The following is a 144,179-nucleotide window of genomic DNA, read 5'->3' as shown; positions in this document are numbered from 1 at the left end:
CTGAATAAAACTTCCCTTGCTTCTTGTAGACAAAAAGACAACCCAAAGACAGCCCCACTGGTTGCAGTACTTATGGTTGGGTTATTTGTGCAGCCTCATTTTTCCATGCACAAGTGATTAAGCTGCCTTCATCTATTTGTGAGGGAGGGACCGAGGCATTCGGCAGGGAACAATAAGATTTGTCATCCTATTTGAAGACATAAGGATTTCCAGTCATTCCAGTTTATAGTGATTTATGAAATTGGAGGATGGAAAAAGGAAGAAGCAGTTAAGACTATTATTTTTAGGTTTGTGGGGGCAGATGTCTGGACAACTGTGTTTGATACCTTTTTCAAACAGTATCTAATTATGCATGCAATCTCTTTGATAAGTAGATCTTGCATCTGAACAGCATAATGAAGAATTCCCAAACTTTCCTTTGGCTCCTGGCATCCAAACTCTATTTGCAATTGTGAGCGTGGGAGCTGGGATTCTGTGTATGGCTGATTATAAAGTACAAGAATCCTTATCTGCTGGGTTTTTTTCTCCACGTGGGCCACATGCCATTGATGATCTGCCACTGCTGCTTCCAGGTTCATCTACCCAGATATTGTCGGGATCTATGTTTGTTTCTATGTGAGTCTGAGCCTCTTCTGATTGACTCCCTGTTGGGAGCAGCCTGGAGCAAAGCCGCGCACTTACAGCTCATTGGGTCATCAGCCTGAGAGGATTTAAGAAGCTGCATCCAGTGGAAAGTGGACATCTTTCTGCTGGATGATTAGTCACAAGGTTTTCTGCTGGGCTTGCATGTTTCCAAGACAGAACCGAACCTTACCTTTATCTGCAGCTCCAAGCCTCACCTGCCTGTCTGATCGTTCCAGTTCTCAGTTCAGCCTCCTCGGACCAGAGAGGCTCACCTCAGACGTATTGATTGTTTTCACCCAGATTCTACTTCCTCCTCCCTCACTCTGAGAAGCCTCCCAGGAACTGTAAACCTATTTAACCTACCTCATCAAATTAACCATCTGCACCTCGCTCAGTCATTAATCCGTCTCTCCTCCTCCAGACGACCCTCCAACCTGATCCATGGAGAGAAGTCCTGCGTGGTTCCTATCTTTGTACATATTGTGAATAAATGTGAACCTTTGTTTCCTGTGGGTCAGAAGTCTTCCTCCTAACATGACAGATATGTTTCCAACACAACCTTATCACTGAAGTTTGACCTTCAATACAACTGGAATCTCCAGTATGTATTATATGTACAGTATGTAATGGGGTTATTGATAGAATACAGGAAACCACCCCAAGAAAAAAAAAAAGTTGCATTACTATTGCAGAAACATCAGTGGGTGCCTAACATGTTAATCACTGACACTAATTACTTCATTATATTAATGATCACTTCTTCAACCAAGATCTTGAATGTTAAGATTGGCAAACACCAAGTAGTAAAATATGTACTGGATATGTTGCTTCTTGCTTTGCAGAAGGCCTGGAGTGCAATCAAAGTGAAAACTGCTATCAAGTGTTGGATCAAAACTTTAAAGACTTCTTCCACACCTCCCACACAGCTGTATGTTGTCTGTTACAAAACAGAATCTACTGATTAGAAGTCGGCTCATGATTTAAAAGATCTGTTGGCCCATAATCAGCATTCGGAGACACAGCCAAGCTCCAAATGCTCTCTGTAATTACAAAGATCTAAAACATAAATCAAATCACGTCTCTATGCAAAGGGATGGAATGGAATGTGGTTTATTTCTGGATGATCTGAAGAATCCATTAGAAAGATGTTCCAGTGAAACAGATGAGCATACATTTTCAGTATCAGCAATTCTGTGAAGATGATGGACCCAGATGGCAAAATGCCATTATTATTGCATCAGCCCTCTTGGCGTCTTCCTGCCCTTCATAGCTAAAGAATAATAAAAATGTGTGACCTGCACATGTAGATTAGAGTCATTGGGAGTAATACGATGTTGAAAATTGCAATGGTGGATATTAAAGTTAATGGCAACTTTGTTAAAGTGCAGCATCTTGATAGGTCATTTATTGCAGGTAATTTCATTATGAACATATTTATTCCAGGAGTTCAGGCTGTTGAAGCAAAGTAATCAAAATATATCATCAGTGTAATTACTTGCCAAATATTTAACTGTAAAATCAAAGCAGGGAGTTTAGAGGTTGCTGTTAGTAAGAATAAAAGAAAATCTTTTCTTCCTCTTTATATCTTCTTTATTGATGTCATCCAACTATAAAAGGAAGTGTTTCTTCACTCTTCAGCAGGAATGAAGTGTAAACTGCTTTAATCCCAGCATGAATGTTCCACCTCAGTGCAGCTGAGTTATTTAGAGTGCAGTGGAGTAGAAAAGCCTCAGTCACAGTCTGCCATGTGTCAAGCCAATGGACCTCTGGAAAGTCCAGGCAGTTGGACTGCTCTGCAGCTTGCTGTAGCTGTGGCCTCCATGTCTGCTAGTGGTCAGGGAGTAAAACTGGAGAAACTGTCAGCGAGTGTCAACTGCGACACAAACCAGACATGGAAATTATTTCTGTGGTTCAGCTCATAGGCGGCTTTTTCTGTCTTGCAGAGGACTGTGTCATACCCTGAACACAGCAAGTAACCAATGACCTTCAGCAGTTTCACCTGGAAATCTGATCTGTGCTGTTATCTGCTAGGTTAAGCATGAAAACTTTAATACCATTTATTCTGCATTCTGCTGGCTTTTGTTCCCTTTTCATAAAGCACATTGCAGTCATTACATTCCTTCATATTTATATTCCAGTAACGTGTTCTTTATGTTATTTCTTTACATTTTCTTTCATATGCAGTTTCTGTCTTTTTGGCCTTGATGTTTTTTAGAACATTATGAGCCAATCTGTTTGTCATTGGAACAAGAGCAAAGAAGGCCAGGCAGTGCTTTTATCACCTGAGATAACAAGGAGACTAATACTCCCTACACACACATACCATCCAAACCATCTTGTGTGGGAGCATCACCACCTGGATAAGAAACTGCACCAGACTAGACTTCTTGTTTGTAAAAATGGTGGTTTGCTCAGCCAATAAGGTCATCACATCATCAACTTAATAAAGGTTGAATGTATAGAACTGAGAGGAGATTTGGTTATTTTTCTTTTCAATGATAGCCAATGCCCAGATGCGTGGATTATTCAACGATTTGACCACTTGAAAATGTAAATTTTTGCAATTTATTAAAAAAATAACTACCCATATTTCAGATGTCATGTCTAAATTACTTTGGATTTGTTTTGATATTTTGACAAGCTATTGTTCCAGCTGTAGGTTTCTCCTGTTTCTCCAATGTTAGTGATGTTTAAATTTATCTTGACCTTGTTTTATGGGTGTAATTTTGAAAGTGCAGATTGAGCACTGATTTTGGTGAATGTATACGCTGACAAAAAGTATTTGTTTTCATCTTTATGTTCCCAAATAGCAAAGATTATTGGTCGTTGGGAGTCGTCTTTGTTTAGGTGTCACTTTTTAAAGCTGCACTACAGAATGTTGAATTGTGTAATTAGTTAAATGGCAAATTAACTGAACTTGTACATCACATTTTAGTCGTACTGACCACTAAAGGACGTTACACTAGAACCACTCACAAATATTTATACACTAATAGCTAGATCTTCAGGCAACTTGAGGACATGTCGACATGTGGATGGAATCTAACCTACAACCCTCTGACCAAGACATCGACTCTACCCACCTAGTCACAGACTTCACATAAATACTCATCTGCTTAGGCATTAAATAATTTTGCATTTGTTTGATACACGTGCTTACTGCACCAACCAACTGCAGAGAGCAAATGTTGTGGTTCTCTACATTGTGTTTTTAGTGTTAGGGATTCTGGAGGTTTATTATGAGACATGAGTTCCAGATTGGATTAAGAAGCCTCTCAGACTGAAAGCACTTAGGGCTTCACTTTGTGCTGCAGATTTAGTGATTCAAATAATGGCAGCCGTCCAGGGTACCGGTGTAGGAGACCTTGGGACTGATGGTGACAGTGTGGTGAGAGGTCCTGCTAGTCTGAGACAGAAATTTTGCTCAGTTTGCTTTTTCCTTTATTCTTCTCTTGTAACATATCTGTTAAGCTACAAGATCAAGCTTCAGTTATTCTTTGTAATTCAGGAAGAAGAAAAGAGATGTGACATGAAAAATACTGGAAAGCGATGAGAATTTATGTTAATTTATCAGCCCATGCATTTGTCCCAGCCATCATTTCATTATTGTATTAGCCACACAAAGCAAACATCTTCAAACATATATTATAACAGTTTGGTATTGTTGCTACCTCTGCATCCTTGCAATCCTGTTAGTGGTTAAATGACGGGTGAGACAAACAACAGTGACAATACACATCAAAAAGAACAGCCCTCAGAGTGACAACCTGTACAGTCCTAAACATAATTCAGCCAAAACTATGGTGACATGCTGATGACGCAACACCTACAAGCTGGCTTGTCCTGTCAGCATCAGTCAAGATTGACAATAGCCCAATATAGGATTATGAAACTGGAGAAGAGTTTTAGTTTTTGCTTAGAGAACACTGTGACACATCTCTTAGACAATGTGTAGGGACACTTTGATACTGTATAAGACTTTAAATCTAGTTTTTAACAATTGTTTTTTTGTTGTTGTTTTGTTTTGTTTTTTCTTCCATTTGTTGTATTTTTGTATTTCCGTCAGTTATGTTTCGTATTTCTGGTCACAATTTAGTCATGCTCTGTTTGTGATTGTTTCACTCATTTGCATTTTCCCATCTTCAACTTGTTCTGTTTCTTTCCCCTGTGCTTCTTTGAATTGTTTCCATGGTTTCCTGTTGTAGCCATTCTCCCCAAATCCCCCGAAAGCTGCTCCATGTTCACTTAATCAGGTTAACCAGTTTATTGTTTCATTAATCACTCCTCCCAATATTTCTGTACCATGATCTCATCTACTCCTTGCCAGATTCTCCTGTTCTCTGTGTGTCTCTGTTTGGCTCCCAGTTGTTGTCCCTCTGTGATAGTATCAGTGGTGTTCTTTTAAGTTGTCATTAAATTCAACTTTATCTTGAGTCTGCCTGCTTCCTCCCTGGTTTTAGGACCTACCAAGCCTAAATGTTTGACACAATTAACTTGAAAGACTAAATGCTTTTTCTTGCTATCAAAGTTGTGTTTTATGGGGTATGCTAACACAATTTTCCTAAGCTCGTCATTATGTTTGTTAACAAAATGATCACACCTCTAATCATCTATATCATAAAGTGTAAGATGAAGATTACCGGACTCCAAAGAATGAAGAGGTCCATTCTTAAGGACTGGTCATTTATCCTGTCTTTGCACTCATCAACCCTACATGCACTTTAAACAACCATATGTGGAAAAATAAATCAATCCAATGAAAATATAACATGAACAATATTTTAATTATTTAATTCCTAGTGATATATCCAGCATAGTCTCAACATCATCTGCTTCAACCATCACAAAAACTGTAGTAAAAGCAGCTGGGCAACCTGACCCATTTCCATCATACCTGAACTTCTGTGTCCAGGTTACATTAGCTGATGTCAGTGGAGAGAACATGTTGTATCACTGTTATGTTTGTTAACAAAATGATCACACCTTTAATCATCTTTATCAAATACATTTGGTCTGAACTAACAGTGTTTTGTGTGGTTTTGAATAAAAGTTAGAAATTAAAGATCTGTGGGGAAATGATAAACAATGATTTTTTAAAAGACACATTGTCTATACAGATAATATGCTTTAGCTGTTTCACTTTTTCTGTAAGGCTCTTAAGAGGTGGTTACTTGAAAGCAGCTGCTTTCTAGGTGATATGTAGTATCTATCTGCTTGTGATCTACCTTACACAAGCTACCTTATTTTTTCAGGCTTGGCTTGTTACTAAACTCCAGTGCCATTATCTGTGACTTGATCAGGTTAGAGTTGCCCAGCCACTCACTGTATATACAGATCTGATTGTAGAAGTGTGATTTATCATGATTTTGCTAGTTGCAGTGCCATTTTTCTGCCAGGCATACACAGCATTAAATAAATAAACCGTGATCTTAAAGCCAAGATTTTTTTCCACATCATACTGGAGCAAAGTAAAACCGGCTCTCAGTTTCTGCAATATTTTAAAGTGCATAATGAAAATGTGAGAGTTTCAAACTTAATAGCTTTGATAAAGACAATTACAATCATTTCTTTTCCCCAGAACTCCAGGCTCCATAATTTTAATGGAAAACTACTTCTATTTCTACCCCCTCATATTTTTTAAGATCGTTTTGTCATAATTTTCAGTCATTAAATCATGCCTAATTTCTCAATTTCACACCTAACAAGTCACAGCGAATTCCTGTGACTAAAGATAGTTCATGTATACGGAATATTTCTCATGAAATGTCCACATTTAATGTCACCGACCAACTGAAAATACAAAAACAAAAACATCTGTTGACTGTTGAATGATTTTTTTTTTTTCTTTTTGATACTGATGGGTAAAAAATGTGTTAAAATGAGATTGAATGATGTGATGGCACCCCGTTGTTCAGTTCTGTCTGAACATGAACATAAGACAGATATGACCAAAATAAAACTAAATTCCTTGTCAAAGAAATGCAATTTCCTATGTGCTATTGAAGAATGCTGCTGTTTACAGCAAATTTCTGAACCCAGACAAAATGTGCCAGAAAGTAAGATCTAGAATTTAATCTGAGCTGAAGTTTTTTGCTAAAACAACAGCAGACAGAAAATAAAACACACTGTATCAAAATAATAGTGTTTTTGTCTGGAGATGTGTGGCAGCAATCCAGAGGTAATAGATTTCGGTATATAATTCATCACTCATAAATCAGATAAACTTTTGGAGGGTGAAAACACCTCAAAGTGTGAAACACCTTAAAGTTCACAAGAATGTGACAGTACTTTACCGAGTTTGTCAAATAAGTTTGGATGAAAAAATGGATGAGTTTGCTTGGACAGGGTTGACTTTGCATTCCAGTCAAATGCAGCTTATCGAAATTTATGAGCTCCAAGTTGAACTGCACTGGAACACCACTTGAAAGTGAAATTCAATGAAAATCAAAAAAGGTGAAAATATATTTTTGTAGTGTTTGCAAACTAGAGTAAATAATATGGAGAAAAATGACATTGTATCTTCAGTTCAGCAAGTTTATATATTGATACACTTCCCATTTCAGTATTTAGAAATAGACCTGAGAGTGCTTTGAAAGCACCAAACATCTTAGGAAAAATGTACTTTTTGACTATATTTTGTGCTTAAATATGCACAGTTATCTTAAAGACAACGTAGTACTTAGTACAATATAATGCATAGCATTATATTAAGTATACTTTTCTGTATACTTAATATAATGAAAACCCTACTTTCTACTTGATGAATACAGATCTTTTCTAGATCTGGGACTGTTGTTAGGCAACACAAAGTTGCAGGTCCTTCCATAGACTTTCTGGCCTTGCCAATTCCTTGAGATTGGCCAGGCTACTAATAGTAACTGCTTACTAGATAAGCAGTTCTTCAGTAACTGTTCTTCAGAGAGATGTGATACTTGCAGGGCTGCTAAATCAGTGATTCCACTCCAAAAGTTGGCACATATGTTTCTGGCACTGCTCAAGATTAAAGTCATGATAACGCTCCTCCACATTGTGCAGCTCTCTGATTTTTTTCTGATCCACTGAGGCGATTGAGATATTTGTAGTCTGCAAAAAAAAATAAAAAATGCAGTGACGTAAATCAGTGGCCGATCAACTAATGCAGTCTGATGTCAAACAAATCACTTGTGCGTAATGCCCAACTTAGCGTGCCTAATACTACACCTGAAGTATTTACGAAAAACAGAGAAGAATGGTGCTAATGGAGATCTGTTCAAACCTTGTTAATCAGACAGAGAGCAACTTTAAAGACCAACTAAGAGGTCTGTGAGACCCAGAATTGTTGCTGGTTAGAAGGTGACTTAATGCAATAAAATGCAATTTAATTATTTAAAAATCATACAACGTAATTTTAGTTTTTCTTTCACAGTTGAAGTGTAAGATGAAGATTACTGGACTCCAAAGAATGAAGAGGTCCATTCTTAAGGACTGGTCATTTATCCTGTCTATGCACCCATCAACCCTACATGCACTTTAAACAGCCATATGTGGAAAAATAAATCAATCCAATGAAAATATAACATGAACAATATTTTAATTATTTAGTTCCTAGTGATATATCCAGCATAGTCTCAACATCATCTGCCTCAGCCACAATAACTGTGGTAAAAGCAGCTGGGCAACCTGACCCGCTTCCATCATCCCTGAACTTCTGTGTCCAGGTTACATTAGCTGATGGCAGTGGAGAGAACATGTTGTATCACTGTTCCAGGTGATCTTTTTATAAAGCTCAGTTCTCAATCTAGCTGTCCTCTTTCCCCGAAAAGTAGAGCTTCATATTCATATTTAAACAGGCACAAGTGTGTACTGCCAGTTTCCAGCTGATATAAAAAGCTGGCTGAAGGAAAAGGGAAGTAAAATTTGTTTTAATGGACGTTTTAAGACTGACAAAAACCTGTCATGCTGTAGACAGTTTAAGGAAGAAAATTCAGAAGTCTATGTTTTGCCATGTAATTAACTCTTAATCAAATAGAACGGGATAGAAATTTTAAGTATAACTACAGGAGCATTCTATTGTTTTTTCTGTTGTCAAACATGATGAGCACATTGAGTTGGATGCAGTGTTACCAAAAGAGAGACTCAGTTGTCTGGAGCGCCCTACTGAGAGGAAAGAAATGTGCAAATCACAGATTTTTATATCGAGTCATTGAAGAATTTGATGCTCCAAGGCTGATGGTTCACTAAAGCAGTCAGACAATTTTACAACACTGCATCATTTTCATGAGTCCAGGCTTGTCATTAAGCATGAAAATGCCTGAATGGCGCTAATCCTCTGATGTTGCAAGCAACAGGCTGCTTACTAATTACTTCACAGAGCAAGAACTCATGTCCTACAGTGAGCAGGACTGTGGCATAAACTCGATTCTTGTTAACTAATCAGTTTGTCTGAATGACTGAAGGTTCTTGTGGTGCTGCGGTTTCTATGGAAATCTTCAAGAGAATTACCACTATGCACACCTGGGGTTCTCCTAACAGAGCCGCCACATGCTTCAGGGTGATGCTGATTTTCCTTATTTAGAACAGGTTCTTTTCATGCCTGCTTCACTACGGAAAGTTTTCCGTCTTATCTTAGAATAGACCATGAGATTTATGACTCTAATTGGTGTCCTAAAAAGTCTGAAAATGTTCCCTTTTATCGCTTTAACCTAAGCGGCACCACTTTAACACTGTTTGCTGATTAAAATCAGTAAATGTTTATCAATGTTAACATGAGTGGGCCTGGTGTAGAAGATGTTTATAGTTTCTTGGACTTGAGTCCTGCTTAGCAACATTGTTTGCACTGGCAACAATTGGAATAGGCACAAAATTAAGCCTCCTGCACATTGCAGCTCATCCAAACACACAAAAATGTTGTTACTGGCATTTAATGGAGCAGCTACAGCAATAAATCCAATAAAGTATATACATAAACCTTTCCTAAACGTATGATTAAAAACTCTGTACCTCATAATCATCGACTGGTCCAAACAGAGGAGAGGGTTCACAATTACAAAGAATTAGGTTCAAAGTGGTTAAAGATTTGTATGTTGCAATAAATCATAAACCAATTACTTTTAAAAGGGGGACTGGCTTGGGGCACAAAGAAAACTGGCTTTGGTGATTGTGTTACCATTTGCGGTGGCCTGGTGCTGCCTCAGCGTTCTTATGATGGCGGAGAACCTGGCAGCAGCAGTAGGAAACCTCAGATCAATACGGAGCAACTCCACATTACATCAACAAATAAAGACATGAATAAATAAATAAAAAGGAGAAAATGAATGACTCATGCTGTAATTACACTTTGGACAACAAGTCCAAAATGAAAGAAAGAAATGAACTATGTGAAACTGAAATGAAAGAAAAACTAAAATTACGTTGTATAAGGGGACTTTTGAAAAAATAAGTGAGGAACTTGGCTGGAGTGAAATTATATTTATGTTTAGCTGAGACTACAGGCGTTTGAATAACCTAAATTATTTATCTAATCTAATTTCCAAATACAGGTTTCAAGGGTCGGTGCGCTGCAAGGGTGTACTGCTAAATAATGACACTTTTAATGCAAAGTTGACACTTTTAATTGGCTTTTAATGTAAGATTTAATGGAACTTTGCATTCAAAGTATCATTATTTACTGAACAATGCAAAGTTTACACTTTTAATGAACTTTTAATGCAACGTTTAGTGCACCTTTCTATTAAAAGTGTCATTATTTACCAAATGACACTTCAGGACAACAGTCATAATCATTTATGAAGAGTCCTTCCTGTTCATGACAGGTGTTATGTCATGTTTGTGACAGTCCCATGTCAGTCTTATGCACACTCCTTCAAATAATGTGTTACCCAAAAAACTGCATGTCGCTTAGAGCTTCAACAAATCTAAACGTTTTCTCAGTTCCACAACTCCTTTAAAATTTAAGATAGCAAATATAAAACTGAGCTTCACAGTTAGTATTGTTGCCTTGCAGTAAGAAGGCCCAGAGTTGAAATCCTTGCTTATGTCTTTCCCAATTTTCTTTTCTTTATTGAGCTCCGTAGTTTTGTCACACAGGCCAACAGCATGCAAGTTAGACTAAATGTCCACTTTAAATTGTGTATGTACTGTATATGTGTGTGTATGGTTTTTTTGTCCTTTGTGTCTCTGTGTTTCTGCTATGCAGCAGCCCCTAACAGCAGCCCCCTGACCCTGAACAAGATTAACAGTGTGTAGAGAATGTGCTGCGGTTCTCTTGTATTTAAAGTCAGGGTTAGAATGTGTTTCAATGAATCGTCTGGATGGCTTTCTTAGCTTGTTTGCTTGACCTCAAAAGTGGTCCTAAATACCAGGGTATTCAATTTGGAAGTAATTGAATTGAATATACATACTGTAACTGATAGCCAGAGTAACACCAGAGTTACTTGTAATAAACCTTATTGTGAAACATTTTCTTGCCTGAGAACCTAAGCTCATACCAGGGGTTTATTACTGCTCTGTCAGAAATGAGGCACCCAATAGCGAACTATGAGCATGCATGTCAGTCAACCAGCAACGTTTTAAAAATGTTTTTCATCTCGTCTTCACAAATATGAGCTGTTCTTGCAGTCAAGAAGTGAGTTTCGTTGTGTCACTCTAGGCTGTGGACTGCTGACTCACGAGAATTGGTTTTGCCAAAACAAGGTGCTGCACTCATACGAAATGATCGATCGATAGCATAATAATGACCAACTCTCACTCCCTGCACTTAAGACTTGACATGAACTTTTATATACTAGGCAGAAAATGCTTGTTAATCTGTCAGAGTGATGCCAGCAGACCTATCCGACCAGAAAACAGCAAGACAGCAATCTTGCCATTTCCAAGCTCTTTCCAACCTGGACAGAGAACCTTTTGCTCTGCAGGGAGTGAGGAATTTGTTATTGTCCAGCCTGTTTTGATTGTAGCCTCAATTTCTTGTTGTTATCTAACAGGACTGACAATTTGTATAGACTCATATATTCCATCTGATTCAAGGTTCAACAAGTTTTGCATTCAGATATGGTACTCTACACACTTTGATTGTAGCAAGTGGCTATTTGAGCTACTTCTGCTTTTCTGGCCTCTAAAATCATAAGATATTTTAATCTAGTTGCTACTTATTGAACATTTTTACCTCCCTGACCATTCTCTGTACAACTGAGAAATGGTTTAGTTTGGAACAAAGTACTTCGGAATAACATGCACATGCTACAGAAAATGTCATTTTAGTCTAATTTATGGTCTTATTTCTCCATATTTGATGGAAGGCATCTACATACAGCTGTACCTGTACAGTTGTGTATATGTGTATTATATACAGTCTGCATCTAAATTCCAGCTCCAACCAGGTAATTGCTTTTAAAGATATAAGCAGGTTTTGATTGGTTAAATATTGATTTAATTTTCTTGACGAGAATTACAAGAAATGCAGAAACCAACCTGTGCTGGGGGAAGACACTTGGTTTCAAAAAGGATATTTGCAAGGTCTTTTCAGAACATGACATAACCAAGAGATAATTTAATACGTCATAAAAATATGCTTAAATATGCTTATACATCAGCACTATTTTTTATCATCACTGATTTCTTGAAGACAACATAGTTTCTTTTTAATTTCCTACAAAACAAAGAACAGTTTGTATCTACACACCTTCAGTAGAGCAAAATATTACAAAATGATTTGTTTCATAAACTTATAATAAATATTGTCACCATAAAATTAACAATGCAGCAGTCCCTCAGTTAGAGCAACTGTGGCGACAGTGGAGCGGAACAACTCTCTTTAAACAGCAATCAACTTCCAGCAGAACCGAGCTCAGCGCTGGCAGCCTTCTGCTTCGATCAACTGGCTATTGAGAGAAAAGGAAAGAAACATGAGAAAATAAAAACTTAACCCTCATTCAGGACGACTGTTGCAAGGGGAAAGGAAAGGAAAGGAAATAGAATAGTTTTCTAAATGCCCTATGAGGGTTTATGGGTTGCTGTGACTTTACACACACAAATGTTCTTCCAGAGCTGCACCAGGTTGTTGGTATGCAGCAGTTTACACCTTTGTAACATGTGAGGGTTCAAATTCAGGAGTCTCTCAAATGACAATTGCAGTTAATTCACCGAGAAGACAAAAATACTTCAGAGAGCACAGCTAAACACATGATGTTTATTGACTTGACATCTATTGCTTTGATCAACCATGTGGCAAAACATGGATGAGGAAAAAGAAAATGAGGTCTGTCATGTTGTTTTCTACAGTTTTTCTGTTCAGTTATTCTCACAAAAATGCACTGAGAAATTTTGTTCAGTCTTCCATCCAACAGTATACCTCCTCATTCTAACCTGCATTTACTCCTCAGCGAAATACACTGAGCAGAGAAACATGCTGCAGGTCCATGATCAATCCTGGCTTTAATGATTGCCAATGTCACTGTGGTTAATGTTTTTCCCCGGATAAAACCAGTTCCCAAAACAGATGGAGTCGATGCAGCCAAGGGAAGCCTCAGCTCCTGTTTAAACAAATTAGCCAAAGACACAACCTTAAATATTTCACCGCTCAGTGCACAGGCGTGTTCATTAGATCATCTATATCAATGTTCCTGCATGTGACGGGCAGTTTCTACCAGATGGCTACAGTCGGTCCAGGCAGGATCTGATGAATGCTGCAGCAGCTTTATTAGTTTTACTGACAGATGCTTTTATCTTCTCTCTTGAGTTAACAAGCCAAGCTAATTCTGGATGTACTTGTAGTGCAATAAGCAGGAAGTTAGTGGGAAAATATTTTTGTTCTGTGAAAAATTTACTCAACAGGATCTGACCAGTATGCAAAGACTGATCATTTTCTTCATTTCAGCTGAATGTTTTCATCTCTGAACATTTTTTTAAGTTTATGTGATTGATTGGTTGTTTCTGTCTTGATTACATTACATGGCAGCAACTGTTCATAATCTGTCAAAGTAACTTGACAATTTGTCATTTTGCACAGCATTTAAAATTTGCATACATTTTTTAACCACCATGAAGTACATGAATATTTCTAATGTTTCTTATGTATGTCTTAAATTTTAAACATGCATTTTCTTCACAACATGTATATTCTTCTCAATAAAAATTGAAAAATCTTCATTGATAATACATAGGCCAAACTCTTCTTTTAGTTGCTGACAAGCACCTTGCATGTTTCATTTGGTATATTGATATGTGCTGTAGTTCCGAGCCCCCAAGGCTTCCTTCCAATTACCCTAATCTTTCTTTATTTTTTCATTACCCTTACGTAATCTTTCTTTTTATTATTATTTTTATTACTCTTACCATCGTCTTTCACTCCTTACACAGATTCTCTTTTAGTTTCATGTCAAGACTCTGGGAGAGCCATTCCAAAACATTTATATTGATTTAAATCGGAGGAGACAAGTTTGTAAAATTAAAAGCTTACTTTAAACCAGGGATATAAAGAATGCTGAGCTCAGCTGTAGCTTTGATTTATAGTATGTCTTATTATTATGCTCAAATAATATACAAAGAGTCATGTGATTAGGTAAACGATCATTTATTTAAAGAAAACATAACAATCCTACTTAAGAGCCAGACAGTCAAAACTCAAAGCATTTATACAATTTAAAAACATTTTACTAAACCACAAAACAAAATGTCAGTACAATATAATTGTAAAAAAACACACAGAACCTTACATATCAGGGTAATAAGTGAAATGCCTAAAAGATGGAAAGGCGTCTAGAGACTGCGCAGCAAAAAAGACATACTGATAAGATAAATAATGTGTGGACAGATCTATAATGTTCACCTGCTCAGTGTCAGCATAAAGTGTTGTTGGCTCCATTCCTGCCAAAGATTAAAGCTGGTCATAAAAATAAACTTCTGAGAGCCTGATGTCAGCAGTATACCTAGAGGTGGTTTATGAGTTCCAGGTCCCTTTTAAAGTCATAAAAGATCAATTTCAGTGAGGTAATGTTTTCATGAAGTTCTCTGAAAAATTATTTCCAAATCAGCAGGTTAGGATGTAATAATCAGGTACAGAGAATTTGTTCACTTGATACATTTAGTTTTATTTTTTTCAGAAAGTTTTTTCTCAGACTTATAAAGTATCATACCTGAGTTTATTAGGTATAAAAAGTGAACAAAAATAATGAACTGGCTACAGAATTAGATTTCACAAACATCTCTTTCTGAGAGCAATGTTTGTGACATTTACAAGTCTTACAACATGTTGTGATCAACCTCCTGCAGAAATTAAAATCCCTACAGCTGCAGTAATGGAGCTGAACAGGTACACTGATTAGCTCCCCCTGTAAAACTAAACAGACAACAACTATATTGTTTTGCAAACAATATAGTTGATTATTTATGAAAGGAAATAAATGTCTTTTTACAAAATTCTTAGTGACTGCTTCTTAGGTATTTAAGTACAGCCTCATCTCAATATATCCATCTGTCTACAGCATAATACTGGTACAGAACAGGTACTGGTACTGGAACAGGCTTCACATTCTAATACAGTATCACAGGCCAAGGATGGAAAGTGGATAAAAAAGATGTGTTAAGAAAAGGAAAACATTTTTCATGAACTCTCTATGGATGTAACTGCTACCAATACTTACACAACTGGGGTTAATTGCAGGTGAATTCAGCTCGACATGCCTCATGTTTAAATCCTTGGGTAGGGTGCCAGTTTGCTAGGTCTCCATTAAACTGCTCTAAGACATCATTTCTCCTGACTTCCTCACCCTTCTTGGATAAATGACCTTACTTTTTTTTTTTTTAAATGTGAGGCATACAATTTTTAAAAAAAAAAGATGATAAACCTTTTAAGATTATGCCTTATGCTTTCAGTGTATTATGTAACTTCAACTATTGAACTAAGCTAGTAATCAGTAATCTGCATTCACTTCACATTGCTTCTTACTGTAAAGTGTCTCTGTACCTGCTCTTTTCTGACAGATGGTTACCGTGATATACCATCTGGCACAAGATCATGTTAATTTGTTCCAGAAGGTAACAAAGTCATTTACCAACCGAAGCTAATTGATATTATATTAAGAATGTCAGCAGCACTATCTAAAGAACACAAATAGTCTTCATGAGTCAGTACAAGGAGCTTCATAAGCAGCTTCATAAACAGGTAACAATATGTTTGGCTTTTCATCCACCATGGGTGTTTGTGGCTCATTTCTGATCCAAGTCAGACCACAACATGACTAATTTGTCATGAAGTGACAAATTAAGTGATTCTTCATGCTCACACTCAGAGTTCTGCTGAAATAGGAGTCATTTATATGCTGCACATCACATTTTTAATATCACTGCAGGGTGTGAACTGGAAAAAGTTGGCAGGAAATCCAAATAAATCGCACAACCACTTAACCCACTGCTGTGGTTAGTGGTGCATCTTTAGAGCGCCTTCATGTTCGCAGCATCACATTGTGATTCTGTTCAAGGAAGTCAGCAGCGGCGGAGACGGAGTCAGACAAGTTCATTCCCACTTAAATAATGCCAGAGCAATGACAGAGTCTTGGAATTAGATGTTTTCAGAAAGGGACTGAGAGTACGGTAAATTTCTCAGGGGGTGTTTCTGTGTTTGCAAACCACAAATATAAATTGGCAACATGTAGAAAGACATATATTTTTCAGTTTAGTCTCAACTTAATCATAGACACTCTGAGTCAGACAAAATGGATTTTCCACAAAATTTTGTGTGTGGGGGTGTGTGTGCAGATGAAAAACATTTCTTCTCAAGTGCTCCATGTGTTGAGCATACATTATACTCCTTGTTGTTTTTCATGTTGGGATTTATTTATATAATTTTGCAATGAAGTGAACTCCCACCTCTATCGGCTGCTGTTTTAAACATCAGACAATTTGATGTCTTTTATATTTTCATATGTGAGAACCCCTGGGAAAATTTTCCAAATCATCCAGGGGGAAGGAAGAGGCAATTCTGACATTAATGAAGTATGCACACACACCTTAAGACACCAGAGACTCATGCAGAAATTTTATTTGAGGATTTATCTTCTACTTTTAATACTATGATATCAAAGACTCTTGCAGATATGCTGACTAATGAATTTTGGGTTATGGACGTTCAAGTGAGTCAGAGGAGGCTGTTTTCCCTCTGCTACAATGACAACATGCAGGGATGTTTTATCACCTCTACTTCATGCATTAGCACTTTACCTAACAGGCACTTTATTAAATATGTGGACAACTCAGCTTTGGTGAGCCTCCTAAATGAAAGAGATACTGTGGTCCAGTTTTATATTCCCTTTTCAACTGGTTCAATAAGTCAAACCTCATTTAAACACTAATAAGAATAAGGAAATGTCCATTGATTTTAGAAGGTCACAACCCTTCTCTGCCACAGTCATTAAGGGAGAAACTATTCATGCTGTCACTAATTACAAATATCTTGGCACTGTGCTAGTCAACAAGCTGAAATGGGATGGATCTCATGCATATTAAGTCACAGTAAAGAATACACTTCTTAAAAGAATTGCTTGTTTCTTGTGTCAACAGCCAAGTGCTCCAAGAAAAATACCTTTATTGCAAGTATTTTAGCTTATTGTACAATCTGTTACTTAGCCACTTATGTACAGAAAAAGTCAGTCAGAAACACAGTCACACCTGCCAACAAGTTACTTGGGATTTCTCCAAGTATGAAGAGAATTTAAAAAACTTTTTGGTTTAAGAGGAAAATCACATCATCTGTGACTCTACATACCCACTAGTCTTTTCATTCACACCCTCGCCATTGATATGTTTCTGTAAATCCTCTCCCCCTTACAAACCCGTCACTTCTAACCAAGAACTGTCATAAATTGTCTTTAATCTCAGAAGCAATTGAAACTTTAAATGAGTTGAAATAAACCAGTCATAAATCTGACCTGGTCAAACCCAAAGGTAATCTGCTGTTCAACTTGATTATGAATGGTCTGTGTTTGTTCCACTGGTGCACACTCATATTAGAAAACAAGTTGCAATCCCTGAGACACCTACACACAGTCAGAAGTATAAAATTGTTCACAATGTCTTAGTATGCTGCAACATTAAAGGTCCCATTCAGTGGAACCACGTGGCCTAATCCAATGATTTAAAAAATGTTTACATCATAACTTTACACTTGACACAATAAAAACAAATGCTATTCTCCTGACAGCTGCAGAGTCTAGATTTAACCCATAAAGACTCAGACAGAGAGGCATGATGATTAATCACTCCACAGAACATGTTTCTGTAGAGTCCACAGGCAATTTGCTTTACAACATTGGAACCAATGTCTTCCATTGTACGTGATGATGTAAGACTTGAATGGAAATTTATTTCATAAAGCTAGCTACACATCATTCTTAGATTATTCTGAAGGACCAATAAAGCTTAATGATCTGCAACTAATGCAAAAAGTTAGCTCAGCTCACGTCTTGCAGTAGTGTCAGTGACGTTGCTCTTTTACATGATCTACCACTTTATCGCTGAGCTTCTGTCATTACTAATCTCTTCCATTTTCTTGTAACATCCCTAAAACTTGATTGTGGAAAATTTAGCACAGAGAAAATTTCACGACTGGAATTATTTTTATATGAAGGTTCCCGTCACAGTACACACACTTGGAATTTACTAAGTTCCCTGAGAGCCACTCATTGTTGTACAAATGCTTGCAGAAGCAATCTGCATGTGAAAATTACAACACTTTGCCCTTAACAGTTATTTTATGATGTTGTACTTTCAGTCAGCACCATTTAATCAAGCATTTATTGACTTCACTAAATAAAGCAAATCATTTACATTAAAATGTTTTACTTAATATTTGACAACTGTGAAATACTTAAAACTTAATTTCTAAATTAAACAAAAATAAAATAGCAACCTTGAAAAGGTTGCTGTGCTCAATCTTATCTGATGTCTGATGGATTCTGATGTTAACTAACTGTACAACATCAAAACAAGGCAGTCAGTTTCTCATCTTTAAAGTGTAGCGAAAACATAACCACATCCCTGACAAATTTAGAAAAAATTGTTAACGTGGCAGACTTAAAAATAAGTGTAGCACTGGAGAATGATATTGATGTGAAAAAATCTCTGAGACCCCTGCTAATTGTTACTATTGCAGCCAATGCCTCTTTGAACAAAAATCTTTCAAAATTCAGGTGCTTCACTACAAAGTCTTAATTTGATTTTCTTTTTTTCTTTCATTTTTGCACCAGTCCACCACTCAAACATCAAAGACTTGATATTCCCCTGAGTATAATCATATCGATGATGGTCTTTATGTGTAAAAATGTTCATTGCAGAAGACAAGGTCCCAAGAAATCTGGAGCATCACTAACAAGTCAATCTAACTGTTGTCATGGCTGATAGTGTGAAACCAGGTCGCTTTGTGATTCTTGTCTGCTGAAACAGATGCCTGATTTAATTACTAAACCGTAGAGTGGCTACAGATATAAATGTCAGCCAGATCCAATTTCTAGTTTAATTTGAAACTAAATCAATGCAAGAGATGTAAAATAATTTCCCAACAGTTAGTGTAGACACATTGTTTTTTGTCAGGCAGTTTGTGATAGTATTGGTTTCATCTCTTTAAGTGTGCCAAGTCAAAAGGCAATATCATTACCAGGGAGCAACGAATGTCAATGTAAATGTCTGTTGGCTATCCAAAGATTTATCTCCTCAGGAGCAACTCTGCATCCCATTTAAATAAGTGGAAACCATTTAGCTGCCCAGCACATTCATTATTAACTTAAACTGATTATGTCTTGTATGAATAGAAGACAAAGAAAAAGTTAAGATGATAAATTGAAAAGCAGAGATTTTTGTCTTTTTGTTCCCTTTTCATGTGAATGTTTGCAAAACTTTGGACAGAAACTCAATCAGTTACTATCTCGTGTCTTAAACTTGCTTGAGGTAAAAACCAGACCAAAGTAAGAGAAAGACATCAACCTAAACCTACTATCTGTCTTACAGTTATTTATTCAGTTTACTTATTTTTCATTTTGTGTAATTGAGACATACTTTGTACTATGAGTACAACTTAGAGCCAAAATCCATAATAGACTCTATGTTTATTCTTAATTCATGTGTCAGAAAGATATTATCTTGCTTAGTATGTATTTGAGGTATTCTAGCTACTAGTTCTTCTTGTGGCAATAAAACATAAAATAAAATTTAAAAAAAACTGTAAAATACCAGTATTTATCAAATATTCTGAATTATACCAACAATGAGAATTTTCATTCTTGATAAGAGAAATGGTTAAGAAGTCAAAATGAGGAGCCTGTTCAGGGTTCATGAGCTGTTGTAAACGGGACTCAAAGCGCCTGCTGGAGTAACCATGGTAACGAGCTGAGCAGATAATGGATGAAAATGTCCTCTGGATGTGTTGTAAAGTAGTGATGAAAGACTGGTGGGTGACAAAACAACATCCTGCTTTTAATTTTTTATTGAGAATTTACAAAACCATATATTCATTTATTCATGACTGGGGCAGTTTCTGCTCTCACAGCCAAAATATAATCTCATTTATGCTTCTCAAGTGTCAAAGTTGTAAGAAATAGGCTTTCAGTTCAGGTGGAAACTGATTTTTATTCTGTTTATCCTTGACTTTATTGCCCTGAAGCACCTCCTGCAGGACAGGAGTTTGAAGAGGTGGTGGCAGGGGTGTGAGGAGTCCTTGATCCTGCTGGTTCTCCAAAGGCAGCGAGTCCTATAGATCTCCATTTACACCACACAATCTTTTAAACAAATATTGCTGTGGCATTTTTTTTTGTCTAAAGATTAAAAAAAAATATCCCATGAGGCTCTATCAGGTTGTATGTTAAAGAGCACAATAAAAAAGCAATGGGGGAAAAAGAAACATTTAAAAGTTAACAATCTAATTAAAAGACTAAATTTATTTCTCCATTATTCTGTATTTTTGTTATTCGAGTAGTCCTACATTTTATCTTGAGAAAATTATGATTCATAGTATTTGTGCTGTTGCTTTCAGTGTGCGCTGGCTGTGACTCATGTTGCTTGAGAGACTGAGGGTCAGATTCATCTCTCATGATAGAGTGAGATACAGTTAAAACATTTGCAAGCTGATGAAGGTCTTGCAGAAAAAAAAAAAACAAGTACTTCGGGGAAGCAAATGAGACATCACAGTGAGCCAGAGCCAGAGATCAACACAACCCACCTACAGAGTTTAAATAATTGATACCACGGCTCTACTGAAAGGTTAAAAAATGAGTCAATAATCCCGCTAGCAAAACTCTTCTCATTCATTGTTTCTTTCCCCTTTTAACACCAGAAATTTGTTTACATATTGAGGTGTTACTTTATCCTGTTCATAATGTTTTCAAATCCTTCTGGGCTTGGATGGTAAGGAAACAGAAAGACCAACATGCGGTTGAGTGCCCTGGAAACAGATTCTGTGCAACGAGCAGATGGAGAGTAATAATTCAAAAGAAATTGTAAATTCATGTCTGATCTGTACATTTCCAGACAGCAGCAAGTTGTGATGTCCTGACATGTCTTTTCCTACAATATGTCTTTTTTCTTTGTGTTAATAGGAAACTTTAATAAACAGCACAAACAAAACATAACATGCACATCTCTCAGGGAATACTAGTTCCCTAGTACTAGTTCAGTAAAGGTAGAACTACTTGTTTTGGGAATGCAGCTAGAAGGATAATGTAATATTCATGCACTTGGTCACAATGCTTATCAGATGCCAAACATTAACTGCAACTATAGTTAGTGAAGAAGATTAGGCCAGAGATCATTCAGCTTTAATTTCATTCTCAGCAAAGGGATAGTCTGTACTCAACTCTAGCTGCAAAAAATAAATCACTGCAGTTCATTTTCCAAACAAGCAAAAACAGTGTTGCTTCGCATGTTCTTCTTCTATGGTTTCTAAAGGAGTTTACATATTTTATGGTCTGCTAGAAGGATTCATGAACTGTGATTCATTTTCACTTTGTTTGAGTGGTGACTTCTTACTTAAGAGACGCACCATATACAAAAAGGTTATTCATATACAAAAAGGTTTATGAATTTCCTTCTTTTTCAAACAACCTCACCAGTTTGGATTTTGTATACTCTCTTGCAAGTAACAAGGTGGGAGTCATTACATTTCTTTGAGAAACATTTAGATCATGCATGTCAGTTATATTTAAAAACTTGAAACACATCGTTCTGACAAGTTTCCCTGTTTTATATAAAGCACTCCTTTTATTATATCTCCTGAAGTACCATGCAGGTTGCCTGTCACTTCCCGCAGCAGCCTGTGAGGCTGGCTAAAACCTTCTTCACCAGAATTTGCTGATCCATACTAGTTGCATTTTCCTGGACAGGGTCCATCAGCAGAACTGCTGGTATTGTTGCTGCAGAGGCGCAATCTTGGAGTGGCTGACGTTTATTCTTCTGCATGTCTTTTGTTCAGTCAGCCACAAGTCGATGGATGATTTTGTTTTTCTTGGTGTTACATTGTCTCAGCATGTGAAAAAGCCTATTTTACCCAACTGTGTTTGTGATTACTGATATACAATAAACTGATATACTGATATATACAGCAGTTTTTACATGGCAAGGAAAAATGTCCTCAGTTTTACAGTGTCATTTCATTTTATAGCTCTGTCCTCTTCTAACAATTGTAGCTATGTTTAATGATCAACTATTATTAAGGTGACCAAGACTGTCAAAAGTGATACTGGCAATTTTACCGCATTCTTTAACAATGCCTATACAAACAGTTATTATTCCAGACTGAAAGTGACCTGTGCCAAGAGAAAAGGGTAAGAATGAACTCAAAACAAGAATACCTATGCTTATTTACGTTTTAGTATTTACAGATTTTTTTTACTCTTAAATAACTGAAATTCCAGCTCTTAAACTTTCTGACAAAGAAGCAAAGAAGTCAATATAAGAGTAGCATTCCTTGGTGCTGATTGGCTGTAAAGCCCATGACTTTTTTCTTGGAGATGTGATGGAGGAGTCCCTATCTCAGGCAGCTCACTGTGCAGACTTCTGCTGTTTAAATGTTTCACTGTGTATCAGTGTTCTTTATTTATCTTTGTGTCTCATTGCAAATCTTTAAGTATTTGTTTATGTTTTTGATCATGCCCTAACATGACCTCCTGCATTAGGATAAGAGTTTCAGGTATGTTTTCGTTTTAACTATCAAAATGGACTTTTATAAACGTCTCCAGATGTGGTCTCAACTATTTGAGGATTTCATCAATGGTATATTCTATTCCCTAACACTTCTATAAAACCAGGATTAACAATAAAATGAAGAGTTAAAAAATGTATATACTGGTGTTTTTTTTTTGTCTTGTTTTATTTTTTTCAATTTATCACCAAGTACTCCTATTTTTCTATATTGTGGCATCAGCTCTACTGTTTGGTTGTTGATCACTACTGGAGGGATGGAAGTGAAGCTTTTGCTAAAGTCAGTACACAGAAAAAAAAGAATATATAACCTACAACATGAGTCCTACAACACTAGGCATTTCATTTTAATTTGTGTATTCTTGTTGGCTTTAAAATGCAATGAAGCAATATCTGACAAAATAATATAGTGGTATTGTGCACAATATGGAAGAAGAGCTCCAGCAAATGGTGCTTGAACTCCGTCTTATTGTGCAAGCAGATCATTCTCGTCACCCGTGACTTTTCTATTCCCATCCAAGGCCAAGACCAGACTGCTGTCATGATCCAGCTCTGCTGCAAAGCAGAGGCAGAAGAGTAAAATATGAGCTGTCAACCATAAATTTAATATTTGGTGCCAAAACTAAAGATAAATTATATTTGCTACTTATATTGAAGATGAATTTCAATAAAATGCAGGGGGGAAGAAAGAAAACAACACTTCCCATCAAGTTCTTGGTGCTTCACTTGTCATTTCATCTGCTGAATTGGTTCACATGACTTAGCCTTTTGCCCTGACTATCTAATGTGTTTCACTCCTTAGGCCATAAGAGCAAAAAGCAGCAGTGTTTCAACAAACATTTACTGACTAAATTAGTGGTAACGTTCCTTTAAATGTCGACTGTGGGATCCCAGCTGCATCTAGTTGTGGCTGTCGGTAAGGTAAGATGCTTAAACTCTTATCAACCCACAGATCAACAGCTTGGACCACTCATGGTTTTTCCAAGAACAGCAGCATAATTGATGTTAGTCACAATCGATACAGGAGTAATTACACTGTGTTTTTTAGATGAACACAACTCCAAGTTCCAAGACCCTGTAATCACTGCTCTTCAAACCCTTGACAGCTATAGCATTATATCAACAGGGTATTTGCCATGTCAACTTAAAAAATTGTAGTCTCCCTAGCAAAGATTAACGACTACAGCTTGTTAGGGTTACTCTTAACCATATAAACACTGAGTAGTTTATGCAAACTTAAAAATGCCAAATAAATAAATATTTATCCATCTAACAGCTATTTTTTTTTTCCTTTAGAAGGTGCATGATATATGAGATCAAATTCACAAAATATAACAGTTTTAGAACCGAAAACAAAGCAATACTGTCTAACATTCAGGAAAAGGAGCTAAGCTAAACATGTTGCTTATTTTTGGGCATTTTTCTTCTTACTCATATCCTGAATATAGGTATTTTCATAGTAATTTTTGCAATTTACTAAACAAAATAAGCACATTGCAAATAAACTGGTTATTTGAAATTATATGACAGTACATAATATTGAGTAAATTGCCTTCACAAACAATAACTTTAGCGACATCCCATTCTTAACCAGAGTTTGGTTTTAACAACCTCAACTCTACTCTGAAGGCTTTCCACAAAGTTTAGTGTGTTAAGCTGAAAATGATTCTGTCCTCCCAAAATTCATTTTGAAAATGGGAACAGATGTTAGATGAGAGGGCCTGGCTCCCGGGCTCCACTCTAATTCCTCCCAAAGGTGTTTTATTAGGTTGAAGTCAGGACCCAGTGCAGTCCAGTCACGTTTCTCCACACCAAAGTGATCCATAATTTTATAGACATTTTCTTTGTTCCCAGGGGTCACAGTCATGTTGGAACAGGAAGGGGCAGCTCCAAGCTGTTCCCACAAAGTTGGAAGCATGAAATTGTTCAGAATAACTTAATATGCTGGAGGATTATGAGTTCCAGTCAGGCAAGTGCTGTTCTGGTAACAGCAAAGCACATTGGATAGCCACACAGAGTCGTGATTCATCTCTCGAGAGAAAATGTCTCCACCCCTCTAGAGTTCAGTTGCACGTTGCTTTATATTGCACCCGGCGTTTTACATTGCACTTGGTGACGCAAGTCTTGGATTCGGCTTCCTGACCATGGAAACATACTGCATAAAACTTCACACACTGTTCTTGAGCTGACTTTAAGACCTCATAAAGACTGGAGGTCTGTAGTAATTTACTGGTAACCACAATTTGCCTCACAATCTGCCTGTTTTCTTCAATTGCTTTTTTATTGTTATAATACCACTAATAGTTGGCTATGGAATGTCTATAAGACAGAAAAGTTCACAGCTGGATTTTTTGGATCGTATTACACTGAAATTGGTTTAGCTCCTAAGAGCAACCCATTCCGTTACAATGAGAAATCTGCATACATAGGTTTTGATTTTTAACGTCATTGGCCATTGAAGTGAACACCTGAATTAAATTATCTGAAGGGGTGACCAGATACTTCATGATAAATTTATTTAGATCATTTCTAAACAATACCAACATAAAGTCTGTTTTAAATCCAACTATATACAGTCCAATTCAGTTCTCAGATCCAGTTGGTGATTTAATGTAAATTAGAGAAAACAATTCTATATAAGCAGGTCCAGGTCAGGTGACTGAATGAAGTATATGAGTTTTCAGCCATCACTCATTCTGAACAACCCTCTGCTGTAGCTGACTGAGGGTCAAGCGAAGGGGAAAAAGTAACACTTTCTGGGAAAGTTTAAGAAAGTTATAGCTCTATAAGTATTTTTTATCCAGAAACACAGTTTAGTAATGTCCTTTGGAGGAAGAAAAACATGCCAAAAATGGACATACTGTCAATGGCAACAACATATTCTTGAAGTATTCTATTCAGGAAGGATACGTAATTAAACACAAAGCCAGTGGCAGCCATAATAGCAAACTAGGATAGACAATAGAAGAGAAAAGTCGTCACTGAGTATTCCAGCAACCCGGGTCTCTCAACTTAAACCCATAGCAGTAACACTACAGAGATAGCTTAAGAAACCTAAGCCACACTGACTATAAACTTTATTTACAGAAAGGAATGTTTTAAATCTTCTCTAAAAAGTAGAAAAGGTTCCTGCCTCACATGCAAAAACTGGGAACTGGAGAAGAATCTCACAGTAAAAAAAAATAAAAAATTAATGTGCATGATTGACTAATTATAAAATTAATGTTATCTAAAAATGATGTATCATGCACTGAAGGTAAATGACTGCATTATTCACATGCATAGGGGGAGTGGAATGTGTGGTTTCATATTATGAAAAAATAAATTAACAATGATGCTGAGTATAAGAGCATGAGTGCTGCACGCTCTTTGTCTCATGTGTTATCCATGTGATGAAGTGGTGATTTGTCCAGTATGTGCCTTCCCTGCCCTCGTTTCTCCCCCAGCAGTCTGCGCATACTGTGACCCTGAACAGAGCAGAGCAGATCTTATGAATGACTGCAGCACAGCTATTTCATCCCTACTAAATGAAATGAGGAACATGAAAAAGTGCTTTCACGGTCAGATTCAGATTCAAAGCCCACGGGTTTCTATAGGGAGACAAAATCAAAGCTGTGTAAATCAGTGTAAATGCAAAGCTGAGGTTTGAAAACTTTTTGAGAACACTGCTTGTAGCTTCGGAGAAGTGGTTTTATAAATTCTGAAGTGGTGATGCTACGAGTGCGCAATCACATCTGCAAAAATAAGGCACAAATGAAAAAGATAAAAATAACATAAAAAAATAAAACTTTTGGTGCATGTGAAAAATATCACTGGTAAAAAAAAAGAGAAGGAACATTATGATTGATCAAATACCAAAAATTCTGAAAATAAGCAACACAACATCTGTTAGCAAAAGCTGAAAACTTAGATTTGTTTTAGACAGCACAGTAGTTCCTGTTTTAAAATCCTCAAAGAGGCACACGGGTTGGAGTTTTCTCTTAGTCTTCTAAACAAGGAATTATGAAGAGGCCGCAAGAAGTTTATTAACTGTCATGGACCCATTGAATTGCATGCAAGTGTTTTTGGTTTGATAAGGGGTTTTAACAAAGTTGAAACCAGATGTTTGTGCAACAATTTAATTATGATTACTCATATTATCTCTATTTGCTAACAGATTGATTTTTTTCATTATATTCTTCAGACTCTGAAGCTTACATAATTAGAAATTAATAAATCTTTTGATTATGTCATAGCTTTGTAAGCTTCTGATTAATCTTTGGTTAATTGACAAGATTTTAATTAAATGTATGTACTTTAAGGCAACACCTCAAACAAACTGCTTCCTTATGTGACATCATGGGAAAAACTCAAGCAGCATATCAGGAAGAAGACTGTGGACCTTCACAAATCTGGCATAGCTTTCAGATGTTATAGGATGCCATGTTTGTCTAGCCTGCGTTGGACTGGCGACCTGTCCAGATGACCCTGCCTCTCGCCCAAAACGCTTGCTGGAGATAGGCACCAGAACCCCTCCCGACCCTGCTAGGGACAAGGGTGTATAGAAAATGGATGGATGTTTATCTAGCAATTTTAGGCATAAACACCAGGACAATGTCCCTGATCCTAATTATACTGCAAAAGTAGTCTTAATGACAAAAAAATTCAGTTTAGAAATGTCCATTCCAAGTCTTGATCTCAGCACCAAAGAAAATCTCTGGGCAGAGCTAAAAATGTTTGTGAGCAAGGCCATTTTCTGTGAGGCAACATTAAAGTTTCAAACCAGTTCTTTGTTGCACAAATGGCAAGGTCACCTTCAAAATTAAGTTATTTTTTTATCTATAGATATTTCAAAATTAATATCATGTCTGACTTCAGATCAAACAGAAAGTCAACTCTTTGAACAAGACAAAAGGTCTGTGAAACACTGACAGAATCATGAAAGAAATATGTTTATTTTACCCTCTAAACACTCCAAGGACACAATTTTATGGGTTTATGAAGTCACTATTCCCATTTAAAGTTTAGATGTACCAGGACATGTTTTTTGGTCTCTTTCCAACATCCAAAATTAGTCCAACAAAGACATGTAGACTAGGTTTGGTTAGCCAGTCATATTTTAAATCTTTAAGCATTTCACATCTGTGAGAGGCGTATTTATTTGGTAAAAAATAAATACTCAGTTCAGATGAAACTGACAATGCTGAAGAAAACAGCCAAACATCCACTAACAGGAAATTACTACTGGCTAACTTATGAGGTGTTTTTCTTTCACAGGGATTACTGTATCAATGCGACCTTATATGGGGGTGATCAGCCTGCAGCTGTGGTGAGGAGTTAAGGAAGTCCAGGTTGATTTAATATCAACCCTTAGCTTGTCTGCATTGTTGGGTCTGGTGCCTCTCTTCTTCGTCTTTATAACACCAATTAGATGAGGCCAGTTTGCTTTCCAATCAGACAAAGTGATATCACAGTCATTAAACCCATTTTTGGTACTTAGGATAGAGAAAATTAAATCTGTACTTTAATTGAGCTTGCCAGTCTAAAGAAGCATGAAGTGCTCTTAATTGCTCTAAATTTAATGGTAGCTGTCTGCATGATAGACTTGATCAAACACAGTGGACCAACACCAGCATGGCAAGACACCCAAAACCCTGAAGGGCTGTGGAACCTACACTCTGAACCTCTGTTCAGGCTGTTCCACTCCTTCACCAGGGCTTTAGTACCTTCATTTCCAAATTAGAAACTCTAGTTTTTTTACGTCTTGAATACGTTTTTTTAATAAATTCCTCATTTACTAAAATGTAGCTTTTATAAGACCACAAGTTAAATTAACAACTCTGCTAATGTAAATAGAGTTTCGGGAATTATCAGGGTTAAATGATCAATGCATGCTTACAAGTAAGGCAAAACTGAACATTGAACGGAAAGCTAAAAGATGGAAGTTCTTTTCTTTCTGGAGAAAATTAACATTTACCCTGAAATGTTATTATGAATTTGACCTTAAAAGATAGGAACTAGCTGATTTGTTTAACAGTCATTCTGTTTCTTTCCTGCGAGAGAAGCTCTAGGAAATATGAAATGTTTATTCATGAGCCTAAATTTATAACCATAGAGCTGGTAACGTGATGGATGAGTAGGAAGGAAGGGAAAAATCCACCGACTTCTTTTGTTAATAAACCATTAAAAACGTAATAAGTCTCGACCTGATGGAAAAAGTTGCCATCCACATTAGCCCAAATGCCAACTATGAGAGGACAGACACAACTCCTGCTCTTGCATCTTTAAAAACTCATCCACAGCAAGTAGGTGCTGAGAAAGTCTGCTCCAAGTAAGGCAAGTGCATTCCATGGCCTTTTGATTAGTGTTGGTGGTAAATTTGTCGACTTAAGACTCTTTGTGCTCACCAAGAAACACCAAAATCCTGCTCTTTTTTGTGCATAAGGAAATTTTTTACATTTACAGGAACTAACATTTGATCAGTAGATGAAAGCAAAAGCTAAACGTGGGCTTTAAATTAAAAAAAAAAGTCTTTTTTACAAGTTGGCATTATAAAATCCACTTTAATACAGATTTCACTTGTAAATGCACAGTTTTTGCAGTTAAGATACTAAAAACCATTTCATGATGTCTAAATGGGATTTTTCTCTCATAAAGCTTTCAAAAAAAAATTAGAAAACATAGACAATTATATAAACAATGCAAAACTGGCATAAGATAAATAAGCTTACAAGTGAGTGAGATAGTACAGGCATTGAGCGATAATCGTGTAAAATTTGTGATAATTATTCACAGTTGACATAATTTGTCCTGTTTCCAGAACATTTCGTCTCCTGAAAGGTGGAACCGAGGCACCACGTGTTGATAGTCATCTGGTTTTTAGATTTCAGGTGCTTCCAAGCATTGTTACCACAACAACCTCAGGCTCGAGGACGCCAGGCAGATGTTTCAATTCTTCTTTGGGTGCTATCAGAGACAACAGAAGAAAAACACAGAGATCAATAACCTGAGCATTCAGACACGGGGAGACAGACGTGAGGTTACGGCCGATGGCTTGCAGTGATCCAGGGAGCAGAAACAGGGAAGCCTAATCTACAAAATCAGTCACCTTGTCTTTATGAGCAGAGGCGGGATTCCAGGCAGTCTCTGATAACTGTGGGTCAAAGCCAGAGTAGCAGAAAACAAACCAGAGAGAGGGTGACAAAATGTCTACCAATTAAAATTCACCAAATCCTGAGAGTTTTCCATGGTTACCCAACAGCCAGGTTCCTGATCCGAATATTCCGATAAGCATCACTCAACCTGGAGTCATATCCAATTAAAACTTTCACCCATCAGAGGGGCTTTTTTCCTGGGACCATATTTGTCTCCATTTAATTTCCATTTGCTACAGATGGCCAACAGAAGGGATGTAGCTACATTATCTGAATGCAGAGAGGAGGAGGCACAGGCAGTCGTGCAGGACACAGCTAAAGAAGATCGCAAAGGGGGTTTGGAAGAAATTTTAATTCTTTCCAAAGGGTCGTCTACCAGTAGTTGCTAATAAGAGGTGAATCATTCAAACCAGCACACCAAATCTCAGTTAATGCTGTTTTAATGCAACAGAATCTGAACCAGACTAGGTGTAACTGAATTTAATCAAGCTGTGGGATTTTAATGGTTTTATTGAACTGTGTTTTTCATTATATAAAACACACAGGGACTCACATTCATGACTCTCACGGGTCCGCTGAATAAAACAATCACAATGTCATCAAATGAGTTTCATAAAACACCCTGGCAGGGAAAGAAGAAAGGAAAGGGGCGCAATAAAACCCAACACCAGCGCCTACAGGATGGGGTGCGTGTGTGGAGGGGGGAGAAGGAAAATATCTGGACAACGTCTGTGAAATCTGAGTGCAGCGGTGCGCAGCATGCACTCAGGTGAGAGAGAGACTCAAACCAAGCAGTGAACCTCAAAGTGGATTCTGCGGTACTCATGATGAGCAGTCTGTTTGTCTGGCTCACAGATACGAGAAGAAATCTTTCACAGCAAATACATATGCAGCTAGTTAATCGAATGCATGGTTTGTTAACCAAAGATGTGTCTCTGCACAACGCAGAGTATTTGTTCTCACTTTAACTCGGAGAACATAAAGAAGAATTAATCCAAGAGATTTTTATGAGGAGAGCCATTTGTCTTTTTAGCTCTACGTGGCACTGCCTGCAGCAGAGTCAAGGAGTGATGGATCTGCCCTGGCGGCACAGAGAAGGGGTTTATCTGCTCAACTCTGGACTGTTATTACTCCTGGACTGACTCTGTAAATATTCCCAAAATATTTCCAACACTTCCTCTAGTGTGATTTGTCTTCATCTTGAGCCATCCTTCTTTAAAATTTCCTTACCACATGAGTATTAAAACGCCGGTGGCTCCCAGTATGTTTTCCTAAGACTCACTTCTTGTACCGATAAAGATTCATGCATGTTGATGTGTACCAAACAGAAAACCTCCCACATGTACTATTTCTTTAGAAGTAATGTAGTCCAGGTTTTCCCACCAGCAATATTTCTTTTATACATTTGTGTGGGAATAGCTACAGTAAAGGCTTGATTTGCTTTTTGATGAAAAGTTTAACCTGTCCAACATGTCCGCAGTTAAAAATGAGAAAGTAATCTGAAATCAGACAGTCTGTGCACATCAGCTTGCCCTTTGCCAATTCAAAAAGTCTTTCTTATCAATCTCCTGAAAATTTCTCGATTTGAATCGGTCTGAAAAGTGAAGAGCTCATCAAAGCTGAGGTTTTGTATGGCCTCAGTTTAACTACAGATTTTGTAGGACAAAATGCCATACTTTTCCAAAAACGAATCCCTTTTATTGCAGGGATTTCTGCAATACTCAGTCTTTTATTACGGATCCTGCAAAAACCAGACCAAGAACACAAACTTGGACGGATGGATGGATGCCTTTCAGACAACGAAATAGGAAAGAATATCTGGATGGAAATTTTCAGGAATGGGATTGGAAAAAAAAAAGATTGGATGGATGGACCTTTAAGGTAATGGTAGTTGGGAGGAGAAAGGAGGTGGTTGGGTGAGTCATTTAGAAAACGGGATTGGGGAAAAGAACCTTGGATAGATGGATGGATAGAAGGACATTTAGAAAATGGATGGATAAAAAAGTCGGAAAGGATTGATTAACTCTTCAGAGAAAGGTGATTAGGGGGGAAAAAATCCTGGATGGGTTGTGCCAACCAATAATGTAATACCTGCTCATAACGCAATAACTTTGATCATATGTAATAAAGTCAATAACCTAATAACAATCTAAAATTTTTATCAATAATGCAATCTCATCAAATCCAGACTCTTAGAAAACGACATACTTGCAGCTGGTAGAGTTAAAACACATAATTAGGTATGCAATTCTTGTAAATATTTTTTTGTTAGTTTTTAAATAAAATTTTAAGCAATCATCATTGTATGTGTGTTATTGTTTTGTTTATTCTGAAAAAATATGGAAAGCGACTTTGGGATTTAAATCTGGTGGCCCTTCTGAGCTCTCTGGTGCCCCCTGTATGCTGTACTAAACCACACGCTGTGCACTAAATAAGCCCAGGAAAAAAAAACATGTGGCAGCTAAAGAAACAGGATGGATATTGCACGTCTATGTATTCAGGAAACCTTGAATTACACATGCCTCTGCTTAATCATCCCATTCACACTTGGAGATCCATTCCACAACCTTAATCTGATAGATTGCAAAAAATGCCTGTGATTGAGCCGATAGACAAACATTTTTATTGTAGTTTCTACTTAATGTAACCCCTAAAAGTAAAAAAAAAAAAAACAAAACATTCATGTTTAAATTGTAGGCATTGGATGAATTGTTATTTACAATAAAGAGGGGGGCTTAAAGCTCATCAAATACAGAAATATCAGGCAAACTGCAGTCAACTGTACTTCAGACTTACTTTCTCCTGCTGGCAGTTTTCTAGCTGGAACCCAGGAGAAACAGTTTCTGCTTTAGTCATGCTGGGAAATCTGGCAAAAGTTCAGATTCTCACTCCTATATTTAAACCCTGTTTTGACTAACAAACTGAGGTTCTTCCTGTTGTTTTGACTATTACTGATACTTACAGCAGCGTTCAGTGCCTGGTCAAGGTCTTTGATGATGTCAGCCGTGTCTTCCAGTCCCACTGAGAGACGGATCAGTGTGTCACTGATCCCAAGAATGGCCCTCTCGTTCGCTGGCACTGACGCATGGGTCATGATCGCCCTAAATCCAGACAGGAGACGGTGTAACTTCAACATGTGCTGAACACAAAAAACAATTCTGATGTCCTGAAGGAAAGCAGAGCAGTCATTGCAAAAAAAAAAATAAAAAATCCTAAGGTAAGGGTTGTTTCTCTTTTTGAGCTATGCTGTCCTCTTGTGGAATTATTTCCAAATGCAGTTTATCTTGCAAAAAGAAATGTATAACATGTTTTAGAAAGCTCTATTAGGTGTACAGATAGTTGATACTTACGGATGTTCTGCTAAGCTTTCATAACCACCAAGGCTCTCTGCGACTGCAAACATCTGAAACCAAACAACAGACATGAAGGAAAGCGAAGAACAGCAGCAAATATTAAACCACGTAAGGATTTCTGTTTTAGGTTTTACTAATGTTACTGTCGTTTAAAGTCTTTTTTTTTTGTTCTTCCATGTTTTAAAGGTTCATTTATTTAGCTTTTGTTTTTAATAAAATGCTTTATAAATAAAGTAGTAGTAGAGATTAATGAAGAAATACACAAATATTTAACCAGAAGCAGAAATTACACTTCACAGTAGGTTCGTTGAAGTGTGTCATATGGACACAACATGCCTTTCTTTCTATCCATTTTTGTTTAAGCAAAATAATAATCAAATCAAGTCACAACGATAATTTAGTAATGATACGACGCTGCCTATGGTTGTTTTTGTCTAAACTGGGTCCATGCCCAGAAATTGCTACCTTGCAGACTGTGTAATGATGTGAATTTTCTCAATACCAACCACAACAACAAAAAAAAAGACTTAAAACATATGATCTATAAATCACTTTAAGGTTGCTGAGGAAGGTGGTGGCGTGCTCGAGTTTCCCTTTGATATAGAAGGTGATCATCCCTGGACACCCGGTGCATTGTTTCTTCATCATCTCGTACTGTGGGTGGGAGGACAGGCCTGAGTGGAGAGGAAAAACCATGAAAAACCAGTCGCAAACACCACCTAATCTCCCTACACAAAGCAACAGGGCTTGTTTTTCAGGCTTTTTATTCAGGATTGTGGCTTGAATAAAAACTCTAAAGTAGTGCAAGGAAGTATGTGAACTCTTGAGCTTTCAATACTTTTGCCTAAAAAGCTAAAAAAAAAATCAGATAGATAACTCTGTTGAACAAATGAGAGAAATGTATTTTTTAGACAAGGTTCAGCAAAAAAATGGATACAAACCTGTGTGTCAAAACCTATTCATGTTATTTTTTAAATTACATGTCTGATGTTTGTCCACATGAACCTGTTAACTTCAAGCTCTTTTCATTAAGAAAGTCTCAGAGCTACATTTCTTAGATTTGACCTATCAATGCTGCTAATACCGCAATTAATTTTTTGATAATTTCCAAGACTGGAATACATTTTCCTTATTATAGACTACTTGTGTTTTGTCTTTTTATCATGCACGAATGTTTCAGATCATCAAACCCTTTGTCAGACAAAAATAATGTGGGAAAATGGAAATACAGTTTTCTAAATGATTTTATAAAACTAACAGCATTTCAGAAGAACAGCATCATATTTCATCAAAGCACTGTAGACAGTACCACTGTTAGGAAACACAATATGTACACTGAAAAAAGAGAGTGGAGCTCTAACTTAAAAACGATTGTGCTAATTAGTCACAAATAATTGTGTAAAGTTTATCAAACCTACTACATGTTTGTTTAGTTAACTTGACAATTAAATAAACTTCATAAATTAACACAATATATTTAAGCTGAATTACCCGTTTTTTCAGTTTAGTACATCCATGTTTTTAGTGCTATGTAAACAGCAGGGTTTCCCCCAATGTATTTTAAGCCTGGCGGGCCATCAGGCTTTACTTGTGCCCCCACCAGGCTAAGCATTGCTTATTTTTTTACGTCTCTTTAAAATGTTTGCATTTTTTAAGACTTTATAGTTGGTGTTCAGGTATTAATCTTCCAATCTATCAATAAGTGATATTTTCTAATTTCCTGTCAACTTTAAAAAATTTTAACTCAAAAACACGAGTTAAAAATTCGGCAATCATTCGCCGCTGGATGAATGATTGCCCTAGCACCAACCACCGGGCTTAGCAAGTTTTCTGGGAGAAACCTTGAACAGAAATGTGAGAACAACTGAACACAGGAAAAGCATAAATGTATGATTCATTCAGGGATAAACGGATAGGCTCCTTGAAAAGGGAAAGCTTGGCGTTGTGAATTTTTATCAAGTCTATAGTGGAATAAAACGGCAAAAGAAGAGAAAGGTCACAGATACACAGTACGCTGGCATGAACATCACAGGAAACTGGAGCCGAGAATGCTGATTATTTCATTTCACATGGTTAAAGGTTAACACAGTTTATATGTGAACATCAAAGAGTCCGCTTTTTATTATTATGAGCCAAACATATAAAGTTGAATTGCAACTTCCTGTACAAAAGCATTAAAGAAAACACATATAAAAGTTCCATTACAGCAGATAAATTTGAAAAAAATCTTCAAATGAATTAACCTCACAAAAGCCACATTGTGGTTCTGTGCCAGTGTAGAGTAAATAGGCTAACATTCAACAGCTCTAGAAGGTTGGGAGGCATGTCTCAACAAATATTAGGTGTGACAAAGAATTCACCTGGGAAAATTACCCGTTCCACCCTGGGGTCTGCCTCCAGAAACCTGGCAGCAGCCATGGCGTTTTTAAAGTGCTGCTCCATGCGCAGGTGTAGCGTCTTCAGCCCTCGGTTACACAGGTAGCAGTCAAAGGGAGACGGCACGCCACCGATGGCTGGCCACAGGCAGAACATTAATCACAAAGGTTAGAAACAAATCTTCCCAAAAATTTTGATCAGGCAAACAGAACAAAGCCCTAACAATGGAAAGGTTTAGTTTGGTGAAGGACTTTGGCCTCAGACATTTGTGTTGGTTGCTTGCTGAATGGAAGCAGAACAGGTTCAAGTAGCCACTTCACCAGATACTAAGTAGGCAGAGAATGACTTCGAAGAAAAAAGAAAATGAGCAGCTGACTAGCTTAGGTTATCAAACCTGATACTTGATCATTTTGATCATTGTAATGGGGTAAAAAGACATATACTATAAGCAGACCAAGAATGTTTTTAGCACATTTTTTCTTAAAGTACCATTTTGGTTACATCTATACCAAACACTAATTATCTCCTCACCATTTTGCAGAAACCTCAGTCGCTCATTCAGATCATCGTTGTTTAAAGACACCAGACCCATCACTACGTCACTGTGACCTGCCAAATAAACAGAAGCAACAGTTCATGTTAGAACGAAAAGTAAGACATCACTATGTGTTCCTGCAGTATTGATGTAGCCACATTGAGTTTAAATATTCATGTTTCGCGGTTTATTTCAGGGACTTTGAGTTTTCACAAAATATCTTAATATCTTCGATCAAAATATGTGCATGTTTTTGTATTCTCCCTCCAGTTATTATTATTCAAACTACATAGAAGGGCTCTCACTCATTTTCTTGGTTCACATGCGACCCAAATAAAAAGTCTTGACATTTTAAAATAAAATGTCTGTTATTTTTTTCCATTATAAACTAAGTAGGATATTTTATATGCAAGACGTAGTCTCCCTCCCTATACAGTATATTGTAATGAAACAGTCACATCACTAGCTCCTCTCCTTTGTGTGTGTTTTGCTCTTCCTCTGCCTTGTTTGTTTTTTGTCAGTTTGCTTAGATAAATTATAGGAATAGCCCTGACTTCCTGGGAATATTTACCTACAGTAGTGTGCTATCTTTCTCACCACGAGACATAGATATAGTCTTTCTTCACCCGGTGTATGGATACTCTCATTAAGAAAACTGAGACTTGGGAGTTATTTATTCTTTTTCTGCATTAAGTGGTTTTCCCTCTGCAACATTGCAATAATTAATATCAGTTCCATCTTTTCGGTCTGAGTTTTGTTCTTTTTGGTCTGTTTTGACAAGCTGTTGACATTTATGGATAAACTACTCTTATAAAAACTCAAGGCTAAATGTGTTCTAAATGTTTTATTATATTTTTACTTTAACAATTTTGACATTTTTAGAGTTTGATTGTCAGCTGGTCAAAAAATTGTACATTTTAAAAATGTTTTCTAACAGAGTACCAATAAAAAGCCTGAACGCTCTCTTTGACAAAATTAAACATTGCATATTTTCCAGAATGTTGGTCATTTGGCTTATCCAATGTCTAACCCCACATCATAAACAAACTTGTTTACAACAATTTGCAATAACATAACTTCAAGATACATGAGGACTCTTATATAACTTACCATTCATGTATTTGGTGGCTGAGTACATACAGATATCAGCTCCTAAAGCCAAGGGGCGCTAAGGGTGCAGAAAACAAACACACAAGTTAATCATTAAATGAGTTTACACATGAGCAGGAATGCAATTGCAGGGAATCATTACTACCTGGAAATAAGAAGACATGAAGGTGTTGTCAACAACCACTACAATCTCTTTGCTGTGCTCGTGCACCAAGTCAGAGCAGGCCTTGATGTCAACCACCTTCATCATGGGGTTGGTTGGAGTCTCGAGCCACACCAGCTACACCAGCAGAGACAAGAACAGGTATTAGTGAAGCACATAGTCAGGTGAAATAAATATGAGGTTTAAGTAAATGGTGATTACACAAAGTGCTGACTCACAATGACTGATCTGAGTTAGCAGACAAAATGGCATTCCCTCCAAAACAGGACAAACAATTGTGACAAAAACAAGAACAGCAAGTTCTTCCCTTCCCTTGACCTACTTTGGTGTTGGGCTTCAGAGCAGCTTTCAGCAACTCTGGCTTCGTACAGTCAGCAAAAGTTGTTTCCAGACCAAATCCAGCTGCGACTCTTTGGAAGTATCGGTTGGTACCTTTACAATAAACAAGTGAACCACCAAACCGTTCAGATTGTTCAAAAAATTAAATAAAAAATAAAAAAAGCAAATCATTTGTATTATGGCAGACGATTATAAGAGTAGATGGATATCAGAAAGCTGAATCTCACCTCCGTACACATCGTCCATGCAGATGATCCCATCTCCTTTCTTCAGCATGTGGGTAATGGTCACAGTGGCTGCCAGTCCTGAGGCAAAAGCAAGGCCTGTAGAGGAGGAGCAAAGATAGTTATTGAAAACCAAAAAACAACATTTCATCTAGGGGGGGAATTAACATAGAAAACTCTCAGGGTTTTAAGTAGTCAGCTATCATATCATATCATTACAGTAAACTAAAGTATTTAAAGTTAAGTCTGAAAATTGCTAGCATTAGCAGTCAATAGATTTTTACAGTTTCAAATCCTTTTAATGAGATGTCAGAGAAATGACCAGAGCTTTTTTCAGCTGCTGGGAGCAAAGAACAGTATAGTGCTACCCTTCCCCTACCTGTTGCTGGACACTGCCAGTCAGGCAGCTAAAAGAAGGCTACTACAGTTTCTTGCATAAAAGAAAGACGAATTCTGTTGTTTGGAAATATTTCTACATAGTATTAAGCAATTAAAACCACATATGTTTGACCTTTTTTGTGTAAATACCCTGACACCAAGGCAGATTTACTCATGGTTACTATACTATGAGTATAGTAACCTCAAAGAATTGAGGTTACTATACCTCAATTCTCAAAGAATTGACCTTAATACCATAATTATGCTTTTAAAAATCACAAAAATCTTCCATCATGATGTTCCTACGGTTTAATGTTCGATCAATGAGACACCAGAAAAAGTACCAAAGTGAGCAACAGCATTGCAGTAAAGCAGATTTTATGGCTGCTTATACCAACAACTATACATTAAGCGATTTTAAAGCGACCAATAAAAACACAAAAAGCTCAGAGTTAAACCTTTCCCGCTCGCAATGGTCCGGGTCTGACCAATCAATGGAGAATAAACATCAACTTCAAAAAAAACTTTTATTTTTATGTTTAGAAATTCACATCTGTTTCACATCAAGTTCTCCATAAAAATTGCCACTTAAAATACAGAATAATGTGCTTTTGCTTATTTAAAATGATAGAAAACAGCTGGTTGATATCCAATTTTATTAGATTTTTACCTCTGCCTTTAGCTATGAAGTTGGCAAAGTTGCGAAATATGCAAGTCTACATAATCAAAAGCAATTTCTTCACTGTATCCTCCTTATCTTTAACCAGATAAAGATAAGAATGAGGTAGATACTTTTCTTAGGCCTACAAGGAAGACTTATTCAGTTGTTAGAAAATAGCTTAGGATGTGAAAATCCCCAACAGTTATGGTGTTTTAAGACATCAGATAAAACTATAAGCTTTCCATATGGTCAGAATGTTCTGAATCTGTTCTGTGATTTCACTGCTTACAGTGTTTTGCTCCATCCAGCGCTGCCACAGCCTTTTCCAGACAGTTTCTGGTAGGGTTTCCACTCCGACTGTACTCAAAGCCCTGTGAGGAAAAGAGCAAGTTCACTCGGAATTTTAGTGAACATGATTACCTAAAGCTTACACTTCCAGCCCACCGGCTTGTATTGCATCCAGTTTTTCTGCAGAAGCTGGGAAAAATACATAGTTAATGGAAGGAACTACAACAGAAGTTGTAATTCTGAAGTTATGCAGTTAAATCTGAATATTTCAAACATATTTAGGACAATGGAAAACCAATCAGTGGATGACGGTTCTGTTTACGAAGTTTTATTTGTACTGACTACTATCTTTGAGCTTTTCATTTAATTTATTAAATGAGTGGTGTGACTTTCATGCAATGAAAAACTAAAACGTAAATATTACATTGTATTTTCCCGTTTCCTGGACAAAAATGTAATGAGGCAACCTTTTCTAGTGTTTTATATTTTCTGCAGCTGTTATTTTGATGTTGTGTAAGTAACACAAGGTTTGTGTAGTTCACTGTGAGTGAGAAATACACCTCATCAACTTTATCTGCAGCATACTGTATGAACTGCTCTATAAGGCTTTGTTTGGTTTGCACAAATCATTTACCATTTCAAAGTTCACAGGTTATTTTAGGAATTGAATAAAGATTCAGGAAACTTGTAGCTAATTTTGATTAACAGAAAGAAAATATTACATGCAGATTGGTGAGATAATATTTTGTAAAAGAGCTAAAAAAACATAAAAAAGTAAATTAAAAGAAAAAAAGGTGAACTTTTAGTTGGACTTGCATACTAAATGAGAAGGTGTTTTTATCTGAACATAACTAAGAGTTAACTATAAATTTATTAATCTCTGCTTACAATATGTTATTTTATGTTCAGTTTTCTCTACTGCAGCAGCAAAATGCCTTACTTGCAACACGAAAAACAAGTTTACAAATAACCAGCCATAAATCATTGACAGTAAATTGTTAGCTTGTAAATGTATGAATCTTTCCTGGAAAGTGGAAGCTTAGTAATGAGAACACTGAAGTACTTTTCCATTTTAGCCTTGATTAACAGATTTTACATTTTTGGGCCTTTTGTTTTAACAATACATAGCAAGTAGTAAGAAAGGATTGGAACAAGTTAAATCATTAACAAGTTGTTGCACAGGTAGTGCATAAAGACTGTCTTTTCAGTTAACTCTTAATCTGTAGGAGCATTTCAGTAATTTAGAATATTAGCAAAAATCTATAAAGAGGCTTCTGCTCACCGAGCTGTTGGAAACTTCAGTGGAAGGAAACCTGCGGTAGAAAAAGTTGCATATTCCAGAGTTTGGTGGAGGTCTATGCTTCTTTCTTTACGTAAAGCTTTAAGGCATTGAATTTTAAATAGGGTTGAAGCCATTTCAAAGCTTCAAGCCTTTTGATAGAAGCCTTTTCAAAAGCTTAATCTTAGCCTGCATTATTTATTCCAACAGCAATTTTGATGTGTATCTGGGATCATCATTGAGTTGTAACACCCAATTGTATCCAAGCTTTACCCATTTGATTTGAGGTGGGATTGAAGAATTTGTAGCCAGTCTTCTTCTATTATTATTTGTTTGATGCATAAGTATCACTGGTAACAAAACAGACCATCAGTATAAAGCTGCCATTACCATGCTTTTTGTATGATTGTATTTGGCTTCTCTGTGAAGGTAGCCAAATAACCTTATAAACAGGAGTTAGTTTTGAAGCATGCGGTTCTTTCTGGTTCGCTCTCTTAGCTTCTTGTTGATGGCAAACTCGTCTGGGATCTGAATTTTGGCTTTGCAATAGATATAAGCCACATCACAAAATTTACTCAAATGAGCGCTTAAAACATCACATTGTGTAAGAAATCTGAATAATATAATAGTTTCGCTTTCTAAATTTAACCACTGTGAAATATATAAAATGTTGAATTATATTCATTTTTTTCTTTTTAGATGCGTCTACATTTCTCTACCTCTTTAAAAGCACATTATAGGATAATAAATCAATGACCAATCAAATGAGACTCCATGCAAGACTCATATTGTACTATTACTGAAGTCGTACACAAACAGATAGATCTATTTTTAGCTTATTTTGCTATAGGTATCTCCTATGCGTATATATTACCGCCGCCCCCTTTTTTCCTCCCCCCGCCTTAAACAACCGAGTCTTATCCGGCTACTTACAGCGTGGTTCCCCGGTGAGTGCTGTTTGAAGGTGGTAGAGAGGGAAATCGGCGGTACTACAGCCATCGATGACCACTGCTCCGGCTCCTGGCCGATGTGTATGGCATCTGTGGCGAAAGATTTAAAACCCGTGCGGAAGCCAGCGAACAAATCGCCAGCCTCCTGTTTATTTGACTGGGCCATAACCGTGAGCTTCTCTGATTCACCCGGACACACTGTACTCAGGATGAGTGCGCATTACCGTTTAACGGTAAAAGGGAAATACTATCCTATGGGGCTTTTTCACAAGCTCGTCTTTTCCAGCCAATCAGCGCTCATCGTCATGCAGAGCGAGGCGCTTGATTGGCTGCAGTGCTGGGGGCGTCCGGTATGTCTTACGACACCACGTTGTTTGCTTTCCTGTCTGTCCTGCCGCTGTGATGCAACAGATCTTGTTTTTGAATCAGGTTAAGAGTTTAGTTGTCTCTTGTGAATAACGAGTTCATTTGATGTTAGTTATGTGATTTTACAGCTATGTCATCTCCAGAAAATATTTCAGACCGTAAAAAGGCAAGTTCTTGAAGGAATAAAGTCACGCCACACCAACAAATCCAAGAAGTTTGTAAATCTTTACGCATGTTTGACCATAAATTACCATATTTGGACTATTTGTAAGCCACTACCATAGCAGCTATTGGGGTTGCTGAGTAAATACCCAGAATTTGGTGGATTGTTCCTTTTTAAGCTAGGGAAAGCGACAGTAACTCGAACTGCACTTCCCCGTTTGAACCACAGGGGGTAGACGTGCACCGTATTGACTTTCAATGATAACAGAAGTTAGATTAGCTGGATTTGTTTTGAAACCTAGCAGGACTGATATTTAAGCGCAGTGTCCTGCGAAAGTGTTCACACTACGTACATTTATGTTTCCACTTTTTTATGTTATGAGCCCTGGCACCAATTTATTTTGTTGCGTTTTAATATAATAGACCAACAAAACATACTGAGCCATAAGAAAGTGACAGAATGTTTCTAAAACAAATTATCTAGCAGTTGCATTTATACGGATATTTAACTATCCTTTTGCTAAAATATTTTATTGTTGAAATTTGACAAATTAAAGTTCTGTTATTTTTCAGTTTATTTACATCTGAATTCTGAACAAGTTAATTATTTTTCTTTCTGTAATTTTGAGGTGTGGACCATTTGTCAGATAAAACAAGTGAACGTTTTACTTTAAGAACTGGTCATTGTTACTGCTTTTAAAAAATTGGGATTTTTTTTTCTTTTTGAAGCAAAGGCCAAAAATAGATGCCACCTAAATAGATGATTTAACTGATTTAACTAGACAAATCTATGCAAATGTGCATGCTGGTGGATAATTTCTGCATGTAGGCAATTATTTCTCAACTGGCAACAAGTTGCCTGAACCTAACAGATGCAGGGAATTGCATTTCCATTTGGTTGGGGAAAAGACGGTAGCCTGTTTAAGAATGGTCAGATTATCGGCATGCATCGTCTGCATCGAAGGAGATCGCAGAATGGGTTAAAAACTGCCTAAAGATTTTTTTTAGAAACTGGAGGAAATATGGGGAACCATTGCCTTCAAAGAACAAATGTAGTCAGATTACTACATTTGGGGAGATGAAATTGGAGAAAGAAAAACACTGTAACAAAATGCAGTATGAACTACATTTAGGTGACTGGATTCTGAAAATGCAGCTTCTTGCTGTGAAAAGAAATGTGTCTGGAAAGAATATGTGATCTAATTGGACCGCTGGATCATATCCATAACACTACCTTAATTTTTAAATTTACAGTTGCATTGTGGGATGTTAATTGGTAGGCAGCAAATGTTTGAATTCATAGCTCTGTTTAATAGTGAAAGTAAGATCAAATGCACACACACATTGTAAAGGGAACTCGAGGGATTGGGACTGAACAGCTGTGAAGCCATAAGAAAGCAACAAATCAGAGAGGCTAACTGGAGAAAAAGGCTTCAGTTTGCAGGGAAGCATAAAGATTGGACTCTGGGGCAATGGAAGACAACCATATGGTCTGATGAGTCCAGATTTACCCTCTTCCAGAGTAATGGTGTATCGGGGTAAGAAAGAAGGCGGATGAAGTGATGCACGCATCATACCTAGTGTCTACTGCAGAAGCCTGTGGGGGCAGAACTATGATCTGAGATTGCTGCAGTTAGTCAGGTCTAGGTTCAGCAACATCATGATCCCAAAGAATGAGGTCAGCTGACTATCTGAATACACTGAATGACCAGTTTATCCCATCAATGGATTTAAATTCCTTGTTGGTGTGGGCATATTCCTGTATGATAATGCTAGGATTCATTGCGGTCAAATTGAAAGAGAGTTTGAGGGAGATACCATTTTCATTCACACAATGAAATATTAGAGTGACCTTTTTTGGTGATGGCTTTTTTATTTTGGCCAAGCAGTGAACAAAATATTGTGTTCTATGTGAAATAACTCACTAGCCTCTGTTGTTTGTCTAAAAATGTAATAAATAAATTAAAATTAATACACATAGGCATAAGGCAACATAGACTAGCCTCAATATAGTTTTTTCCTGGTGTTAGTTTCAACTCTTGTGTGTTTGATACCACGACCTGTTTGTTAGTCACCACCTCCTAATGTGAACAGATGACCTATAGAATTTTCAAAAACCTATGTCCATTTGAAGTCAAGAATAGCTAAGGTTCGAGTCAAGTTCAAAGTCTTTTGGGATTCACCTAGTCAAGCCTAAAGTCACCAAGTTTGTGACTTGAGTCTGACTGGAGTCCATGTCATGTAATTCTAGTCAAAATAATTTTTTTGTGTCTCAATTATTAGCGATATTTTTTATTTGTTGTTTTGATTGGATTTCATTGGTCATACAATTTCAGTTCTGATTAAATGCAAATGGGTTGAACGAATATTTTTTTCTCCAAAATACAGTAGCCCACATTGGAAATATTGTACTATTTTATTTGTTTTTTATTTTTGTATTTTTATTTGCAAAGAGCCATAAACAGTGAGGGAGTGAGGAATTAATCAACTACAATAAAGGGGGAAAATGTAAATGAATTCGTGCAGTTTAAGATGATGGCTGTTAATGGAAAAAATAGAAAAGAAAGTGCAGTTAATATTTAAAAAAAAAACCCTCCTTCTCATTATCTGTGAAGGGAATATGCTAATGTAGATTACCGGTAGTCATATCTCCTTCATAAACAAAGCAAAGATGTTCCTGATATTAGAAATTTTGCTTTTTTGTCATTTTCAAGACAATATAAATAATACAAAAATGCAACAAAGCGATGATTTGTGTCAGTAGTAAAACACAGAGTATAGAATACAGTATTTCTTTTAAATCCGAGTTACAGTAACAGTAACCTGAGATAATAACCGCTAGTAACCTTTTCTGAAGTCTCGCGATAGTTGAAAGCGGAATCTTTCGTACTAGTGAGACGCTTCTGTGTTGAGCAGCAACGACAGTTTAGGACGGCGGGAGGGGAGGGAGCAGTTTGTTTTGACAATAAGCCGGTAAACAAAAGCTACCGCTACTTCTTTCTTCAAAAAAAAAGTGGCGTTTTTGCGTCTTTGGTGGACAGGTATTCGTTGAATTAAATGTTGTACAATTTCCAGCGTTTGCGTAAGGAGCTCCAGCCGGCGAATCGCATCAATTCGCCCGGAGGGTCATCGTCAGCGGCGACACCCTCTGCTCCGTCAGCCTGAACCGTTTAGAAAATGACCGGAGAGAAGCTCCGCTCCCTGCGTAAGGACCAGAGGCCAAGCAAGGACGAGGATCTGCTGGAACCGGAGGAGGAAGCTGCCACCGGGACCTTCGCTGTCCCCAAGGCGAATAACAAGAGCAGGGCGAGTAAAATATTCAGCAACCACAAGTTAATCAAGTCACCGTCCACACAGTCGCAGAATAATGGCAACACCAATAACACTCTGGCAGCATCGGATGTTATCGATGACAACAACAAAAACCCGATCATCAAACCGGGACTGGACTTTCCGGTGCACGAAAGTGTCTTTAAAGGAGATGTCCGACGGCTGTCTTCGCTCATCCGGACACAGAATATTGCCCAGAAGGACGTCCATGGTGAGCATACTTACTGCTTAAATTGTTAGATTAATAAAAACACCCGAAGCAAACATTTTCTGGGTTTATTTGTGCTAATGTGCCATCAGTTTTCATCAGCAGTAAAAGTAGGCGAGGCTTCTATCACGCAAGGCCTGAGTAACTCCTGACAGATCACTGCTTTTAATCCAGTTCTCTGGTATAACCTAAAAACGCACCAATTAGTCAGGCAGAGATTGGAATCAGGCGATTTTGTTTTTTCAATGTTACACAAACTCTGAAAAATCTGCTGGATTCCCCAATATATGCATCACAACTATCAATTGCAACCACAGTATGTGCACTGATGCACTCTAGTTTGAAGAGCATACATTATCATTATTACAACATTCTTTTTTAAAGCAATTTCTATTCCTGAAATCAAAAGTTAGGTAGTAAAGCAATAAAGAAAAATGGTGAGAACACAGTTGAAAGTTGCTAAAGAATGAAAAAAGACACATCTGAACTGGAATTGAAGAAACAAAAATTCAGGCAACATTCCTGTAGAAACCATAATTTCTGCTCTCTTTCTGAATTCAATGTTCATAACATACATGGATGTCGGCGCTCTCATCTTGCTCAATAACAGTTTCACTAGAATGGCCTAAAGTGTAAAAGTATATCAGCGGTTATTGGAAGCAGCAGGAATTCTCAACATCAGTACGTGTTTTGTTCAGCTGAGGGTTTAACTGGATTGGATTAACATAACTATTAAAACATCAACATTGTTGGCCACTCCAGTTAAGCACAGTTTTCCCTGAAAAGTTACTTCATGCTAATGCTACTCATGTGGTGGTTGGGAGAAAAGTTAAAATCAGTCAGCAGCTGTAGTCCAACATCCACACACAGAGAAAAGATAAGTTGAAGTTGTAGGTCATTATCATAGTCAACCATGCAGGGAGGGATTCATTTACTAGCACGATCCACAGACATCTGCAGATATTTTGTTCTAGTTGAGAACCCATTAAAACAGCAGTCAAATGGAGCATTTTCTCAACTGAGAAACCTTATGCTCACCAACATGCTTACCAATCTATTTTATCATTCACTCCATAACCCATCTGTTGTAGCCTTTACAGTAATCTATTTGATATATTTTTTTAAAAATGTATTTTTTTTTCTTTATTTTTAAGAAAACTATGAGTTCTCCATTAGATGTTTCAGTAGTGGTTTGTTTTCACAGCTGTGTTAATTTGTAGTCTTTTTAATCTTGTTGCAATTTGATTTAATTTAGTCTTTGCAAAGCATTTGTAATTTTTATCTGATCGTTATAAATAGAAATAGTTTCTACCTCATCATCCATGTGTAATAAAATAACTATTTTTTGGTAGGAGTGACTTCAAATGCTCAGAAAAATGTGTTTTAAAATTATGTATGCTTTGAAAACAATGGTAAGCCATGTTATAATTTATAATTTCAAGATTTGTTTTTTTTACCTCTAACGCGTGGTACTACCGCTTTACTAAAATTTAGAAGTTAGGGAAATATATTTCAAATATTTTTTTTGTAATTTTGTAATTCCTTTATTTCTGTTGGGTTCAAAGCTAGCACCTCTGTCAAAGATCCTTTAGTGCATTCTTTCTTTGTTATATGTAGTGTTTTTGGAAAAAAATGGAAATCATGGAAATTGGTGTAGGTAAGTCAGGCCTGAAGAAAACTGCATATCATTCCCCTAAAAGCTGGATCAGTCCATCTTTCACATAAACTAGTTCCTTCTTGTTGTCACGAAAGAAGTTGTGTAAGAGGTTTTCCATTCCAGACAGTAGCTTATCGTATCACCCCTGAGCAGTGAAATTAACAAGTTACCAGCAATACTTATAGAACCCTTATTTTAATTCAGCCTATATTCAAGTTTATAGATGATAGGTATATTAAGGTGCGTTTTACAAAACTTTGGGAACCACCAGCTTGTTGCAGTTATTCTTTGGGGCAAAGTCTGCTCAGATAACGGAATAGTTTCCACATAAAACCCCTTCTACCCCAAACTGGTCTGACAGCAGGACAAGATTGTCTTGTTCTGGCTCACATACCAACTTAGAATCTGGCCCCTACTTGTACCAAATGTCAACATAGGAATGTGCTCTCACATTGCCTAATTCAACAGGGTGTCAGACAGAAAGGCGTTGTTGTGGAACCTGAACCTGTACTTGTCAAAAACTTTTCCTCTGTGTCGTAGGTCGGTCTGGTTTGGCTACTTTTTGAATGCTTATCTCCAGAGTAGTTCAGCTTCTGACAGATAACAGAAAAAACCCCAATAAATTACAGTTATGTAATGCCAAATTAAATACAAGAATCAAACAAAAAAACATTTATTTACTTACACAAAGAGCACTTACTGACTGTAGAAGACGGTTAGAAAATGATTCTTGAAGTTTAAATCGCTGTCTGTGGTAACAGTGTCCAACCGTCCCTTTGCCAGTTCTCTACCATTTCACATCTAACCACTGGCATTTTGTCCTTTCCTACCTCCATTTTATACATTTTAAAAGGAACTCTTTCATAATCATTTACTAATTTACTTGTTGGAAATATTTTTATGAACCATCGAATTAAAGCTCAAATTTTCCTCAGGGAAAAATGTAGTTTTATTGTAAATGGTCCTCTGATATTTTGTATAATCCTTTATTCACATTTATTTTGGCTCTGGTTTCTGCTTTGATGAGCCAGCTTATGAAATATGACTGAAATTATGGCTAAGACTATGATCCCTGAATAAACCAAAATAATAGCTGTGCTTGAAGATATTGTTTGCTTGAGAAGTAAAATAACATGTAGTTACAGCAAACTATATAAGTAGAATATAGAAAATTATTTAAAAATAGTTGGGGTAAAAGTGGGAATGGAACAGACAGATTTGCTGTGGGTAGTATTCCTGTTTCAGCTAGCTGAGCAGCAGTGGGAAGCAATGTGTGGGGGAGGGGCATCACAGTGCTACTCTGCACTTTCATTGGCATCTCAGTCAAAGAAGTTCAACCGTATGAATAGTATGAAAATAACTTTTAGAACCTCAGTAGCTTGATACTGATAAGTAGCCAGTGCATGATGTTGCTTGTAGAGATTCATTACACTAATAGCTAAATTTATTATATCCACTGTTAAATTTTCTAGAATGGATCCTTTTAAAAAGTTATAATTGATTTGGAAGTGTATCCTATCTTAATGTGACCGACCTTAAAATCTCTAAAAATCCTATCAGCAAGATCACACCCATGTGCTGTAAGAAACAGTTTTATGGCTGCCAGTAAAAAGGGAGATAAGTATCTAGTGGACATATAACACCTCTTCCTACGTAAAATACTCACACCTCTAATCATTTACCACAGCATCATGTCAGAGCTGTAGCTTGTATTTTACACCATATCAGAGCTTACATCTTTGGAAGGCACTCCTTACAGTGAATGCCTGTTCTCATCATGTCTTTTGCAGTAGAATCCTCTAAGGAGCTGACTGGGCAGTTTGGCTTCCTTTGAGGCACATTTTATATCTTGGGAAGAAACATGCTTTTTTTCCCCACACACCTGTGAAAAGTTATTTTTTGGGATCATATATATATAATGTTGCTCTTGCCATGAAGTGATTATATTTAGCTATGTGAAGTTATTATATTTAGCTATGTCACCACCAGTTAGTTTGTGGTGCAGTTGGTTGTTTGCTGCTGAAAAAGGCTGTCACAGTGAAAGAACTCATAATAGGCATTTATCATTACCATATAATTTTGAACTCTGTGTGTTTTGCTTTCCAGTATCAATGTACAAATTATCCAAACTGTGGCAGCTCTACAGATAAAGTTCTTGTCTTTGCTTTTTCCTGTTTCTATTAGTGACTATAGAAATTATTTTTTTCTGTCCTCTACAGGAAACACACCATTACACCTCGCTGTCATGATGGGACACAAAGGTGAGCAGTGTTTGAAGCTGTTCCTGCCATGTGGTGTATTTCTGTTTCTGACTGGCTGTCTGCTTCTGTTTTGTGAATGAAGATGTCTGTAAGCACATATGACATCTGTTTGTGTTTTTCTTTGTTTCGGTTGTGCGTTTCAGTTTATTTTTCTGCCTCTGTGTCTGTGTCTAAGCACCATCAGACATTTGTGACAGATCACCACACAAATCCCAGCAGGCAAGATGCTTATGCATGAGTGAAAGGGTGTTGATGGGATTTTATTTTTTCTTCTGGTTAAGAATCAGAGCTTAACTCTTTATCATTAGGATTTTCTATCATGAGTTTATTGAAGATAATAATTCTGATACTGGAAATATTCACCTCATTAATTTAACTCATGTGTGGAACAGGCTTTTGACTATCAGACCAAAATACTTACCTGTAAATAAATACTTATTGAGTGAATATTAAATATATAAAACCATGATGGAACATTCCATTTTAAGTGGTATAATATAATAGGGATGCACAATGTCAGGAAAAGATATAATTGCGATTTCTGAAAAATACGAAAATGAAATGAATTATGATTAGCAGACATTTGATCTTTAGCATCCTACCACTAAAAAAATAGATCAGGTGTTAGCATTAAGGAAAGTTAGAGTCTGTCCCACAGGTCACATCAAAATGCAGAGCTTGAATACAAGACACTTCATATATAATATTGTACCAAGTTTTGTGTCCAAGCAGTCCTTTTACATCATGATGACAATTATGATATTGTGTAACTTTATAGTATAATTACAAAGACAAGATAAAGTGTCATACTTTAGATGATATTCTACTGTTAGCCTGATAACTATAAACCTGGGAAATTATGCTTCAACCTTGAATAATTATTCTTTGATAACATTTGCCATATCTTATAAGTGTACATAAGCCAACCTGTTATGTTTTATTGGTATAGGTTGGAATAAGAAAGGAAAGGTATTTCTAAAAAAATGTTTGTATATTTGAGAACATTTAAATATATTTTTCAGTTATATATTGAGCATATTATGACATCAAACCCTTGCTGCTGTCTTTTAAGCGATATTGTTTTTAGCTGAATTGAATGGGACTGAAGGCATGTGTATACAGAATTGAAGTATCTTATTTGTGTTACAATGAAAAATTTACTTTTGTTTTTTGCTGCTGGAAATTGGTACACACATCAGGCACGTAGTTGCATATACTGCACAGTTCTATTCGTTCAGTGTCAGTCATTGAAGCACTGGTTTAAATTGATTTCACATTCACTAAGGTCAATTCCTGTCACTGGCATCGGAGCCCCGCCGCTACTCTTTTGGTAACTCCGGCAGCCAAGTGACAGTGTTGTGTCGGATAGGAGGCCATGGCATTGATTGCGCTAATGAGGTTACTTGTTTTCTTCCCTGTCCTCCAGGGAGGCTCAGGCGAGCCAGGCTTAAGGCTACAGCATGAGATCACTGTCTGGGCGTGGCTGCCCTTTATGGATGGAGAGGACAAGACCCTCTTTGTGTGTAGTATTGCATGTGCAGATGTTTATTATTTACCATTCCAGCAGTGACAGTTATGCATATGAGTGGCTTGAAAAACTGGAACAGTTACACTCTCTTACTGGCATAAGCTGCTATGCAAAAGTGTCAGAGAATCCAGTATTGCAACAGACAATGCTAAGCATAATGCCGGACATATGGGCGATGTTGTTTGAGGTGTAATACAGGTTTTGCATAAAACTTGCCACCTGCTGTATTATTTTACAGCTTGACTCCGTCACAGATTGTGCATAAAGGGGCAATTTAATTATCAATTAACATCTTGTTTTGTTTTTATTCATTTATCTTAAATACTATTGTTTTATCCTCATTATACACCAAAGACAAGCAAAGACAACATAAAGTGCTTAATTAAAGATAAAAACAGGTGGCAATGAAAAAAGCACATAGAATTCAAACAGTACTTGAAAGGGGAGCTGCACCTGCCACATCTCTTGACCCCAAGCAGCAGACACAGTATGGCAGCAATGTCTCTCAAACAGCTGGTGTCCAGTCTCTATGGTAGTCAACTGCTCTTCTGCTCATAATATATCATTCAAAGTACATTTAGATGCAGCCTTGTTGTTGTTGGTTAGTGAGTTACTGCTGTTGAAAAGGATAACATAGTAATAGGCAGTTACCATAGGTAATTATAAAATAAGTATACTATGTAGAGTGCTGAGATCAGCATAGTTGTTCCAGAACAGCCCAGTGGTTATAAAAGTTATAGCAATATACTTATTTCATCCAAATAGGAAGTGGTTGAAGGTATTGCATATAGCAGAAATCTATTACCAAAAAAAAGTCTGTCCGTGTTTTATGCTGACCTACAATATCACCACTCCATCTACATAGCCAGACAGAGTGCTTAAAGTGCCTAATCCCAGACCAGAATGACATATGGCCTGGCTGCTCTTCCCATGGTTCTGCATATCTGCTAAATGCTCTTGTTGCTATTACACAACCACTAGATTTAGCAGAGTGATGTAGAGGTCAAAGGCCTTTAGGGACCTAAGGCTTACATCAGAAAGGGAGCGTACATCTGTGCATTTGTTCGCCTGCATTTTCTCAACATCAGCTTCAGTTATCAGATGTTTCAGCCCCGGGCTCAGTCACAGGTCGACCGGTGCATTAGCAGGGTACTGCTGTTAAGTTTCATGGTGTGGGGCTGTTTGTGACGCATTCTGCCATCTTTGTATTTAATAAAAGCCTGGGATTTGACTAGAATGAAACTGGAAGTAAAAAGCTCGAGAACAGTGTTGGAAAAATGTGTCAAGAGGAGCAGAAAAGGGAGACGTTTTATGGTTGTCTTTGTTTTAATTGTCTTTTCTCTGTCTCCTTTTTGAAGAGCCAATAATTGCTTTAAAGGAAATCAGCCGTAGTGCTTTTGTTGCTGTCACAGGATCCCTTTTATTATTTTTCTGTGAATATAATACAGCCATGCATGTTTTTGTTGTGTTTTCATGTTTATTCAGGAAACGTTTCAAGTGTTTCACTCTCACTTATTAAGAATACATGGGACCCTAGCTACTTTCTCATCTATTAAACATGGCGAGGATGTAGGTGGTTGATGTGGGATTGTGTAAACATGTTACACTCAAAAGGCAGAGGTTATGGCATTTTTTCATACTGAAGTTTAATAAAGGACAAGTCTAAACAGGAGCGCAAAAACTTGAAGTAGTTTGTATTGACGCAGAATCAGCTAAAATACTTTTCATTGCCGCCTCATGTGAGAGCCCAGCATATGCACTCAGCAGCAGTTAGGGCTGGATTTGCATTTGTTTGGTGCAGTGCTCACAGGACTGTAAGTGCTCAGCCCATGGCTGAGACAGAGCTGTACAGATGCCAGCATTATAATAAATGATGTCACAACAACACTGACAGCTGAGCCGGAACAACAGACTTCATTTTTGGCTGGCTGTAGTTTGCTGACAAGTTTCCCAGAGAGTGGAAGGATTTCTGTGCTGCTCTCAGAGTTGATCTTTGAATTAAAAAAAAGTGACTGTCTGGCCAGTTATCTGTTGTTGTACTATAATTACAGTTCTGAGGTTCACTCTACACAGTACCAGTGTGTTCCTGTCACTTAACTGTTATATTCACTTGGATCTGGACTTTTAGTGATAATTAAAGGAGTGTTCTGTGTCTTTTGTAACTGTAGGTCCCATCTGGCTCGGGTTGATTATAAGATAAACTGTCATCTCAGTCCTACATAATCTGTCTTTATAATCAGAGTTTTTCTCAAAATGCTCAATTTATTCTGTAGTTTAATCAGACATGATGGAGGTAGTTGACATCACCCATATTAGAGTACACTGGACCTGGTTCGATATGTTTACAATAACAGTATAAACAGATACTGCAGATACATGTTTACCACAAGAAGAATAAACCTGTCATTTGTTAAATTCAATGGATGATGAATCTGAACAGAAAACTCTATGACCTGCAAGTAACCATAGCAACATCAAACATTCTGAGAATATATTTTTCAAAAAATAGATTTCTTGAATCTATTTCAAGAAATAGACTCCTTGATTGCTGTGCAGTGCTTTACAGCATCTTGTCACATTTTACAACAACAGAGAAATGCATAACTAGAGGAAGGAAAAATCTACAGAATTTTCAACAGTTTCTACAATTACGAAATCTGAAAAGTGTGGTATGCATTTGTATTCATACCCTTTCTCTTTGATAGCCCTGAATAAGATCAAAAGCAACCAGTTGTGGCTAGAATTCTCTTAATTAGTAAAAACTAGTCAATCTATGTGTGATATGAGTACACCTTTTCTGCAAAGGTAACTGAGGTTTGTTAGAGAACATTACAAGCACAAAAATATGAAAACCAAAAAACAGCACAGCAGACAAGTTGTCAAAAACATTTTTTAGAAGTTTAAGGTAAAGTTAAATTGCAAAATATTATCTCCAATTCATCTGACAGAACTGGAAATAAAATTAAATTCACAGTGTTGATGTTTTTCTGTTCTGGGTTCATAACAAGTATAAATGCCACCTACTACCTGCTGAAAAAAATAAAAATAATTATTTCTATCTTAAAACAAGTGCCTCTAAATTTATTTTGGGGCTAAGGAGCCTACATGCAAAATATGTAAATGTTAGCAGTTATTATAGCCCAAAGGAAGCACATATTTCCGACATGTAAGTTACATACAAATGAGATTGATACATGTGCCATATATTGTGCAGCTTTTCTGCAAACATACTAAGACATGGCTTTCCTCCTAAAGTGATACCCATGGCAAAACTCATGGTTATTCTGGAGGAGCTACAGAGATCCACATTTTTGGGGAATGAATACAAGGAAATAATTCACATCAAAGCCTGTGTTATACTAGCTCAGCCAAAGTCCAGACCCAAACCTAATCTGTGATGAGAGTCAAAAATATTTGTCAACACATTCTCCCCATCCAATTTTAATGAGCTTGCAAAGAAGAATATGAATAAATTTCAGTCTTGATAATGTGCAAATGTAAAATTTGAGAGAATTGTTTGTCTTCCATCAAATAAACATTCGTAAGACAATGATAAGCTACAAATGTACTAGTCAAAAATGTCTATGTGAAAACGTGTCTTTGGGTTTGTGTAAGACAAACCGTTCCTCTCTGTCTGCGTAGCTTGTCAGTGATGTTCGGTAGATATGCTTTCAATGTTTATGATTGTTTACCTGACTGTCCTTTTCACAGAATGTGCCCATTTGTTACTGGCTCACAATGCACCCGTGAAGGTGAAGAATGCTCAGGGATGGAGCCCCCTTGCAGAGGCCATTAGCTACGGAGATCGACAAATGAGTAAGTATCTGAAACAAACAAGAACTGTGAGGCCCCGCTATAGGTACATTGTGGTTGCATAATGTCAGTCAAACAGCCCACTGACAGTCATAACTGTGGGTTCAGTCAGATTTTTTTTTCCTATGTGAAAACCACGATGGAACAGAGAAAAGTCTTGATGCAAATCAACAAAGACCCTGCACATTCCTCCAAACTGCTGCCTCCCAGCAAGGCCATGATGGTGGCCCGCTTCTTTTGTTCATCAGAAAGAGGGTACATTCCTCAAAGTTCTCAGAGCTTCTGTTTTAATGAAAGGATATTCACTAGACATTTCTCTCACTCATCATACACTGATTGTGCTCAAGCTCTTGCAACTATAGCCAAACCTATCATCCACATACTTAAGTGCAGTATTGGCAAAACAATTGTATTTCTGCCCTTTAAAAAATAAAAAGGAAATCACATTACATCAAAAATATATTAGGGGATTGCTTGAGATATTTAATCATTTATTTTATAATGACATGTTCATTTAAAGTTTACTTGAAGCTGATAATTCTACAACTACAGCATCTTGCAACCTCTAAAGTCCATATTTTCTCTACAACACAAATATAAAGGCAGAAAACCCCCCCAAATAAAAGGAACACATTTGAACAAAGTATGTCAAGACACATGTTACAATTGTGGTTTTATCTGGATGCTGGAAATGCTTATTCCTACCAAATAAGGGTAAGGTATTTGAAATTGATAAAACATACTTTTCTTGTGGAGCATGATGTTTTGTGATTTTTTTATTTTTTATTTTATTTCTGCCAAGTTCTGTGGGAACATCAAATAATACTGTAGTGTGAATACAAAGGAACCAAACAGTTTCTGTCACGTCTCCTGATACCAAAGCAGCACCCATGTCACGTCCAATTTTGACTCAGAGACGCACCACAAAACAGTTAAGCATACAAACATAATGAGAGCATACCTGCAGGAGTACAAAACCCACCCGGTTATCTTCTGAGAGAACCTTAAGAAGAAAAGGCAAAATGGGGGAGTTGACACGCAGCGAAATTTAAGGGGAAAATTCAGAACAGTCATTCTGTTCTCTTAACTACTGTATGTAGCCAAAATTATGTTGTCCAGTAATTTTGTTTACAATCCCGTAATTCAGTCTTATTATGGTATACTGAACAAAGAAGGACAGTAATCATTCTGAGTTTGGAGGATGCTGTATCTTTACACCTCCAAAACCCTCAACTTTCCTACATAATAGTCAAGATTACAACATTTCACACATTTTAACAATCTGTGTTGCCCAGGATGTTGACTTCTCAGTTAGCTTAATCATCCCATTGTTGTAGCACTTATGTGTACTGCAGCTACACACTCCTATGTGTCCAGACAATAGAATGAATCACTCCCAGCATGCTTACGAAAACTATTATGGTTTTCTGGCTGTAATTATTCTTCTTGCTATCTTTATCACAGAAAGCCATTATGTTGCAGTATTTAACATACTGCCTAATAAAAATATAGCAGTTCCAATAAAAGTACACTTTAACGTATAGTATTAGGATTTCATATCACCAATGCAAAGTAATGCATAGTTGTGAATACATACAGTGTGAAGTCCCATGAAGACATGCATTTGTATTTTCTATAATCATTACTACAACCACCTTTTCCCTCTTGAATCTGAAACAATGCTAAACATCTTGCGCATAGATGCTACAGTCGGTCTGTCTTAGCTGATGGATTTGAAAGCCAAAAGGGACTTGAATCTCTGATGCACTAAAACAAAAATGATCGGGCCCAGCCACTCTTGTGTCAGCTTAGCCACAGATGGCTGACTTAACACTTTGAAAGGCAGGGTCTTGCTTGGGTGATAAGAGTTTGCTTGATCTGTGGCTTGCCAGATCACTGCATTCCAGGGTTTTTTTTCCTTTATGCATATATTTTGATTGTCCCCTTCCAAGCCTGATTCACATGTCTTTTTTGCTTGATTTGAGACTCACTGTTGGCAAGAAAATATTAATTAAAAGAAGGGGTGAGACTTCACCTTATTTATGTGTAAGTCATAATAACGATATAAGAAAAGTGCTGAAGTATGTAAACTGTAACAATTGTTTTCTGTTCAGCATAAAAATGCTGAGTATGTTTCAAAGTTAGCTTGATAAAGCTCTAGACCACAGTTATCCAGTGTGATCTGAGTAAGTGTTTGTCAGGGCTTCAAGATGGAAGTGGAACAATAGAAGGTTTTGTTTGTTTTAAAGACAAAACAACATCCTGGGTTTAATAGGACTGAGATTAGTTCCAGCTAGTCATTTGTTTCACTTGTTGTCAATTCATAAAGCTCATAAACTGTTTGTGTACGTAGTGATAATTTCAGAGACATTTTTGTCAGCAGGCACATGCGTCTTTGACTTTTATTTGTGTTTGAACAAACGCAAAACAAAGCAAAGTGGGGCTCAAAAGTAGACTGTTTTGTGGAAAATAGCTGTTTCTGTCCTCAGTTAATTTTCTACTCTTGCAATTGCGTTCTCTGCTTTAAAATCTGTTTTAAAGGCTGTCTCAGTAATGTTTAGTGTTATATGATTGGGAGCGGTTTTTCCAAAGGAGTGTCTGGCTGTAATGCTTTCTGCAGAGGAAATAAACAACCAAGCTACACCAGAGCTGTCTACTGAAAAGCTGAGGCAGAAAAACGTGTGCTCAAGCAAATTAAAATCTCAAGCAATGTTTTTCAAATGCTGCCACTTACTCTCACCCAGCAGTTTGAGGAAGCTTGAAGCCTCTGTGTTGCACACTAGCATCTTTTTTGGGGTGGGGCGTGATATGGTTTCAGACTGTTTATTTAGGAAGCTTTAATTTGCACCCATATGTGAAGTAGGACACAGGGCAGTCAGCACACTGCTCTTATCAACAGTGCTGTTTCTGTAACACTCCCAGTGTCTGGACACACATTGATCCATATTTAGATGTTATTTTCTGACCTAATAATTTCTGTCTTAAGAACTAGTCTTAGATTTTGTTCATGTTTACAGCCAGTTAAGCTACTGAAAAACAAAGCGTTGTAATGTTTCCAGCATCACGTTGTATATTAGTTCCAGTCAATTTTTAGGTGTTACTTAAAGATCAGGCCTTTTCGGACCAATGCCTATTTCTTTGAGATTTGCAATTGATATCGATAAATAATTTATTTTTTTTTCCAAGGACTGTCACAGAAAGGTAAACAAATGTGGCAGGTTCCATGAAAGAGGTGCATCAAAGCATATGTTCCTAACCTTTATTTATCTTTTATCTTTTTATAATAACTGGCCTTCCTGATCACTGATTAGACCTAATCAAACCAATTCCAACCTCTAGTTAAGTGCATCTGTAGTGTCAGAGCAAATATCCCTTGGCTACTTATACTTATTCTGGTTCTGCTGGAGGTTATCCAGCAAGTACCTGTTCTCATATTCTTTGAGCGCTTCCAGAAGCAGTTGTGTTATTAGTTCCAAGGACTAATTAAGTTGTTGCAGTTTGTATTGATGGAAAATGTCTGTTTTGATTAGAAGGTAGTAGTGAAGCCCCTACGGTTAGTCACTCAATTAATGCCAAGAAAATCTCCCAATGTCTCAAGGATGAAGGGTCAGTTTGGTATTGTGTTGCGGTGGTTCGCATTGGTTCCTCAGCCTGTGTTGGCTAGGTGGTCCATGGCCAGATGGTGAGATTATGCTCCTTTCCTTGTCATAGTGAGAGGCGTTGAGGATCAAGAGGAACCCCGACCAGTGCTTGTCAGCATTCATTAAGCCAGCCCACAAAGATCCCCACATCCTGTGATTGTGTCAGGTTGAGTTGGCACAAGTGTCTTTATGTGTGTCAATGTGTGTGGTTGCCTGAGCTCCAGTTTGGCCCAATTCTACCTCTGAATCTGCACTGCTACATGGGGGGCGCCCATAAAATAATAACAACAACCTGTTTGTAATGTTGACTCATGGATTCGATAGTTAGGTTAATGATGATCTTGGTCGAGACGTTTTTTTAGTCTTTTTCAAAAGTAGGACATTTGGACGGTTATAGACAAAATAAAACTCTATTAAGTGTTTCAAGACCTGTAGCTGGTAAAGTTATGTGGGCATTTATTCCTTTACTGGCTTCATCAAAGAACCACAGCTATGTCATGAGCTACAGATGGCTGGTTATCTGCTGAATAGGAAGTGGCACTTACATAAACACAATTCTCAGATGTGAATCCCTATTTTTCCTGATGGGTTTAAAGAGCTGTGAATGCTTGATAATGTGACTGGTCATAGTTAAAATGACCAGAGGGAGAGGCAAGAATATGCCTCTCCCTCTGGTCAATAAGGAGGTCAAAGGCAGCGCTTAATACCAGTATGCCTCATCTCTGCCAGGCTCATTCCCTTTGAACTTCCTGTAGATTTTTGTTCCCTGCAGGCAGAGCATCATGATTGCTTAGAAGAATCAAGTGTCTTATCTGAATGCAGAAAGTTGGCCTATTTCTCAGGAAAAATACATTATGCATTTTAGCTGGATGTTCTTAACCTCTAGTCTACCCTATTGCATCGTCAGTCATTTCTAGGGAGAAACTGTTAGTTTAGTTATGTGTCCTTGCATGCCCACTGTATTTACCCATTGTTGCTGTCTGCCAAACATCACATCATACCTGCCATGGGGATGTTTCATAGTAGGGCTGCACAATAAATCATGAATATGTCATCTTCTCTATATCTTCTATCTGTGTGCACAATATTAATATTGCAGGCTATGTGGAAAGTTAAAGGGTGGTAGATTTTAAGTGCTGTGAGTTTACACTTAGCACACTCATAGGATATTCAGCCGGGATGGAGTTTAGTAGCTCACACTTAACACAGGTTACAGAGTTCAAGATGTTAAATGTCACAGATAAAGTTGGAAGTGCAGAGAAAGAAAGGAACTCATATCACCATTACATTATACCAATAATATATTGCCATCGAATGATTTGGTAATGTTATTCAGCTCTATTTTTTGTTCTTGCTTTTACAACTGATGAGGATTTAAAGTCATTTTGTATTAGCCACTCTTCTCATGAACCGGTCATTGTTGTCAATGTATCTCAAGGTATTTAAAAATGCTAAAATTCTTGATATGATGGTTTTAAAGCAGAAAAACGTCCCACCATACTGTTTGCATGTTTGTTTGTTTTTTTCAGAGATGACAGAGATAGTGTTGTAGTGGCAGAAGGAAGGTTCCCACACATTTCCATCACTTCCAAGAAAGCCAAATTTAGCTGTCGGGAAATATTTCCAGCTGCAAATAATATGGCATGGAAACATAAGGAGAGCCATCCATCACCCTTAGGAAGAGAACATACAATCTACAGCTTAAAAGTTAAGAACAGCATGTCTGCAAGAAACTTCAGACTCTCCCAGACCAGCAAATATCTGGGCATACAAACAAATTATTGCCAACTTTAGTTTATGTTTATTCTCTATACTATATCATTTATACTACTATAAATAACTGGTAAGTATAGCATCATCTATATCAGTTATAATCAGCATGATGTGTTGTTTTAGGAACAGAGCATTGGGAAAAAAAATTTCTAATTCATTTAAAATATAAATTATTATATCATTATATATGCACTGTTTTTTAATATGTTTTGTTAATACTGATACAGTAAAGCCTGAGGATTTATACTTGAAGTTGTCAGTCAATGAGAATTTCAGCTTGTACTCTACTGTACTAAAATGCAGTTGTGTGAATCCAACAAATACTATCTATCAAAACGAGGTCAATAAGAGTTATTTTGTTTTGATCCAGAGCCATGATGTGTGGTAATTTGTAAATCAAGTGATCCATGCAGAGAATCATATTTAAGGGAAATAAGGTGCTATACAAAGTTGCTAGAAAATAATCTACAAATAAATCCAATTATAGATATCATTTAAATCATTTTATGACCATCTTTCTCTATAATTCCTCCACAGAAGGAAAAAAAAAACTTCCCAGAGAAAAAAGAAATGTGCAATAAATAACTACATGTATACAAATTGGCTTTCTTGTCCTTTGAGTATAACATTGAAGGAGGTTAGGACAAAATGACAACAAATGTCATTTTGTTTTCATACTTCAAATTTATACCCGCAATTTATAAAATGCTGGTATAAATTTTACTTATTCCAAAGTAAATCCCCCAAAACGTTAGATTGTTAGACAATTTTAAATTAGGCTTTTAGAGTCTCTAGGGAAAAGTTCATGAAATAAAGATCAGTTAACCACTACACATAAACATAAAAATTGAGCTTTTAAAGCGAGTTTCTCAGTGATCGGGTTGATTTTCAGGACATGTTGAAAAACACAGTTTCCTTCTGCCACAACTGCAGCAGCATAACAGAGTGCATTGATGGCCTGCTTAGAGGTTGTAAAATGGGACTCAGATCCATTAAAGCAGAGTATTAAAAAGTCAAGAGTTCTCTTCTGTTTTTGGAGATGATTGCATGCATCCAGTGTTCTTTTTGCTGTGCTAAAAAAGTTTAAAAGGCAGTCCCTTTTAGAACAGAGATGAAAGGCTTCTTCGGTGTTAATGCTTCTTTTTGTCTCTTTCCTCTCCCACAGTCACAGCATTGCTGAGGAAGTTGAAGCAGCAGTCCAGGGAGAGTGTAGAAGACAAGAGGCCCAAACTGCTGAAAGCCCTCAAAGAGGTATGTAGTGCTTGGTAGTGCTTTTCCTGGCAACCAAAGATGTAGCTCTTTTGTCAAAGTAATGTTTTCTTCTCTATTAGTTGTAATAATAGTACTAATTAGTTCCTAATTTTCATTAGTTTCTAAATTCATAGGCATAACATGGATTTTCAGGCCTGTATACGACAACAAGCAGGATGTTTACACACAGGGGGGGGGGAAATTATTTAGCCTTTTTCTCAGCATCTGAGATTAAACCAGAGTAAACATTTCATGTTTTATGACATAAGATAAATAAAATAAATTCTATGTGCTAATTGCCAGAGAATCAAGGGGTATTTTTTATTACTATCTTCAAAATCAGACTTTTACACACATTTCTATTGTATTTGTAAGTATTGTCCGTAAACTGTATGATATCATTATGCGGCTGTTGACGAGCACCCCAGAAGAGAAATGAAATTCACTGTTGAATGAGAGTCATTTGTTGGAAATGTTGTGTAAATAAAACTGCATGTTGACATACACACTGCTAAGGAAATATGACGTCAGCCGCCACCAGTTAAAACGTATCCTAACCCTTACCCTACCCATCTCTGATTAGACATAAAGAGATCATACATTTATAGTGAAGCATGGTAATTTTTTCCGTATCATAATGTCTCAGAGATAATTAAGACTTTGCAATTTATTACAGACTTGAGTTAGTTATGAGTCAGACTCATTGTTAACTTCCTATTTCTGTAAATCCTCAGTTGATGACTCAACAGTTATTGATACAAAGCTCAATGTAGTTCTCACTCACAGTTTATTCCTGTTTGAGTATTATTTGTACAGAATCACAGTTACAGTAATCAATCTTAATCATTAATCATCTTGTTCTAACTAATACTGAGTCTTTATTACCAGCTTGGAGACTTTTACCTGGAGCTTCACTGGGACTTCCAGAGTTGGGGTAAGTTAAACACCAGTTCTGCTGTTCCAAAGCAAAATTATCCATACTCCTCGAACATTTTGTTACATTTCAACCACAAAATCCGGACAGTAGTCTGCATTTTTATTCAGCCCACTTTACCTTCAGAAATCACCCACTTAATAAACTCTCTATAGTAGTGAACCACTATAAAGATGTTCTGTAAAGGCCTCTGGGGTTTGTAAGAGAACATTAGTGCACAGACAACACGAAGAAGACAAAGTAACACATTAGAAAGGTGTCAAGCGTCTCACCAAGCACTGTTCAATACACCGTTTGGAAAATTGTCCCTCCACTTCACTGTTATGTGCTACTTTGTGTTGGTTTAGAACACAAAACTCTAAAAATACACTGAGGTTTGTGGGTACAGCATGTCAAAACAAAGGGCTTGTGGAGCAACAGTTTAATTTAATTTTGTAAATGACCCTCCTAGATTCAGTTAAGATGATTTAACAGTTGAGTCAGACTGATGTGAAGCATGTTAAGGAATCAGTTGGTTTATCAGCTCAGTGACTTCCTTCCAGTGCTATTTGGAGAATGGCCACTGGGACACTACTCTCCCAGCTGGATATGAACAGACACGTCCTCTTTAAAGTGGTTTTCCAGGATAAGACAGTAGTTATTTGTAATTTCAAGTATTATTAATGTTAGATCTTTGATAAAAGTCAAAGTAAGAAAAATGTTTACTCTGGGAAAAGAGTAAGTATTAGCCAGATTAAGCCAAGGGTAAATGCTCAATCTTTGTTTACTCTGGGGTAAACATGACCCCTGGGCATGTTTGTAATTCTGTAAATAATTGAAAAAGTGGAAAAGAGTAAATATCCATGCATTTTAGAAGCTGAATTTAGTTTTTATCACATTCATGGATCTGAACTTTACAGAAAATGTATTTCTCCCTTTTTGACTCTAGACGGCCACAGCTATTTTTTCTACTTTTCACTTTATACACATTTGCAGTTTTTCTTTAACTGTTAACTGTCTTCAGTTTTGTAGAGCGATATAATGCAGGAAACACACTGAAAGCCTTTGGGACATGAAAGTACTAAGCTGTAGAAGTGCATGTTATTGCCGCTGTAGATAATACTAACTTCACATCTACACGCTTTTGTAACTTTAAAATTTATTTTGCCCTTAATTATTCGCAATCTTTGTCAATTGGGATGTACTGTAGTTGAGATGTTTCACATGTGCTCTCTGTGTCTCTTCATGTTGCAGTGCCTTTGCTGTCCAGAATCCTCCCATCAGATGCGTGTAAGATTTACAAGCATGGCATCAACATCAGGTGAATCTTATAAAAAAATGGACTTGAGAAAAGTTCTTTTAGTAAAATGAGTGTAGTGAAATTAACTTTAGAACTTCTATGTACTGCTCTCAACAACTGCTCTTCTCAATTCCCCCTCTGCTTCCTATTTGTGCTCGTCAACTCAGTTTTGTGAACTAGAGTGTGAAATCATAGCCTGCCTGGGAGAAAAGTGAATGGCACGGCCTCCGAGTATAGATCTGTAACTTCTGTCTGCCTGTTTGAGTCAAAGCCTTGTAGATGGAGTTACTGTGCTGTGTAGCTCACTCAATAAAAATGCCAGCAAAAAGTCGTCAAACTGACACACGCTGACACAGTCACAGTAAAGAATCTTTGGTGGGAATCCATATCACTTCATCGGCTTTTGGGCAAAAACCTGAAACTGTTGGGGCAAAGCTTGTGTATCTGTGACATGTAGTTACACTCTTATAAGCTCCTTTTAAGGTTATGAAAATAAGAGCGCCTCCTTTATCCAGAATATAAACATGAGCCTCTACATTTTAGTGCCATAACCTATCACCTAAACCCATTTGAAGTATGAATTTGAGTTTTTCTGTCAGTGTGCTTTTCCCGTAAGAGCCAACCTTGATGTGGAGCTTCTCATTATCATCTGAAACTGCTCCTGGCTGTCTAATTTGGTATTCAAAATGCCCTCTCATTATTCTGGGGACCTAGAAATGGAAAAGAGAGACTGAGAGGGTGAAAGGAGAGAAGGGGAAAGAACTGCCACACCAAGTTAATTTGCATTCTGCTTCTACAGCATGTCCCACTTTTCATACCTACTCATGGCATCCTCCACTGTACTGTCTGGTGTTCACATACAGATCAGTAATTCTCTTTGCTGTCGTGCTTCGGTTGAAAGCTGCAGCACACAGACAAACAAGCACACACATAAGGGGTTCGAAGTTCATTTTTGATGTCCCATGGCAGTGATTAGCATCCAGAACCCCTGAAGCCTGATAGCAAATATGAAACATTTCTACACTACATAGTATTAACACTGTACTTTCTACTGGTTTTATTTGATCACTAAGTTTTGCAAGTGAGTTCTTTGGTTGTCATGTTGCAATTTATTTTAACATCCCACCCCCACTCTTTTAAGTAAACCTTATTTTTTGTCTCATTAAATGTAATTTGTGGTTATAGGTTGGATACAACCCTGATAGACTTTACTGATATGAAATGCCAGCGGGGAGACCTCAGTTTCATCTTCAACGGCAATGCTATTCCCTCTGAGTCATTTGTTGTTCTGGACAATGAACAGAAGGTCTACCAGCGGATACACCATGAGGTGAGTGAGATCTGGTGGTTCCCAAACCTGCCATGTTCATTATAACGAACACAAATGAGCTGTGTTTGGGAAAAACACAGCAGTGTATCTAAATGGATTAGAATCCCATTAATTTATTTATCATTCAATTGAAAATCTTGCTCTCACTCACTATACAAGTTCATTACACATAGACATGTGTATTCCAAGCACTCAATGTAGTTAATTTTGATTATTACTACTTTCTAAAGACACAAAATGCACCTCTATGAGGAGTGTAAACCTCAAAAGGTAATTGCCAAAGAAGCTTGTTGTTCACAGAGAACTGTATCCAAGCATATTATTGTAAAATCCAGTGGAAGAAAAATTTTGGTAAAAAATGTGCCCAAGAAACAAGGGTATTCTTGAGAGGATTGTGAAGCAAAGCCTATTCAAAACTCAAATTGGTTACATTCACGAAGGACAGGATGATGAGAATCAGAGTTTCAAGAGCTACTGAACACAGACATAAGGACATGGGCTACAAAGGTTACAACTCTTGTGTTAAGCATCTCCTCAATAAGAAACGATATCAGAAGCATTATACCTGGGCTGAGGAGAAAAACAGTTGAACTGTTGCTTACTGACCAAAAGTCATGTTTTAATATTTATGTAGATGTTGTGTTTCATGTGGAAATTAATGTCCCAAAATCTAGAGAAAGTGTGAAGAGGGACAGCATTCAAGTTGCTCGAAGTCCAGTGTAAAGTGTCCACAGTCCATGATGATCTCAGGAGCCGTTTCTTCTGCTGGTGTTATTCCACTGAATCAGTACCTCCTATAATTACACTATGCTTGAATTACAAGCAAACCGGCTGATTCTCAACCTCTCAGGAGATCTATGACATATTTTCTATAGGAAGATGAAATCAGATGCAGGAGCTTACAATGCAGACGAGCTGAAGGCTGTTATTAAAGTGATGTGGGTTTGCTGAACACTTCAGGAGTGCTACAGGTTGATCACCTCAGTGCCACTCTGCAATTATTCATGAAAAAGGATCTCCAACCAAGCACTGAGTGCAAATATGTGGAGATACTTTTCAGTAAAAAAAGAAAAAATATATATTTTATTTGACTTATATAATATTCAGTTTGTGTTTTCATAAACTCTTAGCCATTATCATCAAAATGAACAGAAAGAAACACCTGAAAAACATACGTGTAATGTAGTATGAATTAAAATTTTTGAATTGAATTAAAAAAATACTGAAAGCAATTAACTCTTCTCTGCTGTTCTAGTCAGAAATAGTTTTTTCTTATTTTAGGTCATTTAGGATCACCAGGAATCTAAATGACCTGTTTATTGGCACAATAAATAGAGAATGAATAGGTCAGATTTATTTTTGGTAGCATTGATTTGACTTCTGTCAAATCTTTTGGAGTTCCTTCCTCAAGCTTCTCAGAATAGTTCACTGGAGTTCTGGTCCATTCTTCCTAACAGAACTGGCAGAACTCAGTGACCGGTAAGATGATTGGACATTCCCATTATTGTTATGCTTGAGTATTATTGTTTGAACGGATGAATGCGGCACCTTCTCATTGTGTCAAACCAGAAAGCAATGTGTTTGAGGGGTGGTCTTAATATACCTCCATAGGCGTGTCTCCAATTAACTCAAATATCTGAATTAACCTATCAGAAGTTTCCAAATTCATGACATCATCATCTGAGCTTTTTCCTCGTTGTTTAAAGAAATGGTAATAATTCTGCACATACATTTCTGATTTGAAGAATTCATTAATAAATCTCAGACATATTCTTTCTCTCATTATTGTGGCACTTAGCAAATATAAATCATTTTGGTAATTCTATCTGACCTCAAACAAGACAAGTTGCCTATGATTTCAGCTGTATTTGTCTCAATATTCGCTGTATGTAATCCCCTGGTGTCAACTGTAGGTATTTATGTCCCTCTGTTCTGTCTTCATAGGAGTCGGAGATGGAGACCGAAGAGGAGGTGGACATTTTGATGAGCAGTGACGTTTATTCTGCCACACTTTCCACCAAGTCCATCACTTTCTCCAGGGCACAGACTGGATGGCTTTTCAGAGAGGACAAGACGGTTGGTGATGGTTATTATGAGGTTTTTAAATTTCACACAGACTCACCTTTTAATAGGATGTTCTCAAGTTCATAAAGATCTACCTGGCCAATCTCTGGAGTTGTGGTCTGTTCCCAGATATGGCAAAATAGAAATTTGATTATTGTTTAAGAAAAGGGGTCCTGAGCTGTTCTCTTTTCACAGTATTATGTAAATTATTGACTCTTATTTTAAAAACAAACTTTCTTATTTCCTGTGGTGTTTTGTATTCACGGTTTAAATGTATAAATCACCCATGTGATCTACATTTTTTTTATATGTGTAGTTTCTTTCTGTCATCCATCAATGTTAATATATGCAGTCAAGTCAAAAAAGATTACGACACACAAATAAATAATAAGCTTTTTATAAGTAATGTTCACATATTGATGTGCAGTCTTGTTTTTATTTGTCTGAGAGCCACACAACATCTTAATTGGATTAGGATGCTCAATTAGCCATTTCAGGCCAGAAATCCCCATTTTCTTCTTAACCAATTCTTGGTGGATTTACTGATATGTTTTGGGACACTGTTATGTTTCATTTTTAGTTTTCTCACAAATGGCTTCACATTTTCCTTAAGCAACATCTCATACATAATAGAGTTTTTGATGGTGAGCTAACCAGGTCTTCCTGCAGCAAAATATCCCTGAACCATGACACTTCCACCTCCATACTTCACAATTAGTTTGAGGTTCATTTCTTGAAATGCTTTATTGCATTCATGCCAAACAAGTCCTCTATTCCGGTGTCCATTGTTCCATTTTAAACTCATCTCACAAAAGACCGTTGTTCCAGAGGCCTGATCTTTGTCTTTGGTCTCTCTAGCAAACTTTTGTACTATTTTCACTGTTTTCAGAGGTTTTCTCCTGGGACATTTCCCATGAAAGTAAAACTATTGCAGTCTCTTTGTGATTGTACATGGATGTAATTTCACATCAACAGTAGTAAGACCTTGCTGTAGGTCACCACAAAGATACAGTATGTTAGGGAATTTGTTTTTGCTCCTGTCCTTGGGGTGAATTTATCTGGACAGCCAGGCATGTTGGCAGTTTGTTTTTAATGTTGTTGATTATTTCCCCTAACAGTGGAATGATTTCATTTATTTTTGAGGCCTCCTTAAATCCTTCACCACATTTAAAGAGATGTTTACATCATCTTTCTGAAGACCGGAGACAGACCTTTCTATCTCAGCATTGTGTTTTGTCTCTCGTCAACCAGTCTAAATGTCTGAAGTTTAAACTGGATAAATCTTCTTCATTCTGGTGAATAATGAGGTTCTACTCATGTCACATGATGTGATACAATTAGATGTGGTGTTAGCGCTTTTAAAAGAGGTGTCCTAATTTATTTTTCACCAGAAATTGTATTACTTTTACTTCATTCTAATGAACATTTTATGATCTTTTCTTAAGTTGTGTGTGTTTTGTAATACTACTTAACTCTCTCAGTATTGTCAGCCTTTTTGTTCAATATTTCTAAGTATATTAATATTTCTAGTATATGTTAGAAAGACACAGGCTTTCACAGTGTCATATTTTTTCACACGACCTTAAGCTATTTGCTTTTACAATGTGATTACTTTGTGCTATTCTGACCCGAATACTCATATTTTCCTGCTATATGTCTGAAACCCGGCATGAAATAGAGTAAATAAATAAGAGAGGACCACAGGTGATAGGCCTGAGGTCAAAAACAACAAAGATGGGGCAGGAGGACACAGAAGCGGTGAATGAGATAACTTCTGTTTAGAGAGGAAATTGATGATAGAGGAGGCAGACTGATCTGTTTCTTCTCTCTCCAGGAGCGCGTGGGAAACTTCTTGGCAGATTTCTATTCTGTGAACGGCCTGGTGCTGGAGTCCAGAAAGAGACGAGAGCATCTGAGTGAGGAGGACATCTTGAGGAATAAAGCTATTATGGAGAGTCTGAGCAAAGGAGGAAACCTCATTGAGCAGAACTTTGAGGTGACACTACATGTTGTTTGGATCTTTTATTGTTTATTGGAAAAACCGTAACCCCCTATTATCCCTTAATCTTTGTTACATTTTGTCTCTACTACATAAATATGAAATGTTTCTGGTAACAAAGTGAAGTATGTGGTTCACTGAAAAAGTAGTCTGCAATTGGATGGAAAGGTCGGGGTTGCAATTTCGTCCCCCGCCACATTTCAGTGTTTCCTTGGGCAATGCACTCAACCTCAACCTTTGAATGTCTGTGACGTTATTATACATAAATATAAATCCTGTTTACTTGTACCTGCAGCGTAACCATCAGTCCAATCTTGACACTGCATTGTCCCGCTGGACCCTTGGGGTAGGACCTGAGTCTCTCAGACTAAATAAGTCACAATATCTCACTGCTATTTGCATTTGGGGATAAAGCCTGTGGAAACACCATGGATTTCTTGATGGACTTTCTTCAGAAATTTTGCATGACTCATTGAAAAATTCCTGCCTGCTTTTGGGACAGATGATTCTTTGATGTCCTGTCAGCCACCCGGCCTGCATTTTAGACCCACTTCTGCCACCTTGTGGAGAAAGAATTAAAACTACACCTCCCCTCATGACATCCCCTCACTGTCGTATGTTCCAGTTTGCTTAGCAAGCTGTTGTCTGAACTCAACATTGAACTGGTCACACGGGAAAGACAAAGCCTCTCAACGCCCACTGGATGCCTTTTAACTGCTCTCTTGTTTTTTTTGTTCTTGTGCACTCTCTCTTGTTCTGTGGTAGGCTTTGTTTTTTCACATTGCCCTCTGTTGTTATTTAGTCCATTTACAGAGCTATGAACGCGAAAAGCCATGGTGACAGTGGACCTTAGCTCCACTTTAGGAATAGTTCGCCTTCAATTTCAGCAAATAGGGCTACAACTGATGTGTTAACAGTTGCGTGAGAGAACATCTGTGGGCTCAAGCAATTGTGCAAGACCTTTAAACTAAGCATGACAGCATTGATGACATGAGGGATCTGTTAAAAAAACAAAAACAAAGAGAAAAAGTCAGAGGCCAAGGGGACTGACACACCAGTAGATTCTGTTCTGAACAGCTTTTGTGTTCTCTGTTTTCATCACAACAACATGCCTGGACTGGAACACAACGACATGCAGGAAAAACACATCTGTAAATCTAAGGTTGCTTTTCTTGGTTCTTTTTCACAAGTTGTTCAACTTTCTCTTGGGACATTAAGATGACCTGTCATTGTCCCATAGTATTCTCCCCTTGTGGCTTTACCACTGCTTGAAAGAGATAGGTCAAATGGAGTAATAGTCAAATATTACATGAACATTGGCAAGCAGGAGTTAATTCTGGGAGAATGTCAATTTTAGGATTAACAGGATGGCACTTGTCCCAGATCCAGTTCAGGGACAGTCAGTACAAGCTGCCCAATCCTAAAATAAACTGAAACTGAAGAAGAACACTTATTAGAAAAGGCTGAACAGAGATTCCTCTCTTCGGGAAAGATGATTTAGCTTGAAAAGAAAATTCCTGCATGCTTTTTATGACTTGCTTTTCACGCTGCTTTGGTGGTAGGAAGTGTTTCCTTTGGGGGGTAAAATTAATCAGAGGAAGAAATCTGATCTACCTACCCTCAGCAGCAATACGTTTTACACCGTCTCACATTTCAAGATCCCTTCACTACAGTTGAATGGTGCACCTACAGTGCCTGTAATCACTCTGGTCCCCATCCTGTTCACCAAATAATCACAAATATCTATAAATTCTGTGTTGCTTTTATGTTGTAGACCATTACATAGTAGTTCATAATTGTGATAGGAGAGGAAAATGATGCGTGATTTTCAAAGTTTAAAGGAAAAACATTAATAATCGAGCACTTTTCAAAACATCTGTTACAAAGAGCTTTGGATAAAATTAAAGATAAAACCAAAATAAAATCCAGCATTAGTAAGAATATTACAGAATACTCAGGCATTCACATAGGCAAACAAAAATATTAAATACAATTCAGTAAAAAAAAAAAAAAAGTTAACATCTTAATGGAAAGACTCTTCCATAGGTTCAGAACCACCACAAAGCAGAATCACCTTGTGATGTAATAAGAGCACCTTGATCAAATGAGCAAACCTAACTGGTTTAAAGGGCTAGAATAAAAATCGGAACAGTGTGATGTGCATTTATGTTCAGCTTGTCCTGAATCAACACTTTGATGAAGAATCATTCACTTCATTTACATCTGCAGCTCATTTGGGGTGTGTCTCTCTGTACACACTATCGGAGAGGACAGAGGCTCCCTGACGAAAATATTTGTGAGTTGTTTAATTGTGAACAAGAAGTTTCCACAATTTAGGAGGATTCTCTTTAATTGGGGGAACTAATTTAAGAGAACCCTTCTTAATCATATAAGTCAAATATTTAAATAACTACAAACTAAAATCTGACTGTTGGTATTTTTTGGAGGATCTCTGGAGACGACCATACTATGTTGAAAAAGTTTTTAGGTATCCCCGTCATCCTGGGGACTGCATTGTTTTAGGCTTAAAGTCCTAGCAGGGTCTCCGTACATAAACCAGGCTCAATGGAGCAATCAGACTGACAATATGTATAAAGGTGAACCACAGCCCACTTATTGGGTAATTATGTTACATAATCAGTCCACACTCAGAACCTGAGATAAGGATTTCAAAGGGCTGTTTCCTCAGAAAGGAACTGATCTTGTGATGTATTTAACTCCAGATCTTTTACCTGCATGACTGCATGATTATGAAATAACATTATCAATTCTCCCATTGTCTGAACAAAAGATATGAAGTTAATTATTTCACCACATCACAGGCTTGCATTAAAAATAATTCTTGATGATTATAGTCCCACCGGAGTGCAAACCTGAACTCAATGTTAATGTAATTAGGAGTACCTAATAAAAACAGGTTTGTGGTAATATTAATATTGCAAAGGATTGCTTAAATAGAGTATTTGTTGACTTTTTCTTAATCATAAATTCTTGCCTTGCATTCCAGTAATATGTTCAATGAAAAAGTGGATAAAACACTAAAAGGTCGCATAGAGCTGTGACATGTTAATGTGGATTTAACTATGTGGACTTATCATAATTGCAATATTCAACAGTATCTTCATAACATGACTTCTTAATATTATACATCCTAACTGTAAATATTTGCAAATAACTATTCCTTTCCTTTCCATTTTAGGAAAATAGATAAGTTTAAATAAAATTTTACTTCCTTGATTATTTTGTTAATTAAGGATTAACAAAATCCTTGATTTTGGCGATGATTTTTAAGTTCAGCCTTCCCTTTGTTCCTTTTAGCCAATGAGAAGGCAGTCTTTAACCCCCCCATTACCCAACACTATTTCCTGGGAGGAATACATCACTGCAGACAATGGAAGGTAAGTGTCTAAAACTTGCTTTGTGAAAGATAAGTCTACATGATCAATATATAAAGAATTTTTAATTGGTACATGATGGCATATTTTAAGATGTCATCTTGTGTGCTGCATCTCTCTCCACAGAGCACCTCATTTAGGAAGGGAGCTGGTCTGTAAAGAGAGCAAGAAAAACTTCAAAGCTACGATAGCCATGAGTCAAGACTTCCCTCTGGGCATTGAATCGTGAGTGTTTAATTTTAGAGGCCCTCTAGTCAGTCATTAAATAGATTAGTGATAAAAATTTGACTTCTCCAGTGATGCTGAGAAGTTTACAAAATTTTCATGGGCATTTGTGACGTATTTTCCAAGTTTTAACATATGATCCCCGTTAGATGAAATGAAATTGGCTTAAATATTCTGGAATGACCCAGGAAACACCAAGGCTCAAACCTGGCAGATGCAGGCGCATCAATGCCACTGTGTGCAGTGAAGCAAGTTAAACAAAAGCCCAGAATGAGAGTGTTATGACCAAGGAATAAGCACTGTTTCAGAGTAATCACTTTCAGGTTTTACTGAAATCTGCAGCTGCCCACATGGGCAAGCTTTCAGGTCTCATGGTGTGACGAGAGAAACTGAATTTAGCTTAAAACTCAATTAGAAGAAGAATGAAGAATCAAGATGAGCTTATTAGTCATAAAAACACTACAACAACTCTCAGCATGTTGGAAACAGTGTCATGCTAAGTGTCTCTTTTACTGGTGGGACAATGAAGAATAAAAACTTCCTCTAATCAACTTCCTTTCAAATCTTCAACTGGCAATCCACTTTAAGTGAGCTCTGTCTGTCATTAAGAGCCAAATATTCAATCTAAGGTATGCCAGGTCCTCGTTCATAGCTACCAATCAAATAACTTAAAACCTAAAAACATGACAACATTCATGTTGATCTGGAGTGCATGTAAAGGTCTAACATGCGCTGCATATTTGTTCTTGTTGGTAAAGCTAAATCTGTGACGATTATTGCTTTTGCCCTCCTTCAGGTTACTGAATGTCCTGGAGGTGATTGCACCCTTCAAGCACTTTAATAAACTCAGGGAGTTTGTTCAGATGAAGCTCCCCCCTGGCTTTCCTGTCAAACTCGGTAAGCAGACGCTCACTGCAGACCGGATCACTGCGGTTTGGGGAAATATTTCCATTTCACTCAGTGACTTGTGTTTTTGTGGTTTCTTGCAGACATCCCTGTCTTTCCTACTATTACAGCCACGGTCACGTTTCAGGAGTTTCGCTACGACGAGTTCGATGAATCCATTTTTACCATTCCCACTGACTACAAAGAAGACCCAAGCCGCTTCCCTGACCTTTAACCTCTCGCCTTGGTTTTTAATCCTACAAAACACACCTTTTATGAATGGAAACCCCTGTCACATGCTCAGACTCTGAACACAGACTGTACAGCAGCAGGATGAGAAGACACACAGGATCAACTCTGCAGAGGAGTTGACCTCAGTCGATATGAACATAAGCTGGGGCGTTTCGGATTCTTACTCTAACCTCCAAATCTGACACAGCGCAGCAGGAAGTGTAGGTAACTGAGATTTTTCGTCAAAGGGCATTGAAGTGAAAAAATGGCAGCAGAGCGGGGGGGGTTATTTATATGAGGTAAGAGTAGAATAAAGAACTACCAGTTCAGTTGACCTTTTGTATTTAAGTCTGTGTTGTTTTTAAAGGGATTGTGTCTAACTGACATGTAGTGACGCACTGATAATACTGTGTGAGATGCTTTTATGGGAAGTCTGCTCAGAGTTCATTTTGGGTTCTTTAGCTATTTGAGCACAGTGGACAAAACCATCTCAAAATGCAAAAACCTTTCAAGTTTTTTCTATTTACTGCCAATACAAAGAGTAAAATCATATACTGCTGAAACCAGATATTTATATACATTAAAAAAAGACACATTTTTGTCACTGACACTCTCTTTTTGTTTTAAATCTACTAAGATTACCAAAATTATTTCTGCAGTTTTGGGGGTGTTGTTTTTTTCTTTTTCCTTCCAAAAAGTCTCCATTTATTTCCTTAGTATTTAAACTGTATGACTTGAGTTAAGCTGGTTTAAATATGTTGGTGTCTTGCTCACAGGTGATTGGAGGACAGAATGGAAAATGGTCCATTTGTTCTAGGATTTACACGCATATTTCAAACCAAAACACATACTTGTGTAAGTGTGTAATTCCCTTTCCTATATCTTGGCCAATTTCATTTGATTTTTCCGTGATATCACACAACATGGGATTAGTTTGAGGTGTTGACATAAAATACATTCACAAGTGAACCGTCAGTTAACTATTAAAAGGTTACAAAAGCATCACCTGAGCTAACCAAAGTTATTAAAAAGGGATTGTAATATGTAAATGATGAAAGTAATCAAAATTAATTCAATCAATTTTATTTGTATAGCACATTTCAGCAACAAGGTGGTTCAAAGTGCTTTGTTTCATAAAAACACAAAAAAGTCATAGAAACAATGTAACCACTAATTGAGTGACCAGTAACAACATTACGTTTTGTTGATTTGATTTAAAGGAACTCAGTGTTTCAGCTGTTTTGCGCTTTTCTGGACATTTGTGCAAAACAGCACAAATGTTTTGTTCCAGATTTGTGTGCTAAGCTATTTTCTTATTATTCTGGCATTTAGCAAATAGAAATATTTTTGCTGTCCTAACTGATTTAAAACAGATACATTATTTCGTCTTTTCATACAGTGTATGTAAATGTCTGGTTTCCACCTTAAAATTATTGTAATGCTTAATGAATTACTTCCACCAATCACTGATAACACATTTACTGGATCAAAAGACATGCAATGACAAATGTACATTTGGGAAAATAAGTTTTTTTTTTTTTTTTTAGATCAAAATCAGCTTTTTAAAAAAAGAATTCCTCCTTTGCACATAGCAAAAATGTGTAATTGTTTGTGTTGAGCAAACATTTTCACAAGCATGGAGTCGTATCACTCTACTTGGTCACTATTTAGACTCTCTAGGACAGCTCTTCAGTTTAAAGACTCTTGTTTTGTGATGTCAAACTTTCAATTGAGCTTCTGAAAGATCAAAGTTGCAGCTGCAGATCTTCACGGTACATCAGTCTCAATAAGCAGCAGTGAGTCTTAAGTTGTGCTAATTAAACCTTTTGTTTTTTATTTCATGTTTTAATCTGAGTAGCAAATCTGTTCAAACAGGTTCTATATGGACAACACAGATTTTAAGTTTTTAACTATTACAGCATACATAAAGAGTTAACACATAGAGCCAGGGCTTTTCCTCTGTGCAGTATATTTGTTGGGTTTTGGGTGTTGGTTTGTCTTTTTTAATTCTTTGAACTGACAAGAGGGTAATTTCATTTTTGATGTAGCATCCAGGGTTATCTCAAACTCTTATTGGTTTGTAAGTTGTGGTACATTTTTCTACGTACATTTGTTTAAATGAGCAGTAATCTCTGAATTGTTTGATCATCTTTTTCTTCAGTAATGCACCTCTCTGATATGTTTGGAAGAATTTATTTGAGGTTGTATTTAAAAAAAACAAGCACAAAACACCTGCAAAGATTCCGTCTGAAAAGATGAAACAAAGAAACTGACCTGTTCTTGTTCATAAAAACTGGCGACTGCAGGATATTCCTGTTGTACAGGTGGATCAGTCTTTCAGCAAATATTGCTTTTATTTAGTTCCAGTTTTCTTTGTTTCATGACGTTCCAAACTACTTTAGGTTCAGCTAGTGGAGGTGTGTCTCTTCTTCCATTTCCGTGTTTTATTTGTTAATTTCCTGGCTCCACTTGTTCCAATTTTAAATGTTTTCTATAGGCATTTCTCCATTAAACTTCATGTCAGTTGTACAGCGAAAAACTGTTGTATAAGTCAGCAACACTATTTTCATATAAAATATACTAAAAAATAAAAATTCCTCATATCTGTCTGGACATCATGCCTTTCCACTTTAAGGGCAAAACATACATACTGCTGTTCTTATTACAAACTTCAGGAAACTACATAAGTCAGTAAAAATATTTTTAATTATTTCATTTTTAATGATCTGGTATTGTTGCTACAGGAAAGTTTTTCTTGTTTCTTTGGAAAATACATACTATAGATGTACATATTTTCTATAAAGAATATATTTTAAAGTTTTAGATTTTATATGAAGTGTATCTGAATCCTTGTTTTTTTGCACATATTAATCCTTCAGATCATCAAATGCATTTTTGATATCAAAAATATCTTGTGTAAATACAAAAAACAGTATTCAGATGGTTTTATTTAAGGAAAAAAATGTTAATTAACCTGGCCTTATAGCACATTTCAGCAAAGTGAACAAACAAAAGAAACAGAGTGGCAACATAGAGAATAAAAAGTTATAATTCAGACAAAAATGAATCAATGTTGCAGTTATTAGTCAAAGGCAATTCTAAATGAATTCAATTTCAGCCTTGACTTAAAGCAACTCAAGTGTTTCAGTAGCAGTTTTCTAGGAGTTTGTTCCAGATTAAAGGAGCATCGAGCCTGAATGCTGCATTCTCGGAGCCACGTTATTTCTATACTTTATGTCCAGGTGTTAAGGTAGAACCATTAACCTATAAACATCTTTATGATTCCAAACTTGACTTGGTGCAAAACACAAAAAAGATCAAGCAATATTAAGTACAGGTCAGTAGTTTTCTGATGGCAGGTTGGATTAAAGCTGAGCACACCTGGCTCCTCTTGTAATAACAGACGTCTGCGTGGAACAGTTATTCAGCAACACGATTATTTAGACAGTGCTTTTATTTAAAACCCAGTTTTCATTGTTCCATGACATTCCTTTGTACAGTAAAGTTTTGCTAGTGTGTTTGTGCCTCTTGACCTGATTCAACATGTACATTTAACAGACATTTCATCCTGACTTCAGCTGCTTTAATCCCAAATGTTTTCTGTGAGAATCTATATCAACTGTACAGCAAAAATCCCAACATGGAACATACTAAAAAGTAAAAACGGTGGACATTATGCTGCAGCAAAAGCTAAATTGTGTTAGTCAGCTACAGTAATTTAAAAGTACACTTCCAGAAATAACATGATAGATTCATTTTAACTGCATAAATGTTTATGTATTATTAATTAAATCAATTATTACTGCTCTGCCTTAAGTAGAGTTGAAGCCACTTTGTTTTGAAATTGTTATTGTATTGGAGCCAGTTTACACACAACTATATTTCTGGTTAACAGCTTCATGACAGTGCATTAAAGTTCATCTTAACTTTGCCACAATTTAAAGAAACATGGTGCTGGTTGATAAATGACAACAAGGAAAATATTTTTAAGTCAAGACAAGAGAGGTGGGGAAAAACAATCCTACTGAAAATGTTCAGTTTTCAGGAAAACTATACAGCATTAAAAACATGATCGCTAAACAAATGGCATAAATCATAGTTTAAAAACCATATTTCATGTCATTTGTATTTTAGTCCCGATCTTATCTTTACAAAAATGACCAGATCTAGGCCCTCTGTCCACAAGGTTTTTGCTGTTAAGATAAAAACCTGCTAACAGTTATCAGGCACAGACATAATGAGGCCCAGATTAGGAATAGGAAAAGAATTCAGTAGATGGTGGCACAGAAAGTTCTTAGTCGCTCATCTCCATGTCCTCCTGATGGCGATCGTCTCCGTTTAGTTTGGACCTTTTGGACATTTGACGCTCGTCTCGCTCCATGTCCTCCTGATCTTTGGGAGATGACACAGAATCCGATTCGCTCCTCCTGTCATCTTCCTCCTCCCCTGCTTTGTCGCTGTCGTAGCCTTGCTCCTCTTCATCGTAGTCCCGTGTAACCTGAAACACCAGTGTCCTGTCACTCAACAAACATGGGAGGTTTTGTTTGCATATGAAAGCACAGATGAAGCCAAGTAGCTCCAACATCTACAGAACAGCTTTCAGTCTGGGGTATTTTAAGATCAGGGCTACATGTGAGAATTCATTTCTGGACACGTACTTTTACGTCTCCTTTCTCGCTGTCGGATTTGCGGTCCCGCTCTCGTTCCTTGTCTTTGTTCTTCTTTTTCTTGCTGGTGGAGCGTTCTCGTTCGTCTCTGGTGTGGTTCCGCTCTTCCCTCCTGTCCCTATCGCGGTTCTTCTCGCGATCCTTGTCCTTCTTCTTTTCCTTCTTGTGGCTGTTAAAGTAACACATCCAGCCTGTCAGTCGGCTCGTTTCGATTAGTTATACAGAAAAGACATGAAAACTCACCGGCCGACGGACGGAGACGTGGAAGGCCGTTTCCTTGGGGACCGGGAAGCAGTGCGACTTCGCCTGCGCCTCCTAAAAGCCGAGCAGGATTAGACTATAGATGAACCACGCAAGATGACGCCTGTCTTTCCTTTTAGCAAGACACAGCAACTCACCGACTGATGCTGCGAGACCTCCTGGCACTGCTGTAGCTTTTAGGAGGCGTCTTGGATTTTTTCTTGGACTTTTCTTCTTTTCTCCTGTCCCTGTTAAACAAATAAAATATCTAAAAGTGCCTCGGTGCTAGCAGACATGGGTTTTGTCATGACAACAGCAGTAACCCAGACATGTGGTCAGAAAGACTTCAAAGAGCTGTGGACCTGGATCTGCTGCGACGGCTTCTGTCCCGAGAGCGAGTCCTCCTCCTCCTCGGACTTTTGGATCGCCTCCGGCTCCTTGAATGGGAACTTCGCCTAGATCTGCTGTTTGAACGTCTGTGTAAAATATATATGAATATATATTTTAAGTAATTTGAAACTGTTAATGAAAAGTTCATTTTACTTGACTGTTTTCTTTACTTGTGTTTTGACCGAGACCTCGAGCGTTTGCGGCGCGACCTTGAAGGAGATCGGGAATGTTTGCGCTTGTCATCTTTTTTACCTGCAGGCATTGAGAAGACAAAATAAGTTCAGCAGTACAAATCTAAAACCTAAAAATCAACTGAGTTTTTTTCCCCATTAGGTATTAACAATAATTACTAAAAGAGCAAAATAAACCCCTAAAGTATTCTCAGTGTCTGTGTAATGAATCTATGTGAGTTTCCTTTTGGAAAAAAAAAAAAATCTAATTTATGGAGATGCATTTCAAGCAAATTAATTCCTAAAGCTTCACAACGTGGTTTAAAGGTTAGAGCACTAAAAACTGAACTCACTTCCAGGTTCGATGGCAGCAGAAATCAGAGACTGGGCCTCTCGGACTCTCTTCATCGCCTCTTCAATCTCCTTGTTGGAGGAATCTGGCTTCAGACCCGGGGCAAGGTTTAATCCGGCTGCCAGTGGGTTCAGCCTGCAAAAACCATTCTGTACATTTAAAACAAATATATGACAACAGTAACACTGCAAATTTAGAAAATAGTAGTTTCTTACTTTGGGTCAATAGACTGCATAAGCTTGAGGAAGTCCGCAGAAAAAGCCTGAGAAAGAAATGAGAGAGATGATACCTTAGTAAGAGAATTCAATTTTTCCATGTTGGAAGTGTAACTGTAGCAGATTCTTACTTGGGGACTCATGTTGGGCCCCGCAATTCCCATAGCAGCTATTTGGTCCATGCTGGGAGCCCCAAGACCTCCGAACGGGGTTGCTCCTATCTGCAGTGTTGAACATTCACACACTTAACACACTCAGAAACAACAGTTTTAATAACAATAATAATCATAATGCAAAGGTAATATGAAGACTGACCGAGGCCAGAGGGTTGGGTGTTGGAAGAAGACCTCCTCCTGGCATCATTCCTGCTACAGCGTTGGCTGGAGCCAGAAGCGACATCGCTTTAGATTCATCAGGAATGACTCCTGAAGAAAAAATGAAAAGATCTCAGTTCATGTTCGGGGGGGAAAAAAAACGTCAGCAACACTAAGACAAGACTTTCAGACAAGCCACCTCTGTTTAACTACATTGTAGTTAAAAACATGGAGAATAAAAATCCGCTTTTTGTCTTGTCTGTAAATCTTGATACCTGATTTTTGTTTTTTGTGAAAGTGTAATTGTGGGATTAGTAGCTATGAGATTAAGAAATAATCACAATACACACTGTGATCAACACTGCCAAGATTTTATCACCTGTACTTGTTTTTTAAGTCATGAACCAAACGTTAGCAAGCACAGCCAGTTGTCCCGTGGGATGTGCTCTCAAATTTCATTATGAACAAGCGACCTGCGCCGGCTGCTTCGCTATAAAGCACACAAAAACATTGAGATACAAAACAAAAAAAAACAAAGTTCATGATTTAGATGTAGAGACAAAGATACATTTCAACATCACTTACCATAACTTTTATTAAAAATACTCAGTTGTACCTTTACCCGCCTCTTCCTTACATTAGCATGAAAAAATAAACGTGGCCACCACATTTCTGTAATGCTACATTTAAACCAAAAGTACATTGTGCAAATGCTACACAAGCATAATATGTGCTAAACAGTTAAGGTTTAATGCCAGCAATAATGAGAAAATGACATGAAAGATTATGTCCAAAGCTGAAGAGAACCAAACAGTAAAATCAAAAAGAAAATATTATCAGATGATCATCCATGGCTGTGTAATCTGGAAACAGGCTAATTTTAATAATAAAATATTTCCTTTTTAAAAAAAAAAAGAGAGAGAGAGAGAGAAAGAAAGGGAGGGAGGCAGGGAGAGACATCTGATTTCACACACACTCATTCACACAGACAGACACTTGAGAAACGGGGTAAGGCTGCGGAGGACAAAACTGTTGGTGGCATTTTCAGCAGGGCCTGGAATATAGGGCTGGCTGAACCAGGAAAAACAACTGTAAAACACAACAACAAAAGAAACACCACTGTTAAACGTTAGAGTGACTCAACTCCATCAGAGCTATATGTATGGAGAGGGACAGTTTCCAAAAGGCATTTTAACATGTGGCGCCATGTGGCGACTTTAGCATAACTATAGATTTCCCAGCATGCACACCTGACTGTTTAACTTATCATTTGATCTTGCTGTGTGATGTCCCATATATCTTTTTTCTAAATGTGACTGATTTAACACCTTGACCAACAACAGATTTAGATCCAGTGTTTATCATTTTCTATAAATCTTGTTTTGCAGAGAAATTTAGGCTAACGTAAAATAAATTGTGAAAGTTCATCCAACAACAATTAATAAATCTTTTCTCTATGTGAACACTTCAAAAATATCTGCATAAAATAAAACATAGATAAATCTACCTGTCAGTTAAATAATTTTGTTTGAGCTGCATCATATTTGATCTCTAGATTTATCACTGTGGCGCGTTTCACAGTGCCTATGATCATCATGGATTGTGACTCAAGGATGCCGCATTTTCTTGACGGTGACGGATATTTTATTCTACCTGGTCTCTATTTATTCTACCTTGAGAAATAACTCTATCTTTTAAGAAAGGATGCCTTGAACAGAAAGAGAAAAAAAAATCAAGTTAATATTTTACTGCAAGGCAAGAAACCGGAGGGGCTTGTGAATCTGGTGCCATTATTTTTTTTCTAACCGCCTGACGGCAGCAGAGGACCACTTTCAGTCTGCATGGATGGCGCTCTCTGCAAATGACTTGTCCACTATGAAAACCACAACACAAATAACAGAGAGAGAAGTTTACAGCTGATTGTAAGACAGAGACACAAATGTACATTTCCCTTAAAAAATATATTTTAAAAAAAGCTAATAATGGTTCAGGTTCAGCTAATTCTACCCAGTATACCTTAAACCTGTGATATACAGACAGAAATAGAAATGTGAATGGCAAAGGGACAGACTGGACACCCACCTTCAGCAAAAGGAACCACGATCAAGGCCCTGTCCACGAAGACGGTGTTCGTCAGATGCTGGGACACTCCGACAGACTCAGGCTCATGGAATTTTACAAAACAGACACGGGAAGTCACAGGCAAGGGAGAGTCACTGGAAGAAAATACAGACGTGTTGTGCAAAGAATACGAAAATCAAAGAATCAACAAGCCCTCCTTGCTGCCGGGAAAACTGGTTCATAATGGATTTCTGCAACAGCGTCCCAACAGTTCCAAAGTAATCTAGTTTTACTATTTCCATTACATTTATCTAACTGTGACTTTTAGGAAAGAATATCTGTTTAATTACTAATTCATTTTATTTATTCACCTCTCCTAAGGGGATCTATATACTTTTGTATGTAGAGCTGCTGCAGATAGCTGTCATAGCTAAGAAGATTAACTATTATAATACATACATTCTAGATTTTTAGTCAACACAATTTTATTTTTTCTTCATTATTTTTTTAAAGCAAAAGTATAGATTGTTTTCCTTCCAACCACTTTATGTGTTTACTGCCATTTGAAGCAACATTGTTGCTATATGTTTGTACACTTAATAATGTTTTCGCAACATTTTCAAAACGTAAAAGTTATTTTTAATCAACTTCAGTGTGGTCCACACAAGAAACCCATTATGAGCCCAGCCAGACTAAGTAATCATCCAGCTGAGTGAAGTCTATACTGGGTCTGGGTTAATCTAATATAAAGAAAAGAAAAAGAGCAGATTACAATCTTATTACTTCATAACCAAAGACAAAATACAACACATGATCTTCTCGGGCACCAGATACATTTACAGTGGACCCAATAAGAAAAACAACAAGATGCAGCACATATTTTAAGTTGTTTATTATTTCCCTCTTACTTATTACAACTCTACTAATTTTATTCTGAAACTTTTGATAATAGGAAAAGCACCAGTTGCTTTACTTTTACAAATCAATAACAAAAAAAAAGCTGAAAACCTCTCGGAAGGTTTTATTTAATTATTACAAATAGTTGGGTAAAAAAACACTACATTCTATAATAATTTATTACTACAACAGTAAAAGCAAAAATAGTTATTATTTGTTTAGTTGGTCTCATAATTACGGTCTTAAGTGAATTTGAAATTCAAATATGTGTTATTGGGAGAGAAAAACAACAACAACAAAACCATTGAGGATTTCCATGGACGAACTGACGGGGAGGCGGTAAAATATTAGCATTAGCATACAGCCAGGCCTCTGGTGATTCCAAAGGCCTCAGCTGCCAGAGACAAGCTAACGCAGACTAAGCAGGGCTTTATTTCTGAATACTCACTCAGGTGGAAACAGCTTGAGCTCCTCTATGGTTCCGAGAAACCCAAACAGAGTCCTCATTTGCTCGGACGTTGTGCTCGGGGAGACGTTTGTCACCTGGATGACGTGAGTGCTGGAGCTCATTTTCACACGCGCTAATTAAGCTAGCCAGCCCTATGCTAGTGCACTAAAGTTGAAATTAAGCAAATATTAAAGCTCAGAGTTTAAAAAGCAACAGGCCTCTATGAAACCCGAGCATGTCTTCTGTAGGTATAAAAATGGGGATGCTTTCAGCGGACAGAGCAACTGTGCTGCTGACGAGACTAGCGATGCCCTGGTGCTGCTTTCAGGGACAGTTAGTCACGCTCCTCGTATCCATAAACGTAATAAATCTAAAACTGGATGGATGGATGGATGGATGGATAGCTTTTGGAAAGGAACTTGACATAAAACCTGTAGTGCATGTTTACACTACTTGTACTACTTCTTCTTCTGGTGTTGAGAGTGAGAAAAATTCATTGAAAGTATCTTTTAACCTAGTAGTATTTTCTACTTACTAATAAGTAGTATTTTCCTCATAATTAGTGTGCTTAAAACTATCGAAGACTGACGGCCTGTGAAGGGGTTAGTGCAGTCTTGCCTACCTATTTTAAAGGAATAGGTCTCATAATTCGGATCGTACCTGAAGGAAGCACGACTGAAGTGGGCGTGGCTAAACTTGTGTCACAGGATCTGGTAAGGTTGTTAGCAGGCGACTTCTGCTGCAGACATTTAGACATGTGCTTTGCTTAAAATACCGAAAACGAGCGACCTATGAAAATATCGTGATGTGTTGAGAGCCACAGAGGTATGAAATGATTTAAATTAGTTTCAACAAGTGAAACTTTCTACCAACATATCCAAAATAAACCTTGGCGATATACATCTTGGAGCAAATCCTGTCGCTTGCTAACGTAGCAGCACCCTTATTACTTGTCAACAAGTTACTTTTGTGTACATGAATGTATTACATTTGATTGCATATCAGTTAGTAATAGAGACGTTTCTGTCCAGTAATAGAAATAATGACCGTGCTATACTCTAACAAACTGTTGAGGTGAAGACAACGGCATTAAACAGCCATTTACTTTCTGTAACTGCATGTACAAATTGAATTAATCCTTTTTGCATAATGAGTTTTGAATGGTGATAGTTGAGTTTGTCTCAGTGAAGCCTTGGTTCATGCTGCTGCTTTGGGTGAAATGTGTTTTATTTATTTTTTTGCTTCTGAGCTTTATATTTTGTTTGCTTTATGAAGACTAAACTGTCAATGGTAGAAATAACAGAATGCTGAGAAATGCAAAAAAAAAAAAGTAAAGAGGACATCCATGTAACCTCCTATTAGATCATTTCCAATGTGTTTATGCAAGTAATAATTAAATAATGAAAAAATAAACATGCAAAATCAAAGCATCATCCCATACAGAGATACTGATGGGGATTAAAACAACCCAACCTCTCTTTTAGCTGTATGCAGACAGGAATAAGAAGTAAATTCTTTAAAAAGACTTGATTGCAAAAAAGCACAAATATAACAGATTAAATGTTTTGAAATAATGTATTTGGTACAATTTTATTGTTGTGATATATATTTCTTTCATTATTTTGTTAAAGATATTTTTGAGGACATATTATATCCTGGTGGTTTGATGGAATATTAAGTGTCTTTTTTTTATCTACCTGGTAAATGTCATTAAAAAATGTAAGAATTTTTTTTGAAAAAGGTAGAAAACATCAAACGCCTCTAATGATATACTTTACAATCTATAAGCTTATATACTTTCATCTAAAACTAGATTTTTTTTTTTTTTTCCAGGTCGCACTTGGAAATTTGCAATGACCGTCAAGTGCAAAATGGTGACTCCCTTCTCACCTAAACCTCACTTCACATGACTAGGGTGTGAATATGGGCTTCCTAGTGCTGATAGTAAGAATCATGGGAAGGATCAGCACATTCAGATCCTATCAGTTTGTACTTCTACTGGCTGCAACGCTTGCTGTAATTGCTTTTTACTACTTTGGGTCTGAGAGGCACAGCTTCTCCAGCACCACAAAGAGGATAAGACAGACCCAGGCCAACACCAACAGAAATGATGCTGACCTAACGGTGGACACCAGGATTTCACACCTTCCTGCATCAGAACAGCAAAGATCGGAAGAGCTAGATGTAGGAGAGGAAAGTGACATTTTTAGGTCCAGAAAAGGGAGCTCTGAAACTGGCGGCCAGCTCTACCATGCTCTCATGATGTTCACTAAGGTGGACAGGAGCAGAAGCCTGCAAGATAAATTCAGGGTGGCCATGTTGTCCATGGTGAAGCTTGCACATTTCCTGGAAGGAGAAGTATTGGTGCTTCATTTTGTCAGTGATCAGGCTAGCCAAGAGCTGGGCCAGAGGATGCTGGAGGAGTTTCTGCAGGATGCACCATTTAAATATGAGGTAAGTGTTACCTGTAGTCGCCTTTGAGGAAAATTAAATTTTTATTTTATAATAAATGTTTTAATTTCCGACAAAATTCCTTTTGATGTAAAAAACCCCCCAAAACAATCTGAGATATGGTGTGCATTTCTGTTTAGTCCCTCTGTTTCCAGACTGTAGATCTTTGGAGATATGACTCTTATTAGCTTTTCCACTTACATGCAACTATTTCTACCGATTGTTCTGTTGATAAAAGTTCAAGATTGGATGGTAATTAGCCATTTTCAATTCCCAAGTCATATTGTTTCAATTACATTTAGGTCATTTATCACTAATACTTGATTATACTTTAATTTTAGTTGTATGTTTAAAGCTGTTGTCCTGCTGGAAGATGAGTCTCTTTCCTCAGCTCTGTTGCTGCATCTAACATAATTTTGTCCAGGCTCTGCATTTACCCCCCAAAAAAGTATGATGGTCCTTCAACTTCACAGTATGAACAAGTTTGTATTTTTCTATCATATAAAATCACTGAATTCACTTGGTCAGATGACTTGAGAAGGTGTTAGCGATATTATCACTGAATGGATTGAGTTGGCAACTTATCTTAGACGGCCCTGAAAATAGTTCAGTTTAGATAACACTGGAAAATATGACCTGATATGACACTCAAATCCCCAAGACTCCATCAACTGGAGGTGCAGCTTAAAGTTGGGACACTTGGGGGCAGTGTTTCCCAGTGAATGGGATGTAGCTTGTTTGTACTGTTCTTCTTGCCAAAGAGGAGGATTATGTTTCTAGTTTGTTTTGTAAAATGTCCTGGCCAGTTTGTCCTTCTTTGTGTGCTTTTCACAGCTCGCCATCTTAAACCAATTAAGTGTCTTCCGTAAGAGCTTGTGTCTGTTGTTTTTTATTACAAGAAACATCTCATCAGGTAAAACGTGCATTTCCAGGCATTACCTGAAGATGACTCAGTCACTTCCTGGGATCGTTCAGGTTTTATTGGTTCAGTTTAACATCTTTCCAGGTTTAGGCCTGAGTGATACTTTGTCTTCTAGACTGTGTATGTGCAAAGATGGAATATAAAATCCTTTTTCCACTGTAGGTGGAAGCTTTTAGATACTGCTTTTTACAGTTACTACCTCTGCTAAGGTTCCTATCAAACTGTCCTGATGATAAAGTGAAATGGAAACTACAGAGCACCAGTCCACAGCTGTGGGAGTATCTTCAATACCAGCTGTTGCCCTCACACCTACACATGCTCTGGCTGTCTAAAGGATATTAAACAGAGCTCCAACCAAGTCTGGAAAAGTTTGGAATTTGATTGAAGTGTTTTCCAGGTGTGGACAAGTACAGAAAAAATATGTTTCCAGACTTTTTAGTTACTGTATCTATTTTCCAGGTACTGGTCCTGTTTGTCCAATCATTCATCCGTCAATTGAAAATTGAAGTATGTTCAATTCTGAATGCATGAGTTTTAAAACATAAGAAAACATCATACATTGTTGGATATCATGTTCATAAAGTTTTTAAACTATGGGACCTATTCCAGATCAGCAGGTAACTAAAAGGTTAGTTGCGCTAACCCTAAAGACTAATCCTTAACTTTTGTTACGCTAATGCTAAGGTCCTACACCAGCAGTATTTATTGGAAGTTAATTCTAAAGCTTTAACTTTAATTCATATTATATCCATACTTGGAAAAACTGCAAACGTCAAACACAAACTAAATTTTGACACATTTTCTATAACACCTTTAGTTATTCTGTTTATGTTTATACCTTGTTCATTATTGTCTGTTTTTTTGTTTAGTTCCTGCATGTTTCTTGTTTGAAATAAGGTTAATCATGGAAAAAAGGAGAGAATGTGAGGAGAGGAGATGGAACTGCCTCGTAAACACTCAATTCAAAATAAAAAGCAGGAATGTAAAAATCTTTGAGTCCTCAAAGATTGATATCCTGTATTTTTTTTTCTCACTGGTTTAACACACCTGCATCACATGATGGCTTGTTAACAGGCCTCTGCTGAACACTGACATGCTGAGGATGTGGTGACAACCACCAGAGAGAACTAAAACATTCAGGACACCGACCTGTAGGGTCTGACTTTGGACATTAAATTTAGGGAAGCTAATTGTGCTAAACATTTTCAAAGTTAGCAAAATGCTAAAACGCTAAACAAAAAATTTGTTCCAGAAGTGTGAGTAGATTGTACTCCTTGTTCTTTGGGTTTTGATGCTTGCATGAGCTTTTTTTATTCTTATAGAGGAGCTAAAAGCTGTTTAGGACAGAATAAGTCTTTTATAATTTAGAAGACTCATTTATATCTGTTTGTTTTCCACCCAAACATACACACACAGTCAGACAGACACACACATGGATAATGCCTAGACTGAACCTACATGCTGTGCACTCACTGCCTCTCCTAGTGTTCTGGTATCATTCCAGACTTTTTAAACATGGTCCTTTTTAGGTTTTGAACCTTGAAACATTGCTTCAACTATTTTGACATAAGCACTGACACAGCCTTTTTTGATGTATGTATGAATAATCATACAAACACTCAGCTCTGCTAGGGTTAAAAATGAGACAGGGAATCCCCAGGGGGTGATTATAGGATCACCCCTCTCAGCTCATCTTGAGTTTAACTCCTTTTTATTATTTAGCATTAAGAAGTACATAGATAACACAGTGGCTAGATAATATGTCTTCAGCCCCATTACTTCCCAATAGCCAAATATTCAGGGAGCCACTTGACATTTGCAGCAAACAGCCTGCAGAGTCACACAGGCCTGCAGCTGTGCTCATTACTGCTGCATGTCCTTCATAGAACATCCTGGAGCTTTTTGCAACCTGTTATTTATTGCTAATGATGGAGCAGTAATGAAGCAGAGTCGATGTCTAGTTTAAAAATTTATGTTGGATGTATGAAAATTTGCTGATTTAAAATAAAAGACGAAAATATTCAGGCTGCAAGAAGTACAAAGAATAGCTGAACAGGTAATTTGATGGGTCAAATTCAGAACAACAAGCAAATGTTTCTGAAACATGGAAAAGAAATAATGGATTCCAATTTTACATTAGTGAAAAACCTGCTGACTGCAACTCTGCTGTTCACAAAATTTGTTTAGCAATCACATAGCATTTCTTACAGAAATGTGGTGCTGCTAAGACCAGACCATACCCAAGCATCCCTTCAAAAAGCACCACAAAGAATAACGGTGACAGCTGAGAAGAGAAAACCATTTTTAAATCGTCTGTGTCCAGTTCTGACCTTTTATAAAGGCTGCAAGGGTTTGGTTTAGTTTTTGTTGAATATTTGGTGACACGGTGTCACAGTTGGTGTTTATTCCAATATGGTTCCATTTACATGTCTTAAATATATGATTGGGACTACATAGCATAAGACATTGAAGTTAATAGATGAATTATGTAAAACATTTACCCAAAGTCCGCTTTGGGTAAATTTCTTTTGCATATACAGTAAGTAAATGTTAGAATACTTAAGGAAGTGTATTTAATGTAAAGCCTAATTGTTGGGACCATCCAGCAACACAAACATTTATGTCTTGCACACATAATGCTGTCTCTGTTTTCTCCTTAAATAGTTCATACTTTTGAAATACACAATTAAAAAGACTCTCCAGGAAGTCATAACAAACATAATGAAATAATAAAATGGTATCATGTCATTAACTTACAGATCATCTTCCATGATGTGGTGGAACTCACACAGAAGCTCTTCCCCATTGTGGAGGCCATGCAGAAGCATTTCAGTGCAGGATCTGGAGCGTACTACAGCGAATCCATCTTCTTCCTGTCTGTAGCCATGCATCACATCATGCCTGAGAGTAAGACGAGCAATATTCTCATCACTTTTGTATCAGTGAAATTTAGCTCAGAACAATTCCGCCCTACTATGTTGTGTAGTAATTATCTCCCAGAGTGCTTTGCATTGAGTCACTTTAAACTTATCTAACTTAGGCGGTGCACAGCTGGATAAAGCAGCATGGGCAGGTATCTAAGAGACACGTGGCGAGCTGCAGAGACCCTGTAGAGTGAGGAAGGAAGGATGGGCTCTGTCGCTGCTGCCCACTTTAGAGCCCCCTGGGCTGGCACAGGCAGTGATCTGTCCTCTGTTGTGCACTGTTTTGGCTCACTTCAGTGGGAGTGCAGCATGGGGCATCACTTCAAAGATGAACCAGACTATTAGGCTTTGAGGTTTTAGTCGATAGCATTCAGAGGCACACATGTGAAAGCTGTTTGGTTGAAAAGCACCATCCCAACTCAGGGGGCACAACAAACCATTAGGTAATTCTTAAATTTCGAAAAATACGACAATATTTATACCTTCAGGTAGAAGGCTGCAAGAAATGCAAAAGAACCAGCTGAACAGGTCATTTTAAGATTGGCGCTAAAGATAACTGCAATCTGTAACAACTGTTAAAGACTGGATAAGGTTAAGACTCCAGCAATGCTCGAAGTACTGAGAAACATTAAGAGTAAGTGTAAATATACAAAAATCAGAGGAAGATTTTTATTTATTATTTTAAAAGTCAATTTACTATAGTGTAAATATGCTTATCTTGTTTCACTGAAGAGTAGCTGACTACTCTGGCATTAAGGTGTTCATTATTTTCATTAGAGAGACATCCTTGGGGAAGAAGTGCAATTACCAAAAAACAAAAATATGTGAAAGTTTCTCAATAAAAATATTTAATACAGGGTCCTATTATTTTCCGTTAGTAGAGCTAATTTTTTTTTGCTCTGGAGAAGATGTTGAAGCTTTGTCAAATTAGACTTCAAATTACTTCCCCCTTCACCCCCAAAACAAAAAAAGCTTCTCCTGTCAGTGTTTAAATCACTGACAGTCTCCTGGCTCTGCATTTGGACTTCCATAATTTTTTACCCTTCTCACCATAATGAGCTCTTCTTATCTGTATTGTGAAGTTGTGAAAGAACAGAGTTGTAAGTTGTGGAGCTCAGAGTGGTTCAGGCTGTCCTTTGACACCATCTTTAAGGAGGATTCGCTGCCGCATGTGACAAAGAGTTCGAGTGGTGTTGTGTGATTGGTCCCTCACGTTTTGCCCTGAAATGATTATTGATTATCCACATGCTCCACCAGTGTGCTGCTGTGAGTGTTGGTGTGTTTTCCACATTTCTATTTAAAGAATGCTTTTACCAGAAAGGGCATAATGTGTCGTCTATCTCAGGAGAAACAGGTGGGTGGTAGTGTGTCACGCACGTATGTTCTGTGTTATTTTCTCCGCAGCCTTTCTTTGACTTGTTTTTTTATAATGTCTTGTCATTCGACGAGTCACACAGCAAACGGGGAACATTGTTTGCGATTAATGACAGAGCGCGAACAAAAGTGATGCGCACAAATTACAGCTGTTAGAGGAGGCTCAAACTTTTATTTCGCTCTCCGTCTCCAGGAGAGAAAGATGTCATTTATTGAAGGAGACATTTGCAGGCTCATATTTAGCTGAGCTTTGTCTTGTTTTTACTGAACAGCCTGTTTTATTGGAATTGATTAATTGTTTTTGTACAAAAAACCTATTTAGCATTTAATAAACAGGCACATAAATGCTCTAACTTTTCGGAGGAAAATGAGGCTTGATTTTAAGTGGAGAAAATCACATAAGGTTGAATGTTTTGTCAGATGCTCTTTGCAGTGAAACCATATATATATACAGTATATACAGTATATAGGGGTGTGTGTGTGTGTGTGTGTAGGTAAATAGTTAGGGATTGTGATGCTGTTTTTACACCATCAGCCCCTGGAGAACATTGTGTTAATTCCACAATGAAAAACTGTTATAATTATCCAGAAGGTGTCCAAGAGAAAACTGTTTGCATTAGTGGAAATTTGTTGTATTTAATTGTATCCCCTTTAGAGTGCTTAACATGCAGGGACTTGAGGTCCTCCTGCAGCATGAGACTTTATTTTCCAGTCTATTAATGTGCCACTACTAACTCACCTCTACTAGAAATCTGACTGTACAATTAAATTCGTCTTTCATTGTCTCAAGTGAGACAAATTTGCCCTTAACTTCAAAAGTCAGAAAATGTATGGAAAAAAAAACAGCTGTGAGGGATGTGGGATATAGATTTAAATATTTCATAATGTGGTATTTATGGTAATGAAGAGAAAAGGAATGACTAAAATTGCATGAATGCAAAACATTACAAAAACAGATTCTGCTCAGAAAATAAAACTTGCTCATGGTGCAAAAACAGACACGGTTCACTACAACAGACACCTTCAGTAGTGCAGCTGTACTGCTGCTGTGCATTTACTGATGCGCTCACGGAACCAACAGGGGACACAATAGTTGCAACAGTAATAATAAACATCTCTGTCCATATGCTAATCATCTGCAGCAAATCATCTCCAAACCATGACACCTCCACCTCCATGCTTTCAGGTTGTTTTCCAGAGGTTTGGCTGTTTGATTTATGCCAAAAATGTCCTGTGATCTGTCAAAAACATTATTCCAGAAGCCCTGATCTTTATCTGTGTTCTCACTGGCACACTTTGCCCGGCCTTTGTTATTTATATTTGAGAGTAAATGTTTCTGTCTTATACATCTCACATAAAAGTCAAAGATGTGGAATTATCCTTTGATTGAAGAGGGTTGTGCTTTAACATCAACAACAGTTAGACTACTCTAAGTCCGACTGTGACATTTAAACTTTTTTTTTTTTTTAATTTTTGTATAAACCATCACCCAAAAATAAAGCCAGAAAGGGTTTTTACATTTTACCTCAACACGGTTTCTAATCAAACCAATTTAATCAAACCAATGATCACTTTTCAGTGGTTTTTTGCAATTAGTGAAGGAGAAACAAATCATATGGACTTTTTACAAAAGGATTTTAAACATATGGTTTGGATAGCAAATACACTAAGTGCAGCTTTCAAAGTGTTCATGCTGTGACATGTGCTTGTGAATCTTGGTGTTTACACCAAGCAGTTTTGAAACAAGAAACACACCTACAATTGGATGCACTTGAGCTTAATGAAGCTGAAAATAAACAATAAACAAGCTGTTTTTCAGTACTGGTGAAGGCAGAGAACAATGTGACTCACAAATTGACCGTAAGTGCTCACATCAAGAACAGTTTAAGGGCTTAATAAGGGTGACCTACTTCCTGAAAAATGTGCTGTTAGATAACACCGTTGCTGTTGTTGTAAAGCCCTGGTCTGAGTTGAAGTTTAATGAAACAGAAGTGAGGGATCTGAAAGCTTTATTCCTCCCTTAGGGTTTTTCTTCAAACCAGTAGTTCGTATTTTTGCAAAGTGGTCTTCAGTTCTCATTTCACCCAGGCCTCATTTCAGACCATCTCTTTAATGGTCTTCAACTAAAACTTCCATATGTTTTATGATCAATGTGATTATATATAATTTAAATGTCTGATCCACTTACTATTGGTAATATTTTAGAATGCTTTGAAAAAATATTCATGTTTCTTTAAACTTTTTTCTTATTTTTGCACTTAACATACTCAGATTTCAGAAAATTTTAATAAAATTTTACATGATCAACCAATACCGTCCATCCTCCCATTATCCCATACAAGCTCTCCCATCTCTGCTGACAAAAAAGCACTCCCACATAATGATGCTGCCACCACCATGTTTCACCAGAGGGATGATGTATTAGTATTCCTTTAAACATGGCTTTTTCCATGTTGTTTAGAAACTTTAATTTCGGTGTAGTCCCGCTAGCTGCTTGTCCAAACTGAGTTGTTGAATCTCTGCACCTCCTCCAGTGTAACCATAGCATCTTGGCTTTTTATTTGATTAATGTTTTTCTTGCCTCAGCTCAGAAATCAAGCTTTCATTGATTTGCAGTTGTGCCATACACCTTCTATTATCAGGTGATAGATTGAACAGTGCTTCATGACATCGACAATGTTTGAGATATTGTTTTGTTTTAAACTTCTCCACAACTTTCTTAGCCAGTCTGCTGTGTTCTTTGGTCTCCATGATGCTATTCGTTCAATAATGTTCCCTAACAAATCTTTGAGACCTTCACAGAAAATCTGCTCTTAAAACAAAATTAAATACACTTAGCATTTGGTTTTGTAGGAGTTTATTTAGATTAAATTAGATATGACTCTATCATCACAAAGGAAGTTTCCTCTGGGAAGTTACGTTTCCAGCTGCAGTACACTGACAGAAAAAACATCTTTAGCAGTAAATCTGCAAAAAAGAAAAACATAACAAGGAAGATGAGTAAAAACAATATACAAAATATGAAAAAGAAAAATGTGAAAAATGTAACAGTAGTGATTGATAAATAGTTTAAAGATTATTGCACAGCATGTGGTCTATTACATAGTCAAGAATGTTGTTTGTGTGGCACCAGGTGATACCAGAGTCCTCATCTCCTCTTCTTGATGGATCCTAATTCACCCCATAGTGGACAAACTTCTGAATGTGGCATGATTCAGACTCATGTCAGAAGTCTGAGGTGTGCAGGTTGAAGAGGAGATGGGACGGCACGGTTTCCTGTGGTGCTGCTGATCACAGTGTCACATGTGATGTCCTTCAGCTTAACATACTGTGATCTGTTTGTTAGGCAGTTGGAGATCCAAGCAACCAGGCCACGGTCCACTCGCATCCTGGTCAGTTTGTCTTGTAGCAGACAGGGCTCGACTGTGTTAAAGGCACTAGAGAAGTCCAGGTACAGAATATTGAACATGCCATTTCCCTTGGCCATGTGTGAATGAGCTCGATTTAGGAGGTACAGGACGGAACATTGACGATCATTGAAATAATCGTCAACTAATTTAGTAATCAGTTAATTACTAACTGGAGTATTCAGACTCAAAACGGCCATTTGCTGATAGAAAAACACAGTAAAGGCAGTAATTAAGTCAATTCTGTAAAAAAAACAAAAAAAACATACAGTTTGCAATTAAAATTAAATAACCTTCATAAGTTGAGTCCATTTACCATTTGTCTGTAAATGATATAGTTTTCACTTCACCCAGTTCAAATTATGTAAAAAATAAAGAAGAAAATCCTATTAATCACCTCTTGCTATCTATCCAATCCCAATCATCCATCCCTATCCTGACCTTGACATCATTTTGTGTCGAGTCATTGGTCCGACATAAAACCCTCCATATCCCAGTATTGTAACAACCGAAGGCCCCCTTCCTGTTAAACTTCCAGCAGTTAAGCCCCTTTAGTGCAAACAAACAGCACTGACCACGCAGAGACTACGCTCCCATGTTTCCACAGTGAATAAAGGCATTGTCGTTAGCAGCCTCCTCGTTTGGAGAGCACATAAAAACAGGCCGCTGTCACATTGCTGACATCGTCATTTTCCCCTCATACTTGAACAGAAACCAGTCTAAACTTGACCTATGTACAGTTACATGGGAATATTTTGGTTTGTGTTTTAAAGTTGTTGATTTTTCATCTAGCTTTCCTCATTTTAATTGCTAACAAGTTAAATATTTGATGTTTCTTTTTGAACAGATGCAGAAAACAAATATAAATCCGACACTTGTCCTTAACCTACTTGAGACGAACAGAAGTGCTAGATATATTTGTTCAAGTTTGGCTCAGTAAAAATTTAGTGGCGTTTCAGTGTTACTGATGCAAAAATATATTTTTTCAAGAAAAATGCAGAACAAAAACAACTACCATGAACATCCCTTTATGCAAGACTCTGTTTTGGGGAATGCTAGCAATGCACATCAGCCTGACCACATCATTCTCATAGGAGAACATGGTGGTGGCAGCATCATTCTGTGTGGAGGTTTTTATTCTGCAGGGAGAAAGAAGCTGGGAACTGTTTGAAAGATACCTCATGTTGCAAAGGTTGCAACCAGTGGCTTCATCTCACACAGGAATTTGGAGGAAAACAGCAGCAACTTTTGTTAAAAGGTTTTAAAAAATAAAAAATAAATTTGTTTTAAAAAGTCATCTGTTCACTAACAGGTGCTGACAGATGTTTTGTAGTTGGCATCACTAATTAGTTGGATTAGTTGCAGCTGCTGTAAGATGCCCAGCTTTTAAACTAGCACATCCATATTTTTAGCCTCAAACTGCAAGCCATCATTTCTCATTTCTGACAGTGTCTCCAGGTTCATGTTGTGCCCACTGTGCACCAGTCATAACTATTTCCTCTGCTTTCATCACCATAGCTACCAGCAAAATATAGGAAGCAGAAACAATGAACAGATGATGGTCTGAATATCCTGGTTACAGTTGTTAGGATGTTGTTCTTTAAGCAGCAAAATACATTTCTAGGCTTGTCTTCTGCTCCGGGCTCACGGCTTTACTGTGATTTCATTCCTGGAACAAAATATCTGGTGCATTTCTGATATGCTTTTTTTGAGTCACTTAAAAAGTTGCAAAAAGTTTACTTCTTCCTCTTTAAAAAGCAGTCTTCATCTTTTATTGAGCGTGGTTAATTCTGCAACTGATTCAAGTGAGGAAAACTGTTATGGTTGATGCATCAAGCTGTTAGAAAATAATTTCTGCAGATGTTTAGACTTTTGTTTGTTTTATTGTTTGGTCTTTTAGTCATCAGCATTATGTTGTTCTCCCTTAGGTCTGACACGAATAGTGCAATTCGACCTCGACCTAAAATACAAGACCAACATCAGGGACCTTTTCCAGGAATTTGACAAATTTCCTCCAGGAGCAGTCATAGGAATCACCAGAGAGATGCAGCCAGTCTACAGGTAAACACGCTCATCTGGAGTAAAACTGGTCAGTCGAAAAATAAAATCATGGTCAGAAAAATGTATTTCCACATAGAATATCTATGTTTAGCAGTTATTTTTTTTTTTGCTCTTTACCCATTATCTTCTTGGTGATACTTTTAGTTTAAGAAATGGTGCTTCTAATGTTCACGCAATGAATATTTACCAGTAAATCTGTTTTTGTGTGTGTGCGCAGTCATAAACAAGGGGCACCAACTTTCAATCTCTTTGTTCCTAAACTGATTTTTTTCCATCCCTCTTAAAGATAGCAAATCAAACCCTCCTGGTCTGTTCATGTCTGTGAGGCATCACTGTTTCCACCCGGTTGCAACATCAAAACAGGACGTCACTGTGTGCGTGTTGGGAGGGTTAAAAGTACATGATGCAGGATCAGGTGGCATATTTTGTGCAGCAGCTGCTTGCAGGGACAAACAGAGGCAGGTGGTTTTCTCTGGGGTCTTTTGGACCATGGCTGAATGAACCTGTGAATGTCTGGTTCGAGTAAGAAGGCAGGACTGGGCTGCTGTCAGTAGGCCTGTCACGATAACAAATTTTGCTGAGCGATTAATTGTCTCAAAAATTACTGCGATAAACGATAATATTGTTTGAAGACCTTTGTACGCTTATTTAATGGAAATAACGTAATAATGCATGCGATTTCCTGCCAAAGATAGATGCACATTATTTTCAAAAGAACACTTAACACTTGAGCTGATAAACAAAATAAACAAACAACCAAAAACAAAAATAAAATGGATTCTCAGTCTCCATTAACAAAAAATGTACTTGAATAAAACCTAAACAACATAAAACCAAAGTGGAAATAAATACCGCATTCAACCAAAAGAGTGCAGATTATGAAGTCTGTATATTATGTTGCCCTTCAGTAATAATTAGATTTAAATAGAGACGATGGGCACATCCGACTACCTGATGCAATAGTTCACACTACATGATTTTTTGCCCCTATTTTTCCCCTTACGACAATCTTAGAACGTTGGGTGTTCTAAGATTGTCGCTTGAAATTTCGTAACCGATCATCCTGTAGTATGTGGTGTGTTACGGGAGATCGTAGATCTAATGTACACAAATGGTTTAGATCGATCACTGGAGATGATATGTGGAAACAACATTTATGTTTATTCAACATTTCGTGAAAAGAATATAGAAATGACAAGGGGAGGAGTTGGAGTGAAATTGCTACCGCAGTTGATAAACCAGGTAACTTTTCAGCTGTTCTTTGTTAACGTGACATAAATAGGTTAAAGTGATTTTCATTCTGTCAGGACTGACACTAGCCACATGCATTGCAGGTAGATTGTAGTAAAGCATTGATTAATGCCTGGTTTTAAAATTTGTTAACCGGACTTGTAGCCAGTATTTTGCGCCCATTGTTGGACACCACAGGGCAGGAACGAACCCGATCGAACCGTTATACCTAGGATTTCTGTCGGCTAATGTGTGATCTCAGGTTTTGAAAATGGGCCGACGATCGGCCGACAGCTCTAAGATCGTGTAGTGTGCGCTGGGCTTTACACTAAGGAAATGAAGAAGGGAGGGTGAGTGGAGAGCACCGGAGTTGAGCCTTTTTTCATTCAGTGTCATCAACAGAAAGAGAAAAGGGTCGGGAGAGGCGATAAAGCCGATAATTAAAATGAAGTCAATAGTTTTAATTTATCGTACGATTAATTGATTTATTGTTTATCGCGACAGGCCTAGCTGTCAGCTGTTTATTGTTTCTGTTTACCAGTTTTTGATTTTATTCAATGTCATTCAAATAATATTGCATCGTCACAGCTGCCACATTTAATAAGCAGTTACACTCACGTCTTGTAAAGTACTTGCAGCTTTCATTATTAAATGTGTTGTTTTTTTATTAGAATTGACCTGCATGGGTAATTGCAGTGCATGTTTTTTGGTTCCTGGCTGCTGCAGAAGCTGAACTGCAGTTTTCCTGCCAGGCCCCACTTGGCTCCTGCCTCTCCAAACAGATCTCTATCTCTGCTCTGCCACTGTGTTGGCTGGGGGCTTTGCCAACCCTGAGAAAGCCCCTCTAATGTTGTTCTTGTGAGGCCGGACACACTTAATTTGAGTCGGCCAGCATCATAGCGGAGTGCTGGGCCTCTTGGCTCACACCGCTCTGCTGGTTCAAAGCTCCCACATAAGGTCTCGGAAATGATTGAAAAGTCACTTTATTTCTCTAGTTTTATTCACATTGATTTTTTTTTTTCAAGAATTCTGCTGTTCCTATTGATTATCATTGCTTAAAATTATATTTTTCAAAAAATTTCAAGATGTAAACTCCCCTCAAATAAGAATTTTTAAAAACAGAAATATAGAAATATAGTTTATGCACTGAGTAATTGGGTGAGATTCCTTATATACAAATTACTGCATGATTAAAGTGAACAGCTGGTGGCTCTGCTGAGGTCTTAGGGAAGCCCGTGGTTATTTTAATGGTGGCTACAGCTCATCTCTCTCTTCTCAATATGCCATAGATTCTACTAGAAGGTTTAGATTAGAGACCAGTGAAGCTCAGTGTTTTGATATTTATCTCCTCTGGATCTCTGGAAAATGATAGTTTTTTGTCTCCTAAAATGCCTGATTCGTGTGGACGCACAGCCTAAACGCCAAAAAATATTTCCGAAATATTAGGTTGAACACAGAAACCTATATTCGTTTCTGTGTTGACACGGTCTTAGATTAATTTAATAAATTTACAAGGAAAAAATTATATTTTCTGTGATTTAAAAGTTGTTAATTAGTAAAGTCACAATATTTCATGATTAAAGGCATAAATTCATGGTAATTTTTTGTCACAAATTTTAACTTTTGAGATTTTTATGATAATTTAAGGTTTTTTTTTCTTATTTTACCAAGTCATTCAATACCATAATTCTAATGTCAGAAATTTATGCTTTAATCACGGAATAATGCAATTTCTTTCATGTACACTTACAACTTTTTGACATGAGAATATTCTGGGGGGGTTTTTTCCCTTGAAAATATGTGAACTTCATCTAGCCTCTGATTTCTTTGACAGACATGAACTCCTCCATTGCCAATTTTGTTTCAATGTTATCTTATCATTTCTGAGTTTTTAATACCCCTATGTAATATTCATTTTCTGAAAAACTGAATGTTTATTTTCAGTACCTCTAAGCCATAATCACATCAGTTAATGTTTGAAAAATATCACAATGTGTAATAAATATTTTATGATTTACAGTTGAATTGAAGAGCTGAGATAAATTAGATTTTTAGTGATATCTTAAACTGAGAAGATGTACATGTAGAGCAAATTGAGATTTTTTTTTATTATTGGCACATTCCCTGACAATCAATTCATTCTTCCTTTATATTTTAGATAAATTTTAAATTCTGTCTTTTTTGGCATTTATGTCCTAAAAGCCCGGGAAATATTTATTGCCACCCAGGAAACAGTGACACCTTGCACAGCCATGACAAATGAAAGTAACCATTCCAATATTTTAAATGGATTTGCTACTTGTTTGCATTATTAGTCAGGAGGCTTTAAAATATTGTAATTTTCAAAGCTTGCTTTTAGTGAAGCGCAGCTTGTATCCTTCCTATTGTAGTGTTCTCCTTTATAGACAGAGGGGACTCTCAACTCCCACTCTGTTTTTGTGTGAACGGAGGGAACATCATGCAGAACAACGCATCCTCCCACCAGCCACATTCACAGCACATCCTGCCACTGAAAAGTTCATTTTTTTTATTTATTTATTTTTTACAAAATACCTCTCACTTCCCTGCAGCTGAGTCATTTTTTTCTAACCACAGAGGATGAGACCCATTTCCTTGAATGTCCCATGAACAAGAACACAAACACACTCTTTATTTCTGCAAGAAGATCCCATTAAAATGCAGAATTTTTTGAGAGTGTTCTGGGCTTTCACTGAGCAGGAAGGGAAATGCTCTTTCTATGCTTTTTGTGATGAGTCCCCACTGTGTAAAGTTCTCAATATTAAATATGTTTTTGTGAAATCAAGAAAGTGTAACCGGTAGGGCATACTGATATTAATAGTTAATAATGTCATGTCCATTTCACCCACTACCTCTAATGTGTATTCTATTTTACAACATCCTCCCCAAATAAATACACCCCTTGTTCAAAATGTGTAACAAACCTTGAAATAAATGACTGTTAAAACTACGTAACAAGCTAAATCTATCTCTGAAAAAAGTTGCACACATTTATTCAGTACAAAAAAAATAATCCAACTGTAAGAAAAAATAGTCAAAATGTGTCAGAGATAAAAAAAATTCTGAGCTGCTATAAATAATGGGAAGGATGAGAGAAAAGGCCATGTAAAGCAGATGTGTGTTGATTGCCATGTCAAAATATGACTAAAATAAATATAGCTACTTCCCCAAATTTACTGTACATTCAGTTCAGTAATAATAAGAAAAACTAATAAACTTGAAAACCGACTTTAGCTGAGACATCCAAGAATACAACTGATCTAACCACCAAACAAAATGATGAGAATAATGGAGGTCAGATCTTTAAAGAATGTAGTTTATGTCATAAAAATTACTGCATACCAGTAGCTCAGATGGGTCTACATGTGAAACAAAAGCACATTGCGAAGTAGCTGTTCCTCTAACAAACACAATATATATATGCAGATATACAGATTAAGTAATCAAAGTTTTACCAATATTTTCTGCGAGGAAGCTAGACTCCCAGCTTAAATCTAACAGATTCATGGGGTCTAAAGATTAAAATAATGTCAAGGAGATCTTCCAGCTTTTGGGAGTATTTTCATTACACCCAAATTGCTTAATTATTATTATTTTTTAATTTGATTGATTTGATCTAATATCCCAATCTATATTGCTGATTTATTTTGTCCATAAGCAAAAAATCATTATAATTAACAGAAATAAAAGCTTGAAGGCATCAGTTTTGACTATAATTAATGTGTTTCTTGTAGTGAATTGAGTTACTGAAATAAATGAACTTTTCAATAATATTGAAAAATTGTAGCTTACTGAATACATGTCGACATCCTTTTTACACATCATTACAAGGCATGAAAAAACTTCTACTATTTAATATTTTCATGCTTTAATGTTTAATTTTTTTCCCAACATATGTGGTATTTTTTTATTATTGTGCAGCCAGTGCACCTTGCCCAAGCAATCCTTTAGTGTTACCAGCTGAACATGCAGCCTGATGTCTGCCTGTGGGTTTTATAGAGCCATCAGAGAGAGCAGGCTGCTTGTTGTCCCAAGCGAACGAAGGACACATTAGGAGGAGATAGCGGCACAGAGTGTCCTTGTCCCCCGCTAATGCTTTCCATTCTTTCACAAGTCAGAGAAACTTCACTGGGAAGATTGGCAGCAAAAACTGACTAGAGGATGAATGTGTGAATTGACTGCAATCTAAGCTGGAGCTGTGAGAAGTCTTACTGGCGTACTGGGTGTACTGGTACAAACTACAGAAAATAAAAACTGTCTTTGTGTTGGAGAGCATAGATGCTCTCTGTATCACTCACTTCAACATGTAATGTTCTGTAAAACTACAGTGACCGTTGTTTTTGCTTCACATCCTAATAAAACAATTCCCAGAGGAAGACATTGGCTAAAGTTACTCATGTACAGTCTTTGCTCTCTGACATTTCCCCTTTTTCTGCAACCATTTCACCAAGATAATAGAATCCATGTCTTGAGATAAATAAAAACCCCTGAAATTCAGCAAATTACATAAGTCAGATTTACCAAAACAAGAATATGTTTCAGCTTTTTAGACGTACAAATTTAGCACATCAACCATGTTAATCATATGGCTATCACATGATGATGATCAGCCATCATAATGCTGATGATGGCAGCATTAGCTAATCCAAAAAAAAAAAATCCATCTCTTTCTAATTAAAACGCTACTGTAGGAAAGGCATATTGAAAAACAAGGAGAAGCTAAAGTAAAAAAGTTTATAGAGTGTAGAAAAAGTGTTTTAAAACAAACTTTAGAGTGATATTAATGGAAAGTTGGTTGGAAGGACATTGTGTAGCAGAAAAATGTACACAATCAACAAGAGAAATGTGTGAAATATATTGTATTAGTTTTATATATTCTATAAATATTTATGTATAGTCACTTGTTGAACACAGAAAGAAAAGATGAACAATAAGCTAATTTTCATATTTTATAAAACTTTTATAAAACTTAGCCACTTTAACACACAAATAAAGGTAAACATTTTTCGTATTCTCAATGCTAACTGTTGCAGCATAGCCATCTGTGGCTGCAGAGCCTCTATGTTTGTTTCACATGAACTCTTGAAAACATTTGTGCAGTTTGCTACATAAAAGCTGTGTTCCTTCAGCTGTGCTCATCTAATAACCATTGTGGTGTCTGTTGTTTATTTTAGCCGTCTTGACACTGATGCCGTTCCCCGTTGGCCCACACAGTAAACTCCAGCGATTAGAACAGCCTCATGGGACAGTGTGTGTAAATGTTCCTTGCTGACCTCACTCACCCAGTATGTGTTTTGGGGCACGTAGACTCATCTTCATAATGCTACATACTCCACAAACTACACATAACTAAAGGAACAAGCAACAGGAGCTGAATGTAGATCAGTAATAATATCAAAGCATGACTTGGAGAATCTGCAGCTCACACTAAATATGATTGCGTTTCACAAACAGAATACATTGTACGATCCAAAACTTCTCAAAAATCCTTGCATCTGAAAATAGTTCTGAAACAGGCAGCGTGAAGGTTAAGAGTGTTTCTAGTTGCTTTTATAAAAGTAAAATGTTCTTGAGCTCCATTCATATTTTATTTCCTGCTCAGCAGGAACTAAGAATAGTCCAAATGTTCTGGTATAGGTGTTCGTGTTCACAAGCAAGCATGCAAGGTTACTTTTCCATTCTTCGCTCAGTACAGATGGAACATTTCAACAATAAATGTTTTTAACGGTGATGACAAGAGCTCTCTTTTCTCTGAATCTGAACCATCCACAGAGAAAAATGTTGAATTACAGATATGCAATTGATTTTTTATTTCCTCAGGTTCCCTGAAAGCATAAACCAGCACAACACAGAGAAAAGGTTTAGAAAATAACATCATGTCAAAAATTATGAAGGTCTGTGTTATTTGTATTGATAAATAGTATATGCCATGCACTTTTGAGTTGATTAATTTTAGAAAAAGTTTTGTTTTACAGAAACACTTAAAATATTCTCAACATTTTTTCTTTGCAGTCTGGAAATATTTTGCAATGTCAACAGTAAAAAGTCAAACCAAAATATCTTTATTATGTTTACTTCATTTGAGACAGCACTTTCACACTGCACCAGAAAAGTTTTTTTTTAGCCCCTCTTCTCTTTTTTGGGAAAGAGCAGAACTTCAGAAACACTTTGAACACAAACATGAGTTTAGGCAGGCTGCTCTATCTGCTGATGCACTGCTTTCTGCACCCTGTGTGTTGTTTATACCCTGCTATATTAAATGTGTTTGTGAGTTACAGAGAACAAGATTTAGACAATCTTTAAAGGTTTCATTTTGCTCATCAGTGTTAAAGCTTAGAAAATAAGAGATTTTTAGCATTTCTCTGACTGTGGTCTTTGACGATGGATTGTACAGCTACAGGACTAATTTTTAAAGCACACTAAATATTTTTTTCCTTCCTTTTTTTTCTTTTACTGTGTTGAATTAAATGATTCTGCAAAGCACATAGGATTCCAGTGCTTAACCAACACTGATAATAGAACCAGTTCCTAAGTGGTTCTGTAAAAGAACTGGATTCCTTTTCCATAAGTATGTAAGGCAAGTCGTCATTACGTCATGATCATTGACTTCTCCAGTTAACGATGTAAGGATCATTGTGCATGAAGACAGTTCAACTACAGGTGTCGCTAGCGAACATTTCATAATCCTAACTAGATTATTTACTGGTTGATTGTTTCTCTCCATGAGTTCACCTCTGGCTGCTTTACCTCTGACCTTGCTTTAAGTTGGAGTTTTGAAAGATCCAGTTTTTTGGATGGTAACAAAAAACTGGTGCTAAACCAGTTTGGTGGAAAAGAGACAGTGGATTGTTGCCACAGTATGACGTTGAGTTTTGCCAACTAATCAACATCCTAACACTTCTTTCCTTAGACACACCTTCTGGCTGTATCGTAAGGAGAACCCCAAGACCCGGGTAGGAGAACCTCCTCCCGAGGGCCTTCCAGGCTTCAACAGCGGTGTGATGCTGTTGGACCTGAGCGCCATGAGGGCTTCGACTCTCTACAACCAGCTACTGAAACCCAGCAACGTGGCCAAATTAGCAGAACAGTATCGCTTCAAGGGCCACCTGGGGGACCAGGACTTCTTCACAATGATCGGCATGGAGCATCCTGAACTCTTTTATTCTCTGGCCTGCGGCTGGAACCGACAGTTGTGCACCTGGTGGAGGGACCACGGCTACGGAGATGTGTTCCAGTTATATTATGGTTGTGATGGGCCCGTTTACATCTATCATGGGAACTGTAATTCCCCTATTCCAGATGATTGAACTGAAAAAGACATTTATTGCATAGCAGAGGGAAATATTTTTCCTGCTAATGTGGGATGTAGGACTTGTTTTCCAGAGACAATGGCTTTCCTTACCAGTCATGGAGCCTGCCTCTCTGCTGGCCAAGAGGATATGAAAGGCTGCCAACCAAATGACTGATTTTTACTGCTTTATTTTATGTTCAGCCTAACGTCTAAAGCTTCTGTCTTTGACAACAGCAGTGCAGAGGAAGCATGCTTTTGCATTGATGGGATTGACTCATGCAGCGCCTAATGCTATGATAATACATTACATTCCCATTTCAGTGAAATTAAACCTGGTGGTCAGTGGTGTTGGAGAGTACTGTGGAACCATATTTGCCATTATAATCTCTAAAGTCCTGTTGGTTATTGTAGCTTCTGTTGTTTTGGGTTTTTTTCCATTAAATGCTGCGATAAAACATTTATAATTTTTTCTTTTGGTCAAGAGCGTTTTTAAAGCACAAAAACATTATGGATTTTACCCCAAATGGCGACTGAGCATGCAGGACAGCACTGATGAAGCCAAAGCATCAAAATGTTACAACAATTTGAAACAAAGCAAGCATCAATAAGCTGATGTTCTTCATGAACCTGTTTCTGTCTCCATTCTCAATGGCTGTATTTATTTCCACTGTGGCTTTGCAGAAAGAAGGTCGTCCAAATTTCTGCCACAGTGCAAAAACACGCATATTAGGTTAATTAGCCTTTAGCTTTAACATTGTTCATGTATAGCTGTCTGTCCTCTGTTTCTCATTATTATCCTCTGGTGGACACTGACCCTGAAGGCAGACACCAGTTCCCCCTGTGATCCTGTGAGGATAAATATAGCCTGAAATATAGATGGATGGAAATTTTACATGAATTCAGCTGACTAGATGATAAATTAAAACCCCCTAGCCTTCATGAGGACACTGGTGTCTTCAAGGAAGTATGGACTTACATGTTTAAATGTTTAAAGGCTTAAAATTGTTCACTTTGTGTATTTAATCCAGGATATTTCATCCCCATATTGACAAACCTAAGATTTACCCATTTAGTTTAGTTATTTATATATTTTTTTCATTGTGTTTCACTATTTGTTGGAACCTCCAGAAGTTAAGACCTGGCTTTGATTTTAGCAGGTATAGTGTTAATATTTTGTACTCAAATGGCCAAAATGTTATAAAAACTGCAATACCACAAAGTTAAGTCTGAAAAGAGTCACTTTGCAAAGAAAAAAGTGTTGGAAGAGTGATCAATGTGGAGCCAAACCAGAAGAAAGAAGAGCTTTCAGCAGATACTGGGCTCTGGGCTGCTGGAGGACAACAAGTAGTCGAAATGCTGTAGTGGTTATGTTTTATTTAACTAATTTAAGAAATAAAACCCAAAAACACAGAGCCTCAGTACTTATTGAAAGGTCACGTTTAGATTTGTTCTGATTTTTTTGTTTTACAATGTCACAGATTATAGGTGAGTCACTGTACTGCACGGAGCTGCTTACCGTAATATTTTCCCGATTTAGTTTTTAAACACTGGTGATCTTTAAATGACAGCAAATGTTTTGTCCTCATTCAAATGAACAGATTCACGGCTGTAACCATGAATATCGCCTGACAAATGATACATTACCGATCTGTCTTTTTACCAATTGTGTAATTTAAATGAATGTTGTGTTTAAAGCCATATGAATTATCAATAACTTAACATTTATTGATTTTGGAGCGTTTACATTAATAAATATACATTTTCTATTCAGATTATGACGGCTCGTGTTTTATTTTTGCTTCATTCGGGCCAAACTTTAATTCAGTTTCTCCAAGTTTCTCCTGTATTTTCTTTTCCAACAACCTGAGTGCTAATTTTGTGTTTTTATGTCTCACTTCAGTTCTGTGTTTGCGGCTAATGGACTTCAGAGCCCCGGGGAAGGAAAACATCCTTAATTTTAGGTGGACCTTCTTGTGGGAATTAACATGCAGGTGAGATGGGCTCCAAACTAAAAGAAGGTTGACCAATTAGTGTTAACAGCAGCGGCATTGACAGCCATGGTTGCTCTCCTGATTTGAACTTCAGCTGCTGAACACAGTCCTCTATCAGCCAGCACACATGACAGACGGCGACAGAGCCAGAAGCGTGACTGCAGACACTGACCCATTTTCAGTTTTCTTGCTGTGCTGATGTTCAGATTCTAAGAAATATCAATGCTCCATAGCTGTCACTGTCTGACTTGACTCACGCTTTAACATAGAAACACACAGGGAAAATTTCTTTCAGCACAGTAGGAATGGACTACAAGCTCAATGCTAATCATTTTATTTCATAGCATCCAAACTACTGTATACTTGCATTGAAAAATTTATTTCACTTTCTCCTTTAGGCATCCACCCTTGTTTTGTAAATTGCTTTGTGCTCATGCAAAGTGTAAAAAAATATATTTTTTCACATTGCATTGCTTAGAACTGAAGTTTTACATATAAAAGAACTATCTATGTGCAAATATGGGAAAAATATTTTGAAATAATTACTCATGCAGGCCTGTTGAATTTGATACGATTCTATCAAATTCAACAATATTAACCATTTAACCATATATTGTTTTTATAAAGCAAAAATACCAAAAGCTGGTCTTTTTGTTTTATCTTCTATTATCCTTTTGAGTGTAATGCAAAAGAGACATCAAGAGGTTTGTGAAAACACCTTTGTTCAATTCGATTTCTCTCTAATTCAGAACAGGTTAAAAATGTCCCATAAATTAAACTATCTATTTCCCTATGATAATCAACATTATTCGGTATTTTAAATTTGGATTAAATTAATCACTTTTCTCAAAATAAATTTAGCAAATTTATACAAAGTAGAAAACCAATCAGTCACATTTACGTGTCTGTAGTCTTAGTGTCTGGACTTTCTTCTAAAAATCCTATTTAACCAACTACTGTGTTGGGATTTCTAAATCATTTTCTTTCCCCCGTCAGTGATAAAAACTGAAGAGACATTAGGGTTCATGTAATTAGCAGAAACCTCATGGCTGCTTCAGATTTGATGCCTCTACAATCAAATCTGCCTCTAAATAAATGAATCAGTGACTCAGTCTGGAGCATTTCTCAGCAGCAGCTTCAGGAAGCAGGAAGATAAAAACAAATATGCAGTAAAATCTGTCACTGTGGTTCCCGCCTGTCATGGCTGACTAATGAAACATGCACTTTACTCGAAGCCAGTTGACCCCTTAATGATAATCCTGCAGAAATACTCACAGCTTGAGAACCAAATAGACATATATACATATATATATACAGTATATATACTGTATATATGTGTGTGTGTGTGGGCGTGTGTTTGTTTGTTTTGCCATTTCTGAGCTATGAAGCACTCTTTTAATGTAGTGAAACTGTAGTTTGAAGTTAATCACCTTTTATTCTCTTATTCATATTAAATGGGAAAGCAGTTTTTGTCCTTGTTTCTCTTGTGTTTTGGTATTTTATTCTTAATTTTATCTTAATTGTCATTTAGAAGAAAGGCATCCCCAAAGCATGATGGTGCCTCTACCATGTTTCAAAGGCTTTTTTGGTGTTAGTCTTTGGTAACATATAGGGTTTAACATTTAGGTAAAAATAATACATTTCAGTCTCATTTGAGTCTCTTTCCATGTTTACTGAGTCCCATGTCTCATTGCTTTCTTTCAACAATGTTTTTTTTTTGTCTTGCTGTTCTTCTGTAAAGGCTGGGTTTTTCTCTATATACAGATGTCACAGAAGTGGAAAGAAGACTGATATTTGCAGGAAAATGTTCAATCTGCCGATCCTGACTTTCATTCATTTATTCTCCTGGTCCATCTGTGGTCTGGTTCCCTGCTGTGTGCCAGCTCTCACCTTCTTTGACCAATATCTCTGACCCACTATTATTGACAGACATTAAGGTGTTTTCATTCAGAGAACTGCCACAAAGGCTGCTGAACAACTTATTTTCTGTCAATTTGACAATGCCCCAAGAACTGTCAGTGTCACGCCAAACGTCAGCACTAAATCAAAAACACGAAAAGATGTTGCTCTCCGTTTGAAAAGCCTTCACGTGACAGTGGCTCACGTTGCTTCGTCCAGAAAACAAAGAATGTCACATCACGTTTAGTCTGTTATAGTTTAGCCTGAGTAGAGTTTGTGCCTGTGCAACAAACAAATATTTTTCCTTCTGAAACAAAACATTTCTGTCCAGACAGGAATGCAACCGACTAATAATAACCGTAACGTTTTTTAAAGATGTCAATGAGACTTCATCATTAACAAGGCCATAATCTTTTCTGAAGCTTGCACAGTAATAGCCAAAAGTTTTGGTTGTGATACAAATGTTGTGTTATGTGGTTTTCACATAATTTTTTTTAAACATACAGTACAGACCAAAAGTTTGGACACACCTTTTATTTCAATGAGTTTCCTTTATTTTCATGACTATTGACATTGTAGATTCACACTGAATGCATCAAAACTATGAATAACACATGTGGAAATATGCACTAAACAAAAAAGTGTAAAACAACTGAAAATACCCCTTATATTCTAGTTTCTTCAAAGTAGCAACCTTTTGCTGTGATTACTGCTTTGCACACACTCTGCATTTTCTTGATGAGCTTCAAGAGGTAGTCACCTGAAATGGTTTTCACTTCATAGGTGTGCCCTGTCAGGTTAATAAGTGGGATTTCTTGCCTTATAAATAGTCATGAAAATAAAGAAAACCCATTGAATTAGAAGGTGTGTCCAAACTTTTGGTCTGTACTGTATATCAGGCTGTGGCCATGACTTATCACCTTTTGTTAAATAGTGTGATGGTAAGTTGACCTGGAGGTAAAAATCTAAATATTTTGTTTCCAGAATACGTGTTGTCTGCAGAGACCTAGATGTCTGTAGACCCCTGTGCAAGTTCTACATTAAGGGAAGGTCTGCTCTGATGATCCTCACTGCAGATACGATTGTTCACTGCAGTCTGGCCCTGTCATGCTTTGTGGCAGAACCAAACCAAACAGTGATGAATCGGCAGAGAGTGTAGAATAAAACCAGCAGTTCCTGTGGAGGGTCGTACTTCTATATACAGTAGTTGCTGCAGGAAGCACAATATCTGCTGGGTCTTCTTCTGGACTGCGTAATATGTGTTTCCTAGAAAACGGAAGTGATCCGCAGTAGCCCCAGGGTTGAGGAGAACGGATGAAGGGAGTCTTCTGTTGGGTGTTCTGACAGCACATTAAAAGGAAAACATTGCAATAACTGTTGAAAATATTTTTCAAAATAGTATACTGAAATCCTGATGCTGAAAGAACCACAGTCTCCATAATAAGCTTATCTAGATATAAGAGTATAGCTGTGTTTGAAGTTTGGTGGTAACATCGGATTAATTTAGGTGATGCATTGTAGGCAGACAGGGATGTTTGATCTGACTGTCTCAAGAGTCACATATTATAGTCATTTATTCAGAAACTGTGATGCTGTGATCTGTGACGCTGTCTAGGAAGATAACGTCCTGGAACATTGGCTGGGAGCCTGACCCATATAATAGACAGCACTGTCAGGTGGAAATTAGGTCTCTGTGTTGCCCCACTTTAACGCCTGCAAGCAGAAATGTCTCAATAAATGTCCAAGCTTGTCTTTTGTGGCGAAGGGTGGACAACAGGTGGCTCTTACCTGAAACTCTGTTTTTGTCTACCTCATCCATCTTTTAAATACTTAGATTGGATAAAACATTAAAATAATTTAAATTAAGCAAATAGAAAATTTTAACTTCCTCACAAGGAAACTGTTGTCCTTTGGTTTGTTTTAGTCCACCATCACCACACGCTACCATGACAAATACAATCTCTCTGGGTGCCGTTAACCCGGTCTCCTTAACATCTGTGAGGAATTGTGAACCGAGGTACCATTCTACTGCAGTGTGTATTTGAACATCTTGAAACTGATGCAGTTAAGTCAGAATGCCATCATTAGTTAGTGTTGGAGTTTTTAGTTTGTGACAGTTTTCTACTGTATTTTCATAGATTTGGAGTTTAAGAACTGAATGTTGACTAAGCTCTTTGAAAATGAATTATGCTTTGATTATGGCTGCACAATATATCACAACATCAGTCTCGGAAACAACAGTCTGGACAGCAGTAAATACTAAATAATACAAGTACTATGCATTCGAGCTCTGATCTTTGTGCCATTTTTTCATTAAGGTCAGCTTTATGGGGTACACCTGAGCTCTGGGTTTCTGCAGCTCCTCTAATTATCATGGGCCTCTTGACTGCTTCTTTGATCAACCCATACCAATTCTTTCTCTTATTAAAACATTAGCTGCTGTACAACTTGATCTTCATAAATGCGACAAGGGATCTAAAATCTTAAGCGGCATCATGTAACAGAGATGATGAAGCCTGACTGGAAGTTGATGTGATCACAAAAGCAAACAGAACATCTAGTTCCCTTTAAACTAAGACCTGCATTAGATTTTTATTGTGTAATGAGTCAAAACCTGCAGTGAGGGATCTGAAATGACAAGCCGATTTGTGCTTTCCTTAAAGAGTCAAAAATCTTTGACCCCATGTGTGGTATTTGTTGGTGATATGACGTCTTTTGCTGATTGAGGTCACTCAGATTGCTCCTGGCAGGATCCTAAGAAGGGCATTTGTTGGAGTTCATGGAAGGAAGCAGATTTCAGGTTGTTTCTATGTAATGCTAAAGGACAACAACTCTTGCAAAACAACCATGATGTCCCTGTGCTGATTTAATCTCAATTGTTTTCACCCTTCTCTGCTATGACATATTTAACTGAGCTGTAAGACTTACACAGTCACACGTGCAAATGCATGAAGCAAAAATAGTCGTTGCCATAAAGTGGCCCAGATATATGTGGATTTTTCTGATTTGTGATTTTCAGACAAGATATAAGACAGAGCACTGCATATGTAGGTCAGTATGCTACGCTGCATCCAGCAAGCAAGCAGTGTTGAAGTTGCAGGGGAGCTTAGCTAGACTCTGCAAGTTTTTAAGTACATTAGACATTTTAACATAGAACAGGAATGTTTTCCTTACACAATACTGTCTTAGGGTAAAACCATTTAAAGCTCTTCAGTTTGGTTAATGTGATTAAAATATTCACTCATTTCTGAAACTCACTTCATTCAGTTTTGAAGGAAGCTATAAAATGGCATAAGAGATGATGTCTGTGAATCAGAACCAGAGTTCAAGGCTGCTACCTGCGGTGAACTATCACTAATGCAGACAACAGCGCCTTGTGAAAGTATTCTGCTTAAGAAAAGCACACACTGAATGATACTGTAACCACCATGTTTTGACGTAGGGATAGTTTCCCTACATGTATCCCACAAAATGCCAGTTTCTCAATTCCGTATTTACATTTAAACTTGACTTTTGACTAAAGCTGTGTCCACAAAGATCACAACAGAGTGGTTTCTCTCCTATGTGGATTTTCTTATGTGTTGATATATATATTTTTTGTTAATTGCTTTTTCACATTCATCACAAGTAAAGGATGTTCGTGCTGTTAGGACTGTCTTTTGTTAGCTTAACGTTTTCTTGACCAAAATGAATTTCTTACCAACCAAACAGCTTGAAGACCCTGTTCGTGTAAGATGTGTCTTCAGTGTGTGCTTGTTAACAAAATGTTTTGTTCGGTTTTGACACAACAATAGGTAGATACCTATTGTGAGTGGTGTTGCATAAATAAAATCACTTTAATTGGATTTTATTTAGGTATATGAGAGAAAAGAGGGAAGAATACAGAAGTATCTTAGACCTTTCAGGGTTATTTTTTGTAAAAACAGTTGAAATCAGTGACCAGTCTCCTTTTACTGTACCGTTTTGTCCTAGCTTGTGCTAGTCTATCACATATAATCCCAATATAATACTTTGAAATTTGTGGTTTTGTGTGAGTATAAATCAGAGTATAAATACTTTTCACAAGGCTCTCTTGCATTAAACACATTTGTAACTTTTCAACAAGCAGTGACAATTGCTGAAGGGATCTTTGTTAGCCCTACCAAATGGCCTTATGCTGCTTGGCATGCAACTCTGTCCCCATTCCTTGGCCCAGATGGCCAGCATTCACGCCATCTGTCTCTGATAAAGCAGTGGTGGTATGGACTCACTGGTATTCATCAAGTCAAATGGTCAGAGCCTTCTGAGCTGATACAGGCTGTTTCAGAGGACTAACATTACTGGCCAGGGATGCATCTTAATCACACATGCCTCATAGGTTCAGCACATCGGCAAAAACAGTTCGGGTGGGTTAATGCAGACTTGACAGTTTTTAAAGTATCGAATCAGCCTTTAAATTGCTGCATGCTTTGCAGTGATACAGACACCAAATGCTGTGACTGATACAATGTCGACTGTAAAAATATGTTTTAGGTCACGAAAAGATCAACCATTGAAATTATTAATTTGAAAGAATAGTGATGGCTGAAAGTTTGACTAAGCCTTGTGCACTTAGGCTTTATTTACAGCATTATAGCAACCTTAGTTCACTGAATGTTTTTTTTTTTAAAGCTGGGAATCACAATAATGAAAATGAATAGTGTGATCATCAGCAATGCTAGAGAAACGTCATGAGAGTGACATGAAAGGGGTGAATGACGCAAAGTGGGAAGAATGGGAGCAGATGACCGATAACGCTTTTCCTCTAGCTTAATGAAATGAAACCACTGATGCAAAACAAATTGACTGTGTGTGGAATGCACTGTTGCACGCAGATGCAGACACATGAAAATTGCTGCAGCGTTATTTAGTTCATCCTGGCAGACAGAGGGTGTATTGTTGACGCTGCTGGGTTAGAGCGTCAGTGTTCCTTAGCTTGACCCACATTTTGCTTCCAAATAAGACACAGGTGTTCTTGCTGCTCCGTCTCAGGGTTGATTTCTCTTCAAGTGGATAATCATGCTGCGCTATAAGAAAAATGACTAAACATTATTCCTCTCCATTAGAAGGTGATTTAGGAAAACAGCAAGGTGCCCAACAAAAGAGTCACTGCTAGAAATATGCAGTTATTGGCTGGATTAAGTTCATATTCTGCTTGCATTTTAAAGACACTGGGTGCCACTGTGTGTCTTTGTGTTTGAGCTACTGACTGTTTTTATTGACTAGATGATTGCCTCATCTAACTATAAACTGACACTCATGATGTGGTACGTGTTTCCACCAGTGTGCACCCTAAATTTCTGCTCATGTTCCAGCAATCCATCCATGAACAACTGCTGCTCTGCTGAAAAAAATGTAATACTCACCACAAATGTGAATATTATGACTCAGTTAATGAGTCATATGAGACTGTGCCTCAGGAAACAGCAGCTGATCAGCTGCTTAGCAAGGCATCACAGTGTTTGGTATGCACACATGCTTGCAAAGGCATTTGGCTTTTACTTCTTCAGCGCTAAGCTGCATTTCAGACATCTACTCTCTTGGTCTTTTGATAGAGCCCAGCATCTTCTCTAGTCATTTTTCCGCCTCAATAAAACGTGCAAGATGTTTTCCATATATTTTTTTGTGTTCTTACTTTATTCATCCCATTATTAATGCTATTTCTTGCAGCAATACCATTACACTCCAACTGCCCTTCCCTCCCCACATGGCACTGTGACTTCCTCCGTCTGCCCCCGAGAGGATGCCAGTTCTCCCCTGGCAAAATGTCCAGATCCACCACTCAGTTGTAACTTCTGTGCCTTTTTTCCAAACTTGCCAACTATAATAAATCTTGCAAAGAGCCTATACTAGCTTCACAAACCTTGAAACTCACATTCTTCTTTGCAAAATCACACTTGCTCTGTTGGATTGACCACATAGCATCATCCATGAACTTCAGTTGGACCATTTTATCTAAACTGTTTCATTGTAGCTCTTTGTTTAGGGTTGTTGTCCTGCTGGAATGGAAACACTTCCGGCTCAGTCTCAGCTCTCTGCCAGCCTCCGGTAGTTTTTTGCTTTTTTTGTTCCAGGATTGTGTTGTGTATAACTCTGTCCTTCTCATCAACACTAACCAGATTTTCTGTTCCTGCTGAAATAAATCTGCACAGCATGAATCTGCCACCATCATATTTCACTGAGATGATGTTATATATGTGTTTTATATATGTATATACAGTATATATATATATATATATATGCAAAATAGCATGCAAAATTGTAAAGGTAAGAGAGAAACAAAAATATAAGGATATTTGCCATGAACAAGATTAAGAAAGTGTCCCCTGCACCTTTAACAGCAGTTAGTGAGAGGCAGTCATTGATGCTGATATCTGCATCACAGGACAGTGCTGCTGTGCCGGCAGGACTTTGGTCTCGACTCATTATTTGCAGCTTTTACCACAGGGGAAGTTTGATTTATCGATGCCAGTTTGATTGCTGCTGCCCTCATTCCTGTCCGTGGTAGCACTGTTGTTTGGGTTACAGGCTGCTGGGACTAAAAGGCTGTCTCCTGTCTGTTCTTTCGTGTTAACTTCAGTCTGAACACAAAGTGCACCAGATCATTGTGCTCTAGCCAGACTGAAAGACTGTTTTCCTGGAACACACAGTGTTTTGTGCTCCAAACACAAAATGAGAAATCTTTACTTTGGCTGATTTGGCCTTTGGGTGACATTGCTTTGGGTCTTTAAACCAGAAGGATTAAAGTCCTTATTGACCAGATTAAGTGGGAAAAAAGTTCTGAATGAATTCTGGTATTAGTTTATTAAATGAGTGCTCTTGGAGGTCAATAAAGAACTTAAAAGGACCTGAGCTGAAATTTAAAAAAAAAAACTGTCAGAAATGTAAGTTAGTAAGTCATTACGTAAAGAGGTATGTAGCACTTTCACTCAACTGAGGCCCATGGGTGTAAAATAGGAATTCAACCTTCTCAGCTGTACATTTTGTTCTTATTTATACATCTGATTAAGCACACTTCAAAGTTCCCATGAGCTGCCTAAAGGAGGTGCTGCTGTACTCTGATGTGCTGTTTTTTGGACCATTTGCATATAAATTCATTACCTCTTCTCTTCACATCAGTTAGGAAAGACTCCATGAAATCCATGTGTTTTAGCTACTGGGGATGGCAACAAAGGTCTGGATTTGATTTATTGTTTTTATAACTCCAGTATTGCCATTATTCAGTCATAGCATGGGTTCAACTAGATTCTAAAATCCTAAACATTTTACATTGCATTCATAATGAATGTGAGCAATAGTTTTACCAATAGTGGAACAGCTTTGTGCACAGTGATGAACTCATGTAAGAGTAATTATCTACTAGGTCTCACTACAGACACTCACTAAAAACAAACTAGGCATTTTCTTTCCTTTGATAATATTAGATTTTTTAAATGTTCCTGCACCTTGAATACTTCAGTCTGAGACACAATTTGTCCTTATCCCACCAGCTCATATAACTACTGTACCCTAAGCAATCCACACTTCACAATAATTATTATTAGAAATCTTTTTTTCTCTAATTTTACTTCCTCCTGCCCTTTCCTAACGCTCCCTCCAATTAATTATCCATTTTGTGTTCAAAATGCGTTTATCTTTGATTAAACGCATTTTTTCCGTGTCTTGCATGCAACTGTCTAAAGTTCTGTCTCCTGCTTTTAACACACTGACACACATTTCTGAATTGCTGACCTACATCAGCAAATCTGTGCTCATTACTCAGCCCCCCCCTTTTTTCCCCTTTTTCTCTCTCCATCACCTGCTGTCATCCTCTTTTCCAGTCACAAGCTGGTTTCCTGGTATTCATGACTAATTTTAATGCCTTAATATCTACTGAGTGGTGAAGGAGATTAAAATAAGGTTTGATCTTTCTATTAGCCCTGGTCTAAGTATTTAATCTTTCTAGTGTTTGTGTCTTATTTGTGCCTTATTTGACAAATTTAAGAAATCCTACTCCTGGAGTAAAGTTGTATGGTTGACTAAAGTACTGATTATCAAGTGCCTTGTTTTGATTAATGTCTGTGGAAGGATGCAAGAAAATCTTTGGGGTATCAACTGTGTTCAAAAGCACGGCAGCCGTCTTTATTTTTCCATAACAGAAGTTTGGAGCTCCCAGGAGAGCAGTAGTCTCGTTCAGGCAAGTCTCCAAGCATGATAAATTCAATTTGAGAGCCAGCAGTTAGGAAAACTGCAGAGCAGAGGTGGGAAAACTCTGCTGTTTAACAAGAAGAAAAGAAAAATTAGAGACAAAAATTTGTAAAAGTGTCTTGTCTTTTGGGGACGGTCAGTACGGGTTTGAGTGGTAGCCTGGTTAGTCTGAAGCCATTCCTCACCAAAACTGAAATTGCCAAAATACAATATTAACTACATTCACACTCCTGTTATTATTAGTGTAAATATGGAGATGCTCCAGCCCCTCCCAACACAAACAGTCTTTACCCAAAAGGTTTAATGTGTTTTGTGAAAGGATCGATGGGTGAGGGGCTTTGAAGCCTGGCTCTGACCCTCATGGCCCTCACTTACCAGCTAACTTGTGATAGAGCAAGCATAGCAGGTCGAGAGAGTAGTAGTAGTAGTGTGCAGGCAGCCAGATGTTACATTTAAAAACAGAAATCATTTCCAATGAGAAGAATAAGAGGCTGAGATTTATAACTTTAGTTAGGAGCATTGGCTTCGCTCATAACAGGAACGCTTAACTGAGTTCATCATGATTATTGTTTAGGAAAGAATTTGGAGTATGGAGAGACTCCTGACAGATTTTCTGCACATTGCTGATGTCAGTGCCACGCCACAGTCACACTGCACAGATGTTGTATCTCACACACAGCTGTGAGAGGTTTCTCCAACCTCATTTCTGATTTATGATTCCCCAGAAGCGGCTTAAAGGTCTTCTGGGTTTATGACGAAAATGTTTTGTGACTTAGAACAAACAACCATCAACGACAATACCAGTTTCAGACATGTGCAGACACATGTTGAATTTTAAGAATGAGAAATCCTCAATGAAACCTGTCTCTGCTTTAGTTTGTCATACTTTTTTTTCATCATCAGTAATTTGTGACTCACTTTATTGGCTGCTGCTGGTAAACTGTGAACGTGATGCACTGCAATCAGCAGAGGAGAAGCCTCTTTGTCATCACATGAGCTTGACGCATGCACTGAACTTGATGAAAGCAAACATGAGGAAAAAAAATATCAATTCACTCCGCCACCTGTGTAGCCCTCCAGCTGCAACTTATTATCATCCATCCACCATCTGAGTGTTTCTTCCATAAATCTTCTGCCTCTTTGCTTTCATTTTCATGCCTGTTTTTCAACATGCGTCTCCACTGTATATTTTTCCGTCTCATTTGCTCTATCCTGTTATGCTTTGAATTTCTCTGCATCCCTGATAATCCCCACATCCTTGTTCTCCAGCTATTTCTGCTTCCTTCAATCACTACATTCTCTGTGGGCTGCCGCCTGCCTGACTGACTGATCCCTCTCTGTGCAGCAGGTGGTCTATCAGCACTTGTTTTTTCCCTCCCACAAGGCGACAGGGTGCCACAGCGGCCACGTGCTCACATCATTCCCGCTTTAACATCCGTCTGGTTGCACTTTTATCCAGTACCTTGAAAAAGCATTAGTACCCCATAAACTTTTCCATGTTTTCTACCTTCACAACCAGAAACATTTATGTATTTTGCTGGAATTATGTGATTGACTGAGGAGCTCATGATTGGATTTGGGGGGTATGTCTCTAAATTTGCACATCTAGCGTCTTAAAATGTTTGCCAGTTCTTTCAGAGCTCTGTGTGATGTCCATAGTTTGGGATAATGTTTTTTAAACTTCTTCATAATTTACTTCCTGTCTTCCTCTGCCTCTTCTTGGTGTGGGCTTACAAATGTTCATTAACAAACCTTTGAGGCCTTATTTACAGAATAAATTATACACTGCTCAAAAAAATAAAGGGAACACTTAAACAGGTGTTTAACACTTAAAGTGTTCCCTTTATTTTTTTGAGCAGTATATATATATATACTGTATATGTATACAGTATATATATATACTACTTACTAATCTGTTGTCTTTTGAAGGGTGTTGCCTGAGTATCAGAAAATGGGTCTTGAAATACATTTAAAGGATTGTTATGTGAAAAATTAATATATAAACAGGAGTTTGAAAACCTTTGCGTGGAGCCGTATTCATATTTTCTCTTTTTACTCTTCATACTGCACTTTTTACTTTTGTTTTGCAAACTTTTGTGGTCTAGAGGATCTGCTGGGGCTGAAGTATTTATTTATACATGGAAAAGTTCTTGATACATTCTTACCAGATAAAGAATTAGCCACAGTTCTTGTGTAGCTGGTTAGATGCAGAGCTAAACTCTCACAAGGTTGTTTAAATGCAACATGATAAGTTTTATTTCCCACAGGCACCGTCTTCTATGGTTCAGCCCACACAGTTTTGCAAAACAGCCCACACAGATTTAAAAGTTCAATGTGCCGATTTTTAACATTGTTCAGTTAATGTGATGCTGATTTTTCTTTCCTTCATGTGGCCTCAAGAGCAAGTTGTGCAGTCTGAATTGCTTTTTGATGATTACACTTTAGCAGGTCGCTGGTGGGTGTGACGCAGGCTTTAAGTCATGTTTTCCAGTCTGTTGCATGTTTTAATTCTTTATGTTGTCTTGAATCAACCACCCTTCATCAGGTGATCTTACATTTATTAATACATAATTTAGCTTTAGAATAAATTGTCTCATATTAAGTAGAAACCCTTTGTTCCATTGCTGGCAATCATTCTCCACCTCAAAAACCATTTTTAATAGCTTTCTACTTCCTGATCCCTGAGGTAAATGAAAAATAAATTACAGTTTCACTTTTATGTATTGGCTGTGTTGAAATTTGCACCATTTTTTCAGTTTCTCTCAGCGGTGAGACAATATTCAGCACTTCTGCTGTCTGAGCTGGTGGCTAAAAATAGGCCTCAACAAACAAGCTAAGTCATAATCAAAGCAGCAGACGAAAGTCCCAGCCACTATCTTTTTTTTTTTTTTAGCTCTAATGCACCTATTTGTCATGAGGTGGGGTGGTGAGGGGTGGTGAGGCAGAGGCAGCGGACCCAGGTTAGATGAAAATGTTGATTTAATAATAAATAAGTCCAGTAACACGGCAGCTCGCACAGAGACACACCGACGACGAACAGACTAGACATTGACGAGGACCCGACGAGGAACAAGGAACACAGGTGGAGTTAAATACACAGGAGGGTAATCACAGAGACGAGACACACCTGGGAACAATCAAGGGGAGGACAGGACAACGAAGAGACTTAAGGACACAGAAAACTCTAAATAAACACAGAAAAACACAGATCCTGACACTATTAGCCAATTACATGACAGTGGAGTACTTAATAAGACAGATTAATATTCATGCTGCTTAAATATTTAATGTTGTTTAACAACTGTATCAGTTTTAACGCTGCACATGCATATTACGATCCAAAAGCTTTTCATATTAACAATTAAAATGTTTCAATATATTGAAATTATAGAGAAAGAATAAAGGCATCTGTAAACAAAAAGGTGAAAATACCTGATGATAATCTAAGAGAAGGAAATTCAACAAAAGAAAAGAACAAACTAGGAAACTGAACTGAATATGGCAATCCTAAAATAAATCTGGAGCCGACTTTGCATGACTTAAAATATGTAGAAGAATCACATCAGATAGAAATGTATATTTCAAACCTCTCTGCAGCAGTAATAGCATCTTAATGGCTAAACCTTGAAACAAATGTATAGAAAGTAAACTGTGGACCGAGTTTATTAACTTGAACTGAGTATTTATATTAAAACATTAGATTAAGATTCTTTATTTTGCTGCCCAGTTATTAATCATTAAAAAAAAACATTTAATGACTGAAATTACGGTAAGTTGTTAAACTTTTATTTTTGCACATTTAAATGTAAGTCAAATTATATAACCTGTATTCCCATTAATGACACAAATATTACATGAACCATAATGAGAAAGTGCACTTACTGTCAGTTTGACTCACAAAGAAACACTAAGCAGAGGGAATCTGGTGGAAGTACAGAGAGACGGGCTGGAAAAAGTCAGTAATCTCAGTGATCTTAGTCTAAATGTGAGCAACTAGGAATCCAGGATTACTCCAGAAATGTTGGCAAAGATCTCATTTCAGTCCTTAAATGGGTTGAATAGAAGGAGAGTTGGAGATGTTAGGCAAGGTAGCGAGAGAACACAAAAAAAAGAAAAAAGAAACAGCATATCTGCCCTCATCTCGCACATTCATCTGACAGGGAGGAAGAAACACTATGTTCTCATGTTTCAGGGCATTCAGTTACGTGCAGCAATCAGAAACAAAAAAAAAAACGGACAGCGAACGGCAACGTTCATTGTAACGTGTGAAATTACAATAAACTGGATTTAAGATAGAAAATTGAAACTGGTATTTCAAAAAAATAAATCTGTTTATTTTGTGTGGTTGTTTCATCATAATGTGTTGAGGTATGTTTTAGATTATCTCTGAGATAACTTAAGTAAGTGTGTAAGTACACATTTCACATTTACTCAGTTTATATCCATGAAAATAATAGCAAGATAAGTACATTGGTCTTAAAGTACTAAGTATAGAGTAAAATAAACATTTTCCTAAAGAATTCTGCTAAGTCTGTGTGTTTGAAAATAATAATTACTGCAAACTATTGTTGTCCTTTTATCACCACAGACCTCCACACTCTACAGCTGCATGCACACAGACTTGGCACATGTTTTTCACTGGATGCTCTTCCCAATGCAACCCCCCTGATTGTTTTCGGGAAGGAATGGGGTTAAAATATTATCAAAAGTAAACTTTAAAAAGTGCACATTTAAGATCTGTACCTGATAAACAATGTTCTTCAATTCATCTTACCATTGTGAGAAGGGTTGCTAGATCATTAAAAAATGGTTATTCAATAGCCAATCTCGATACATTTTTGTAATTTCAGTATTGCATAGGTCTCCAGAATCATCTCTTGTTAGCAAAGGCACTAGCAGATGCTTTAAGTAATCAAACAATCATAATTGGAAAACTTCAGCTACATACAGTATTACTACTTTATATTCTGCTATTCAGGAAACTGTTCAGCTAAGTTTCTCAGCCTGGGAGACAATTACTATTTTCATCAAATTTAAGGCTGTATTTTCCATTCTTAAAGAGCATCTACTGCAGGAGCTTCAGACATAAGATCTGTTCTGAATGTGTCATTTTATTCTCTTATCTTTTTCTCTTCAGAATTTGTTAGTCAAATTCCCAGGATGGGTTTTCTTGCAGACAATAAGATCTCAAACTGGAGACTCTGAGCTGCACACCGGAGAGAGAGTCGGCTCATTAGTCTCATTGCTGCAGGTTTATGTGAATTCATTTAACCGTACTGCTGTGTAAACCAACACATGGACAAACATGTGTCGACTAAAGACCTTAGCGGTGCAGTGCGCTGCAGCAATTAGTGGGCATTCTGTTACTTTAAATCCCACTCAGCTCCCTTATTATATCTCAGCATTAGCCTTCTGTCTTTCCCTTTCTTTCTCCCTGTGTTTTCTCCAACAAAAGCTGGATGGACAGCTCAGTGGCTCAGCGACAGCAGTCTCCTGCATTCCTGCAGGATTTCCTGATGTTATATGGGTTTACCAGTTGTGTAACAGCTTATTTTTTTATTTTTTTATAACAGCCCTGGTATTTTGTCCACACTCCTATTCAGCTGAGCTTTCAGCAGCGGTATTGAAAAGTACCACAATATAAATGCAAAGTAAATCCATAATATCAGCTACTGAAATGTCATTGATGGATTTGCGTAACTTTATAGATATGCATTTCTTTTTATGAATGATAATTAATTAAAGTAATAATGCTGATCAAGCCTGCAGAATCTAGCATTGATCTAGCATCTAAGCATAGCAAATGATCTCATCTTGGGGAATGAGGTCATTACAGTATGTGGCTCCTTTAAATTAAATAAAACCATTTTCTGTTACAAGAAATACATTGGCCTTATGCAATTACAAAGTTACTTTGGCTGTGCTAAGTCTTTAGAAGCTTTAACAGTGGATTATGTAGGCATTTATGAAGTCAGACTCATGACTTTTGGGATTTAACGTGAATTGAAAGCTGGGGGAATATCATGCAAATTTAGCCATATACAGTATATATACCCAACTATTCTTATTGATTCCTATCCTCCAGTGATCATTGGGCCACTATGCTCCACAGCCTGGTGGGGTACAACCTGACAAGTTGCCAGTCCAACACAGATGAATATCTAAGGGCGATTTTAAGAGAACTATTAGCTTAACATTAATCTTTTTGATTTGCAAGCTCCATGCAGAAAGATTTAGGTCAGGATTTAAATCCTGGATCTTCTTCTTCCAAAGCATCAGTGCTACTTACATCTCCACTTTGCACCCCATCATGATCAGAAAAATGTGTGATTTCCCACAGCCATGAAAATAATTTTAAAAACATCCTAAGAAAGGTTGAGTACCTTTTCTGGAAAATGATTTCTTATTTGTTGTAATTAACTTAGAGAAATATTGCTTTCAGCTTTAGAGATTAAAATAAATAATATTCTTTGGATTTAACTTGCTTTTCCAAGAACTGTTTGACAAAATCACCTGTTTAATATGAAATCTATAACACTTAAATCAGTCTGCCTGTCACACAGTCATTCTGGTGTGAATGACAGGTCAAAGCACCAACTCAGAGGTTTCCTAAAGCATCTCTCAGTGGTTTTAATTGGTCTGCCAGTCGGCTGTGGAAGCTCTCTCTATTCCCAGAGCTCTATTCCTCACTCTGCTCTGGGAATAGAAGTGAATAGAATTAAAGTGAACTTAGAGAAACTTTTTATTGAATAAGATAATGAAGATAGATTAGGTTGCTTCAGAAAGCTGAGGGACAGTTCGACTTTTCTTTAGTTCTCCAGATTTCTTAGAAATACTGATCAGAGTATTTTAATTGTCAGTAACTTTTACAAGCTAATTAATGTGGAAATAATTATCCTTTTTGTATCACAAGTCAAATTATTTGCCTTAGGAATATAATGAGCTTTACAAAAGTGACTGCGGCAAGATTTGCTTTGAAAATTGAACACTCGAGGAATTCTTAAAGTTTGTGTGATTAATGGCTTTTGTGTTAAAAAATAATTTTCCATGATGCATTGTGAATTATAAGTGTAGTCTGCAGGCATTTGTCTGCCCACAACAGCTTCATGTTTGGTGATATTGCAGAACATGATTGCTGGGTGAAGCTGCAGTTTGTGCTGCTGCAGGACCAAACCCTGCTTTAAATCTCATACTCAATGAGGAATGAAGTTGTGCTTTTTCATGCATGTCTATAGTCTGCCTAAGCAAAGAAATTATTCATAGAAATTATTTTCTTCCTAAAAATAAGACATGCAAAACTAAAACATTTAAATAGAAATAAATATAACTTCTATGTGCACATTCCTACCCATTTGACTGTGCTGTTATTAATGCTTTAATAACTGGCTGCATGAGATCTTCATTTTTGCTTGTGGGGTAAAGTTACATGTCTAGTTTCTCTACGTCCTGTCATTTGCACAGTGACAGAGACTCTGTCTGGATCCTATGATGACCTCTTTCGTTCCACTACTTGCTTCGTTTCGATCAATTCTGTTGGAGCCTTTCTGAGTATTACACTTACTCAAGGCTGGCTTTCCTATTTGTGAGTCATAGATTTTTTCCAGATATTTTATGGAGAAATATCTGAATCTGGGGATGGTGGAATAAAGTGAGACTGTAAGGTGACTCAGGGAGAGAGTCTGTAGAGAAGCCATTAAAAATAACACTTTAAATGTTGATATCTGAATGCATCATTGCTGATGGTAAAGATCCTGATCTTGTGTAGATAAATACTGACATAGACATTCAAACACTATAGAGATCCTGGAGACCATGGAGCAAAACTTAACTGGTGTTGATGATTTCATTGTATAAAAACTCTGGTTGCATCATGTTATAGTTTATTGTCAGTTGTTAACTGACAATAAATTTCTACCTTACTATTTTACATTTCTTTGCCTAAATTAGAGATCCAATAATTCCCTAACACTTGTATCAATTCTCTTGGTGCACAAAAGTGAGGAAACATTTCTCAGTTCACTGTTTCAATTATTATTTATGAAACTCCCATCAAAGTGGCATGTCTCATTCCTTTATCAAACTGATATGTCCAACAACCTGCACTTGCTTTGAACTCATCCTACAATGCGCTCAAGCAGGCATGCACACACCCACGCACACACACACTTTTGGTAAAAGCTTAATGAGAAAAAAATTGAGAACTGTAAGACTGAATTCAAGCTTATCTGATTATTGTGTCAAGCTTTTTGCAGTAGGCAAAAAAAATGCTATAACAAGTTTCCTATTCAGCTCTGCATCTCCTCTTTGAAAACGTGACTGCTGAAATAAAAACAAAGGAGGGAAACGGAGGAAGGAGGGAAATTAGCAAGAAGCAAAAACATGCTTCTCAGACTATATAAAGAAGTCAGTTAGTTATGCTTGCTGCGGTTTGTTTTTCAAGGCAAAGAACCAAATTAAGAGAAGCAACACGCAGGAAATTGAAGTGTTAAAATGGGCCATTACATGTGACTTTTATCTCGTGTCTATGCAAATTGATTGATGCTTCTGCACATGTGTGATAAAAAAATAAACTCTTTCTGTTCTGGTAGTCTGCTATCAAGAGGTGTAACTTACTACTACTTATATACTGTTTACAGTTACTTCAACTAAGAGAGAAAATATCCACTGAGTAAAACTCATATTTGTATATTTTTAAAGTAATTTGGATGGACCAGGAAATACCACAACTGGATGATTTATCCATTTATGGATAATGACTCTCATTTTTTGTTTTGTTTTTTGCTGTTCTCCAACAGCCTCTGAAATGGCTTCACAGCCTCCGTCTAGACTAGACTGAGGTCTATGAAATTGTTTCCTCACTGTTCTTGAGTTTCTTTCAGTCCCAATATGATGTGTGGCTTTTTGAGATCTAGTAAGCCTACTTCATGATGCCCGATAGGTCAAAAACGTGTTTAATCACATTGGACTTGGTCTTGGTTATGCCTCAGTGCTGGGTTAGGTGATCCTGACTACAACACAGATGTTAGCATTTCAACTGTTTACATTTACTTTAGATTCTCTACTTCTACTAACAGTCTGCTTGCACAAACCAGAGAGAAACTAAACATATCGCAGGTGCTCATGACATCACGCTGTTAAGCCACTGAACCTCTATTTTAAAACTTTGACTATTTTATTAATTTAGATCAGCTTAGCATTATTAGATGGATAATCATTGCCACTCTTTTCTGCTCTTTAAAGATCATAAATGAAAGTAGAAAGATGTTGTTATGACCCGTGTAGGGGTGGCCAGATCACAACATGAAGGATCTATCGACAAACACGAAGATGAACATTTTATAATATTACTTATTTTAAAAAGATGTGTTTTTGACTGAGAGGTTACAACAAGTGGAGTATATGGCTTCAGAGTGAGCTACAGTGCCGAAAACAATAAACCAAAGAAAGCTATTAACCAAAACGTACCTATTTGAAAGTAAATAAACCAAATGACAAAAACTTACCTCCCTAATTCAGAAAAACATGAGAAAACTAAGCAAACATAAACAACAGCTCACCCCTGACAAACTCCAAGAACTTTTACAAAGGGTTTTGAACAGATAAACAATGTGACCAGTTGAGATGAGCTGAGGATGGATGGCAGGAATCTGCGTCAGCAGCTTATATATCCATCACTTCCGGAAGGTCACCAATTGGACGTCTCCGCCGTCTTAAGGTGGCCAATCAGGGACAGGCACCTGCACACTTATGTTTGTATGATTACATTTATGACGCCAGTCATGACTGATGTGAAGACATTTATCTAAAAAAACATAATTTAGTATGTAGGTGATCAGGCTTTGCATTAAACACTGAGCAATTCACTTTTCAAACTGCATTGTGGTGTTTAACTCCAGGTCTTTCTCTGCCATCACAGTGGGTAGTTTTCTTCAGCACTCCTAAAGCATTTGGAGGTTTTAATTTGGGGGTGAAATGTTTGTGTCTTCCACTGACTGGTGAACAACCCGGTGCCCTGCCTCTCACTGTCTCATAGACCTCCAGGGATCTTAGGTCAAAAACAAATGATTGAGTGAGTCCATTAGTGTAAACCCACATCATCAATAACCAGAATACGCACAACTTTACTGCATTTACAACACAAGATCAATAGTCTTTACTACCCAAACTGAAAATTATGAGCTGTTGTGCACATGTTATGCCAGTACTCATCATTTTTATGAGGTCAGACTTTGGGGGACCTGATTCTAAGTGAAGCGAACTTAATTTTAAATCAGCTTTCTCATTAAATTGAACCACTACAAAAGATCACTGATCTCTTCTGCTGCTTTATTGAGCCTTGACTCCTTTTCCTCCCAAGTGCTGAATGAGGCGCCATGCAGGTAAATTACCCATTCCTTCCAGCTCTCTTATTTTAAGATGCTTAACTTGATATTATTTGATCCAGAGCTTCTTTAATAAAATTATGCCAATTGACCCTGTTTGTCCCTTTGATGTCTTTGAGTCATAAAGTAGCTTCTAGCTGGATTCCAAGAACAAATAGAGAAAAGCTGCAGGACGCTTTAGCACAGTAACTCTGAAAGTCCTTGTAATGTAATGTAAGTTTGCATAAACACATTAATTATGCTCTATTAAGTTCTGAAAACGGTAGATTGGTCTGTGCAGTGTTATAAAATGATTGATATCAGGTTTTGTGAAAGTGTTGTCTCTTCTCTGCACTTTATTTGACTTCTTAGGCAGAGAAGAGGACAGATTTAGTCTATAAGGAAATAATCACCAACTGAGTGAGTATTTCGTGTATGTGGCACAGTTACAGCTGCAGTGCAGAGGTTTGGCGATGTCCTCACAGGGTGCCTTATTTTAATAACAATTGCATTCACTCTAATTAAGCGAAAAGGCCATCATCTGATAACTGATGGAAGGAAGGATGTTAGACTGAGGGTGTTTGGTGTCAGTCAGAATATCATGTTTTTATTTTACTAGCCAGTGATGGAGAGTGTTGGCAGGTATGGAATGACGCCGCGGTTCAGCAATCTTTCCACACAGTCCAACTTTAAGTTCTAGTGCTTGGTAAAGATTGCTATGAAGGTGTCCATCTATGAGCCGTTTGAACTTAGGCATGTATGGTACTGTTGGACCCGTCCCACGTGGAATATGAACTCTTCCCTTAGAATATATAGAAACGTTAAGAACTAAATTGAACCATTTTAAATGCTCTTTGTCTCCACCTCCATCAAATTTTTTGAATCAATATTTTAAATAGACCATATGTTGAGGCCTGGAAGGGGAGAATTAACTTGGTTTTCTGCTGTTCTTTTTAATTTGTCGGGCAAGTTGTCTATACTTTTAGCTGTTTATATGTAATTTACATTTTCTGTTTGAGAAAACAATTTATTTTAATGCCTTGTTTAGATTTAAGTTAGGTGAAGTTATTACAAAAGAGGAAAGAGAAAGTAATTGTTGCTGTTAAACGATATCCTTTTTCTCTCTTCCCTGCTTTATGAGGTTGGAGAAACTCTAACCTGTATGAGCCTTGGCTTGTTTAAGTCAGCAATGTCCTCAATGAGGCCATTATTTACCTGGCAGCAATGGTGTCTCACAACATCTTCATGTTTCACAGCGATTTGGTGAACTTTGATCTGGGATATTACAAGAACAGACCCTCACACACAGCAAGCTTTGTGCCAATGTTATTTAAAACTGTAACAGATCAGACAGATATCATTTATAAAAGCAAGCTAAGGCTTCTGTGTCTTTGCAGAATGAATGTTTTAACTTTATCAAGATTATGAGAAACCTTTAATGAGGTAGAATTATTCCTGTCATGGTCATCTATGTCCCTAAAAATCACGTCTGTGCAACTGTGTATATGACACTATTCATATAATGCAGCTCAAAGGTCTTCATTTGGAAGTAAAGAAACAGTAATAAAGAATTACATTATGTAGTTGAAAATTACATTAAAAGAGTTAAATGTTAGTATCACATAAAAATACCAAAACATTACAATGCAAATATAAAACACACAGATGACACAACACAAATTAACTCATTATTCAAACCATTTGGCCTTTCTTTTTGTGAAATGAATCCAAAATGTTTCCCTGTGTAACAAAACTCTCTCTCTGTTGCCTTTTCTTCTGGAAGTAGATTTTTGAGTAAATGAATCCCTCCAAAACGACAGATTAAATGATTAAAATACTGCATGAATGCAGCAGAAGGGACTTTTACATAAACTTTAAAACAACAAGCCAAGCCTTCGTACTGCTAAAAATAGCTTATGGTCAGTGAACATTAATTATCTTGGTTTTATTGAGCTCTTTGTCCTGAGTGGACCTAAAGGGAAGCAGAGGTGCCATTTAGGTACCTCTGCCTAAAGGTGCCTTCTGTTTTCAAGAAATGAGATTAGAAGGTGAAGAGCTAAATTTAACTGTATCTAAAAATAATCCCCCACAGAACAAAACAAAAACAAGAGGAGGGGGCATAACAGGAAGGAAAATCTTGTCCCATTTGATCAAACCTGTATTGGTCTGATGATGCTACTGGAAAAAGAAAAGTAAATTCCCTGAAATGGCTTTTTACATTGAATGGGTGACAAGAACTCCCAAATAAAAACAAATGCAATGTCGCCTATGAAAAAGCATTTGAAATTGCCTTTTTAAATGGATCTGTAAAGATATTTTTATACTCTGTTAAAAGAAAACAGCCTGCTCTCACTGATTATAAATTTGACACAATCAGTCAAAACTACTTCTATTAATTTTTATTTAATAAATGCCAGAATGAGAGCGAATATGTTATAGTAGGGCTTTTTTATTTCTTTCTTCAGAGTTAGATGTTTGTTCATTTACCCAAATAATTAAATATAAATTTATATATCAGGAGATGTCTGTCCATCATGATGTTCAGGAAGGAGACGGGTTTTGAGTCCTAGAGATGAACATGTGACAAAATGTCCAAATAAAGCCCAGAACAACAGCAAGACACCTTGGGAAGATGCTGCCTGAATCAGATTAGAGCCACAATATAACAAACATGGGCTGAAAGTCTACTCAGTGAAGAATACTTATAAAAAGTCAGATTGCTGTTTGCTAATACACTTAAGAACAAAAGCCTTCATTTTGGAGACATGTCCTGTGGTCTGTGAAAACCACTACGACCTTTCTTACTTACAGAGCAAAAAATGGAAAGATTGCAAACCTGAGAACACTGTGAGGATTTGGTTTTTCTGTGTGCTTATTTAGGTTTCTGTGTCAGCTGAGTCTTTGTGTTGTCCCATCTACCCCTTGGTTGATCCCCGCTGTGTCTTGTTTCCTTGATTACTTCCCAGTGTATTTAAATCCACCTGTGTCTCTTGTTTCCTTGTCGGGTCCTTGTGTAGTCTGTCGTTAGTTGTGTTTCCTGTCAGTTGCTACCAGAGTGAGAGTCTTAGCCTTTGCTCAACTGTGCTGCCTGGATTATTGTGTGTATTTCTTCATTAAATCATCATCTACTTTTCCAAAACATCTACCTCACCACTACACATCATGACAAACACCATCCCAACTGCAAAGACAGAGGTGTCATCATCATGTTGTGTACGTATTTTGGGACTGGTACACTGAAAGAAAATAAATTGTCATGACAAGGAAAGAACATGTCAAGAGATCAGCCAGGAAGGTAATGCTTGGGCACAAGCAGGTCTTCCAAATGAACAGTCACCTTTAGCAATGTTACAAAACTCTGTGCACACATCTGTAAAGCCCGACCTCAAAAATGTGAAACACTTCAGCTCTTGACCTCATATAAGAACTCATTAAAGTCTTCAATGTAAGCCGCAGAAAAGAGGCTGTTGTTTTCACTGCGCCTGCAGTCCACACTTATATACAGTATATACTAATACAAATGAACAAGGGTAGATGTGCATGGCTATATTTAGATGTTCATGAATATTTGATAGCATCCTTTGCTCTTAACATTCAGTTTTCTGCTCTGCTGCAAGTGGTAGACAATCTGTTGTCTGCTCAGTGCCACCGGATACATGAACTGATACGCTCTGATATTATGCCACACAGTGAAATAGATGCTCATTGCTCAATAAGAGGTCTTTAAACCAACAGATAACAGGATCTGTTAAGGCTGGTTTTATTTTAGTCTAGGTAATCTGAGAAAATTGCTAATTTAAAGTTATAGTTGTAAAGTTCAGGAACTGCAAAAAAAGAAGAAGAAAAGAAAACAAATGTATTTCTCAGTAGTTATATGCCCAACTTTCTAACTTTTCAGCTGGCCTTGCCATATCTACACCATATGTTTATTTACAATTGTTCAAATTTACGTGTGCTAGTTTTCCTCCACATATAAAACTTTGCATGTTGGACAAAGATCAATTTTGCTGTCTTTAGACTACCACAGTTGTAATGAATGGACAATTTCCAAAACTGAACAAACCCTACACATGATAATGATGATGAGAAAAAAGATAAATGTAATAGTTGGACCTACAGTGTGTACAGTACAGAAACACAGCAAATACAAAACACCACAGACTTCACTCATGAACATCCAGAAGTCAGACAGGACATCTTGCAAAACCTCTTGAGACCAAACGTGAGTTCAGAGTAAACACACATGTCCGACTGGGAAGAAGTTTGTGATAGTTTGTGGACTGTGTTTAACAAAAAAAAAAAAAACAATAGAAAAAGTGGTCTTTGATGTCCACCGGACTTTTTGGTGCGCCAGGAAGTTGTTTTGCCTTCCTTATTTAGAATTCCCCGCTGTGTCTCCATCTCTTTCTCTTTCTGATTGGCTACACATCACATTCAGCAGGCTGCGTTGTCGTTCGTCCTTGTGGGAACACGACGCATGCTGCGATATCGACCCAAGACAATACAACATGATGAATATTTCTAGGTTCAAGTGACTCTGACGTCCTTGTGATCTGACAAGATCACTCTAAACACATTGCAGGAATATCTTTTAACATTATCTTAAGAGCCAACCTGATAATTGGGGTGTCCTTAAGATTATTGAAAGGGAGAAAGCTGTTTTATGACAAACCTTCTGGATTTATACTGAGAATAAATTAGATATAGAAAAATTATGTATCGGTTTGATAACTTCATAACGCAATTGATTTCTATGGATTTTATGTAGGAGTACTAGAGTAAAGGACTACAAATGAATGCCACACTGACAATAAACTCAATTAATGACTGAAATTGAACACAATGTGGAAAGGTTCAGAGAAAGCAATAAACTTAAAATGTTAAAATGCCACTCTTAATTCCTAAATTATGACAGCATGTATTCCTTTTTAATCGGCTGATAATGGACAAGGACTTAGAGACATTAAACTTTCATTATGCTTTAGAGAATAAACTAAAACAGGAAAAGCTTAGGTTTGACAAGATGTGAAAAAAATCATATTAATACCAGGATTTTCACATTTCATCTTACCTTGTTTCTTGACTTGTTCTGTTTTACACCTGTTATAATATAATAATGATTATAAAGTTGTGTAAATGTTTGCTTGATTTTATATCCATTGATAGAAAATCTCAAATGAAATCTTGCTGCATTAAAATCCTTAAAGAAAATCATTTAAATAAGGCAACAAAAAAAAAGTTAACTATTCAAAGGCAAATCTCTCTATAAGATGTACTGAAGGCTTTTGAGCCTCCAGCTTATTTTCAAGGACAGTCAAGCAAACACACAGATACAAGAATGCAGCACCCATCCAGCAAACTGCATTATGTGGACCTCATTCCTAATAGGGTCATTAATAATGATGGGAGCATGGCTGTGCCAGGCTTTCACAGAGCAGAAAGGTTGGCCACGCATCAAAGACAACAGCCAGCCAAATCCAATTGGAGTTATGCAACTCCCAAAATCAGCCAGGGCCATGCCCTCGAGTTGTTTTGGTTTTTGATGTGATGTAACAGATAAGTGGCTGCAAAACCTTGTTGATATCTTTTTTGGTGGCCTCTTGAGAGAGTTTTGTGAGATCCAGCTGTAACGTTATCAGAGCTAATTCACAGCTGGCCTGATCTCTGGGGAACTGGAGGTTCTGAGCAGATGTAATTCTTGGAGAGCTTATATCAGTCAGGAACAGCAGGTCCAGGGTCAGCGTTCAGCCCCAGGACCCTCATCTGTGTTGCACCATCTGAGAAATCAAGGGGAGAAATCAAAAGTGCTTTTTTTCTACCAAGATTATCATTCTTTTCTTTTTTAAGAACTTTGACAACTTTCTCTACCTCTGCAGAAGGTGTTATTTGTTTAACGGAGTGTATTTGCTTTCTTAATGTTTGCTGATCTTTTACTGGTCAAAAACTGATATATTATTAACCACTCCACCCAGCACCATAATGATTTTTCTTCTTTATCATTTTACAAATACCTTTCTACAGGATTACCGTTTAACATAACACTAGCAAAGTAAAACATAACAATTTTTTCAACATTACTTAGAATCTAAGTACATGAAAATACTTAAATCAGTTTACTTAATCAGGTAATATAAAAAAATAAAATAAGAGAATCGAGGTAAACAAAAATAATAACCTCACAAAATAGTCTAAATATAGAACTTAAGTCAGGAACAAAACTTATAGACCCATGAATCATCACAAATGCATTAGTGTAGTTTTCAAGAATAAAGCCAACATTCTCTGCTCCATCTGGCATTTGTGTGTTTTTTGCTGGTGTCTTCATGTGGTAATTAATAACATTTCCTGAGCTACACAAATTAAATTTTTTCTGACTTTGGTTTGATAATCACTTGAGCAGAAGTTTTAACTAACATAGCCAGAGAACCTGTTGCTCGTCCCCTGCAGCCCTGTTGATTATTAATTAAAAAACACCTGTTGTAACATTTTCATTACTTTTTTAATTTTTTTTATTAAATAAAAGTCACAAACAGAAAAGATCTGTTCTGTCTCTTGGCCATATGATACTTTTAGACTCTAGCCTCTTCTAATTGTAAATTGTTACGTTTCCTGTAAGTAGAGGCACAGACTAGTTTGCACACAGCTAAATCTTGCTTCCCGTCTTTTCATCATGTTGGATTTGCTCAACTCTCTATTCCGTGCAAATAACATTCTTTACTCTGAGTTCTGTGTTGCACCAAAGCAAGTAAAGCATTATGGAGGTCCTCCATATAGCATATGCAAAAATTAATTAATTGATCTATTTGTTGAACTTGACTTTCACTGCATTCTTCCTGTTTTACGCATCGCTGAACAAATTTATGCATAATTCCATCACTCTTTAAGTGTAAGCTCTGTTCATTCAAAAAGCCTGTTCAAAAAAGACTTTCTGTGCACAGGACTGATTCTCAGGAATGTTTGCCCATGGTGTTAGTTACATCATAATACAAGGAACCCATTGAGAGGGATTTAACACTCTGACGGTCCATCGCTTATCCTGAGGAATATACACCAATAGGTACTTAAATCAATCAACACAACATCTGCCATCTAATCTGTAAAGCCCCTCAGCTCTGAGGAAAGCCTACATTAACACACTTTTGACAGAGTGCTGATGCACATATGTTTATACATACAGTATATACACATGTTAAAGCTTGCACAGGGGCTGCTTTTATCGGCACATAACTAATTAAATTACTGAAAGCTGTTGGTCAAACTTTAAGTCAGAATATGAGACATAAGGATGTCCTCATTGGGCAGAAGGATTAAGAAAATCCAAATGAAACAACATATTTCTCCTGCGTTATATCAGGAAATGAGTGGGTTCTCTGTGCCTAGTGAAAGAAATATCTTACATCGAAACCTAAACAATTTACCAACATTCATCCATGACAGTTTTCAAACAAATCTCTTTAAAAACTTAGCTGCATCTTAGGAAATTCATGATTCTCCAACAGAATTTGCATCAATAAAGCATTACATTATGACGACCAAAAGGTGATGTGAATAAAGCTTGATTACTGTCTTTATTATGTGTATGGCCATTCCTGGAAGAGATACATAAGGAAGCAAATGCTCAAAGAAGATGTGAAGCAAGAAAAAACTAAGCATTTAATTTACTATGACTCATATTGGCAAAAAGGTTAATAAATGTCAGAATAAACAGTACATTACAAATGCTTTCTATTATTTCATTTCTTTGATGCCATTCTACATATTTCTTAATCTGAATATAGAAATTAATCAGACTATAATCAACTTTTTTTATTTTTTGCAGTTATTCAGAACGACATTTGTTGTGAATTGCCACTATGTGCACACATTGAATTTAATCCAACCCCCCCCCCCCCCCCCCCCCCCAAGTTCTCATAATGGTATGGTTAATCAGTGTGAAACCATATCAGTCAAAAATTCAACGGCACTTTAACAGTAAGCTGATTTATTGGTATCTGACCTTGCAGATTTTATTCATCAAGCATTATGAACTGCTTTCCTTACCCTGAATAGAAAATCTTTATACATAAAGGTCACCTTTTGATTTTCATGCTTAAGTGTTTCTATAACTTCTAGGAATAGCCAAACATTTTTTCATTCTGTAGAAGTTACGGATCTTCCAAGAACCACTAGCCTGCTGAAACCACTCAGGTAGAACAAGGTTATTTTCTGAAAACAAAATCGACCTGAAACTTATGTAAGAGAAAGTAGTCGGTACTTGTGTTTTTATTTAGCCCTCATCCTTATGATCTCTTTCAGGATGTTGCTCTGAGTCATTGCAACCCTAAAAGTAATCTGAGCAGATGAGGGCAAGATGCTAACACTGATCATTTTATCCATAACAGACATGCTAAATCTGCAGAAACTTTAAATATAGGAAGCAAACATTCTTACCTGAAAAAAAACCTGGAGGACAAATGCATATGAGTGACCAGGGGGCTTCTGTGTATATTATGCATGTGGGCCAGAAAAAGGTCTGAGGAGTTATGTGCCAGATTTAGCAGATTCCTGCTATTGTCTGTGTCTATAGGGAGACTAAAAGTGATTGAGTGAGGTTCGTTAGAAAGCCGGCCCTCTGTGACGCTCCAGCAGAGTCCTTTGTAAGTCTGACTGGAGCTGTAGGAGGAAGTGGGTTTCGTCTCTATTGTTCAGACATTGGGGAAGGGGCGGTGGGTTACCACTGCTCAGTAATTCATTGGACCCGGCATAATTTAGTAAGATTTCTATGGGGACCTGATTAACACAGGGCAGCTACCATTTCTAATTATTGTCTCAGCAGCCTATTGTTAGCAATCTAATGTGTCTGAATGAACGCAGGACTAAATTAAACAGCTCTCACAGTAATAAACAGAGGGGAAATAAAGTTTAGACTAAAATAAACAGTTGGCAGGGAAGGGTAACCTCCAGCTAGGCGTGATGAATCTGCTCCATTCAGTGGTGATGGTGCTTAGCCTAACCATTTGTTTAAAGGAGAATAAAAGCAGCACTGGAAAGGGTTGAGGTCAGGATTTTTCCAGAAGGTTAATGTTGCTTTGCTTTATCCACATTAACCCCAGTTTTAATGTGTGTTTTAGGGAGAATTCAACGATATTAAAGTTTCTACCATCTAGCAGTTGATTGAATATGAACTTGAAGGATTTGGAGGTAGTTTTCCTTGTTTAATATTCCATCTGGTATTTTTTTTTTTTTTTTGGTAATGCATTGGTACCACTAGGTCCAAAACAGACCATCAGCATGTTGCTGCCACCACCATGCTGGTCAGCTGGTTCCCAGTACTTTTAGGTCTGAAGTCTTCAAATGTGATAAGTCATCAATGTGTCCTTATATGTTAATCTTCATCTTGTCCGACCGTGACATTTTTCTCCAAAGGTCGTTTGGTTTGTTGACGCTGCAGATTTTAGCTGATTTAAAAGGTTTGTGTTTTGAAGCAAACCTAACACAAGCATCCACAGTCAGGTGGTTCGGTTCAACATGCCATCTCCGTTGTTTTGTAATCTTATTTAAAGTTTAGAGGACCTTGAGATTAATACCCGCTGTGAGATCGTCTGCACAGGCAACTGTAGGGTTCACCAGGATTAAAATAATTTACTGTTATTTACACTGAAACACTTGAACAAAAAAACATCTCCAGGAGACCTGTTTTGAAAAGGCTTTTTGATTGTTGAGAATTGTAAAATACGTATATGCAGTTAAAGTTTCTCACTGTCTTATATTAAGTCAATTAAATCTGGCTTCTTTTTGCTAAACCATAGTAAAAACAGAGAAGACATGGGATTTCTTTTTAAAACCTTTATTTGAATAAAAAGGTTAACAAGCATTTCTTCACTAGTTGGTAAAACTGCCTTTAAAACTGTATGACTTGGGTCAAATGGATCTTCTTCCAAAACATTCCCACAATATCTAGCAGGAATTTAGCATAATCTTTTTGGGGGTTTTATTTTATTTATTGCATTAGATCAGTTTAAAATGATATTAGAAGCCTTCTCAAAAAATCTCTGCACAGTCTAAAACAGACACAATAGATACTTCAATGATGAGTGAAATTTAATTCACAAATAATACTGTACAAAAATTGATTAAAAAATGTTATCCTGTCTGTTATAGTACTTTAACAAAATGATGCAAACTAGGATATTTATACCTCATCTCTCCACAAGTTAGTAATTAGGGCCTTTTCTGTTTTAAACTCACAAGTATCTGTTGTTAACCTACATAAATCATGATTGAAACACACTTTTAGGTGAATGGGGTTAAAAAAAAGTTCAATGATTCAAAGGACTTCAGAATCAGTTGAGATTATTATCCCAGCTGGTGATGCTGGATGTGTAGCTGAATGAAGCAACAATAAAAATATGTCAGAAGCTCCTCTGATGCAGCCATCAGAACATTTATTGTGTTTTCTGGTGTTTATTTTCTCCAACAACACAAACAGTTTTCTAACAGTAGCAACTGTAACTACAGTGTAAGTCTGCTGTGGATACATGGTTCGCATCTAAAGAAAGTTCTGGAAAGTCGGACAGTGTGAAATTTTGAGTGGGTATGCCATGTTGTCATTGATGTTGACTGCAGTGGGGCCCAGATGGCGTCACATTTTTGTTCGGGAAGCCTTTATCAGTGAGGTCAGACCAGAACATCATGTGTGTTGTTATCTGTTGCAGCTGACGCTTTTCACACACACTCGCTTGAGAAAGAAAACAAGCATACACAGGTCACATTTGAAAAGTTCAGACACTTTTACCTGATTTAGGATCCCATATCCAAGTGGTCTGGATCTCAATCTGTGGAAATCTAATCTGTGTTGTTCAGATTGTTACAGGTTGATACAAGTTACATAATTTATCTCACTTTAATGCTCTTATTTGCTCTTTTAATACATTTTTTAAGGTTTGGATATCTCTGAACACTTAGTTGAACAAAATATAGATCCAGATATTGTTGAAAAGAATCTGTTGTTAAGAATATGGTTTGAGTTGTGCACTCATCTTGAAATAAATCTACACTGTGAAGCAACCTTTAATTGCAGTGATTTGGAAATATTTTCGAAAAATACATCGAATACACTCTGATACTTTAACCTGTCCGAGTGATGTTACAGTTTCCTGATTTGTGTTTGTTACACATTTTTAAATCCATGCATAATTTTCCTTCCAATTCGTAACTTTGTGCTACTTCTTTCTGGTCAACCATGTAAAAGAAATTTAATGTTGTGGTTTTCACAAGATGTAAAAAAAAAAAAAAAGTTCAAGGTATATAAATTCTTTTCAAAGGTTTCATTAAAGTCTCTCAGCTCTGATCAGTCCTAAAATGGGAAAGTAATTTGTTCCATAAACGTTAAGCAGCCACTGCAAAGCTTCAAAATGAGGAAAAAAAGAAAAAGCAGAGGTAAGAAAACTAAGCTCTGTAGTTTTGAAGTTCTCATAAATTTGTCACCTTCCTGTCTAAACTTCTAGAAGAAGAGACCTTCTCTCTAGGCACTCTCTACTTTACTGAGCTTCTCATCCTCACAGAGTTTATCTGCACCTCACAGCAAAGGACATAGGATCCGATTGGAGGCTCTGGCCTGAACCTGAACTACTAATGTGTGAAATAATTAGTTCTTAGTGTGATCCATCAGGGTTCTCCTTGCCCCAGCCAACCAATCCTCTGTATCACAGTTCCTCAAGCAGTCCACTCAACTTTTTTCCAGCTTAATGAGTCTCATCTTTTTGATGGTTGGTCTGGCACACACAGATATAACATCTTATGGTAAAAATTTAAATATATATATATATATATTTAACATTTTAACATTTAACATCAGATCAAAGAACTCAATGTCTCAGTGTAATTCTTAGCAGAACCATTACCATCTGCACAGAACAAGTTACAAAAGTTTGGAGACTTACTTATATTTGTATCCTGTAGGAGAGAAAACTGGTTGCATTTATAAATGTCACTTCAGAGCACTGCCAGGCCAGTCGTAACTTAAAACAAACAAAAAGTCTGATTGATTTTGCTGGAAATAATCATGGATTACATTTATGTTATTGTACATAATTAAATGTGGTTTTACATTTTTTAATCTAAATTTGAAAAGTATGATATGCATTTGTATATAGTCCCTTTTTCAATAGATGCCCATATTTCTATGCAAATTAACCTAGGAGTTTGGGTATGACCTTTGACTGCAACACAGAAATGTTTTTTGATCTAGCTGTCATAGTTCTGGTTGTGTGTTTAGTGTTATTGTTCTGCTGTAAGGTGAACATCCACATCCATTTTAATTCTTCTGCATCTTCTAAGTGCCTCTCCGTCAAGACTTTCCTTTTATTAGTTCCTCCATTTCCCCATTGATTCAGATGTTGGGACTAAGACATGCTGCCAGGATCACATTTAACGCTGCTCATAATGTCTTCAGGATGTTGTGAATTGATAACTTAATTGTTGGCCCTGTTTCACTAGAGCCCCTTCTTTCACATGATACCTTTGTCTTCAGGATGGCTATGAACTGCAAGCAGGACTTTTCATATGTTTAATTTTCATCATTCACTTTTCTCCATTAAATAGTTTTCCTCTAAATTTTTATGCTCTACTTTGTCATGCAAAACCTCCAGAAATTAATTTAAGTTTGTGATTTTGATCCAAAAAATGTAGAAAGGTTAAAGGAGAATGAATACTTTTAGAAAGAACTGTAGCATCACGATTCACGTATTTAGTGTTTCTGTCAGATCCCTGGTGATGCTTACAGAGCAAAGCAGACGCTACCAGGGTTTCTGCCTGTGTAATCTGCTTGCAGAGTTTTGTCTTCATTAACTCCTGAAATGTCAGGTCCTGCCACGTGAAAATACCATCAGTGACACAAAGTGCGGGCGCTCGCTGCAACGTGCAGCCGCTGAGAGTCTGCTAATACCGCTTCCTGCTGCTGTGGATCATCGTGTTATCACATAATGTTCAGGCGTAAAGATTTGATCCTCTGGGTGGGACACTTTATTAGAGAAATGGACTGAGATGAAGTGTTAATATCTCTAAGAGACATCACAACCCATGACAAAAAACCTGAGATGCATCAATTGCATGCGACTAGTTTGGGTGTCCTGATTATAGCCAACCTCTCCATGGTTACGGAGAAGAGCTAACGAATTGTTAATGTTCAAAATGAACTGTTCACAATTTGCTGACTGCTTCTAAATTTTAATCTCTACAACAAAACATGTCTTCTGAGTATGAACTGCATGTCCTTTCTTGCCCTTAGATCTTAGTCAGAATCTGTCAAATCAAAACACTGAAAAGATGAATGAAAAGTAAAAAACAAACACCTGGTTTCCAGCTTATTTGTAAAGATTGTCTTTTTAATTATTTTATGAGCAAGGTGACCTCGTCCGCCCATGCCATCTTGCAGCAGCTGATCACTGTCTTTCCTATTCAGATCTCAGTGTTCGGTCAACCTGAGCCTTTGCAAACAGGATTTTGACCCAAAGTTAACGTTGTTTTCCTAAACACATTTCTCCCTTTGAGATTTAATTTAGAACAAGGCTGATGGCGTCTTGTGCTGGTGCTTTTAAACCAAACTGATGTCTTTTCAACTAAATGCAATCTCTGCACTGACCAGTGAAAGGCTAAATTTATGCACTTTTTAAATTCTTATCATAATACACTTTATTTATAGGGACATTCCTGACCCCTCAGTGACAGTGTTAAAATACAATTTAACATATTAATCATGATGATGATAATTTAAAACAAGAAATTTAACAATTATACTTTAATTATTTACCAGAACTACAACTTTGTAAAGAGTGTGTGTAAATATCTGGTCTCAAATGTATATGTTATTGAGGGAGAGCAACCAAGGTAATCAATCCACCCATCAAACACAACTTCGCTTCCTCCTCCAGATAAGAGTTTTATTTGATAAGTGTTTTATCCTGCTTCTCTCTGCTTTTCATGCTCTGTTGATTCCTGCAGACCCCACACCACCGCAGCAACTCACTTGTGCTTTGAGGTCAGAGACCCTCTCTTTGCTCCCTAACATATAAAAAATATGTTGAGAAGGTAGAAATGGTCTCATGATGAGCAGCATTACGAGACCGTTTAAAAACCCAGCCTTGAGAGTCAATTAAATTTCATCCACTTCATGTGGATAAATTCTTCATTATAATAAAGTTAAAGTTAAACCTTCATTCATCCGAAAGCATGTGATTCTACCCACATGCTAAAAAGGATTAAAGTCTTTTGGGGGTGGGGGAATCAGAATGGTGAAGTTTTATTTGCTACAGCAAAAAACTAAAATTCGTGCAGGAATTTTTTTCATTCGATTATTTGCTTCAGTTTTGTTTGAAGATCCAGCATATTTTAATGCGACTCTCTTATTTTAATAAAAGGAGAAGTTAGGAGGAATGAACTTCATTTTCACAGCCTGTAGGCTCGAAATGAGGCTGAACTCCTGTGTTATTCTCATCCTCTGAATAGGAAAGAAATGTGGGTCACAGAAGGCAGAGAGCATGTGAATGAATGGGATGTGTTGCTTCATGAATACCTATGTTAAAATCCAGTATTAAAAAAAACATTACAAACAAACAAAAATTAGGAAAATAAATAATTTTTCTTTAATAATGAGTTTTTTTCTGACGGTTCAGATCAGCTGTGTCATGCAGTATAATTATTTTGGCCAGTATCCCTACAACCTAACCACATTTAGCAGATGGCGTACCAGCATTCATCCATCATGACTACAGTTTACCCACAAGAACATGCAACATGTTGCATGAACCACCCACCAGCAACAACATAAATCAGCATTTCCAATTTATTGTTTTTTTTCCAATACTTTATCTTAATAAAACTTAATTATAAACGCAAAACTTACAGATTTTTTCAAGATGCTGCAGTTAGGTAGCATTTTGCATTCTTAAGTTATTATTTTCATCACATTTCAAGGATGCTTAAACTTTTCCTTAAAACCTTTGCATTTAATACTGCCTGAAGGAGCCTTGAGCGACCAACATGTCTGACACTGTGGCATAATCATTTTGATTTCCAACCAAGCCAGGCTCTCACAAACTTTTTTGTCAAAATCTTTAGAGGTGAGTGCTGTAACTTTGAAATGCAACATGTTGCTGCATATGCACCACTGCTATGGAATTTATGCAAGTTCTACTAAGATATTTTGCAGCCACAACCCAGAATCAACATTACTGTTATGTTTTTACTTATATGTAATTTTAAGTTCACCAGCAGAGGATAATGTAAACGTAGCAGGAGTTATTCTAGAGGGATCATCATGACTTATTTTATTGTCATTACACTTAGACTGTGTAGGGAACCAGATTTTTCCAACATCTTACTCTGTAAGGCAAGCAGCAGATTATTATTATTATTATTATTATTATTATTATTATTACTTTTTATTGTTGTTGCAGTTATTGTTTGGGGAATATGGTATGTACTTTACTCTTGAGTCTGTTTTGTCTGTTTAGTGTGTGTGCTTTATTAACTTTATTTATTCATTGATTTATTTATTTGCTTGTTCCTTCCACTGAATTATTCTTTTTTTTTTTAACATGTTCATTTTCCTTACCTAAAATTTTAAAAAAAGTTGTTGAGGGTGGGAAAAGGTGTAGTATAAGTGTGTACTGTGCTGCTATGTCTGCATATGTAAGCGACCACTATTGTTATCAATTTCTAAAAGCGACATTTTTATTGTTGTTTTGAAACACAGGAGGGTTTCCTAAGTGTCTGGTCTTGGAAAACATTATTTAAGCTCTGTAACATGGGATTTCTGTGGATTGGGCTTTTTGTTCCATGCAGACAAAATTAGATCAGATTGGTGTTTAGTGACCTTGGAGGAAGGAAGAACACATCAGATGCTCCTTTGTGTTATTTGCCAAAGTAGTGTCTGTTAGGACCCATATTTGTATGAGTGTTTTGATGATGTAATAATTCAATCAATGGCTAATAAATATGTTTAGTCATTAAAGTTACATTTAACTATGAGTAGGTCTGCACAATATTTCATCTCAATAATGTCCAAGGAATGGCAGATTTTAGGTTATATCAGTAGAAGATTGCACTTTAAGTGGATGAACAATTTTTAACTCCTGATATAGTTGCTGATCACAGCAACTGAACTTTAAAACTGGTAAATTAGTAAATTGTTAATCTAAAAAAATATATGGTTCTTGTTTTATACACACATATTACATTATAGTAAAACCCATCCAGTTTTAAATGAGATTTTGTATTCCAAGTCGCTCTATCCAAGCAAAGTTGCTTGCCTGTTTTCAGTTCTTGATGATTCTTTTGGTGCTTTGTGTGTCATAAATTTAATAACATTTAACCTCAGATGCGCTGTTTATCCCCTCAGCACTCACACT

The 144,179-nt window shown here is 37.1% G+C and overlaps 4 protein-coding genes across 7 annotated transcripts; 2 read left to right on the top strand and 2 right to left on the bottom strand.

Annotated features, from left to right (window-relative positions):
- Positions 1-28,049: 28,049 nt before the first annotated feature.
- On the bottom strand, positions 28,050-41,816 carry cth (cystathionase (cystathionine gamma-lyase)). Its single transcript, XM_032572401.1, has 12 exons — positions 41,555-41,816; positions 39,344-39,425; positions 38,019-38,114; positions 37,775-37,884; positions 37,435-37,569; positions 37,290-37,347; positions 36,176-36,253; positions 35,629-35,781; positions 33,821-33,942; positions 33,266-33,318; positions 32,878-33,016; positions 28,050-29,727 (listed from the first exon to the last, which is right to left on the bottom strand). The coding sequence occupies exons 1-12, from the start codon at positions 41,735-41,737 to the stop codon at positions 29,710-29,712; spliced, it is 1,227 nt and encodes a 408-aa protein (XP_032428292.1). The 5' UTR covers positions 41,738-41,816; the 3' UTR covers positions 28,050-29,709.
- A 3,154-nt stretch (positions 41,817-44,970) lies between these two features.
- On the top strand, positions 44,971-76,516 carry LOC116725219 (ankyrin repeat domain-containing protein 13C). Of its 2 annotated transcripts, XM_032571128.1 has the most exons (14): positions 44,971-45,072; positions 45,175-45,640; positions 49,514-49,555; positions 54,795-54,899; positions 61,476-61,561; positions 62,450-62,495; positions 63,729-63,795; positions 64,960-65,104; positions 67,049-67,180; positions 69,003-69,164; positions 72,486-72,565; positions 72,689-72,787; positions 73,584-73,684; positions 73,777-76,516. In XM_032571128.1, exons 2-14 carry the CDS (start codon positions 45,277-45,279, stop codon positions 73,905-73,907), a joined length of 1,560 nt encoding a protein of 519 aa, XP_032427019.1. In that variant the 5' UTR covers positions 44,971-45,072; positions 45,175-45,276; the 3' UTR covers positions 73,908-76,516. The 2 variants fall into 2 exon arrangements, with proteins under 2 accessions (XP_032427019.1, XP_032427018.1); XM_032571127.1 differs by having other exon boundaries at positions 44,989-45,640.
- Positions 76,517-77,339: 823 nt separating this feature from the next.
- LOC116725220 (serine/arginine-rich splicing factor 11) lies at positions 77,340-83,987 on the bottom strand. Of its 2 annotated transcripts, XM_032571129.1 has the most exons (12): positions 83,658-83,987; positions 82,334-82,467; positions 80,253-80,362; positions 80,069-80,158; positions 79,938-79,984; positions 79,724-79,857; positions 79,371-79,452; positions 79,173-79,286; positions 78,969-79,058; positions 78,814-78,885; positions 78,562-78,739; positions 77,340-78,401 (listed from the first exon to the last, which is right to left on the bottom strand). In XM_032571129.1, the coding sequence occupies exons 1-12, from the start codon at positions 83,777-83,779 to the stop codon at positions 78,198-78,200; spliced, it is 1,377 nt and encodes a 458-aa protein (XP_032427020.1). In that variant the 5' UTR covers positions 83,780-83,987; the 3' UTR covers positions 77,340-78,197. The 2 variants fall into 2 exon arrangements, with proteins under 2 accessions (XP_032427020.1, XP_032427021.1); XM_032571130.1 differs by lacking the exons at positions 82,334-82,467; positions 83,658-83,987 and adding an exon at positions 80,631-82,271.
- A 364-nt stretch (positions 83,988-84,351) lies between these two features.
- xxylt1 (xyloside xylosyltransferase 1) lies at positions 84,352-112,319 on the top strand. 2 transcript variants are annotated; one of them, XR_004340600.1, is made up of 6 exons: positions 84,352-84,482; positions 85,491-86,111; positions 89,790-89,937; positions 96,664-96,796; positions 104,955-105,682; positions 112,309-112,319. XR_004340600.1 is itself a non-coding variant. In XM_032573141.1 (5 exons), exons 2-5 carry the CDS (start codon positions 85,581-85,583, stop codon positions 105,349-105,351), a joined length of 1,209 nt encoding a protein of 402 aa, XP_032429032.1. In that variant the 5' UTR covers positions 84,352-84,482; positions 85,491-85,580; the 3' UTR covers positions 105,352-107,110. The 2 variants fall into 2 exon arrangements, 1 of the variants encoding a protein (XP_032429032.1); XM_032573141.1 differs by lacking the exon at positions 112,309-112,319 and having other exon boundaries at positions 104,955-107,110.
- Positions 112,320-144,179: the final 31,860 nt, after the last annotated feature.

Source organism: Xiphophorus hellerii, chromosome 9 (assembly GCF_003331165.1).
Source record: "Xiphophorus hellerii strain 12219 chromosome 9, Xiphophorus_hellerii-4.1, whole genome shotgun sequence".
Taxonomy (NCBI): Eukaryota; Metazoa; Chordata; class Actinopteri; order Cyprinodontiformes; family Poeciliidae; genus Xiphophorus; species Xiphophorus hellerii.
Note: the sequence above shows the minus strand (reverse complement) of the source record. Positions and strands in the feature narration are given on the sequence as shown.

Bases quoted from the DNA above. Each gene is read 5' to 3' on its own strand.
- cth (XM_032572401.1), bottom strand. From the start codon at position 41,737: ATGGCCCAGTCAAATAAACAGGAGGCTGGCGATTTGTTCGCTGGCTTC. The intron at 38,115-39,343 runs GTAAGCAGTGAA...CCTCCTCTACAG, and splicing joins GCTGGATGGAGCAAAACACT to GCCTTGCTTTTGCCTCAGGA. The intron at 33,943-35,628 runs GTGAATTCTTTG...CTCTCCACTCAG, and splicing joins GGAACGGGTAATTTTCCCAG to GCCTGTCCTCCCACCCACAG.
- LOC116725219 (XM_032571128.1), top strand. From the start codon at position 45,277: ATGACCGGAGAGAAGCTCCGCTCCCTGCGTAAGGACCAGAGGCCAAGC. The intron at 72,566-72,688 runs GTAAGTGTCTAA...CTCTCTCCACAG, and splicing joins ATCACTGCAGACAATGGAAG to AGCACCTCATTTAGGAAGGG. The intron at 72,788-73,583 runs GTGAGTGTTTAA...GCCCTCCTTCAG, and splicing joins TTCCCTCTGGGCATTGAATC to GTTACTGAATGTCCTGGAGG.
- LOC116725220 (XM_032571129.1), bottom strand. From the start codon at position 83,779: ATGAGCTCCAGCACTCACGTCATCCAGGTGACAAACGTCTCCCCGAGC. The intron at 80,159-80,252 runs GTCAGTCTTCAT...TCAACACTGCAG, and splicing joins CACCCAACCCTCTGGCCTCG to ATAGGAGCAACCCCGTTCGG. The intron at 79,858-79,937 runs GTAAGAAACTAC...TGGTTTTTGCAG, and splicing joins ATGCAGTCTATTGACCCAAA to GCTGAACCCACTGGCAGCCG.
- xxylt1 (XM_032573141.1), top strand. From the start codon at position 85,581: ATGGGCTTCCTAGTGCTGATAGTAAGAATCATGGGAAGGATCAGCACA. The intron at 86,112-89,789 runs GTAAGTGTTACC...ATTAACTTACAG, and splicing joins ATGCACCATTTAAATATGAG to ATCATCTTCCATGATGTGGT. The intron at 89,938-96,663 runs GTAAGACGAGCA...GTTCTCCCTTAG, and splicing joins GCATCACATCATGCCTGAGA to GTCTGACACGAATAGTGCAA.